Source organism: Xiphophorus maculatus, chromosome 8, assembly GCF_002775205.1.
Source record: "Xiphophorus maculatus strain JP 163 A chromosome 8, X_maculatus-5.0-male, whole genome shotgun sequence".
NCBI lineage: Eukaryota > Metazoa > Chordata > Actinopteri > Cyprinodontiformes > Poeciliidae > Xiphophorus > Xiphophorus maculatus.
Window position 1 is genome coordinate 18373625 of NC_036450.1, and position 143387 is coordinate 18517011.

General features: G+C 37.7%; 8 protein-coding genes across 14 annotated transcripts; 7 read left to right on the forward strand and 1 right to left on the reverse strand.

The window, feature by feature from the left end:
* Positions 1-713: 713 nt before the first annotated feature.
* itga1 (integrin subunit alpha 1) lies at positions 714-47162 on the forward strand. Its single transcript, XM_014468642.2, has 30 exons — positions 714-982; positions 18353-18473; positions 22233-22342; positions 25798-25886; positions 26986-27100; positions 29123-29250; positions 29550-29698; positions 30688-30838; positions 30934-31108; positions 31542-31615; positions 33183-33330; positions 34004-34149; positions 34779-34922; positions 35015-35266; positions 35490-35620; positions 36707-36879; positions 36981-37135; positions 39405-39515; positions 41656-41732; positions 42039-42168; positions 42259-42336; positions 42425-42501; positions 42608-42697; positions 43588-43690; positions 43782-43898; positions 43974-44045; positions 44127-44231; positions 44331-44426; positions 44537-44650; positions 45543-47162. Exons 1-30 carry the CDS (start codon positions 934-936, stop codon positions 45597-45599), a joined length of 3537 nt encoding a protein of 1178 aa, XP_014324128.1. The 5' UTR covers positions 714-933; the 3' UTR covers positions 45600-47162.
* Positions 47163-48483: 1321 nt separating this feature from the next.
* On the forward strand, positions 48484-58675 carry kcmf1 (potassium channel modulatory factor 1). The gene is made up of 7 exons (XM_005798645.2): positions 48484-48676; positions 50701-50868; positions 50985-51124; positions 53539-53640; positions 53756-53939; positions 55523-55817; positions 57136-58675. The coding sequence occupies exons 1-7, from the start codon at positions 48661-48663 to the stop codon at positions 57398-57400; spliced, it is 1170 nt and encodes a 389-aa protein (XP_005798702.1). The 5' UTR covers positions 48484-48660; the 3' UTR covers positions 57401-58675.
* Positions 58676-61711: 3036 nt separating this feature from the next.
* LOC102229659 (BDNF/NT-3 growth factors receptor-like) lies at positions 61712-84341 on the reverse strand. Of its 2 annotated transcripts, none has more exons than XM_005798647.2 (18): positions 83543-84341; positions 78672-78746; positions 78520-78591; positions 78362-78430; positions 78113-78264; positions 77853-77989; positions 75447-75579; positions 74680-74982; positions 74428-74442; positions 73618-73620; positions 73456-73484; positions 72497-72596; positions 71055-71243; positions 69773-69903; positions 69507-69679; positions 68189-68429; positions 67176-67334; positions 61712-65357 (listed from the first exon to the last, which is right to left on the reverse strand). In XM_005798647.2, exons 1-18 carry the CDS (start codon positions 83740-83742, stop codon positions 65172-65174), a joined length of 2367 nt encoding a protein of 788 aa, XP_005798704.1. In that variant the 5' UTR covers positions 83743-84341; the 3' UTR covers positions 61712-65171. The 2 variants fall into 2 exon arrangements, with proteins under 2 accessions (XP_005798704.1, XP_005798703.1); XM_005798646.2 differs by having other exon boundaries at positions 73456-73505.
* A 3933-nt stretch (positions 84342-88274) lies between these two features.
* LOC102230106 (heterogeneous nuclear ribonucleoprotein K-like) lies at positions 88275-103582 on the forward strand. 4 transcript variants are annotated; one of them, XM_005798648.2, is made up of 16 exons: positions 88275-88380; positions 89677-89780; positions 90365-90462; positions 90569-90625; positions 93829-93872; positions 95110-95182; positions 95473-95586; positions 95865-95993; positions 96140-96447; positions 96734-96787; positions 97611-97644; positions 98615-98630; positions 100330-100362; positions 100488-100555; positions 100647-100816; positions 101393-103582. In XM_005798648.2, the coding sequence occupies exons 2-16, from the start codon at positions 89714-89716 to the stop codon at positions 101421-101423; spliced, it is 1296 nt and encodes a 431-aa protein (XP_005798705.1). In that variant the 5' UTR covers positions 88275-88380; positions 89677-89713; the 3' UTR covers positions 101424-103582. The 4 variants fall into 4 exon arrangements, with proteins under 4 accessions (XP_005798705.1, XP_023193845.1, XP_023193843.1 ...); XM_023338077.1 differs by lacking the exon at positions 100330-100362; XM_023338075.1 differs by lacking the exon at positions 101393-103582 and having other exon boundaries at positions 100647-101383.
* A 208-nt stretch (positions 103583-103790) lies between these two features.
* LOC102230367 (guanine nucleotide-binding protein subunit alpha-11-like) lies at positions 103791-120111 on the forward strand. Of its 3 annotated transcripts, none has more exons than XM_023338079.1 (8): positions 103791-104123; positions 104246-104402; positions 106451-106635; positions 110391-110545; positions 110758-110886; positions 113447-113576; positions 114078-114231; positions 115149-120111. In XM_023338079.1, the coding sequence occupies exons 2-8, from the start codon at positions 104267-104269 to the stop codon at positions 115337-115339; spliced, it is 1080 nt and encodes a 359-aa protein (XP_023193847.1). In that variant the 5' UTR covers positions 103791-104123; positions 104246-104266; the 3' UTR covers positions 115340-120111. The 3 variants fall into 3 exon arrangements, with proteins under 3 accessions (XP_023193847.1, XP_023193848.1, XP_005798706.1); XM_023338080.1 differs by having other exon boundaries at positions 103791-104007; XM_005798649.2 differs by having other exon boundaries at positions 103791-104402.
* A 2662-nt stretch (positions 120112-122773) lies between these two features.
* LOC102222767 (guanine nucleotide-binding protein subunit alpha-11-like) lies at positions 122774-130411 on the forward strand. The gene is made up of 7 exons (XM_005798707.2): positions 122774-123037; positions 124118-124302; positions 125775-125929; positions 126685-126813; positions 127397-127526; positions 127633-127786; positions 129298-130411. Exons 1-7 carry the CDS (start codon positions 122926-122928, stop codon positions 129486-129488), a joined length of 1056 nt encoding a protein of 351 aa, XP_005798764.1. The 5' UTR covers positions 122774-122925; the 3' UTR covers positions 129489-130411.
* A 372-nt stretch (positions 130412-130783) lies between these two features.
* On the forward strand, positions 130784-136190 carry LOC102223026 (guanine nucleotide-binding protein subunit alpha-11-like). The gene is made up of 7 exons (XM_005798708.2): positions 130784-131052; positions 132665-132849; positions 133893-134047; positions 134891-135019; positions 135206-135335; positions 135440-135593; positions 135990-136190. Exons 1-7 carry the CDS (start codon positions 130935-130937, stop codon positions 136175-136177), a joined length of 1059 nt encoding a protein of 352 aa, XP_005798765.1. The 5' UTR covers positions 130784-130934; the 3' UTR covers positions 136178-136190.
* A 924-nt stretch (positions 136191-137114) lies between these two features.
* Positions 137115-142214, forward strand: LOC102230632 (guanine nucleotide-binding protein subunit alpha-11-like). The gene is made up of 7 exons (XM_005798651.2): positions 137115-137252; positions 138190-138374; positions 138701-138849; positions 138964-139092; positions 139294-139423; positions 139526-139679; positions 140244-142214. The coding sequence occupies exons 1-7, from the start codon at positions 137132-137134 to the stop codon at positions 140432-140434; spliced, it is 1059 nt and encodes a 352-aa protein (XP_005798708.1). The 5' UTR covers positions 137115-137131; the 3' UTR covers positions 140435-142214.
* The last annotated feature ends 1173 nt before the right edge of the window (positions 142215-143387 follow it).

The window sequence follows — 143387 nt, forward strand, 5'->3', positions numbered from 1 at the left end:
TTCTTTTCAGTAACATGTCAGAGCAGTGCTGTGCGTAAAGAAAAAAAGGGCCCCATGTTTCTTTGAGTCTTGATTAGTTTAGACAATATTAAAACAGGTAATCATGACAAGCTTCCTCTGTTTACATTGTACAGTCTACAGGGTAAAATGAATTATGCTTCAAATGAGTGATACCGAACATCTTTCAACAGCCACGGGTTAAAACGCTGAGTTTTCAGAACTGTTTCTGATATATTACAATTGGGTGACCTCAACTCTCAACAGCAACACAGATTTGGTGAGTGAGCCTGGCTCCCTGTGGGGAAAACTTCCCTGGATGGTTGAAAGGCATGCCAGAGAGTCATTTTACTAATTTTATCAGAAAACACATTGAAGCAAAGCTATTCTTTCTATGTTTCCTCATATGATTTTCACGTTTCCCCTATGACTCGCCAATCATAAATGCATGTTTTCCCCTTTCAATTGAAATAATTTGACTTGGCCAGATCGTGAGGCACCATTAACCACTCATAATGTAATAGCTGCGTTGCCCAAGAACGCCCAAGTTGCTTTCAAACTTCCATTACATTCAGTTCGGTCTGCTCTGGCTCGTAGATAAACTGTGGTTTTGTCTTAAGATTTAGTTGTGCCTCCCTGCTTCTCGGGAGGCAGAGAAACCAAAGTCAGATGCGCCTGTGGGTGAGAGAACTTGCAACTCTGAAGTCCCCGCCCCGCCCCTCCTTTCCTACTTCCAGCTGAGCCGAGCGGACGCGTAATTTCCCGCTGAGCCGAGCGGACGCGTACAAAAGAGGCAGCATTTTCTGTCGGCCTGAGCAGGGACCCAGCTCCGAAAAACTCCATGGACTCCTGTTAGTGGGTTAACAATTGTCGCTTCTTGGGGGATATTTTGGTGAAAGAAAAGGGGGCTAAACAGGACCCGCGTGGCGCGCCAGGATGCTGCGGCTCAGTCAGATTTCCACTTTGACAGCAGCGGCAGTTGTTGGTGAGTAAAGACTGAAAGAGAGCGGCGGGGCGTTTTGGCTGATTAGCGCATGAAATAATGTGACAGGTGGAAAAGATGGCACGTGGCTAACGGTGCATCTGCGCGCATGCAGCTTTGTCTCCTGTAGTGTTTTTATTCCACGCGCTCCTGTTGATAAATGCCTGTGTTGCTTCAAGTATATTGTCCAGGTGAGGTCATTTTGACAGCAGCTCAGCCTCACTCACCGCAACCTTGCAAAATCTCATTTTGAATTTTTTTTCACATTTGCAATGTTAGCTTAATACAGACATACATTTGAATACGTTTTCAATTGGATTTACGTTACTATATATTAAAAATAAAACCCATAAATAAAATCCAGTGCCTTCAGATGTCTCCTTTTTAAAGTAAATAAACATTTGTGGAATTAAGTCTGAAAATCCAGAAGTTTGGCAGAAAACATGGGTGAGCAAACCACCTCATCAACGCCAAGCAATCACTGAAGATGGACAAATATGACGAAAACCTACAAACTGACAAAGACAGCATTATTGAGAAAATGCAACAGTTCTCCACAAGCCATGTATTGGACACAGCACACGTGGAAGAAGGTGCAATGGTCAGATGAGACCAAAGTTTTTTTTTTTTTTTTTTTAAATCCATGTGATGCTAAGCATATAACCCACATCAACATCCTCACCATGGTGAAACATGTTGGTGGCAGAACAATGCTGTGGGGAGGCTTTTTCTTCACAATGGTTCCCTTGTTTTACTTTTAAGATTTCTATTTGGAAAAAAAGTTTAGAAAACCAAAACTTTTATTGCATCTCACCGTTATGCACCACTAGCTACAATACAGTAAGGTTTGTGATTTTAATATTCCAAAATGTAAAAAGCAAAGCACTGTATATGAGGTGGAATACATCGAGCCAAGTAACTGTATAGTGCTCAGGGTAAATGTTAGTTTATGCTACAGCACAGGCCACCATCATTGGAGTAATGTCAATTAATAAAGTCACTTCAGGCTTTTAAAAAAAGGTTTAAAAATGCTCCATCGCTCTTTGACCATAGCCTGACGTGGTCATCTTTAGAGCTTTCTCAGGCTCAGGCTGCAGCATTTATAAAAGCTCTAGATCATTTTCAAGTTTTTAAAACTAAACGTAGAGTTTCTGTTTTGAGAGGAGAGAAAAGAGAGGGCAGCAAAGCGAATAAGGACTTTCTTTAATTCTCAGATTCCTTTGCTTTCATGTGATACTGGCTTGTGATGGTCATTAGAGAATTGAGTTAGGAATAAATGGATAGAAGTGTGACTGTGAAGGAATCAGTTTGAGATCACACAGTGAACCATTAGTTTCACATTCAGACTGATGTTAATTAGAAATTTTTTTTGTAAATTTAAATGTATCCATTCTCTCCCACAGTTGTAGTTGGTACGCTCAGTGCATGTTGTCACTTTGCGATAGATTTATTTCTGCTTTTCATGTTTCATGCTATGTGTTATTAACTATGCTATGCATAACATAGCATATGTTATGCTATGTGTTATTAACTATGCTATGTGTTATTAACTATGCTATGCATAACATAGCATATGTTATGCTATGTGTTATTAACTATGCTATGTGTTATTAACACATAGCATGAAACATGCTATGTGTAACATGAGTTATGCTATGTGTTATTAACAAGCTTCTGAAGCTTGTTAGAGCTTCAGATGCTCTAACAAGTTAGAATTTGGTGCACTCTATGCACAGTGAACACGATGCATTCAGTTCACACATTTAACTTCCCTGATGCATATGGGATGTCCTGGTTTTCAGACTGCTGCTGGTTGCTAGATGCAGCTGTTCTCAATAGGCTCATTTTCTATGTTTGGGTAGATGATGAGTGCTTGAGCTTCACACCTGATCCACTCGGTTTAACCTAACAAAGTGTTGAAAGAAGAAAAAAAATGGAGCCTAATTTTTTTTTTGTGAACTGGATTGTTTGAACATTTTTTACTAAGTGAAACTTGCGTGTGAAATTTAAAGACTGAACCTGTAGAATATATACGATCAAACTAATGCAGAATAGACCAATTGAAACCGATTAAATCATATCCATACTACAACTCCTGCAAGAATTTGAGGTTGTCCTTGCCTATTCTACACACCTAAATAAAGACTTAAGGAGCATTATTATGCGACAACTAAATCCTAATGGTACATAATCTGTATCTACAAAGCTCGGTAGTGTCTCATGTGCTATTAGCCACGGCCATGCAGTTCAAGTACAATGTGAGCTCTTGAACTCATGAACTCATGTGGCTCATACTGAGGTAGAAACTGTCTGGTTTTAGGTCATACTGAGAGTATCATCTCAGGTTTTCATACATCAGAAGCAAGCCTTGTAAGCTGTTTATGGTTTACAATTTGCTTTAACATGGTAAAAATACTCATGTGTGACCTGACCATGTGAAAGCTGAATCTGCTTCAGTAAACTGCCTCTATCACAGAGATTACACATAATGGGATGCTTGTCTTTGGGGTGAAAGAAACGGCCAAAGGATGCTTTGAAGACCATACAGAGAACAAAAATAAATGTTTTAATACAGAACTGTGGGCTTAATGAAAAGTACAATATGTTTAATGTCCGTTTTCAAAAATGATTTTCAAGAGACTTTAATCTGACGAACAAATTTATTGAAATGAATAGTCCAATTTAATGTGTAGGACTGTAGCTTGTGCTTCTACACCTGTAGAAAAAAAAAATCTACCAAGGTGTTTTCCAGTTTAGCGTGCCAGATGTTAAACTTTTGCTTCTGTCACAGCTTGTTTGGTTCAAACATGGAGAGAAAAGGTGAGAGGTTAGTTGAGCTCATCCAAATTTAGAAAACACTATATTCTCTTGAGGATTGCAATGCACCTCCCCTCCTCCCCCCACTCACAGTTTCTCACATCTTGAATCTGGGAATTTGTCTTTTCCACATATACTGTATATCCCAACAGTGCAGGACTTCTGCAGCAGAGGGTCAGAGAGGACGATCATTTCACTGAAAGCTGCGCGGTCCGCAGACGGGGTTCTCCAGACATTAAAGCTTTAGATTAGATTTATGAACTTGGCGAGACGTTTTGTGAACCCAGCCATCTCAGTCATTAGCAGTATGTCTTTTTATTCACCCCCCCCCCCCCCCCCTCCTCTTTGCGGAGACCGTATCTTTCATTTGAGTCAGCTCTCTGCCCGGGTTGCAGCGGTCTGCACTAATCTGTCTGTTGGCATCAGCAGACAGAGATTCTCTGGAAGAATGAATAATTAGGTCATGCAGTGTCAACTTACCCAACTCTTCCAGGTTATTTAATTCATCATCGTTAAAAAAACTGCACAATGGCATTTATTAAAATCTCTAAAAGCTTAAACTACGACTTTTTCTTTTTTTTTGCATTTATTTTGCCATCATGCGCACATTTAATACAGGGTTAATTCAAATTTAAAGCTTGTCTTATCTCTGCATTCTCTGGGCCTCGGAGGACAGGAAGCATTCAGCTGGTTATCAGTGAGGAATTCAACAGGCACAGTGATATACATGTCATAGGTAGCTTCTGAGAAAAACCATTAAGTCTGAACAGTATTATACACTGCCGTGGGAAAGTATTCAATCACTTTTGATTTTTTTTGTGTTACTTTAGTACTACATATTTCAGTATATTCCAATGAGATTTTGTGTGTTAGACTTAATACAAAGTAGCATGTGGTCAATAATGAAGCGAGGGGATTATTAAACAGTTCTCAATAGGTTTTTACAAATAAAACTCAGAAAAGTGTGTCATCTATTCGTATTCAGCACACAGCCCTTGAGTCAGAACGCTATGGCAGAAACTTTTGGTGCAATTAAGTCTTTATGGCTGGACGTTTCAGATTTGTTGGAGAATGTCTGTGAACATCAGTTTTTTGGATTTTAGCCTGGACTTTGACTGAACCATTTCATCACACACAAGTCAAACCGGCTTCCTTCCTGTTCTTGGTGAAGAAAATAATCCCCAAAGCATAATGGTGCCACTGTCTAGTTCACTGTATCGAGGCGGTGGTGTGTTGGTGTGTTCAGCACTTATGGCATTTTGTGTGTTTTGGCCCCGAAGCTCATCCGATTAGTGCAGTTTTTTTGCTGGCATAGAGCTTCTCTTTGCTTTTTTTCAGAAAAAAATTTCTTTCAACTCTTGACATTCAGAAAATGTGACAGGTGTTTTATTTTTTACAGCTGCTCATCCTGGCTTCTGATGAATTACTTGAGGTGTCTGTGGCAGGTGTGCTATAATTAATCCATGCAGCATGCAAAGGCATAAAATGTATGATCACGTCTGTCTTTCACTCAACACTTTTTTTGACAGACAAAATGATTGGTGCGCTGTCGTCTGGCAGCAAAACCACCTAACAACCAGGGTGAAGAAATCTTGTATGGGCTTGAAAAAGAAAAACAATCTTTGCTAAGAGAGATTTCTCAGCAGTCTGCAAAAAAAGTTGTGCAGACTTTTTTTCCACTCACAGTGCTGTCTTACTGTGACTTCCTATTTGGTAGAGGTGTAACCTTTTCACAGAAATGGAGCAGGTTAAACTTAACCTCATGGTTGATGCTTGACAACTTTATGACAACTTCTGTCCTCTTTGTGTACCACGACCACAAGTCGTATATAAAGCAACCACAGTCACCAATATTGTGAAAATACTGTTGCTATGAAGAAATAAATGGTTTAAGTTATGTGTGTACATCTAAATATTTAAGAGAAATGGCAAACTTTTAGCGGTGGAAAGATGTTTCTCAGTTCTCTGTCATTTGTTTTCAGATCTGTAGCTAAAGAAAATGGTTGACAGTTTTACTCATGCTACTTGCTTTTATTTTTGCTTTAGATTTCAGCTCAACTACTCTCCCTATGAAGCCTAGATGTTTATGAAATTAAACATGTTTCATTCATTCTTAGGTTGCAAAGCGCAATTTCTAAATGTTTTTTGAAAAGACAGCCTTTTCATCCTTAAAACTCAGGAAAAAGTTGCAGAATAATTTCATTTTATATAAGATGTACACAAAGAATAAAACAATTTGCATGTTTTCTTTCTTTTCAAAGGCCAGTCAGCGTTTTAAGTTGTTCTAAGTGATACTTATCAGGGCAGAATCACATGAAAACCCTTCTGATAATGAGCTGATTGTGGAGCATGGGTGCACGTAGAGTTGAACAATGCTGGAAAAAGGCTAATTTGGCATACAGTTGCCCTGTGTGGATAAACAGAGGAGCATATATTTACTTCATGCACTGTTAGTCTAAGGAAGATTCAAACCAATTTACCCCAAAGCCTTCAAAACCCACAAAGCCCACCCACATGACTCAGTTTCATACGCCGCTGCTTGAAAAAGGGCTACAAAGGTGCATCTGTGACAATGTTACCGATCCTTTGGTCTGCGCAGCATGTGGCGTGCATAAAACCACCTGTGTTAAGTGATCCTAACAGTAAGTTGAGGCTGACACATGAAGTGCTTTAATGATTGTTTTCCAGGTACTAATCAAAAGTTGTTAACATTACTTATCACGAGACAAAACAGAGAGTGAGGGCATTATGTTTTTAAAGTTAATCTTTAATGGCTTTGTTAGAATGAACACAGCATAAAGAAAATGGAGACAGGAAGTTTGAGGGATGTGTCAGAGTTATGTGGTTAAACCGCTAAGCCGCTTCTCAATATTTATTTCCATCACTGAACTGATGCCTGTTGTTTGAGAAAACATGACGATTCTGACACTTTGCTAGTTCAACGTAATCTAAACTTACAAAGTCATAAATGGAGTGCCAAATGGAGTAGTCAGCAGTGATCTGGTTTCTACTGTTACTGCCCATCTATTGGTTTAAAACCAATTTACTACTGGTAACTATCTACAGAAAAAAACTGCAACCTCTTTTTTTTTAAAACTTGTTTCTACCTCCTGTAGACATATTTCTTCTTTTTTAATGTAGTTTTTGAATTTTATCATGTAAGTTTGTTTGTCCTGTTCATCTCTGTGTGAGATGGACCTGTTTATAGTCTTGCCTCAACTGCCTAAACTTCAGCCCTCTTGCATCCCTGAAAAGGATAAAACTCGTTAAGCCTTTTATCGTGTTGCACATAGAAGTTAGGAATAAATATTAAATAAATAAATAAATCTGGACCTTAATATAAATAAAACACTAAACTCTCGGTGTGTTTCTGTTCAATCCTTCAAAAACTGTATCATTATGTTCACATGTTCAATAGGATGAACAGTTGATGTATCCATTGTTTTCCACCTGATTTTACAATCTTGTCAGCATCCTCACTAGATCTAGTTTGTTTTTAGTTAAAAGTAGTGTGCTTCCTTCCATAGAGATTTCTTCTGTTCTTGCATTTTGTCACACTTCACAGTTTCCGACCAATTTTTACATCAGACTGAGATAACCCGAGTAAATACCAAAAGCTGTTTCCAAATGATGGTTATCTTTTAAGGGAGAAAAGCTATTGCAGCCACATATGTGGCTCAACTAAGGCACAAACAGGACTGATTACCGCCTGATCTGTAGATCAAATACAGCTCTTAAGTATATAACCACAACCATTGATTACCCTTAGGGGGATCTACTTTCTCACGAAGAGCAAAGTTGCTTCAGAAAGTATTTTTCAATATGGACGCAGTGAGGATCACATGACGTTTTGGTGAAGTTCTTAGACATAAAGCCTTCATTGAAATAGACTTTTTATTTTCTTTGTGCTTCTGTCATGTTTCAATGTGAATCCATCTGCAGAGGCCAGTTTCAGCAGAAAGATGCATAATTTTTCTCAGTTATATTCTTTAAAGCCTGATATGTCATTCAACTGTTTTGCATTTGATGATACTAAGGGAGTGAGAAAGTTATTGATTATATTTAGGTTATCTTAAATAAAATGTTTTGAAGGCTAAGCAGCCTTTAAATCCCAACATGAACCAACAATCCCCCCACTGAAGACTAAAGTGACTGATATCTGGAATACATGAGGAAAACACCCGTGATGATGCAGCGTGACACTTTTGTCTCATCTTGCAAAGGTCTTGGCCTGCAAATGGGGCCAAGCCGGACAGAGGTACGTACACACCAACACACACTGAGCACATAAGGGTGTGCGTGTGTTTTCACGCTTCAGCGCCAATCATCACTTCTGCTCCGGGTGTTACAAATTCAACAAGTTCAGGAGCATCCTCTTAACCCCTGTGAGCACTGGCTTAATTGTTCCCACATTGGCACATCCACAAAAACAATCTTCAAAACATTCAATTGTAGGATGAAAGAAACTGCTTTACGACTTTCAGAATCCGAGCAGCAGAGGGAATCTGTTATTTCCAGGAATTGGTGCCTATGTGTCCAGTTGTGCCAGCATACAAAGCGTTAGCACTGAGTTATTCCTCGGTCACAAGACCTTTGCCACTGCACAGTTGTTGTTGTTAGGAATCAGGAGCAAAGCGGAGGTATGCAGGGTGCAGGAGAGTGGGGGGCAGGAGACACACAGAGGCAAAGGGAGGACAGAGGGTTCCAGGTCGGGAAAACTGCAGCTGTGGGCGAGACGATGGCGAGCCACAGAGGAGGTCCATTATGAAGAATTTTGTAGTGGGAGGAGATTTCTTTATCGTTAATGTTAACAAAACCGTGGACGTGAAGAAATTAAAGAGAAAACCGCCACACCACTGCTTCGGTTTAAAGCCAAAAGAGGGCGTGGGAGGTTTTCTGATCTCTGCAGCTTCTTCCTTGGGGTTTGGTCAAACTTCTCTCTAACAAATACATACATTTACGAAGAATGAGTGTTTCAGTCTGTTGATAAACTCTTCTTGTTTCCCAACATTGATGCTAATTGTTGGGCCTGTTGTGGGGAGTGATGCAGTTTGTGGGAGTTTTTTCTTTTTTTTTCTTTGTTGAACAGGGTTCACGTCTGAAGTAATTTCCTTTTCTGTTTTCTCTTGCATGTCCAAACTAGGACCTTATCCCCTTTTGCCAGAATAAACACACAAGTGGTGTGTTCCTTTTTTCCACAGACTTTGCAAACATACTTTATTCCCATGGGGATTCTCAGTACCTGCTAGGTGTTGATAGCCTTAGATCCTAGATATACGTGCTTGTGAGACTTTCTGCAGCCAGATCAGCTCTGCATCTGTGCGCCAGGCCTATTTCGCCCTCCACCCCTTCATTTTTCACTCCCATGCCAACAGTGGTCCGGAGCTATCCATCAAACTGGCATTGTACGGGGGGGGATTCAGCTTCTGCTGGGAGTACTGCATTCACGTGAACTCCTCAAACAAGAAGTCCACACTACACTGGTTATGATGGTCACCTTCAAAACATAATTTTAAATTGTATTTGTTTTTAAAAATGTCTAACTTTAGGTGAGGTTTCACTCAGATACAAGACTAAATGATGGTAAAAGTTTAGTTCATCTGAAGGAGATGAGAAGAATAAAGCTAGTCTTCATGACATCATACACATAATGTATGGCAATTCCGTACATAGGCAAGTTTTGAAAATATTGTAGCATAAATACCATTGTTTGTCATTGTTGTTTTTATCAAAATCATGTAAAAGACGGTTGTGACCTGTATATAGATAAAATTACCAAAACATTTCTTTCTTTTTCCAGTATTAAGATCTTACAAAACAAAAGATCTTACAAAAATCATGTTACTACGGTGGCCGACAGGTGCAAATGCGCAGCAAAAGAGAAAACATGCAAACAAAAAAGAAGACACCCCCAAATGAAATGCAGCAAACAAAAAGAGAGACGCAAACACCCCCGAATGAAATACAGCAAACAAAAAGTGTTGAAAACGGAAGTGCTCCAGACCACTAGGGGAAGTCAAAGAAAATAGTATTCATTTCTATGGGACCAGATGCAAGATTCAGAGAAAGAAATTTGAAAGAAAGTAAAGGTATCTCTCTGAATCTTGCATCTGGAAAGTGTGATTATTGTGAGAAGTCTGAAACAATAGAGCATGTTATTTTAGAGTGTTGTAAGTATGAAGAAGAGAGAAGATGCATGCTGAGAGAGTGTGTAGGTATTAAAGAAAGGTTTAATTTAATAGAATTTTTGAGGAGAGATTTCGGGAGTAGACATATTCAAATAATTATTCGGTATCTTAAAAAAACAAAGCTATTTCATAGGATATGAGTAGAGCAAGTTGGGTGTGAATGTGTAAAGAATATCAAAGAGGGGTATATAAAGTTATAAGCAAGTTGGATAATATAAGCAGGTGTGTATGTGTGGGGGTATGTTTAATCAGGAGTTAATGGAGGGAAAAGGTAGAAAGTGAAAGTTTATAGACCATCTCGAACCACACTCCATACTGGTAAGTGGCGGTAATGCTACTGTGAGTTTGTTGCCAACCGCCAATAAATACCAAGAAGAAGAAGAAGAAGAATCTTGCATCTGGTCCCATAGAAATGAATACTATTTTCCTTGACTCCCCCTAGTGGTCTGGAGCACTTCCGTTTTCAACACTTTTTGTTTGCTGCATTTCATTCGGGGGTGTTTGCGTCTCTCTTTTTATTTGCTGCATTTCATTCGGGGGTGTTTGCGTCTCTCTTTTTGTTTGCTGCATTTCATTCGGGGGTGTTTGCGTCTCTCTTTTTATTTGCTGCATTTCATTCGGGGGTGTTTGCGTCTCTCTTTTTGTTTGCTGCATTTCATTCGGGGGTGTTTGCGTCTCTCTTTTTATTTGCTGCATTTCATTCGGGGGTGTTTGCGTCTCTCTTTTTGTTTGCTGCATTTCATTCGGGGGTGTCTTCTTTTTTGTTTGCATGTTTTCTCTTTTGCTGCGCATTTGCACCTGTCGGCCACCGTATGTTACAGTCATTTTACTGAGCTAACCAGACCATCTGCGTTTCCTTAAATTTTTTTTTAAAAAGCATCTTTTCTCAGGAAATGTGTGTAACAAAGTTGATAAAACAAATGAAACAGACATCACTCGTTCTTGATCTTCCTGCTTTTAACCAAAATATCAGACAGGAAGCAGACCCCTTTCTGTCAGTGCTAATGAAAATGTAGACGTAATTAGTGGTCAGTTCAAAACCCCTGCAGTGTGGGAAGTGAGAACTTAATTTCAGCGTTATTATTAAAAATACCTTAAATATAACACAAATAAACTGAGCTGCACAATCCAAATAGATTGTTGTGATTTTTGTTTTTTAAAGGAAACAATAATAAACTTCAGTAATATTGCAAGAGCTGATAATTTCAGGCTGATTTCCTCTCACATTTTCCTCACAAGACATCAAGATTGTTTTGATGCTTATTGATTCTGGAAGGAGCTTGGTCTTTGACCCCTGTCGCTGTGTATTATTAGCTTGACACAACCCTAAAGTGTGCTTTCTTCCACCCGCCCCATCAGCTTCACTCTGTTTTGCTCAGCAGATTCAGCCGACAGTACGTACAGTGTGTCTGCTGGAGGAATATGGTTAGGAGATTTCCAGGCACTCCTACGTTATTGGAGGAAGAGATTCTTGCAGGGATGAAAGCTTTGACAGCCGTCGGGGGGGGATGATGTAATCTTGTTGGGCTGCATGTTTTCTGCACCAGTGAGAAAACAGAGCTCCAGAGAGTACATCTGGAAGTTTCACAGAGTGTAACCTGACACCGCCAGGCATGTCCAATCAATATAGGAAGGGACGCAAACATGGAAGATGGTGAGGAGGGAAGAGCAAAAATGAATGGAAAGAAGGAAAAAGTGAATGAATGATGATGATGAATGTTGTTGGGGGACAGAGAGATGGACCAATGGATTAATGATTGGATGGAGGAGAGGAAATAGCCTGAGGAGGCTGATGTTAATGATTCTAGCCATGCCAGAAAACTGACTGGAGGGCCACCTGTGATTTTAGTCCAAGCTGAAATACCTCAGTAACAGTTTGCTGTCTACACAGATGATCAAGGTATAAAAAGTATTTGATGTCCTTAATGAGTGTTTTTGGGATGGAGAGACAAAATTTGACCAAATTTTTAAAAAGTCTTCCAATAAAGATTTATTCTAAATTAAAAAAAAAAAAAAACCAACAACATATGATTGCATGCTAACGCATTAAAAGTTGTAGACTGTACAAATTGATCATTTCAGCGTTGGCATTTTTGTCTAAGTAATTAAAGCGGACACGACTTTGACTTGATCACTGTTGTGTATAGATTTCTTTTGCTTTTTGTTACGCTAACATATTTCAAAATATTCTATCAACAACAACAAAAAACTCCGGGGAAAAGGCATTATATATTGAATATTGGAATATTGCACATTTTGTGCTTATTATTATACCTTACCTTAAGCCTTTCAAACAGCTGAAACAAAGATTGTTTTTTGTTTTAAGCAATGAAAAGGTGTACGATAGGAGTCATCCTTTAGAGGGGCAGCACTGCCATGCTTTGAGCTCCATGCAGACTGAGGAAACTGAGACCACCTTGCGCTTTCTCTGAGAACTTCAAGCCTTAGGAAATTGATTTAAATTTTAGTGTCTGACTTTTTAAAAATGTTAGTATACTTAACCACCCAGTATCTATCTTGTTCTAAATTATTGGTAAAAGATTGCCATGTGCAGTCATTTCAGCTCTTCATTTTGCCCTTTAAACCAACTCAACTATTGGTTAAACAGAACAATGCCTCTATTTGTATCATTGCTTAACACAAAATTGTGGAAACTTGACAACCAATAAAAGTCAGACTTAACAAGCCCTGTGTAAAGGGCAGAGAATGAAGGTTTAGGAGTGAGTGATGCAATGTTGTTCCTGGATGCCTACTGTGTAAAAACACAAGCAGCACCAGCTTTTTGTCTCCGGTAATGGTTTTCTGCTGTGCAGGAGCATGGAGAACTTTACAGAGATGCTGCTGCTGCTGCTGTTTCCACTCACACTGTCATCTTGGGTTATTTATTCCGTCCTCCTCTGCTTGGAGACATTTACTCTGAAATTCTGAAGAATTCAGCCCCCGGTTTCCAAGTGCATACAAAGACATGAACACACCCACATTCATAACCCCTCATGTCCACTGCACACCCACTCACTGTCAGTTTGCCAGGATGCAGAGTCTGAGCTGATGTCCAAAGGAGAAAATGAAGTCAATATGAGGAGATCAAAATCCTCTGAAACTCAGCATAATTATTCCCAAAGCGATCACACCAGAAAGTATTAATATAATCGCTGAAAAAACAACAACAACAACAAAAGAACATAAGGAAACTGTGTACAGGAGAAGCACTTGAGAAAGCATGAGAACTTAGATAACCAGGGGAGAACCAATAAAGATAAAAGAATAAAGAGGAAATCTGGAACATATTTCAGTTTCATAAGTTTCATGGCTCGAAGCTGCCCCTGGTCATGCCAGATGTCCGTCTCCTGCCAGGACGTCTGTTGTTAAATGCCAGCAGATGGTGCAGAGAAGTTCCAGGTCCCACCCAAACCCCTTCTGACCTTATTCCTCCTCTGTGTGTCTAAAATGTTCATGTTTGTGAGCAAGTATAGATGTTTCCCCTTTTTAATTACAAACCACTTAGCTGCATTAGATTATGTTACTCACACCTTCTTTACCACAGCTCATTGAAGATGAGTTTCAGGGTCCTTGATGACTCTGTTTTCCAAAGGTGCTGATTTGGTAAGCTGTAAAAGCTGTTTATAGCTGGTTAGATGCTCTATAAATGAGCAGGTGCCAGTTAGATGTGTTTTTTTTAACTGTAGCTGACTCAGGCTTTGAAGCCTACAGGTGCAGAGCTGGGTGACTTTTATGACTGGTGAGAAGTCTAAGAGACCAACAGGTGCTGACCAGTTCTGACCACGTGACCATGTCTGTGAAGCTTTAAAGAACAACAACACTGTTTAGTGCTTGAGTGGAGCTACCTTTGGCTGTAGAAATGGGGTGGTCTGCAGAACAAGATGTTTTTGTTGAAACCTTCCAAACTCCTTCATGTAGAAGGAGCTTGGCTTAAAGCAGAACCCTTGTTACACATTTTGTTTTTCCCCGCTGAGCAAGAACAAGACTTTAAGGCAAATAAACAAACCAAAGATTATTGTTCTGGCTCCTTAAATGCCTTTAACCTCATTACTTGCTATGAGTTCTGGCAGAAATATATTGATAAATGGGCATTGAATTATGTTTACGGCAGAAATATTACACCAATGTTTCTGCCTCTTCAGGCTGGTGGATCAATTGACTCGTTTTTCACTTCAACTGTTTGTAATTGATATATACTTAATCTACACGCAGTGAGCACAGTGATGTTTAGTCAAATGTTCTAAAGTCACCATAATAATTGTCAGTCAATCAAGTGTATTTGTATAGTAGATTTCAGCAGCAAGGCCGTTACATGTGCTTTATGCAATAAAAACTTTGTTCCATCATATTGCTTTAAAATCTTGTATCTGCCAACTAATTTGTGTGATTGTGGTCAGACACATTATTGTTAGAGTTTTTTCCTCCATTAAGAAAATCTGTCACATTGTCTGAGAGGTTCTAATCAAAGATGCTGTAATATCCAACCTGTGACCAGCAGATGACAACAAATTTAAAATAAAATATAATTAAAAAAAAAAAAAAAAAAAAATCCAGAGCGTGGCTAAAGCAGTTCTGGGCAAAATATTCTCCAAAACCAATTGGAACTTGGGTTTTTCCTGAAGCCATTTCTCATTTCCTTTCAGCCAATCTTCACAGTGGAAGATCAGCTGATGGTGAGCATAATGTAAAATTGATGTAGAAAAAGGAAAAACAAAAACAATGAAAGTCATCTCAGCTGTTGTCGTGGTTACTAGCACAGAAAGCGACAATGGGTATATGCAAATTTGGCCTGTTTGTCATTGTTTATAATAATCTTGGAGGCCCAATCAATATTTAAACACCACTTACAGAATAAAAAAACCAACAATTTTTTCTGTAGAGACTTACTACTTTTATTTTCTATAATTAGTGCAAGACAAGCAGAAAGGCCGTGTTGGTGTGGACAGGGTATTTTTATGTACAGTACAGACCAAACGTTTGGACACACTTTCTCATTAAGTTCAATGAGAAAGTGTGTCCAAACTTTTGGTCTGTACACGCCCGCCCACACACCCCTTCACACATATGCTGAAGGTGGCATGCAGCTTAAAATATTTCCTCTTTTCTGTTGTCAGCATGTTGAGCTTTAGATGCTCTGTGTAGCTGCTTGATGCTCTGCTGTGGTGCAATCGAAACTGAGCTTATATGCACACCAAACCTGTTTTTTCAGGCCTTGAGACATGGGCGATAGTTTGTGTAGACAGACTTACATCTCAGAACCAGATCCTGCCCTCAAGGGTAAAAATTTAGAGTTTCTTTTTGACGTGTCGTAACTTTTACCTAATTATTTTTAGTGTACATCAGACATTTTCTCAGAAATTGAGGGTTGAATTATTTTTCCTACGAAGTTGCTCAATTTAAATGGCAAAAGCCATTTTGCTTCAAGACTGAGTTTAAAGAAAGAATAATGACACCATTTATGAACACGCTCATTAAACACATTCTTCTGTAAACATCCTGTTTAGCACATTAGCAAGTTTACATATAAGTACAAATGGAAATTACTGCTATATTGTAGCTTAGCTAGTGACCTAAAGTACAAAAAACAATTAGCTAAATGGACATTTTTCCTCAGATCAAAACTGTTGTTTTCTCAAAAGAACTACAAGACAAGTTGCAACTATCTAACGAGTTGGCCAGGTGTGGTTAGCATGGGACTCACACAGTTCAAGTGTGGGACTCATAAGCTCAAGTATGAGACCTATAGTCCTGGAATTGCAGCAACTTTATATGTATATTTCTACGTTTAAAAAAAATGTTGGTTCTTCATGTTTTTAGCCAAATTCTGAGACAATTTCCATTTTCAAACAGAAAAGCTACCTTGTTGATTTCTCGGGCAGAGAATTACTCTCAACAAAAGCTGGTTTTAATTTAATTGGACATAGTGAGGTGGTACCAAGGACAACAAAATGAAAACGACAGGCACCTAAAGTGTGCCAGGTGACAGAGGACATTTTTCTGTAATTTACTTTTCAGGACAGCTCAACTGTGATTTGCACTTGAGCTCAGTGCTCAAAATGAAAAAAAGAGAAAGACCTGACTGGCCTGGAGCCATTTTAAATCAGCTAAATTAGCCGTGCGTCTTGCACTATCCATGTGTGTATGGATGTGTGCCTTGAGAGTTTAGGGGATCTCTGTAATTAAGTTAATAGGGACAGGAAATGGATCTCTGGGAGAGAGTCACAGAGGAAGAACAGAAATTATGGAGAGTGGAAATAGTGGAGATAATTCATCCTGGCAGAGATTCCTTCATGTAAAAACTAGGAATGGAGAAGGTACAATAGTATCTGAAATCTTTGTCATTGAGATCAATACGTTATTTTTTCCAACTTTTCTGTTTGAGTGAGGAAGCCATAACACCAGAATTGCATATAATTCTAGGATCCTAAGTCACCTTGAACTATGATCTGGATTCTTGCACAAGTTCTTTTCATTTGTGACAAGTCTTTTTTTTTTTTTAAATTAAAGTATGAAGTGCACTATGTCCGTTCACTGTAATTTAAAACAATGATCAGAATCAATTACCTGTCACATTTGGCCATGAAATTCACAAAAACATTCAGACTTCTATTTGATATTAATGGATCACCATTAATATTCACTCACTATTATAAATATGATAGGACATAATAAATATAGAAATGAATGAAGATTAGCAGTTTATCTGAAAAGATATCCTTAAGCATTAACATGAGCCAAGTTTCACCACATTTAAAACAAACTACAGCCTCAGGGCTTCCTTGCTGTTGAGGATAATTCATGTTAGCACAATAACTATCATACCCAGAAAACAAATAGAATAGAATTACTCTTTATTGTCCCACACCTTCTGCGTAATGGCAACAAAGTGACAGCCTATAAATTCACACAAATATAAAAATGTCAAATATATGTTAAGAATATCATACTTTACAGTAAGGGCACAATTTCAAGATGAGATATGGTGCGGTTATTAAAAATAGCATACACCAATCCAAAAGACTGCTGATTGTTTGGGCAATAAAGCACAGGAGTGTAAAATACAACTGATGTTAAACTGCAACCTGAAGCGTTTATGAACCTCAGGGTCTTTGTTTTCTGCAGATAACGTGGGTTTGTTGGTGTTTTTTAACCTTAGCTATCAGTGTCCATCAGAGTGGGTTGTATTCGAAGGTGAATGAATTTGTGAACTGCAGTCGCTTTTGGAGGTTTTCCACCACGTTTCACAGGTTTGCTCAGAGACCCCCGGAGCAGACCTAATCTCCTGGAGGGACTATATTTCCACTTTTGCCTGGAAATGCCTTGGGATCCAACAAAATGTGCTTGAGAGAGAGAAACAGCTTCTTTGACTCTGTGGCCAGGATGAACCTTAATGTGTTGTTTTCTTTCTTTTCATCTTTAAAAAAGATTTATTTTCTTTTTAGAGTTTTTGCTCATTTTGTTCAGATCAGAGCAGTGAATCAACTGGCCGAACGGCCACCATCATCACGCTTCAAACTGCTGAAAGAGATATAATTACACTGATCCAGACATTACATCATACTTTTCTGCAGCTTTAGGGTCAAACGCATGAACAAAGGATCCCCATCAAAAGACAAACAGCTGCTTGTGTTTGTGTCTCCATGTATGTGGTCCGTGTTCTGCTTGTAATCCCCTTGTTCTTCCGCATCGTGCTGCTTCTTCACAAGTCTCAGAATTAAATCAGTTATCCTGGAGGAATTCACTGGCACAGTAAGCATAAAGAGTGTCATTGTAGCGGAGGCCCAAAGAAACATGGAGGGATTAAAATAGCGTCTCTGTGATATGTTCAGGCGGAGCCAGACAGAACAGAGGGCAGAGAAGAAGTCATTGTCCCGCACGTCCGCCTGAACTCTGACCAATGTGCTTCGCTCTGGTATATGAAATTCCTCCAACCTCCTCCAGAATGATTGAATGTGTGTGTGTGTGTTGGGTTTATCTGTGTGGCTCTTGTCTCATAATTTCTTTGCTGCCATGTCTGAATGACGGCAGCATTTGACATTTGAATTTACAGTAGAATTTCTCCAACATAGTTATCTTGTTTATTTTTCATTTCCGAATCGCATCTTTCCGAATCACTAAAGATGCGATTCGGAAATGAATCGCATCTTCCTGCGATTCATTCACATGTCCTGTGAATGTTTATGACTGTCTGAAAGGGAAAAAAAAAAAAACAACTCGTGTACTTCTCCTCTTTCTAGATTTCAGTCAGTTTATTTAATATAAACTCACTGGAGAGCTCTGCAGTAGACTAAAATAACTGATTATGTCCTTCAGCTGTAAATGGTCTTATTACATCTGACCTTTTGTCTTCCTTTTTTTGTGCTTGCAGTGCTGCTGACATGTGTGTTGTCCTTCAACGTGGATCAGAAGAATGCTATGTCCTTCAGCGGTCCTCTGGATGACATGTTTGGCTACACTGTCCAGCAGTTTGAGAACAGCGAGGGGAAATGGTGAGCTTCATTTTTGAAAATCTTTACTTCTGTCCAAGATATCTTCAAAATCAGCATGCAACTCTGGCTATCTTAATCTCCTTGTTATTATTATAATTTCCTCATGAAGCACATTAAATAATGACGATGCATTTTTAACAGTACTTAAAAAGACCAGTAACACTTTATTTGAAGACTGACTATCACAAACATTACATAACACCTGTCATGAATATGAAGGAGTCTTTATGAATGTTTGACTGTTGTCATAAAGTGTCATTTGGCAAATGACACTTTTAATGCAAAGTTGCTTTAAAAATTGCATTAAAAGTCCATTAAAAGTGCCAACTTTGCATTAAAGTGTCATTACTTACCAAATAATTCAAAATTGGCACTTTTAATAGGCTTTTAATGCAGCTTTTAAAGCAGCTTTGCATTAAAAGTGTCATTATTTACCAAATGACACTTCATGTCAACAGTCATAAACCTTCATAAAGAGTCCTCCATGTTTATGACAGGTGTTATGACATATTTATGAAGGTGTCATATCGGTCTTATGCATGCCCCTTCAAATAAAGTGTTACCAGAAGACCTTTAAATTCTTCTGTAAATTTTAATAAAGCTATTAATTATAGAAACCGCCAAAGTAGGAGAGAGTGAACAACATGGTGAGCTTATAAGAGATTACAGAGGCCTTCAGATAGAAGGTTCCAGGAGTTTATGATTCTAATCAGGGATTTAAGGAGATCTCAAAAGAATTTGAAATCAGCCATTCAAATATGTGGCAACTGGAGGATGTTCAAAACTGCCAACAAGCCCGGGTCTGGCCAGTGAATTAGCACTGAAAGAAAACTGCAAGATGATAAAATCTCACAAAGACTGAATGTTGTTAATAAAAAAATGATGCAAGCACTGTTGAGGTGGAAATTGCTTATTCAGGTGAGGGCTTACAAAACCTGCCAACAGGTCAGAGTAAAAGTACTTTCAGAGTCGATGCGTTGCTTTTATACCAAGAAAAAGGGATCATAAACATATGAGAGACAGTCTGGCTCCCTTGCAGCTACAGAAAACAACATCTCCAGGACAGCTAACCTTGGGTGTGTATCTGAGTCCTGTTCATTCGGTGAAAGTTCAGAAGCATTAAAACCAAAACATAACGTGACGTGACTATCAGATTAATAAAGCCATCAGATATTACCCTGTAATAAAATCTGGCACCACAATGAGAAGGCCACATGAAGTTTGGAGGTCTGAAGCAATAGGCTGTGCAGAAAGTTGGTGACCTCGGTGCACCATGTGCCTCAGTGTCCCAGATCATGTAATTTTATACATTGGTGGCCTTGGAGATGATTGGAACACCTGGATTTAATTATCTGCTAGGTGACACAATATTCTTTGTAAAATAGAGTATTTATTTAAAAAAGAAGATTGAATGCAATTATCACATAATGCTTAGAAGAGTTGCCTGACTAAAGTTCAAGGTGTTCTGATGTAGCCTATTTGATGAGATTTTTTTACAGTGAAAAAAAGTTTTTTTTGTGTGTGTGGATCTATTTTTCCTCTTTACTGTCACATTAGATGCTGTAGCAAAATAAAATAACATTTTAAGCCCACTTCGCCCTTCCATAGTTGCAAAGTGCAAGAAGTTAGTATTAAACTCCAAATACATGTCCTGAAATCCACTGAAGAGATGGCGTTAATAGTTTAATGTACTCTAAAAGGTATTTCTTTGAGTTATAGTCATTGTTAGAGGAACTATTGATACCGATCAAGAATAACTTTATAAAAATCTAAAAAAAAAAAGACATTGATCATTAGTAAGACTAAGACAAAAATGACCTGTTTTCATATTATTTCACCTTTAAGCTACTGTTTCAGGAGTTAGTCTTTTTTTTTTCTTGTAGGAAATATATTGAATCTGTAATAAATTAATGGTAGGGAACAGCAGTTCTGATGGTCTGAATTATTTCTGTTGCTCTGTTATTGTTCTATAATCTTGAGAAATGATTTATTTTGAGGAACTGAAGGGGATCAAAAAATAGCATTTTATTTCACCAGGGTAATTCCCTAATTTAATTTATTTAAATTCTTAAATGGCTGAGGACGTAAAATACTCTCATTAACGTGCATAAATAAGTGAGAGGGAGCACAACAGCTGCTGCTGTAATAGGAATTCTTGCCTTTATTGACTAAAACCATAAATTGCTCAGTATATTCAGTATAAACACTGAAACCAAACATCCCTGACTGCCTGCTGCATTAACTTGTGAACACACTTTTAAAGCCTTGTTAATACTCATTAGTGTGTTTGGTTTTGGTTTCTTCTTTCTATACCTCATCTTTAGTTACGCCAGGATTTACTGGTTCAGATTGCTTCTTTCCAACCTTTTGCAAAGCCACATTTGATCTCAGATTAGTCGTACCTGGTTCTGTTGCACAACACGGAGCTCGATAAAGCTCATGTGATATAAGTTACTCTAATTCACTCACTGCTAATCGGTGGAGTAAGCTGTGACTGTAACCATGTTATTTTGATTTTAAGCCATCGGGAAGAGAATCAGTCAAAGTCCCAGTGAAAAGAAATTGAACCCTGAAAGAAAAAACAGGGTTAAAGAGTGCAGACGTGAGAGACGCTGGATGGATGATTGAGACGAGAACTGCAGACTTTGTGTTTAACAAACTTCACAATCACACGGTGATTTAGCACAAATATTGCCACGACTGGGAGGCGACTAACTAGCTTCAGATGTAGCCACCAGTTCTCCTCCCTCGGTGGTGTTGAAAACTAAAACATCCGCACAAATGCAGCATGATGTGGCATGATCATAATTCAGTGCGCTGCATCTTTGGTTCGCCATGAGTTTCATATTGTTCAAGGGTGTTGCAATAAATCTTAGGAATATGTTGCATTGCTTTTGAGTCAACTAAAAAAAAAAATGTTGCAGGAAAGTTTCAGGAACACTTTTTTCTTGTTCCTGCAGAAATTTGATGTCGGCAAATAAGCCAAAGCTGACCCAAAAGATTGTTTGAAACACTTTTCATGTCATAATTGTTCACTCGGCATGTGCTAACAGCTGGACTTAAAGAATACCTGCGGAGTGGCGTAAAACATTATGTCGTGGTGTTTCTCACAAGCAGCTGATGGAAGTCTGAGTCCCTTGTTGTTGCGCTTCGTTGCGTGTTTTAAATGACCCCATTAGAGTCGAGGAATGTTAATAAGCCTAAGTGTTCAGAGGAAGGCAGATGACCGCCTGTTTTTAGCATCAGTTTACTGACGGGGTGGCAGGATTTCGTGTAACACCCACACACACGTATCGTTGACACAGTTGGGCACCCTGACCTTAAATAGCAGAAACAGGCGCTCAGAAAGAGCAGCACTGCTCTGTCCAGCAAACAGCTGCAGCATTTTAACTGAATTTAGTGATGTAAAAACTAAATGGAATGATTTTTCTTTTATTAACTTAATGTGATAATACAGTTAATTAACAGAAGTCACTTGGGCCAATCATGATAAGCTCTAACAGCTTTCCAAGTCAAGCCGACCCTAATATTTATGCTTAATTTAACAATAAAAGTATAACTATAATTATTCCAGGTTTAAACTATTGTTAATAGCTGTGGACCGCACAGTAAGTCCTTTAAACCTGCCAACTCCAAATTGCTGTAATAGTACTTGTGTTCTGTTTATTTTCATGATTGTAAAAATCATCATGTTTTCCTGTTGCTGTTGGCTGTAGTTTCACTCGGCCAACAGTCTCATTTTTTGTTTCTTTTCCTCAGGGTTCTGATTGGATCGCCGCATTCAGGCCAGCCTGCTAAAAGGACGGGAGACGTTTACAAATGTCCTGTTGGACGGGGGGACAATACCTGCATCAAACTGGAGCTGCCAAGTAAGAATAATATATTTTTGCATTTAGGTTATTTATGCAATAAAAAGGTACATAAAGCTATGAGCGGTACTAGGAGCCGTCAGGGGCTAGTGCCCCTTTAGAACTTGTTCTGGCCCCTGGCTTACCTCCTGTACTGAAGAGATGATACTAAATTAATTAATTTTATAGTTTTTAAAGGTAAAGTTTTAGAACTGCTAAAATTTGCCATAATACTTTTCCTTAAGTTGAAAGTTTGAATGAGATGCCATTAAGCCAAGTTGTTTTCTGAATTTATGGGGCATGACTCTAATCCCTAACCCTCCACCTATTGCTGTGCACTGCTGGTCAGTCGGCTGAAAGAATCATATGCTGGCCAATGCCTATAGGCTGTATGTTCACAATGGCTAAAAAAAAATGGTAAACGTTCTGTACTTGTATAGCACTTTATCTAGTCCAAAACGCTTCACGCGATTTACAGATTCACACACTGATAGTGGCGAACCATATTGTACCCACAGCTGCCCTGGGCAGACTGACAGAAGTCATACAATTTACGCCACCATCAGGCAATTTTTACATGAATTGTTGTAAGCTTGGCTATTTCATATTATCTTAATATGTCTTTAAACTTTCCTCAGTACTATAACAGTAATTTGTAAGTGAGCGAGTGTAAGAGCGTAATTATTTTTAGGAGTAATAAATGAAAAACCTACAGTTCTTAAATTGCATTTGAACCCATTGTATGAGGTCTACATCGAGTCACATGATAACCACAGATTATGCTGCCTTATAAAAGGATTTGGTTTGATTTAATAAAGATGTTTGTTTCTACCTCAAGGCTAAGCATTTTTAAAGACAATAAAAATCAGTTAGTTGTTAAAACAAATCTCTGTTGTACATAAACTTCCATGGAACTGAAAACGACTTGAGTGAACCAAATTACGTTTAGATTAAAAGATAAAGGAAACAATTCAAATTCTTAACTAAAATGAGCTTTGGGGCTTTTTCCTGTTTCTGGTCTTTATCCCTTGTTCATCAAATAACATCCACTACTTCCTTCTCTGAAATTGTTTGTACCAATCTATTAAAAACAATTGGTAAGTAAATGCAATGTTTGTATGCTCATTAACTTTCTGACACTTAATCATTTGGCTCTTCTAGTATGCGATACCTTAAAATATTCTGCTTAGAGTAAATGCTAACCTGATTGGGTTTTGACTGGAGGATGTTGCTACATGTGAACAGGAAGATGGATGATAAACAAGGTTGTAATGTTTCATCCTTCCAAGTTATCATAATTGTGCAGATAAACGAGACTTATCTGCTCCACAACACGCAACAAAGCCTTTTCAAGTTGTCCGTCTTTGTGTTGACATCTGTAGAGAGAGGGCGAGGAGCTGCACATTGGAACCGGTCACTAAAGTGGCTCAGGTCTCTGATCAGTAACTCAGACATGCTTATTTATTAAAAACTCAATAAATCGGAATTGAATTAGCTTTGCACTTTCAATCAGACTAATCATAGACAAACTTGGATTTTCCCCCCCTTATATTTTATGTATATTATAAACTGAGCTTTATTTGAAAGTGATCGTGACGCATCAACCACAACTTGGATCTCTGTTGATATTTCTTCAGCATGCCCGTTCCATCACCATGAGCTGTCAGTCAGTCTGTCGCTCTGAGCGTTTTTACTAATGACACACAGCAGTCCCACTTTGCCAGCTTCGTCTCCACATTGGGTTTACAGTTTTCCCAGCACAGACAATAAAGCCCAAACCATAATGAGTCAGGTTAAACTGTGCGGTTGACGTGTTGTAATCTTGAACCACCCTTCCATCCAAACAGTGAAATTAGAAAGTGGTTTTGCCACGATCATTATGCATGATGAAATGCTGCCAAGAAGTCACCCGACATCCATGTTTTTAGACAGACTTGATTCTGGTATGTTTAAAAAGGTGATTTATGGTGTGTATATAGGATAGAATAGAATAATTATGTAGGTTATTTGTGCATACATGCATAGATAACTAGTCAAAACATTATTAATGCCTTATAATGAGTTCTGTCTATGATACATTCTTTCTCTATCCCACTTATAATTGGGGACATTAAAAAAAAAAGCGAGGAAATTCTGTATACTTCTGAGAATTATTGACATATTATATTTATTATTAAGTACACTAAAGTCTGTTTCCTAAATCAAAATGTGTAAAAGAGACAAAAAAAAACAAAACAAAAAACAAATACAAAAAGCAAATACTAACTCCTCTAATCTGCTACGGGGATTTATAGGGGGAACATTTTCTGAAGAGCAAACTAGGCTTTCAAAATATTATCTAAGATGATTAAAGGTTTAATCTCTACTGAAGGTTTTCTGCTTGCTTTAAAGTTCACTGAAAGGGTTCTGCCACCTGGACATGATGTTGCCAACAGCAGAAAACCACTTCAGCTGAACACACAGAGGACATTACATGCAGCCTGGATCTTAATGTGTCACATCCTAACAAATTTCTAGAACCACAGTCCCATAAACCCCAGCTTGGTTTGATGGGAAAATTCATCATCATTTCATAAGTCATTTTACTTGTTACTGAATAAAATCATCTGTTTATCGGTATGTCTGTTGAGCATTTATTGTGTGTTCAACTAAATGTCTTACTTTAGTACTGTTTGTAACAACATCACCTATGGTTGTATTAGTATGTTCTACATCGGTAAGAATATTTCACAGCCTGTTTAAGACTGATTTGTTGTCTTTTTCTGATTGTTATCAGGCTGACGGCACAGCATCCACCTTCCTCTGCTCTCCTTCCTGTTGCATGTGCACATATGATGAGCCACAGGATGTGAATCAGTGCCGTTAATCATCCAAGATAATTAGGAATATAGGAACAGATGACTGATAAATAGATTTCTCATCCTTTTGTTTACCATGTTGTCCAATCCAAAGTATTCTCCATGTAATTTACTTTTGCTCTTTGGAATAAACTGAGGGATATTAAAGGGTGCATATTTCTTATAAAAATCCCCTCCTGGGGAGCATCATTCAGAGTTAAATGGCATGTAAATGTGTTTGTGAGAGTATGTGAATCCCTCTGAAGAGAAAAAAAAATAATCAGATCCAGATCATTCCCGAGTCAAGGAATTAGTTGCTAATTTTAGCCACATGTTGTGATTGCTTAATGATTCGATCCCCTCACCCCACACCCCAGAATCTTTCCTTCCTACATCATCATCTGTTTTAACAGCAATAAGCTACACTTAGAGGGACATCATGGCAAAGAGCTAACATTAACAGTGCTTAAGCATATACATCGGTGACTATTATGTCTGCTGAACAGACAGAAGTTGTCTTCCTGTGGGAAAATCCAGGAGAGGAATTTGTTCAGCTGTTCGTTTTCTGTGCTGAGTTCTGTTTGTCTCGTTCTGTTTATTCACTCAGCTTTTTTTTCTTGCTTTTTTGCTCTTTTTCAGAAAACACAACTGTTCCCAACTTGCATGAAGTAAAGGAAAACATGACCATGGGAACCACCCTGGTGACCAATCCCACTGGAGGATTTATGGTAAGCAGGAAGTGTACATCTTCCACACAAAAGACTAAAATAATTTTATTTCCTCCTATGAACTGTGTAAATTGGCCCTTGAATGGCACAGTTTGCTCTATATTCCTCATGGAGACGCGCTGTCCTGGGAATGTAATGTGAAACTGTAAACCAACTGTACAGATGAAGAAATATTGGAACGTGTTGTGTAGAAGTGGAAAGCACTTTATTTAAGCTCATGATGAGATTGACGAGGCATAAAAACCTCAAGCGTGTAGATGGGTATTTACAAATGCATAATTTGCAGTGGGCTTATCTTAATAAAATAAAGAAGTAGTGAAAACAAATTTGTTTGTTTTAAATAAACACAAGATTAGATTTCAGGGGCAGAATGGAGGTTTATAAGACATTTTAAATGTCAGCCTTACTATTTTTGAAGTGTTTGTTAAATATTTTGTAATTGGACAGAAATTTGAAGTGGGTGTGTTTTTTTTTTTTTTTTTTTTTTACACTGACGAATTCTGCAGCAAGAGATGAACTGTGAGAACTTCCCAGCAGCTTTGGTGGTATTGAAGTATGAAATGTCCCAGTCAGAAGGAATGATTTACTTGTTCTTGAGTTAAAAAAACAACATATTTTTCTGTTCTTATGAAGTATTTATAGGCTTTCGGCAGTCATTAAGCTGAACTTCATAAGTTCACAGAACGGTGAAATAATTGTCGATCTCTTGTTCAACTCAAATATTGAATATGCCACGGGGATCAAGAACATTTTGGAATATTTATCAGAATTAGACAACTGTAAAATGATCGTTAATTATATTTTAAACATTTTTGTGTACTTTTAGACCCCTGCATCTTCACTTGCTCTCTGTCTGACCCTCTTTTTTTGTGTGTTGTTGAGAATTTTCCGGCACTTCAACACAGCCTCTGTTTAGTCCTCCATTTGAGTACTTCTTTCCTCTGGGGATCCTTGCTTTTGCTCTCAAGTAGCCCTGAACCTTCTTTCACCCGTGACCTCCTACTGATGGAAATGATAACCAGTCGTAGCCCTGTGAGATCCTCTCCTTCACTGTCTGAGTTTATTTTTGTGTGTGTTTGTGTGACTCTTGTCCCCACAGGCGTGTGGTCCTCAGTATGGCTACATGTGCGGCCAGCAGCAGTACATCTCAGGAGTTTGTGCGAACGTCAGCCCGTCATTCCAGATCCTCAACTCCATAGCTCCTGGAGTGCAAAGTACGCCGCTCGCCTGAGTAACACGCAGCTGCCCTGCACAGAACATGACGCGTCTGTACAAATTATCTGAGCAGGATAAGCGATAAGAAGTATCTACCGATCATAGCGGTACCACCCAACACCCCGGCGTCAAACTCACCCTCCCTTACCAGGAGAGGAAGATTAGAGCATTCTTCTTTAATGTAAACTTGTCTGCTACCTCGTATTCCTCTCTGACTCGGCCCAGCCCAACACTTCTGCTGCATTGTATGCCCAAGTTAGGAGACAGTTTACTGCACTATGTTTCCCTGGAAGGAAACAACCAGGGGGAAAAAAGCGTAGCGTAAACAGAGTCCAGTCACAGCTTCTATCTGTTTGTCAGATTCTTTCAGGATCATTTTTCTTGCTATTCTTTTACTAGAAACAAATATATGGATGAAACATGTAGTGTTTAAATGAAAGGAATAGATCCTTTCATTACCGCTCTAGAGCATTCCTGTTATTTTCACAGGTTGTCCTCTACATTTGTGATTTCAATGTGATTTATCAAGAGCCTTTTAACGAAAGTTGTGCATATTATTCACGTAACCAGAAAATTTTGCCTTAAATGTTTGTGACACAGCATCTTAAAGATGAGAACTGCATGATCCACAAAATTCATGTGCACTCACAGGCCACTTTATTAGGTACAGGTTGTCGGTGCTGATTGAACCCTGTTTTGCTCTCATGACTACATCAGTTCCTCATGGTTTGTATTTATTTATTTATTTATTTAAAGGTTTTGTTGGCTCTAGTGACCTTTATTTGGAAATAGCACGACAGGAAAGAGGGTTAGGAGAGAGGGGGGAGACATGCGGCAAATGTCACCAGGCTGGGAATCAAACTTGCGACTACTGGCACGAGAACTAAGGCCTCAATAAATGCGTTGTGCTTTGTCCCTGCACCACCACAGCACCCCCTCACGGTTTATATTTACTGTCACAAAACATTCTTCCGAGATTGACATGCGAATTACATAAACTTATTGGTTGTTTAAAAAAAAAAGAAAAGAAAAAAGAAAAATATTGTTTTCTGACAATTTGAGCTTTGTAGTGTGGCAAATTATCCTTCTGGAGTCAGCCACCAGAAGACTGGTGCAGCCCTAAAGTGATGGAGATCATTAGCAATAATACTCAGGTTGAGATTTAGACAATGCATTGCCCACTTTCATGTCTTTTATGCCAAATTCTATACTATCCAAATGTTTTAGCTGAAATCATTAGATTCAGGTTGGCCAGTAGAGCAGCCAATGTTTTTCCAATCTACTATCATCCATTTTCATGAGTGTGTGGTCTTCTGTTGCTGTTGTCCATTTGCTTCAAGGCTGCAGCAAGGTATTTGTTGCCTTTCTATAATCTCTGCCGAGTCTGTCCGTTCTCCTGGATGTTTACTCGTTTTTGAATCGGTCTCAATTATTCTCAAAAATTCTCAATTTCTGAAATATTCAATACTTGAGTGCTGGGGTCAAAGTCACTTTAATCTCTTTTCTTTCTCATTCTGGTGCTGCATTTTGTTGTCTTTAACACGTCTAGCTAAGTGAGTTATGTGAGGTGATGAAATGTGATTGGTTGACTATTTGCATTTGCAGTTGAACAGTTGTAAAAATATAGTGCTCCGTGAGTGTATAAGGGAAAATATTAGTAGTCAGACCAGTAAAAAAGTATGTTGAACAGGAAATATGAACTTTCAGAATCGCTGTTTGTCAGTATATAAAATAAACATGTTTTGTATCTAATGTATTGAATGCTTCATAAAAAATATTGTGTTTTAGGCAATCCCTCCCCCCTAACTATGGCAGTTGTGCAACCCACATACATAGCTGTGTTTCTCATTCCCGCTATGTACTTTTCTGATAAGTCGCATGCCATTTTAAAGATCACTAGACAGGCTTTCCAATTGTATAAAAAAACACCACTAATTGCCTTTTATATAGGGTAAAACTATTAAATTAAAAAATAATGTCCTTTACTTTTTTGACATTTCAATTTATTATTTTTTTTTCAGATTGTACAAGCAATCTGGACATTGTCTTTGTGCTAGATGGATCAAACAGTATCTACCCATGGGGAAGAATTGTTGACTTTCTTGTCCGTTTCCTGGAACGAGTCCAGGTTGGACCTAAACTGTCTCAGGTCGGTAATTTATCAGTACCAGTTGCACTGGAAAAAGTCATTTGAATCTTTATTATAATTATCTTTGTATAAGCTGCAGCAGGGAGTTTTCCACAGGTAGACACTAAAAGATAATTTCACTTTGCAGTCTTGTATTTGAAAGTCAGATTATTCATTGAAGATGAGGTCCTGTGTATACAAAACAATGTAGACAGGCTGCCTGGGACAAGCAGTCCAGGAAAGGAACATTTAATAGGAGAAAGGAAAAATGTGGAATAACATTTAATACAATATCTATACAATGTCTATATGTTTTCCAGGTGGGCATAGTGTCCTATGGCCAGGATGTGAAACACCATGTCAACCTCAGCCAGTTTAACAACAACAAAGATCTGCTTAAGTTTGTCAGACGCATTCCTCAGCACACCGGGACAAAAACTCACACTTTCTTGGCCATTGACACTGCCAGGTACTCCGCATCAGCTGCACTTTTCATTTAAACTAATTAAATTAAGTTGCACTTTTCAGATGTTTTCACCGATTGGCATTCCAATGCCATGTTACATCCGTCCCATTTACATGTCCGGTCCACATGGTGATCAGAACTTAACTTCAAATGAAATGTGAATTCAAATGGGATGAGTTTACTTTGACAAATCTTGTTTCTTGTTGTTTTTTTTGTTTTTTTTTAAGACAACATGTTTTTTAAGATTACATGTCACATGTTTAGTTTCCAGCACAGGTAAGTTTCTATTTGACATGCTTTGCAGCAATAAGCAGTGAGATGGGAGTTACTTTAAGAAATATTGGATAGAGTAATTTAATTCTTGTCAATTGTTTTATACTCAGTTGTATTTTTATGTCATAAATCTATCAGCTTTATAAGTACAGTATTAACTTTTCAATGACTTTTTAACAACAAACACTAAAAATGAATAAAAACAAAATAGCATTGCTGTGAATTTTCCACACTTTTTGGCTTGGATATCCACTTTCACCAAAAAATTTGTAATTTTCAAAAAGACTTCTCTTTGGACTGTTTTTAAGAGAGCTTTACGTTGCCAAAAATTACATAACTGAAGTTGTCAATGTTGATTATAACAGGAAAACAGGTGGTGCATATAAGAAGAGATTCCAGGTATTATTAACCAATGTTCAGATACAGAGTCTAGTGTTACCAGAAGATGGTTAGTTGTATATTTACATTTATATTATTTACCGTCATTGCTTTGGAGTGTGATTTCAAGGAATTTTCAAACATGTCAAAAAGGATTGTCTTATATTATCTTGTTTTCTCTTGTAGGAGCTGAGCTTTACCAATCTATTGTGGTTCAGTTAATTTGTCCATTTCATTATGCAAATTGCCTGGTAACCTGAAACTCTCAGCTGACCTATAAAAGTTAAACATCTAGAATTTCATACCTTATTGTTTTTATATTTAATTGTGTACTTACTTAGGAAGGAGGCCTTCACGCAAGAGAGAGGTGCAAGAACCGATGCAAAAAAAGTCATGGTGATTTTGACTGATGGAGAGTCACATGACAACCACATGCAAAACAAAGTCATTGGTGAGTGTGACCAGGATCACATCGAGAGGTTTGGCATTGCTGTGAGTACAAAAGTTATATTTGCATTGTCAAACATTTCTGATCATTTACTGTAAATGTGATGTATTTTAACAAGAAATAATTTTAACGCTTACAGGTTTTGGGATACTACAAACGTGAAAATAAAAGTGAAGAAGACGTGCAGAAGTTTATTGATGAGATTAAGTCAATATCCAGTAAACCCATACAAGATCACTTCTTCAATGTGTCTGACGAGCTCTTCTTGGTGAATTTAGCGGATACTTTGGGAAGAAAAATTTTTGCCCTGGAAGGTAAAAAGCACAAAGTAATATCTGTCAGGCTTTACATGACACATACAGACGGTTACATCTACAACATCCATCTTGTCTGCAATATGACTAGATTTTGCCATTATAACGGGAACACCATGACTGTGTTCATCCGAACAGGAAGTATTTTCATTAAAACATTATAGAAATTATGTATGATGTCCAACTGGCACGTGATTTAGCTGTGCGATTTTTTTAAGTTCAAACACAGGCAAAATTTCAATAGGTAATCCACACAAGTTTTGTTGATGAAGCCGCTGTCCTCCAGATAAGTGATTCAAAACTAAAAGTTTTTTCCAGTTTGACATAAATATTTAAATGAAGATATTTTTACGAAGCTGTTATGTAGCCACAAGATGGTTTTATTTTGTGCTACTTGTCTATGCATCGCTCAAAGCAATACATTCTTCCTCAGCAACATCTGGAAACTTTACCTCTTCCTTTGAGATGGAGATGTCCCAGGCTGGATTCAGTGCCCATGCTTCTAAAGTAAGTCTAATTTGGTATATCAATATCTGAATATAAAAAAACAACATGTTTAGAAGTAGGGCTGGACAGTAAAACAATGACATCGTATATTGCAATAGACACATGATTAATATTGATAGGTTATAAATCTCATAAAATATTGAATATTCAATATATAGAATATTCATTGAACTCCGATCCAGAACCACACAGGATTCTGGGAGATGTAGGCAGAGGAAAGGCTTTAGCTGCTCAATCGCTCACAGCGAGTTCAGCAAAGTGACTGGCTTCAACTAAGTCACTCACTGTTTGGTTACCAAGCAACAGCCTGTTGAGTGATGGTGCCTTCACACCAAACGTGTTTTGAGCGTCAAAACGCCTGACGCTTTGAGCCTCCACATAGTCATTCAGAGTCTATGTGGAGGTGCGTTGAGGGCCATTGTCCAGCACGATTTCAACAGTTTGGAGCGTTTTGAGTCTTCCAACACATCCAACACTTCACATACACTTTGAATGTAAACCATGCGCACCCCAAAACGCTTTTGGTGAGAACATACCATAACATGTGCAACAGCAGTTTCAGGTTTTGCCACCTTGCCACCTAAATGATTAAACATAAACGATGACATTCAATGAAAACTGTGAATTAAACGGGAAAGGTCATGCCATAACTTGGCATTATTTCATATATTTAAAACAAAAATCTCATCAACAATTATTAATATCGACTGATGGGAAACACTTATATCGTGATACGTTTTTCAGCCATATGGCCTAGCCCTATTTAGAGACGCACTCAACATTTCCCTTATTTTTATCTGTGATGGATCTTCAGCCTTTTTGTGATTCACCTCAGTCAGTAGATGATTGTAGACAAAATCCTGGTTTTTCCCCTGAGCTCATTCTGCCGCAGACTGGTGCTGTTTTGTCTGAATGCATTAGAGCATTAGTGAAACCCAAGATATATACAACGTAAGAGATGCTTTGGGAAGCTGAATTAGACGGTTGTTGATTTTTGCCCCCTCACACACTGCTAAAATTCATCCAATAGGTATTTCCTGCATTGGCTTAGAACAAACAGGATCCTTTCTTACGTGTCCACTTCCTGTTCCGGACTCGTGCTTATCACCTCCTCTGTCGCTGTGTACGGTGATCGCGCCAGAGGCGACTTTCATCTTTACACGGTCAAACAAAAAGAGTTGTGCCACGGAGGACTGACCATGCAACAACACACTTCCACAGTCATAGTGTGACTCAGCATAGAGCTTATTTAATGCAGTTTAGTGTGGCCAATTATCCAAATAAAGACTTATTTGACCACACCTAATCTGATTAAATTAGAATGGATGAGTTTTCTTTTTTTTCCATTTTTCTGACATGCTTTATTTCATTTTCTCTCCAGTGAAATACAAAAATATTCATACTCTTTGATGTTTCAACCACAATTTTTTATATATTTTACTCTACAATCTACAATTTTAAAGATTAAGAAAGAGACAGATACCGTAGTTTTACAAATGTTTGTATATTTAATCAAGTCATTTAGCCTAACATGTTCTTCTGACATTTTCTGTGCTGTTTCCCATAGGACGGCTTGTTACTAGGAGCAGTAGGAGCGTATGACTGGAACGGGACGGTGGTCATGCAAACTGCTGAATCTACTATTACTCCAGAAAAAGATGAGTTTTACGATCCGAAGGATAATAAAACTGGCAGAGGACTGGCAGAGTACTTAGGTGAGTCAAAACCTATACATCACACATGTAGAGATAATGATGAATCTAAAAATCAATAAAAGGAAACAGAAATAACTGATGACTTTGTCTTTACTTTTAGCTTTGAGACATTTGTGCTTTGTGCCCTATTCCCTTTGTTAATGTGATACTGAAAACAACTTTAGCTGAGAAAATAAAATAAAAATTCCAATGTATTAAATTAAATACTCCAGCTGCAGAGTCAATTTTGACTTATTGCCAAATAGAGGAGAAAAACATGTAACTTGACTCTGACAGCTGATGCTCCTCTTTTTCTCCCTCTCCCAACAAAATAAAGCATACAGACTCTCCATTCTGCCTTCTTGCCTTCTATGGCTTTCAAACCAACCACAGCCTCTTAATATGAAATTATTTAATCAACATGTCATTAGATGGAGCACTGCTTGGTCCGGTCTGTAAACCCAAGCGATGGCACATGCTTTTTCCCGAAGAACAGGCTGCAGCTTGCAGAGATGCTATGTTCCATTCTGAGGAGGTGTCTGCGCTTGCCAGTTCCCACTGGTGTTTTATGGTTTCCTCTACACAAGCCGAAATAAACAGTGGCTCGTAGCACAAAAAGCCGGGGAGGCAATATCACAATTTATTAATTGTGATATTAATCAATTTTTTTGCGACTGAACCTTGTTTTTTGTAGGGTATGACGTCCAGTCTGCATCCACCCCTAAAGGTGTGCTATACATCACTGGGGCACCAAGATACAACCACACGGGTCGTGTAGTTATCTACCAGCTGACTAAGGAAAGCAGGGTTGAAACTGTGCAGATACTGCGTGGGGAGCAGGTCAGTATTTATCAGTTCATCTCTGTAAATGCAGTAGGGACGGGTGTACAAAAATATTTGCTTAAATATTTCAGCAGATCCTCCCAGGTTTGGAAGAAATCTATATTTAGATATGTGTATAAATGACTGCAATTTCAGAGTAAATGATGTGTGATGAAGCAAGCAGTTATTGGGGCCATCAATTACATGGGGAAATAGGAGGTTTTAACAAAGGTTATTACATTCTTGGAGAGGATGTAATAACCAAATAGAATAAGTGATCATCAGCAAATTTGACCACCTCTATGAAAGAAGAATGTTTGGCACTTTTCTAATCTGGAGCATACGGGTGGAATTTTGGCAAGCTAGAAATAAGACAAGAAATTTGTTTGCATACTTCGTCATTGTCGATTTGAAAGCCCTACCTGTGCCGAGGCGTTAGCTTCATGGCTTCATAATGTTGTTTCCTCATGGTACCACCAAAGTACTCTTTTCATGTGGTCTATGTAAATCTCTGGTTTTTGCTGTTTGTGTGTTAAAACAAATTTAATGTTGAATTATATTTAACCTAAGAGGTCAAAAATAGAACAGGTTTTTGGTGTAATCAAACAAATCCTGATGAGCGGATGGTCTCCTGCATCTTTCTGCAGATTGGCTCCTACTTCGGCAGCGTCCTGCAGACTGTTGACGTCAATAATGATTCCTACACAGACCTCCTTTTAGTTGGAGCGCCGATGTACATGGGTCCAGAAAGAAACGAGCAGGGTAAAGTCTACGTCTACAAACTCAATGAGGTACATGACACCGAAAACATTGCTACTCGTTGGACATTTTGCTGCTGAAAGATGGAGTCATGAGAGAATCATCCGGCGTTCTTTATTTCCAGAAGGGCAAGTTTGTGCACAAGTTTAATTTGAAGCCGGTGAACCAGTCCTGTTGTTCGGTTAACTCGGACGGCTGCACCATGAAAAACGAGCCATGCGGGGCTCGGTTTGGTACAGCCATAGCCGCCGTGTCGGATCTCAACCTTGACGGGTTCAACGACGTGGTGATTGGTGCACCTTTTGAGAATGACCACAGAGGAGCCGTCTACATTTACCATGGGCACAAAAGCAACCCTTACCTGAACTTAGTTCAGGTGAGAATCACAAAGGCCAAATGCAGCAGTATATTCAACAATAAAAAAACAACTGCAGCATGTTTTTGTTTACTTAAATTAAGAGAGACGGGGAAAAATTTTAGTTTGTCAAAGATGTCTTGAGAGAAGTGAAAGCTTTTCTCATTTATCTTTGACAAAAAAGGCCACCTTGAATGATCACGTTATTGAACTTTGCTTTTTTTTCTCTCGACCTTCTCCGCAGCACATCCCAGCAGGTGGGGATGGAGAAAAGGTGAAGTTCTTTGGGCAGTCCATACACGGAATCATGGACCTAAATGGAGACGGCATCGTTGACGTCACCATAGGCGGTCTGGGAGGGGCTTCCCTGTTCTGGTGAGAGGACTCATCCTCACTTTTCAGCCTTTTTTCTACACATTCCACTTCAGTCATAACCAGCAACGGCCCTCGCTTCCCAAAGGCATCATTTTAGAAGTCCACTTTGCATCGTCTTATTCTGCATTTTTACAGCTGTGTTTGTCCCATTGGACTTGCAAGCTGAAGACAAACTGCTTCCTTAATGATCTCTGTGTTAAAACCCCCACCCACATACAGTATTTCACTGCTCGACACCAGTATGTTGAACCCGCCCACATTACGATCTAGCTTCCCATGCAGATCTTCTCCCACAGCATGTTCTGGTAAGAGGTCAACAAAGCTATGTGAGAACTACATTTCCCATGTGGCTTAGAGCCTAAATAGGATTTGGCAGCATGGAGTTGCTTTCCCTAAACTCATGATGATGTTTTAGTTAAATGCGGCTAACATTCAACAAAATTTAAATCATTTCTGAAGCAAAACTATTACATTTAAATTATATCTCTGTGTGCTTTTGACATCTCCTTATGTTCCTTAGTGTTTGCTGGTAGAATCGGACAAAAAGACCAGAAAAAGAAATGCAAAAGAACCATGTTTTTTTTGTTTTGTTTTTTTTGCATTTTTATAGAGATATATATGGTGTTCTGCAAAGCTCAGTGCTTTTTTTTGTTGTAGTTTTAACGTGAATGAAGACATTAAAATAGTGCATAATAGGAAAGAGAAAAAATATATATTTCTTTAAATAGAAATCTAACAAAATTTGCATCACATTTTTATTCAGCTGCAAATCTGCTAAGGAATGCCTCTGCTGCCTCTGCATATCCCAAGACTGATTTATGTTGCCGATTGTTCTTAGGAAAATAGTTCTCTGTCAGATTTGCTAGTGTTCATAAAAATAAATCTCAGATATCTTTAGGCTGCACAAGTGCCAAGCAGTTTCACTGCATTTTCATATAGAGGTATCAGACTGAACTCTTTGGATTTTTATTTGTAAACATTTATGAAAAGCAGGTAAAGTGTTCCGTCCACTTCTCAAGTATTCACGACTTTGTGTTTGTTTGTCACATGGAAGTTTTTGAACTGTATCTCTTTTCATTTCAAAAGGTCAAGAGATGTTGCGCAGGTGACTTCCAGCATGACGTTTGAACCCACTAAAATCAACCTGCAGCACTCTCAGTACCAGTGTGAACACAGGGGGCATAAATCTGTTTGTGTAGACACCACAGTGTGTTTTCAATATCAAGTTAAGTCTGAGAAGAGACATGCAAGTGCCACAGGTGAGCTGTTGAGCACTTTGTGCTTCCCTAGCTTCACAGTGCATACGTTGTTGCTTCTGCAACTCACTGAACTCTTTTCTCTCTGTTGTTGTGTTCCTTAGAAATTCGCTATAACGTAACTCTGGATGTTCTGCGTAGCAAAGCCAGAGCTTCATTTATTGACCAGGACTTGGACAAAAGTGATCGTAAGGTGACAAAGACATTCTTAATCAGCAACGGACAAAGAATATGCAAGACGGAAAGATTCATCATGTCGGCAAGTACTCTGACTTTTACAGTGTGCAGTTGTTAATTACTAATCAACAGCAATCATCAGACTTTGCTTTTATTCACTATTTACTCTAATCCAATGTTCTCCTAGATTTTCCTACAGTCCATTTTGCGGCTGTATTTCCTGGTTTTTGCTACGTTTAAGTGATGAGGAAGGCTGTTAGTTGTAGAGAGGACAAAATGAACTGATGAGGAGTAGCTTGGTGAATAGGAGGAGCATGGCTCAAGCATGAAGCTGACTTCTTCTGCCCTCTTCAGAGTGATGCTACAAGATCGTATCAAGGTCTTAAACAACCCAAATAAGTGAATACATTTTTAAGGAGATGGATTACTGCATGTGTTTGCTGGATATGGCGTTCTAGTTGAAGGCCTTTTCTGATCAATCATATCACTTGTTTCTTGTTTCTCGCTGCAGCAGATGGTTTTTAATGTTAGCACTTCAGTGTGTACAGGAATTTCCAGTGGTTTTTTTTTCTTTTCCTTTTATACCAGTCCTTCACTGCAACATAAGAAGTCACTGATTAGCTGTCCTTAAACAACTGAAAGAGGAACTAATCAGTGGAAGCAGCTGCTCCTGCTGTGTGTGTATGGATGATGAATATCTGCTCTGTTCCTACTGTGCCAGTCTGTGCAGAAATTCCCCACATATTCCAAAGCAGAGCTTTGTCTCGGACATGAACACTGCCTCTGTTCTTCCCTTGGCAATTCCTGCAGAATGAAACTGCAGATTTTGACATAGTGTTAGAAAAAAAAAGGTATACTATGAACCGCAAGGAATCTATCTCGGGGCAAATGCTTAAAACGAACAGACAATGATCCATGGGCCAGTTTATTGAACATTCATGTCTTTAGCAGCCATGAATAAAATCTCTGCATTTTATTCATGGCTCACACGTAGAGGTGAGCCATGTTCACACGTAGAGGTTTTATATTCTTAGATTATCAGATTTTGTGAGTATCTCCATATATTTTTATTGTAGTACCGTCAGGGTTTTAATATGACAGACCAAAACAATGTTCATTAAATGCCCTTGTAATAAAATAATAATAATATAATTTCAAAAATAATCATTTTCAGACTGTTTGTCCTAAAAGCGGCATGGAAGACGATGCATCTCAAACAGAGTAATTACAGAAAGCTTAAAGGACCATTATTCACTTCTTTGGGGTGATTCCTCTAAAAACAACAACAAAAAAAAATCCTTAAAACAAAAATACATATACAGATATTTCATTCAAGTACATTTAAAATTCAGCTTAGGAATGAGACAAAGCTACCAGTTAATGCATAGAACGAGTCCATGTTTGGGCTTCTCTAGTGGATAAAAATATTAAAAATGTACCATAGATGGGTGCTTAGATCCTATTACTTTTATACCCTTCGAAATCTGAAGGGCATGAATAAGTTTACAAGGCTTGAGTCTTAGACCCACATCAAAAATTCTACCACAGAGAAAATACAGTATATAAACTCTTGAGTCTGAGGTTTTCTTTTACAAACTGCAAAAGATCACTTTTTGATGTGTTTTGTACAAAAACAATAAAAGCCAACATTATTTTGTAGCTTTTTGTCTCTTGTTAACATCCTCACACCATGTAAGCCATATCCCCCCTGTAGCTTAACAAGTAAATGCATCATCTCAACATCTGCTACACGGACTGGTGCATAAATCTGTGCGGACATTCATGGTTCCCTAAGGATGGATTCTGATTGTCGGGCCTTTGCTCAGCGATGAGTTTGGTGTTTTTGTTTAGAGTAAAGGACTGGGTGGTTTATCTGTGAAGTTTTCTCTGTACACTAAGTTGAAACGGTTTGCTAACATCGGCCCGGTCTGATGCTTGTTCTCAAAACACTCATAAAGCTTTGTCCCACAGATCAAGCAAGTTGTTGGAAGGTTTCTTGAGAGATTTGTGTCCCCAGTGACATGGCAGTGTCGGTTCTGAACTTTTTTGCATCTGTACAATCAATACACAGTTATAGGTGGGACATTGGATTATAAGTGCTAAGGGGCTGAAAGGTTGTGAGTTGTAAATTAAACATTCTCATTAGTGCCACAAGAATCAGGTTGTGGTGAATCAACTACACATGTCAGGTTTGGTAAAGATTCTCCAGCTTTGAAATGAATCCATTAATCAATCAGTCGCCTGTAGAGTGTCGATTATATAAGGGAAGTTAGCTCACTGTTGTTGTTTTTTGCTTACTTTCTCCTCCTTTTCTCAATCCTTTTTTTCCACATGTATCCTCTCTGCCTCAGGCCCAGCTGGACTTCAAAGACCCGTTCAACGTTACATTAGAATTTGGACTCACTAATGAGGACCAAGGCCCTGTCCTGGATGCAAACCTACCCAGATCTATCACTAAGACAGTAAGAACACCCTGTATCTCTCAACTGTCTATTTCACTAATTCAGATACCAAGTACCACGAAGCAGAAGATTTCAAACAGCTTTACAATGTGTTTTGTTTGCATATTAAACTTTACATACCTTCATGTCAGCAATTTTGTTCAAACGGGACATAAATGCATAACACAGCACCTTTTCTTTCCTTTCGTTAAACAGTGCTATGAAAAGTATTTGGGACCCTACAGATTTTTTCTCTATTCTTTTTATGTTGCACAGCTCAAAAAATATTTGTAATATCTGTCAAAGATGTAAAAAGAAAATCAATACAAAATGTAGTTTTCAAATAAATGATCATTTTATTTTATCCTTGACCACATAAAATATAAAACATAATAGCCCACTGAACCCTAACAACTTGCTCCAAGTATTTACAAACTTTTGATCGCTGTTCTGTGTAAAATGGTTTAAATGAAGCCACATCCTTGCCACAGCATGATTTATGAGTTAAGTCCAGACTTTGACTAGGCCACTCTAAAACCCTAATTTATGTTGAGCTCTGTTGGCATTCAGAGAGGCGGGAATGTTTGTGTCATATAGATCATGACTGATGTTTTTGTCCTCTAACAAAAATAAGATGCAGAAGATGGTGGGAGATAAAATACTGTTAGATCTGATATTAGTTGTATGAATAATTGGATTAGATGATGAAAAAAGGCAAGAAAATCTAATCTTTATAATATAAATTTGTATATAGTAATTGTTTAATTTAGTGAGTCAAAATTAAGATTTTTATATTTTGAAATGTGAAAAAAGAAATTCAAAAGAAGTCATTTTGAATCACAAAGCTGAATTATTCTCTCAGAATATTCATCAGGCATATTAAGAAAAATATTTTACCTCGGTGTAAAGAAATGGTTTCCTTAAAGATCTTAGAGTCCCTAAAATTCACAATAAACTTTATAGATTCTGTTTGGTAAGAATCTGAGTGAAAATAGACAGAAAATAAAAATATTATCAGAAATATTTTCAGATAATTAAATTGTGACTAAATCTAAATTAAATTTTATTCAAAGGTCCTAACAGTAATTTAAAATGTGCTGTCAAAATTAGCTGGAAAATTCATGGATTTGAGAAAAAACTGTGAATGTCAATAATATGACTGTATTTATTTACCAAAACACAATTACATAAGACAACATTCAATGTGAAGGCATGCGAAAATAATATGAGAGGGAAATAAAACATCAGAAAAGTAATATTTTGAATATGCATCAATAAGCCAATATAACATGGTACAGATGGCTGCTCTACATTCAGACAAAAATAAAGTGCACAGAAATATAATGGGGTTTTTTTCTCCCCTGTAAGAGTCACAGACAGAATGATGTAAGCCTTATCTAAATTAAACATTGTCGGCACAAATAAACCATGAGTAAAATGTCTTTTGTGGATCCGAACATGCTGCAGTAGATTCATATCTGCAACAGCTGACTGCCGTCCTTCAGTGTTTCCCACAAGGCTGCCTCTGTCGGTTTTAATGGCCAGGGAAATCTTCCCACACTCCCACAAGCATGTTTGCCCTAACAAGAAGGTTTGCAGATTATCAGTAACGGTGAGCAATGTTTCCCGACAAAGGCGAGAAGTATCACCGAAGATGACCACTTTGTTTGTACAGTATTAGTTTGTTTTGTGTCAAAAAATGCATCAATGCCAAATATCCTGTCTGTGAGTTACAGGCCTGACCTCCATCTGTGTCCGATGGCTGAATGCAGCAATGCGCAGTGTTACTGTAACACTGCGCACTGTAAAAGAGGACACTTTTCAGACATTGCCTGTTGTTGTTATTGAAAAGAAGACACAGAAAGGTCACAGAAAAGAAAAAAACAGTAAAAAGATGCGCCTTTGCTTATTATTGTATTGGGTCGATGTTTGCAGCAAATACTAAAACAGCCTTTGGGAAAGAGAACCACAGAAAATCTGCTCTGAATCCATCTTGTTTCTCAGGTTGCAAAGGTTTTGTCCTAAGCACTGAAAGCACTTAAAATATGTGCTTTTAATTTGGTTTTGGAGTCCAGTTTTATTCTGTACCATGGATTTTGCCCTGTACTTTGACTAGACCATTCTGATAAATGAATGTCTCTGAATCATTTCTATCTTTTAGATTCCCTTGGTTGACTGCGGAGATCAATTAAAGTGCATCACTGACCTCTCCCTCACGGCAGTGCCGAGCGAGAAAAGGTATTGATTGCTCAATAGGATTAAAACATAAAAGTTTCCTACCATCCTTGCACATTGTCAGAAGGGAACATGAGGAAAAACTGTCATTTGTTTTAATGTAAAAGATAAACATTTAAAGCGATTGGAAGATGAAATGTGTAAGAGACATCAACAGCTGCCTTCTGATATTTGGAGTCATGTAGTTTTATTTAGAAGTGAACCGGAGCGTGACTGCCCCTCTGTGGGAAAACAAGAACATGACAGTCAGTCGTGTTGACACTTTGTGTGTGTGTGTGTGCGTGTGTGTGTGTGTGTGTGTTTCTCCAGCATGCTGATCCCAGTCAAATCAAAAGATAAGCTTGACGTGAAAATTGACATCATCAACAAAAAAGACAATGCCTACAACACCAAGGTTATTCTCAACTTCACACCAAATATTAACTATGTTAAAGTCGAGGTAAGATTTCTGCTTTCTTCTTCTTTTTTTTTAATGGAAGAATGTCAAAAGAAAAACTATGTTTAATTATGTCATATTTTGCCTTTTCAGCCAGAGAAAGAGTGCACTCCGGATCACATGAAGGTGGAGTGCGCTGTTGGATATCCCTTCCTAGGAAGTAATGCTAAGGTAAGATTTAGGTTTAGTTTTAGAAGCTACACTCACTTTACATTTCACTTTACTTATGTTATTAAATTTCAACGTGTCATTTCAACAGGAAAGTTTTAAAGTGAGATTTGAGACAGACTCAACTCACATATATGAGAACATTCACATCAATGTGACAACTATAAGGTGAGCCTGTCATCTTTTTTGCTGCACATTATTGGAATATGGAATATGGATTGTTAAAGTGACTATTTGTGTGAAAATATTGACAAAACAAAAATGACTCTTACAGTGACAGTGAAGAGAATCCGAATACCCTCCATGACAACAATGTGGAAATCTCCCTCCCAGTGAAATATGAAGCTGGAGTCATATTCAGTGTGTAAGTATCTGTGGAAATCTGTGCAGATAAATTAACATAATCATGAGTTTAACAGGGAATTCAGTAAAGCAAAGATATTTGCTTAGTTTTTGTACATGTTTTGGTAGTGTAATAATTTGTTAAATTTTGTCAGAATAAGTCAATATATGTAAAATATCAGAAACTAATGTGTATCCTGTCTGGAAATACATTCATTGTTACCTTTGTATGCTGTTTTTCACAGTTATTACTGCTGCCAAAAAAATTCACAAAAAGGGAGCATGTAAATGTATTGTTCAAAATCAAGAAACGATTAAAAGACAATAAACAGAGTTGCTATTAAAATTCACAACTATGAAGTTCATCTGCAGCAGCCATTACTTTTCCATCAGTACTAATAAATCTGATCACATAAATAATCTCATAGGAAGGAATCATTTTTGATGTAATTAAATTGAGACAAAAAAATCCCAAGTCAGAATACAAAAGTGGATTTGATTTAAGAGGTAGTGTGTTCGCTGAGGATTTTCTTTTGTGAAGTAGAATTAGCACCATGTAAACTAAAAACCGCTCATTTTCTATGAATATTTTTAGCAAAGCGGCATATATAAACCTCATTAGAAAGATGTTAATTGTACAAATATCCATTTCTGCATCATTCATCATTATTATTTTTGTAATAATAATGACCTTTAAGTAAAGCAACATATAACGGTTGATGCAGTCAAGATGAGTTAGTGAAGTCTCATTTATTTTCTTATATATGTACGAGTAAAAATTCTAACTTTGATGCTCAAACATCAAACCTTGTTCAGGTTAATGTTTGCTGCCCCCAAGTGGCCAAACTGTGATTTAGCAAGTTTAATATCTTGTTGCATATCATATTCATTTTTAAATATGCAATCCTTTAGGAGTCATGCAGAAAAGCATATAATAATTAAAGATGGTGAACAGTACTCCTTGAAAGACAGTGACTTTGGGAGAATGACAGAGGAGGTCAACATCAGCTACACGGTAACACAAATAAAATATGACGTTTTTTTTACATACTTTTATATGTTGTAGTTGAAATATGTTGTCGACTCATCCACCTTTTATCTTTCAGGTGGAAAAGGCAGGTAGTACCCTCACTCCACCTCTTGACCTTAAAGTGATGTACCCTTATCGGTCTCCTCTAGACAACGTGTTACTGTTCTGGACAAGCGTCGTCTCCAGCACTGGGGTATGTACACACACAGAAATAATATATCTAAATTGCAAAAAATGATTCTCATGTCAGCTTCTCACTGCTCTGCAGGTAAAATGTAAAGAACCCCCGGCCCCTAAACACAACAAACCAAAAAAGGAAACTCTCACTCGCTTCCTACTGGTTAGTGGTCAGATGTTAGCTTCAGCGGCTGCTGAGACGCTGCCGTTCTTTTCTGACTGGTGGGTGTGATGTTCTTTGCAGGAATGTGGACAAACACAATGCGACTCATTCAGCTGCTTCATCCCTGAAACCAATAAGAGTCAGGTCAACGTTACCTTCAAAGTGTGGAAGCCGACGTTCATTGAGGTCAGATCAGATGTTGGCACTTATTCTGACCTACAATGTGTTGAGATTAAATGGTATAATGTGAGTAATGGCAACGTGACGAGGTGCTTTTTCTTACAGGGTGAGTTCTCTAGTTTAAAGATGATGGTGAACGCAACGTTGACGTTCAAACAGAGTCATTTGTTTGAACTGGGCAGCAACGCAAAAAATAGAAATGTAAGTCGTGTTTGGGATTATATTCTTGAAATTGTCACATCAGTTACTTAATGCACTTGTTTGTAAGGATGTATGCAAGTGCTGAGTTCATGTTTGCTTGTGCTTGCCAGGTGACGATCCCGATTTCAAAGGAAACGGTTGGAGGAATCCCTATTTGGATCATCATCATCAGTATCTTGATAGGATTGTTGATCTTGGCGCTTATTATTTTCATTTTCTGGAAGGTAATATTTCATGCCTCATGTCATGTTAATTGTCTAATCTCCTAAAAAGTTTGTTACACATTTTCAGTTAAGAAAAAAGCAGGTCTTGAAGAACAGTCTTGCCCTCTAAACAAATTGGTTGAGCATAGATAATTAAAACATGGAAAAATAACAACAGCAGAGCTTTTCAGCTCTGCTCACAAAACGAGTATCTCTGCTTAGCTGCATCTTCTGGCCGCAAACAAACTAAAACAAATTGGAGTGCCAAAAAAAAAAAAGTCAAGGTGAGCTCAAAAATTATATTGTTAAATTCAAAATTCTCAAAACTATAAGCTCTACTGTGGGTAATAATGTTCTCTTTTCCATCAATAGTCACTATCTGCACAAGATCTTTTACTTTTGCTCTGGGATTCATATGCACATTTAGCACCAAAATACACCATAATGAAAGTGGCAAGACAATTCAATGGACTTCCACTCATACATAGATTTTTGGATAAATTTCTCTGCTTGATATCTTGATTTCCTCTGTATGTCACTTAAGGAGGCAATGTGTTTGAGGTACACCTTAAAATACATTGAGGTTCACCTCCATTTATATAAACCATGACATCATCTTCTTGGTTCTCCTAAATTGCTTAAATGCGTAGTAATCGTAGTGCATGTGAATTTCTGAATTTAAGGAAGATAATCAACTATAACAACTATCATTATTCTGGCATTTAGATTTAGCATTTTTGGTCATTCTAACTAACCTGAAACAGGAGAAGTTTAAAGAATGAAATGTCAGACAGGCGGAACAAAATGGGTATGTCTTGGTTTTTAAAAGGGCATGTGAATATTTATTCTCAACTCTGTTGATATGTTGGTCTGTAAATCAGTCCCTGTGTAACTAAATCCTCTGTTTCTGCAGCTTGGCTTCTTTAAGAGAAAAACCAGGGACTATTCAAAGGAAGAGATGTCTGATTGAGGTATTCGGACCACTGAATTGCAAGCTGCGCTTTAAGAGAACCCAAAGACACCTCAGAGCTGTGGCATATGGACTATCAGGGAAAAAAAAGGAGTCAACATCACTATTTTCTACATTGTCATGTGTCACATAGCAACGGAAAAAATCTCTCAACTGCTTCTCAGTGCTGCTTGGAGCAGCTGGTTGTAATATTTGGGCTTCTCTGGTGGGGACCACAGAAGAGCCAAAGACACTGACTGTAAATCACTGTAAATGTGACGTATTTGCTTTCTGATTTCACTTATGTTGTTGTTGTTTTTTACCAGCCTGTTGATAAAGTAACATCATTTTATTATTTTAATTTTTTTGTTGTTGTTGTTGCTATAGGTTCATTCTAATCTCTGATGGCTTCACTAAAGCTTTAGTGAAAAAAGTACTCAGGTTTTTCACCATAAAAATCCAAAGTTACCTAATTCACCAAAAAAAAAAAAAACCCAAAAAAACTTGACATTACAGTGAAAACACCAAAGGATGAAAAAGAAAAAATAAGTCTATATTAACTTTATTTTTTACATGAGCTCTGAGTCCCATTTTCAAACATGTTTGCTTGATGAATTTTAGGAGACACTGTATTTTTAAGCATTCCTATAGCATTTTGTTGTTTTGTCAGCGTAGTTAAATATCATGGCACATCTTTTATTTTTCAGTTAGCTCCAGTAATTAAGTGTAATTATCACCAGGAAAGCCTTCTGTGAGTGTACTGTAAATAGAAGAAGTAATGGATGTAAAGCTGTAAAATGTACAGAATTATTTTGCATTGTATTTAATGTTTTGTGTGACAGGTGATTTTGCTCAGGTGCTAAAAGAATGATAAAAGGTGACCTTTGCTTTGGACACAATAAAAAAGAAAAAGCTATCCGGCTTTAGATTTTATGCACATATGTAAATAAGGTTATATTTTGATAGAAAAAAATAAATTTGATACTATCATCTGCTTAAACATAGATGGAGGCTAATGTTTTTATCAAGCAGTTTGGCTTACTTGATGGAAAATTGTATTTCAAACTTATTTCTTGTCGTTTTATTGCAGAATAGATGATATTTTCTAAATTTGGAAGAAATGTTTGCCTATGAACCATTGTTTTTATTTTCAAAGCCCCTTCTCACCTGCATGAAACCCACTGTGGTTCACTCACTCCACAGTGGGGTACATAATGCTTTTTCAGTCAGGTTGTTCACCTTTTTTTCTACTTTCCCTACCATAGCTGTAAAGAATAATGTTAAGGGCAAGAAAAGATAGCTTTTGAATATTTTTATACTCAGCGGCTCTCACCCTCCACAATAGACACATGAAGCACAGGTATTAAATTGTGTATTACGCAGAATGTATGGCCACGTCTGGTTTATGCAAGAGGGTGGAGCAAAAGGCACAAAGTGAAAGTTGTGAGCTCATGGCCAGCTTTCTGTACTGCTGTGAAGTCTTCATTGTAATGCACTGGTTTGTCAGAGGTTATGTATGTCGTCATTAGCACAAAAATCGTCTGAAAAATATCCACTAAATAAAGATTTTTTTTATTCAACATATTTTGAACAGTGGTCCTTAATTCTTCTCGAAGTTTACTTGCAATGACGTTTGTCTTTTAAAAGAAAATAATAATTAGTTTGTAGAACAACATAAGTTATTAAATGCAAATAACCAATTCTGGTAATTCACTGATGAACACATCAAAATCTGAACAAAAATTTAATAAGTTATTTACTCTTTATTGTAGAATTTGCTGCTTTGTCATGTTTTACATAGATGGAAACTGGAAATATGTTACCTTTCTATGTTAATTATCAACATGGTTGATAATCCTGAGCACTGAATTGTATAACTGATATTGACTAAATATTAGGTTTTACAAAGTAATGGAAAAAAAAACAGAACAGTTCAGTCACATCTTAATAAATAAAAGTAGGATTAAAAGGTAACTTATCTTATTAATTCAGTAAATTTGTACAGAGTGATCTACTTCAAGTGTTTATTTCTGTTATTTTGGATAGTTATGAGTTACAGATTTGAAAATCTAAAATTCAGTTTCCAAGAAAGTAAGAATATTACATTTAAAAAAATTAAATGAAGATATTTTTGAAATGTTATGCTGTCGACATCCTATGTCCTTAGTCATTTGGAGGTTTGATGAGTTGACAGTTTTTCAGCTGAAGCTAAAAAGTTCTTGCTAAAGAAGCCAGCTGTTGACAGAGGACTGTATCTGAGCATATTATTGTAAAGTGTGGTGAAGGAAAAAAGTGAGGTCAAAATAGGGTCTCAGAATCTGGAGGAAGAATTAAAATGGCATAAGATCCACGTTGTTCCTGTGTGACTTTGAGTCAAATAATCTTTTGGTGTCGGTTTTGACACCAGAAGATGGGTAAAGAATAATTAAAATATTGATTGATCAAATGCAGCTTTACTGTTTTGTCAAGTCCAAAGTCAGCACAACCACACACTATGACGTTTAACGCTTCTTTCTATTAAGCCAGTATGCAAACCTTCAAATTGTATTACTCAAAAAGATTTTCCATTATGTTTAAATGTATTGATTTGAATCTTATTAGAAACAAATATGAACGTCTTCATATACATTTTTGGTATTCCAGAAAATTGCGAATTCCTGAATTATATTTTCTGTTAGCGGTTATCTGACTACACTGTAGTTCTACAGCTTTTTCTTAACATATTTTTTTTATTGATGAACATTAGAAACAAACGTTTTTTAAATAACACAACAAGCAACAAGCCTCTGAGTTGCATTTCGTTAATGCAAAGTATGATTCTGCAAGTCAAAGCCCAGGGCTAAGTGACTCTTATTGCGCAAGTATCGAAGAGCGCCCCCTGGTGTCCACCCTTCGCAACATACGGCCATAAAGTGACACTCTGGGACGGGAAGCAGAACAAACTGTAAGCTGCTGGGGATCCATCTTGCTCGGAAAAGAGACGAGGTTGGAGTGGTTTACCAGCCAAGAGTCACAAAAACTGTATCGTTCCTCCCTGAAAGCGCTGGGGAGCCCGAAGAGGGGCTGTGTCGCTGTTTGTAGGATGTCCCGACATGAGGGTGAGTTAATAAACGGATCCTCGGCGCCCGGGATGGGGACTACTTTACCTGATCGGCTAGCTCCATGACTAGCTTCGCTAAGGGCTTTTTCGTGTTAGGAGGGGTAGTTGCGCTTTTCTTGGCGGGCTTCCAAGCCTGTCCCTTGACTTTTTATATTTGCTGTCAGCAGCGCTGGTGGTCATGTGCCTGTCATGTAAAAGTATCTGTTGTAACCTCGCTCAACCTGTTCGCAATGAGACAGCAGCAGTTAGCAGCTAGCCGCGGCTAGGTGCTACATTACCTTGTATTAGCCGGGCTAGCTGAGAAGGCTAATCTATGCGAATACCAGAAGCCTTTGGTTTTAGTTAGGACTTCCCAGTACTTACACTCTCGTAAATCAGTTTTATACCAAAACACGCATTAAAAACTGTTATAGTATTTATCCTACGTGTCCATAAAACCCGAAACTACAATGTTATAAGCTCTTTATAATGTTGTATGTTAGTGCACTGTCACTAAAAGACAGAAACTCTGAGGCCTCTGATCAGAAACCAGTCTATTCAGATATAAGTTACAGTGTTTTTGTCTGGAGTTAGCCGAGTTTTTTTTCTCCCGTGGAATCACTGATGAGTCACCTTTTAAAGTTGTAGAGTTTAGTCGATGAGCATACAAATATTTCCCACCTAAAGTTTTGATCACAGTTGTCTTACAGTGAACAAACTATTTATTATGAGCATATTTTTTTCTGGTCTGTACGAATCTTGCGTCTCATGCTATTTAACCACCAAACTTATCATAAACTTATCAAGTAAACCTGATAGTGGAATTATGTCTGATGGGGTCAGTGCAAACAAAAGTAATATCCCCTTTTTAAGCCATTTGCAGTCTTTTAAAAATATTTCACCAGTCACAGGAAATACTCTTAATAGTTGTTTACATCACAAGCTGGCCAAATATGGCATTTTCTGACTCTCCATTGAAATGTGTGTGTAATGTATCAGTAAAATCAGTTGTTTTCATTGTATTTTATGTAGAAACAGAAAGTGTAACAAGTTTTAACACTACAGAAATTATAACTGTTATATTTTTTTGTAACAATAAGTTATTTTGATTAATGCAGAGTTAAGTTAAAGATGGATAAAAAAAACAAGAAGAGCAGTTTTTAAGTGCTTATTTTTAAATAATGTTCTGTTTTGCGAGAATAATAAGTTGATAATAGCCCGACCACCTGGTCCAATAGTCAGTCTTGCAGTTATCCTTAATCATTTGTACCGTCATACCTGAAAAATTATATGGCCTAAACATATTTCCAACATATTTCATGCAAGACCTTCAATATTCTTGAAGATCTTTGTTTTAGACTTTGAAAAAGTTCTAACTTTCTCCATATTTTCCGTACTGGGCCTTAAATTACTTATAGATAATGATGTTTTTGAGAAATAACTTGATGGTATTTTTTTCTGTGAGATGTAGTTCTGATTTGTGTTTTTCTTTAGGCTGTCGCAACTTAACAGGCCTGGGAAACTTTAACAAGTTCTCCATGAACTTGTAGGGAAAACATTTATTTCATTAGTCGGCTAAAACCCTTTATCAGTAACTCTGTGCTGTAAAATGAGGCTAAAGTTGCATCATGTAGGTTCAAAAGTGCTTGCTACACATACCAGAACAGAAACTCACACTTTTAATTCGACAGTTCTGTCTAACTTAAGTTAAAGTTAACGCACAACTTGCTTAAGATAAAAAGTAAGAAAAATAAAAGTAAATTTATCTTTTGTAATTTGTAGAGATCTTAAATTCAACATTAAAGTTACTAAATCTTGCAACGATCCTATTCAAACAGCCAAATTAGTTTTCTATTTAGGATGAGAAACGGCCTCCATTCAGCCAGCTGATTGGAAGCGCATTGACCTGAGCGCTTTTACTGGTATTTCATTAGATGGACTTAAAACTGATGGTAAATTTTACAGTTGGAAGCTCTGAAACCCTTTGACAGCAGTGAGTAGCCCATCCTCTCATGAGCTCCTCTCTGTGTTTTCCTTTTTCAGGTGTGAGCTGTGATGCATGTTTAAAGGGCAACTTTAGAGGAAGGAGGTTTAAGTGTCTAATTTGCTACGACTACGACCTGTGTGCATCGTGCTACGAGAGCGGGGCCACCACAACACGACACACCACAGAGCATCCCATGCAGTGTATATTAACCAGAGTAGACTATGGTAAGCCCCTATCGAGGGAAACTTGAGCATCCTATCGAGTCCATGCGGATTTAATATCTTTATTTCTCTGGCTGTCACGAACAGATGTTTTTATTAATGTTTCTTTTTTTTTGCAGATTTGTATTATGGAGGAGACACCTTTTCGGTGGAACAACCTCAGTCGTTCACATGTCCTTATTGTGGTAAGATGGGCTTCACGGAGACGTCCTTACAGGAGCATGTCACCTCAGAGCATTCGGAGACGTCCACAGAGGTGGTGAGTGTCCTGGGATTTTTTCTTTCGCCCTGCAGGTCGAGCATCAACGCTGTCGCTGATGTGCTGGACGTTATTCAGTCGGCTGAAATGTCTTTGAGACATCTAGAGCTGTGTCTCTTTCCCCTTTTCTTTTCAATGAGACAGACTTTTTATTTGAAGCATCTTTTCTAAATAGTTCTTCAACCTCTCTTAAGAGTCTTTAAAGTGTCAGTTTTATTTAATTTTTCTTTACGTCAAATGTTTTTTCCAGATATTTCAGTTTATTTCTTCCACCTGGTATTTTTCAGCTTAGCGATGTTCCCTACTCATTTTGGAAAAGTTGCAATAGTAGGGGAAAGGAACACAAGAGTATCAAAAACCTGTTGCCATAAATTTACTGCAAGTTTTAGTATTTTATACTTCAAGGTGGCTGCAAATGACCATACACAAATGGCGTTTATTACAATGTCTGATGCTTTACACTTTGTGCATTCTGCATTCAAACCATGAGCCACTAAGGCTGAGAAAACTTGAGTTTAATTCAGTCATGTAGGTGCATGTAAAATAGAAATGATTTCAGGCTTCTCCCTTTTATTTTACGGCGTCTCTCTCTAAAAGTGAGAGATAGGCTGGAAATATTAGAAAGTATGGAACCAGTCAAAACCACACCAAAGTGCCTGGGGTGCTGGGTGCCATGATAACACGGTTTATTTAGTTGAGAACAGCTCATAAAAAACGGTGGCAAGTAATTAATGATAAATTATGCCTTTTTAAACTTGTTCTGACGGTCTTATGCCATAAATATGCCATTTGGTTATTTGAATGCATTAATCATCTAGTGTGATTAATGCATCACAGGGATGATACTTAAGGAGTTTTTTTTTATTGCAAATCAGTGAGAAAAAAGAGTGGATCTGGACATCAATTGAAGACCCACATCAACACTTTGCCAACCCAGAGTTCATTGTCTTCATGATGGTGTTTATTACATATGAACTATTTATAATATCTGAGATCTGACTGATTAGAAACACCGCAGACGTTCATTTTTAAAGGAATGGGATAATATGTGGAGAGCTATTTTGACACATCCAGGTCATGTATGTAGAACATCTGATGTCTCATGTAGTCAGATGTATCAGTCCTTTTAAAAATGGTTCTGTATGTAACACATGTTGCTCTTTGGAGGCATCGAGTGCCTGAAATGTTACTTTGTCAAAGTTTTGATGTGGGAGCTGGAAATGGACCATGACTCTTTGCACACATCTTTCATCCAGCTTCCTATTCATGCTAACAAAAAGGTGTTTCCACTTCAGGAAGCTTTTCAGGAACCAGTGTTGTTTTCTGGAGTAGTTTTAAAGAAGACATCTTCCCAAGATGTTGAAATCTACCCAGACATGGAGGTGAAACCTCTTTGATGGGCCCAAGCATTTCTTACCAGTTAAATATTCACCCCCATTTAGTTTTAGTCATCTATCTTTCCTCTTTGTAATTCATATTTACTGGAAATATATATTACTAAAACAATGTTCTCTATTGTTTGGAAACACAGGTAATTGAGTTTGAGTTTAAATACATGATTAAATCTGCCACTCCTCGTGGAAATATATAAAGTACGGCTTTCAGCGTCTGCACAAATGCTTCATAAAAACATCCCTTAAATCTTTTTCATAAAGAGATTTTAATTGGTTGAAATATTTTTTTTTTATGTTTATGTGGTGTGGTACAGATGGCACTAGTCACAACTCCTCAAATATTCATTTATTGTTTGAGGGAGCAAACTTACAATGACACTGTCACTGCAGCTGCTGCTGTATGAGTGGTTTGTCTCCCTGAGATGCACATCTGACAGGCTTCAATTATTGAAAGTCTTGGGATTACTGCAAACATCATCTGAGTTAAAACTGGTGGGAGTTATCTACATAATAAGCTTGGTTTAGGAACCCCAAAGTGGAAATGCACATAACGAGTGGCTTTGGTGGAGACAAAAGTTCAGTACAGTTTAGTTCCAAGGAAAAAACACACAATTAGGAGAGTCTGCAAAAACACTTGTTGTGTTTTAAAGAAATATTGTTTCGCTACCTCCTATTTTCTGTCCTATTTATGGACACACACAATCAGGTAATCATTTTCTAACGTAAAGTTATTTGAAATCTGCATAGTCATATATTATTGTTGTATCAATTGTTAGATTGTTGATATTTAAAGATTAAAGTTTGCTGGGCCCATCAGGTTAGAGCAGGAGCTTAGACGTTCTGTCTGTCGTTGGATGAAAAGCTGCCTGCAATGAGCTAATTTGGGCTTTGTTGCATTTTTGGGCCTAGATGGCATCACTGTTGTTCAATAATTGAAATTTAGCATGCAGCTGCTTGTGTTGTTCCATCCAAAGTCCTACGATGTCTCTAAAGGAACCCATCCACTTGCTCTCTCTTCAGATCTGTCCAATCTGCGCTGCCTTGCCAGGAGGCGATCCCAACCATGTGACGGACGACTTTACAGCTCACCTCACCCTGGAGCACAGAGCGCCAAGAGATTTAATATCCTTTTTTTCCCCCCGCGGGACATTTCTGTCTTTTGGCTTGTTCTGATTTAAAGTGATTCACATTTACGTCGTACACTGTCAAGGTTTCACCTTAACAGTCCCCTGTTTACGACGAGTCCAGTAGTGTTCGGCACGTACGTAGGATGTTCCACCCAGGGCGAGGAATAGGTGGCCCCAGAGCTCGACGGACAAATATGCACTTTACTAGCGGCTCCACGGGGGGGCTCTCATCCTCCTCATCACAGAGCTCCACTTACACCCCCAGTAACAGAGAGACAATGGACCCAATCGCAGGTGAGCCTCATATGCAGTACTTTATCTTGTGTTGGCGTCCCTGATGAGCAGAAAAGTTGGTCTTAAAAACACAAATATGTACATTAAATAGGATTCTGCAGTGATAGTTTATATTCTACAGTAACAAAGGTTAGCAAAGTTTGTCAAAACTTAGTTAAAGTAGGACAATTTGAAATAAACATAGGTTTAAATACAAAGTACAAAAATCAGGGTTGCTTCAAGTGGTCAAGGTTAAAAATTAATAGCAATTTTAGAGTATAGAGCCATACACATGTTTTTCAAAACGGATGATCACTTCAGAAACATCTGCTATAAATTATTAGAAAAGTTTTTTTTTAATTTATACTAAATTTGTGTTAGTATAGGGTTGGCAGCTCTAGAGGAGATGTGACATTTTGACATCAGGAATGTGCAGGAATCCATCTGTTTGATTAATTACTGTCCATCTGGGGTGTGATCGTAATGATTCCACTGAGTTGCCACATTAAACCTGGTAGAACGATCTCTAGATGTGGATTGCTGCTGAAAAAGTGGATTATTACTAGAAATATCTCTGTGATTCACATTATTTGCTTCTGCACAGCGAAAGGAACCCAGGCAATATCTTTCCTTTGTTTGGCCACTTCAAGCAACTTCGAATGAAACCAGCTGATACTGTAATCATTACACCTGATATATGCTACTTAAGATGGCTCTGGTGATTAAGTATTCCTATTTGTTGACCAAATTACAAACTTTCACTAGGACTTAAAGAATTATGAGATTCATCACCATTGATATTGTTTATCATATTTTCACCTCGTAGCTCATTGGGAGTCACCTTTTTGGTGCAGAAATATGTTGAAACAATCCAACTGTTTAACTTTTTGTATTTTCCATAGACTCAGCTTAGCTATCTTATAAGTGCAAGAAAATTTTATTTAATTTAAATGACAATCATTTCTGATTAAGCTGCCTTTTTGTACCTAAATGATTTGTAGTTCCTTTTTACATCATTTAGCCAATAAAAAATTTGGTTTTAAAAAGGTTGCATACAAGCACGGCACTGAAAATAAATGAAAACGCCTACACTGCAAAAACCAAATCTTACCAAGAAATGTTGGTTTAGTTTCTAGAGCAAATATCTTAGTTTTGTCTTATTAAACGTGTTCAAGCTTACAAGTAACTTTTCAGCAAGATATAGCAGCTTGATTTAATGATTTCTTAGTATTGTTGAAAAGGTACCAGTTAAATATGAAATAATCTGCTGGTGGAACAAGACATTTTAACTTGTATGGGAAAAACATGATCCATTAGCAAATTATTTTCACTTATAACCTGTATTTTTTTTTATCAATCAAAATTTATCAAGAAATAACTGACTTAAAACAAGCTCTTGTTTCATTTTGAAAAGTTACTTGAAAGTTCATACACTTAAAATAAGACAAAACCAATATATTTGTGCTAGAAACCAGTCCGAAAATGCTTAGCTGGATTTTGTGTTATCTAAAGTGTATTATCTAAACACCACTTTAACAAACAAACTCATCCAAAAATTAACTTTTTAAAGGAACGGACTAAAAGTTGCCTTGTGTCTCCTGCAGAGTTGTTGTCTCAGCTGTCCGGTGTGCGGCGGGCTGCGGGGGGCCAGATAAACTCGTCGGGCCCCTCGGCCTCCCAGCTGCAGCAGCTCCAGATGCAGCTGCAGCTGGAGCGGCAGCAGGCGCAGGCAGCCCGGCAGCAGGTAGAGGCGGGCCGCCACGCAACTCGACGTGGCAACAACCCCAACAACACGGGCAACTCTATCCCTCCGCCTAACTCGTCCACTGCCAACACCAGCGCCGTGGGTGATAGCAATCCCGCTTCCTCCTCCCAAAGCTCCCAGTTTCTATTAGCACGGTGAGTGGGGTCAGTCCATCATGCGTGACCCAGTGGTACTCGAAGCCCTTGAACTGTTGTTTGTTTTATTTTGATTTTACGTGACCAAAACAGAGTACATGATTCTCAGTTGGACTTTAGTCTGGACTTTAACATCAATTTGTTTGAATCTAAACCTCAATTTTCAGCTTTTAACAAGCTTTCTTTCTGTATTGCACAGTATTTAGCTCCATACGTCTTTCAGTCAACTGATAATAATGCTTAATGCCCACAGCATGATGCTGCCATGTAACACTGGGAAAGTGGTGTAGGCCTAAAAGTTCAGTTTTGGTCTCATCTGGCAGAGCATATTCTGCCACATGTTACAAATTCTTTCATTTCTCAGTAATTTACAAATTCTTGTCTATCACATTAATGCTAATGAACAACATTGAAGTTTGTGACTTTAATGGATCAAAATGTGAAAACGTTTATGGGTTGTGATTGCATTTGTATGGCTTTGGAGCTTAGACTGAACTGTTCCTGTACATAGATTCAGAGATGTTTAGACCTGCTTATTAACCAGTGAGAGGAGAAAACATGTGATCACAAATAGTCAGGGATTAATGTATATCTTTCACAGGATCAAATGTCACGCATAAAGTAACTTTTTTTTTTTTGTAAAACATCTCAGCTTTGAAGTAAATTAACATGCGTGCTGAATTAATAACTTTAGGGTTGAAGCTACCGATTAATGTAGCCATCAATATTCTGTTGATTATTCCATTGATTAGTCGGTTATAAATCTGAAGAAATTGTCACTTTCTGCAGATTTTTGCATTTAACCACTTGAGCTTTTATACAGCATTAAAAATGTACAAAAATGCAAATAAATAAATGCTTTTTGAATAAGAAAAAAAACATAATTTTTGCCTAAAATCTAATAACGCGACACTTCTTTAGCGTTGATGATTTGTGGCAAAGGATCCATCTACGACTAAACTAATACGTCTAACATTAAGATGTGAAAAGCTCAGCAACTTCTGCTTGACTTGGCATGTATACAGTGTAGGGCTGATCTATGTTTATTAACCAGTTGATATCTGGATTACAAAAGGTGCCTAATAGATTCAGTCTTAGATTCAGAATTTGAACCAGCAGGCTATATTTACATATTTTTTTGTACTGTTTTGGCATAATTATTGATCTGAGTGTGTTCTTTTAACAAATGGCAAGCTTCAGAATCTAATTATTTATTACTAAATCAGTTGATAACTATTCCAACAATCACAATTAATCAGATTAATTGTTTCAATCCTAAATAACTTAACATTCTTTTTTTTTTTTTTCTTTCTTCCAGCTTGAATGAACCCAAGATGTCGGAAGCGGAGCGCCAGTTCCTAGAAGGAGAGCGAGCCGACCGCAGCTTGTTCGTCCAGGAGCTGCTGCTGTCGACGCTGATGCACGAGGAGAGCTCCTCCTCCGACGAGGACGAGCGCCGAGACTTCGCTGACTTCGGAGCCATGGGCTGCGTGGACATCATGCCTTTAGACGTGGCGCTGGAGAACCTCCAGCTCCGAGAGAGCAGCTCTTCGGGGAGGGAGCCTCCGCCGCCTCCTCTTTGATGTCCGAGCATCAAGCAGACTGTGTCCTCTGTGCTGCAACTGTCAGTGAAGGGGCAGCAGACAAGTGCGGTCCTCCCTGGCCCCGCCCTCCTCCTTTTCTCTCTCTCCGTCTCCCTGTCTCTTTCTCCCCTTCTCTCCTCTATCTCCTCAGTTTGTTTTTGGTGATTGTAACTTAAGGCCCGTCACCGTAACTTGTTACATTGTAAACAAAACTAAAAGAGATCAATTGGAATAAAATGTTCATATGGGGAAGGAAGCAAGAGAAGAGATTTATATGAATATAAATATATATATATAAAATATATATGAAGTTGATAATCAATCCACTTAACTTTTCTTTATCAGGTAAGTTCTGCAGGCAGCTTTGCTTCCTGTGACATGTGAAGGGCCCTCCATATAAATACTCCACATTCAGAAGTCATAAGAACACAAGCCCCTCTGATGAAGCTGCTGTGTGTGTTTAATGATCATTAATAAATAAAAAGTGCTTGGATGGGTTACCATAACTTACCGCATGCAGTTATTTGCAGCGTGCATGACCTTTGATGACCCCGTCATCGAAATTTTGTACTTTTTGTTTTTCTTTAAAAATATCCCAAAGCTTTCGACTCTTTCAAACGGTTACATCGAATATGGCTTAAGTAGCATACTGACTCACTTGCAGACATCAGTTTCTTGACTGTCTTGTTAGGGCTTTTTTTTTTTTCATCGAGTATTTCGAAATGAAGAAAAACAACTGGGATCTGGAGAAAACGCCGCGATTTGAGAATCCAGTTTGACTTTTCTGTATTACGGCTGCAGACGCGAAAGCCACGAATGTAAGAAAGGAGTTTTGCCTCTGGATGTTAATCTTTAGTTTGGAGATTTTAAAGCACAGTATAGTTTTTAATTTATGAACGACTTGATCCGGTGCTCCTCCGCTCTGCTTGTGTCAGACCACATGCTTTCAAAGGCTTGTTTGACTTTCGCTGGAGCTTCATTTATTTTCTTTTTTTCCTCCCTCCTCCGTAACTCAACTCTTTTTTTTTAATTTTCTGATTAAAGCTAGCACTTTCTATTTATTTATACCTGTTTTTATGATTTGTTTGAGCCTTGACACGGATCATGCCACCTTCATGCCTCTACTTTTACCCTCTATGTAAAGAAATGTACAATATTTTTTTTTTTTGCGTTAACTTTCATAATGATTCTTTGACATGGGCAGACTTTTTTTAAAGTGTAAATTTAGATTACAATAAATATGGCACACATCTTTTGATGGAAGTGAAAACCTCCGTTCTTTGGCACATTGTCTTTTTTCATATTCGTTTTGTTAAAAGTAATTTGGTAAAATTCCTGAACTTGGGGATGGGCTTATTAGCTTTTCAAATACCACTATTTTGAAAATAAATAGTTATTTCAAATGCTTGTCGCTCAAAGACCAAAAGATCTCTTTTTATTTTTATTTATTTTTTTGTTGTCACAGTTTAGTAAAGCATAGCTTGTGCCTTTTGTGCTTTGTGTACTTAAAAACGTTCATATATAATTTAGACTTGGATATAATTGAAAACATTTATTTCAGTAATTGAAAAGAAAAAGTGGAGTGTATAGATGTAAAACGCAGAGATTGAAATGGGTAGATAGCTTTTTTTAATTTTAATTATTGTTTTTATTTTGAACATGATAAAACGTAGCGGAGCGACACCAGCAGCCGAAGTGGCTTGTCAAAGCTTTGCTGATTGTGGAAACTTCACACAGGATCTCAAACATCTTTGATTCTTCGTCTCCGCCAGAGTTGACGTCGAAACCAAATGCAAAATGTACTTAATCTGAAAAGCAAACGTTTGACCACAGATTAGCCCTTCTTTTTTCTCCTTGGGTAAGGTGATTCTGACATCATCTCTGGTTCAGGAATGGCATAAGGAAAATATTTTTAATGGCTGTTGCCCATGTTGGTTACGCGTATGTTTGTTGTTTTCTTTATTTAGTGCCAATTAACAACAAATGTTGTCTTGAGACATTTACATACAAATTCTGCTTTAGAGTTCTCTCTTCGTTTTTACACTTTTCTCTGTGGCTTTCCTTCCACTCAATTTTCTATTAACATGCTTGCATTCAGCACTCACACAAAAAACAGCCCTGCTCTGTAGCAATTCCATTTTGTTGCTCACTATCCTTCTTGGTGTTATCAACTCCTGTCAATACAACTCAAGCCAGGATTATTCCCAAGAATTTATGTGGGAATAAACACCTCTGCTGAAATCCTTTTGTAATTGCATTTTATTTAGTATTTAATTTCTGTAATTAAATTAAATGAACACTATAATCACCAAAACAAACACTTAAAGCACATGACTGTGCTTAATGAATCCACACAAGTGTCAATTCATGAGCAGAGTTACTAAAAGCTTTTCCCCAATATTGTACTGAGATGCACCTGCACGATTCTGGCAAAAACTCATTGCACTCTTTTCGACAGCGGTGATGCTGAGGCTACTTCTCTATGCAAAATGTTAGCAAACGTTGAGTTCAAAAATGTTCTAGCTCAGCCAAATACCAACTTTTTCAAATACGATCAAAACATTTTGACATTTTTCCTTGTCTTTCACAAATCGTCACCGTCATTTTGGTTTGTCTTGTACGATCTTGTCACACATCAACCCAGCAACAAGGGAGCTTTTCTAAATTCCCCTAAATGCATATATAATTCTTGGTAAATTAGTAAATAGATGTAACAGATATATTATAACTATATTAATCTTAGTTTATTTCAGAACTAAGCAGTTCTTAACTGCTTAGGGCTGTTTTTGTTTCCTCAAGAAATGTACACATCCAAGTCGTCCGTTTTTCGGGAAGAAATTAGTATTCATTCCAGAACTCCTTAAAAATGACAAGTACATCAATCTCTAATGACTCAAAATGTATTTCTCCAATTTGGTTTTGTTTGCATTCTCTTCCTATGATCCAATCTTAAAATTTTGCTGAAGGATGTTCAAAAAGTGCTGAAAATACATATGTAAACTGAAGCTGGAAAAGTTTTAAAATATTGACGAAAAAATAATTGGACCCATGAATTGAGCTGCCCCAAACTAAACAATCTTAAACCAAAGGGACGCCTGCATAAAACTACAGGACCCAGTGGCTGTTTTGTCCTTGTGTGTGAGGGCCTGTGAACCAGCTGTCCGTGTCACTCCTTTATAGTTATTGTTAGAAACAAATGGTGTCTGCTGGATAACTTTCATGATAACTTGGGGCAGCTGGCACTTCCTAGGAGCCCAGCACCAAAAAACAACACAGATTGAGTTTCAGCTTGAAAGGAGACTGTAGTTTGTCGGTGTGCAGGATTTAGGTGGAGCTGCAGGGTCAGTAATGTGAAACGCCACCTGAAATGGTGAAAAATGTTTAGATAAATATATGATGTAATGGATTTGATCCAAAAATATTAGATTTTTGATTTTTTATTTTCACTCTTGAAAGCACAGAATGGAGAGAAGAGGCTCATGGGAATCATGTTGTGACCAGGTGAATTCTAAAAGGGATTTCCTGGATTTTAATGCTAACTTCGTGATTTGAACGACTCTGCAGACGTTTCTCTTGACTTACTTTCTGCTATGCTTCATCAACAGTTTTCTACACCCATTAAAAGCCTGTGCATGTCTGATCCTCACCGGTAAGCCAATATGAGCCTTCTTCCACTGTGCACCTGCTTGGAGGTTTGCTCCATATTTCTTTTTGCTTCACTGCGAGAGGCAATTTGCACAAAGTGGATGGAATAATGACAAATCCACCAATCAACAGCCAGGAAGCTAAAGGTCTGACACAATTGGTTGTTCTGGCAGGGTACCGATACCAAACACAACTCAAAACTGATGACAAAGCAAGCTGACGCTCATCGTCTGGAACGGCCTCGCCATGATTCCCATTGGAAAATTTTGGACCATGCTCAAAAGCCAGGTCAGTCCAAGAAAACCACCCAATTTAAATGAACTGTTCATGGAAATGTTTGACAAAAAAACTTAAAAAAAACATAAAATATGAATTCTTATTTGAAACTACATTCAAACCAACATTAACATGGGGTTTAGGTGGGTAGGAAAATGACTATAAAATGGGTGTGCTTGATTTGAAATTTATTTGAAAGCATGCAAAAGCTCCCATATGTCTCGTCTCTGGGTAGATTTCCTTAATAAGAAGCCCACTATGAGCATTACTTTGTTTAGAATCCATGCACATTCTGGCAGTGATGTGAGAATTAAAAACAAAAAGTCTTAAAAGTAACTTTTTGAGTAGCACTCCTCAAACAATCCTTGATGAAGGACGCAGAGCTTATTGTAAGACATACCACCCTTTATTAAATGCACAGTATCACAAGAAACATTTCCAGTAATTGTGGATAAGCTACTCACATGATGCACAAAGCATTGAATTGATTGATAGAACTGGCTGATTAAAGCAGGATCAAATCTGCCAGAAGCGCACCACACACACACGTCCCCCCCCCCCACACACACACACACGCCCACACACGCCTTCACACATGCATTCAGTTTTATGTGCAAATATACACACAATCACCCCAACAAACATGAACACACGCTCACCGTATTCATTAGTAAAATTTGTCATCGTTGTCGTCTTTTTTTTCTTCTTTTACCATATATTTACAAAAAAAAAATCATTGACACCACCCCTAAGATAGATTACATTCAAAAAAGATCCCCACCCTTCTAGATTACATTCAAAATAATATACTATTCATGATGCAAAGTCACAGTTATTCATCTGAAAGAGGATCAAATTAGGCTACAGTCAGTCAGAGGTGGTCCGAGTGTCGGGGGTCGGGCAGAAGGGGCTCTTCAGACCCCCACCCGCCTCCGTCGGCCACGTAGCGACTGGGACGCCTGCTGGAGAGGAGAAATCTGGGTGTGTGTAGAGTCTGTGCTCCTCCTGCAGACAGGTGGCCTCCCAGATAGCCTCTGTATGAGCTCCCCATCACAGTGGAGAGGAAAAGAGGAAATCGTATTTTTTTCTTCTTCTTCTTCTTTTTCAGAGAGAAAAATAAAACACATTGTTCAAACAACGTCCTCTGCAGATCAAGAGTCGCAAAAAGGGAGGAGGATTGTATTCTCACTGGTATTATGAACGAGCACGAGGAAATCGTACGACGGCGCACAAATAAAATCATTATTTACATTTAGTATGTATTGCCAGTGGCCCATAACACATTGTCTTCAATAGGTGTCACACAGTTTCTGACGTACCTGCTTGGGACAGATTATACTATTAAACGTAGCCTACTATTCATATAGACAGTTATCAGAACTGTACAGGATGGACAGCAGTTTATATACAGCCCACACAGGACTATTATACAGGACAGTGTATAAAAAAAAAAACCCAAAACATAAGTGAGACGGACAGAAAAAAAAATAAAAATGCTTACTTTTTCTCAGGTTTACACTTTCTTTCAGCTCAGCCAGGCTGAAGACTACAGCTGCGGTCCAGACAAAAGGTGTTCAGTGGTAGACTAGAGGGTGGCTGCTTAGGTTGTGCATTTTGGGGCGGTGGCGGCGTGGGAGGGTTACAAAAATGCTACAAACTGCACCTGACAAACAAAACTTATTGTCTGACTCATTTAAATATATATATATTTTTTTAAACAAATAAATAAAAACAAAAACATGTAATGGTTAGTTTGATGACAAGTGTAGATGACAGCACCCTAGCGTTACATTAAGCCCAGTCAGCTGCTAATTTACTCTTTCCGCTGTGATTCGGCAGCATTTTATTTCACACCCCTTGGGCCTGCAGCAGACTTCAAAGAATAGATAGTAGATAGTAGTAGATCGTATTCTATGTGACAGACCAACACAAAGTAGGGCATAACTGTAAAGGTGGAAGAGATGTGATATTTTTAGATTTTTACAAATCTAAAAAGTGTGGCACAAATTTGCTCGAAAGCATCCAAATAAAATCTCATGCAACCAATTCTCTTCGGTGCTCAACTAATTTGTAAAAAGACCCGATTGTTGCGTAATTTACCCTCAGCACAAATCCAGCTGTTGTTAAACAGAATCGTGAAGGCCAACGAACACATTGGACAGGTCAGAGTTAAAGCTGTAAGCTAGTTAAAAGCAGCATATTTAATAAAATAAAAAAAAAATCAGACTCCTAAGCTTTTAACATATGACCCAGCTATAAATCAGAAAAGATGCTCTGGAGGAGCATCAGCATCCACAATACAGGTGGAAGAATCTTTTCACAGGAAAACTATCATTCGTCAATATCTATTATAATTTTTTAAATTAAATTAGGCTTTGATCTAAGTCATTCCATAGTACCTCCGGCTTTATATTCACACTTATTTATTTATACGGATCTTCTTTCAGGATGAACCATCAGCTCGCTTTTGTCAGTTGGAAAAAAAAAAAAAGCAATCCCTCAGCATGACACTGCCACCACCACGTCTCACCGTGAAGATGGTGTGCAGTTTCCCGGAAATAAATTGTTTCGCATGTAAAGTTTCAATAGTGAAGATGTGCATTGCATTTCTTTGTTTTTTTTTTTACTTTTATTTGAAATAAAAATTTTAAAACACACATTTGTTTCCCTTCCACTTCATAACTATGCAGTACCTTGCAGGCAGCGGTTTATCTAATAAAAATGCTGATAGCATGCATTAACGTTTGTTGCAACAGTTCAAAATGTGAAAAGAAAAATCAAGGGGTAAAAAACATAATTGGATGCACTGGATATAAAACTAAAGATAAGAAAATCAAAACAAGTTGATGCAAAGCGAAGACTTTAATACTTCTGAAAATGCCGAAAACCTTAAATGTCTTTCAGCAGCATCAAAGAAAACCCTCTCGGCCCATTGCCTCACTCCAATCCGTCCTGTAAGAGCCAATAAGGTTTGAAATCTGGCTCTGAAACGTCATTCAGAGATGAGCCACAAAATAAAGATTTTGTCATTTTACTCAATGGCACTGCAGGTGAATGACAGACAAATGGAAAACAAAAACAACCAATGCTCCCGAGTTAACACTCTGTGCTTCAGATAGCCCAGCTGATTAAAACCTAGCCTGAACAACTGTTTCCCACCAGTGTATTTTATATATATATATATAGAGAGAGAGATTTATTTTTTTTAATTAGAGTAAAATATGAACAGATATTCACAAAATATGTCATTTTTAATTCAGGATGTAAAATATATTCCCTTTTATTTCACAATTTTGAAATGATGTTTTCTTGTTTTGTTTTTTGTACTTGTCTGTAAAATGTTTTTACATGTGCATGACTTAAATACCAGATTTAAATCAACTGGACTTAAAAAGCTTTATCTACATAGATCCAAATATTCTCAGTCAATGAGTGCTTCTTGCTTTTTGATCCTCCCCCCTGCTTAGTAAGTATGAAAAACATTGTGGCGATGGATTCACATGATGCAGAATGACCTCTCTCCTCATTTTGGATTTGTTTTGTTTCGTTTTTTTAGACCATTATTTTAAGTAAAATCACATAATCCTTTCATTCTATGAAACAACCCAAGGAGATTCTGCAAACTAATAAGAAAACAAAAGCAAAACCTAAACGTTAAGGCTTCTCTTTGTGGGATGAGGACACGGACAGTTTGCACTTTACAGTCACATTTACAACCAGATTCTGTACATAGACGTAGTCACGCTACCTTCACTTCCAACGTCCTCTCTGCCTCCCAACATGCTCCCCAAAAACCCGTCCGCATACGAAGCACACATGCACACAAACTGCATACACCAGCGCTGGTGGATCAGCCCAATATATCCAGGTAGACGGGGGAGGCCTTGGCCAAGCTCTGGAGCATGCTGTGGATTTCCTTGATGTTGAGCCTCATGTAGGGCTCCCTCTGCCAGCAGCCCAGCATCAGGTCGTATACCTCCTTAGGACAGGTACGGGGCCGCTGCAAGACTCGGCCTTGCGTGATGCACTCAATCACCTGCAGGAGACAGTGGGAATTTATGCTGTGACAGATTTACACATTTATAAAATGGAGTAAAATAAAAGAAAATAATTGATGTAAAACATCCAAACAACCAGGAGTAGGGGTGAGCAATATGGACTTCAAGTTTTATCATGATATTTTGTGGTACAATGACAATAAAAATGATTTGTTGCTCTTTTTTTTCTTTTTTCTTTTTTTTTGGTGACAGCATAGCACAGCAATCATAGCCACACAAATACAAACACTACTTGTGGAAAAGACACCATGTGTAGTGTGGTTCTTTAGGACACCAGCCACATGAAAAAGTGTTGTTTGTATCACTACGCTTCACACATTCATCCTATTTTCTAATTTATTAGAATATATATTTATATTGAGTGGAGAAAATAATAAAACTAAACGCTTATTTTGAGGGGCTTTAAATTGATTGGAATTTATTGTGACATCGATGAATTCAAATTCTTATTATGATAAGAAATTTGTCACAATAAATGAGAAACAACACGATAAATGCCCACCCCGAACCAGGATCACAACAGTTAATCTTGCAGGCACCAAAGTAATTTAACTACAGTACTACACAGCTTGCAGTGATTTGCACACCTGTTTCATAGCTCCTAAACTTTTTCCCATGTTGCCACACTGCCACTACAAACCTCAGTTTATATATTTTATGTAAGAAGATCAAGGTCGGTCACATTGGCTGGAAAGTGCAAGCAAAAATCAAATCCTTCCCTGCCTCTAACAGGTTTTCCTCCTGCTGAAGTAAAGCAGAACAGAGCTTGATGTTGCCTCCACCTTGTTCCATGGGGGGTGATGTGTTCAAGGTGAAGTTTTCTGACCCACATGGCCTTTTCTTATGTTGACCAAAAAGTTTAACTTTGATTTAATGTACTGGGCTTCTTACATGCTTGTAGTAAACTGCCAACAGGACTTCTTAAGGGTTTCTTCCAAAAAATGTGGATTTTGTTTTTGCGGGGTTTTTTTTGAGTGGGTGGACACCACACTTTTGTTCTTTTTAAATATTTCTGAAAACCATTTATCTTTTTCTTTCCATTTAACATTTGGACTATTTTATGCAAGCCTATCACACACAGTCCTGTGAAAATATTGTAAAGCTTGTGTTTGGCAAACAGTTAAAAAAGGGGAAAAAGTACTTTTTTGAGGGTTAGAGTGAGGATTTAGGGGCTAGGAGGACTGTGCATTACAAAGTCAACAGGAAAGACAGCAGTGTCCTTACAAGCAGTGTACAGTGAGCAAAAGGCTTAGTTCAGAACATTAATGCATTCAAAATCTAATGCCAGAGTTTTCTGTTTTAATGAGTTTCTATTTATTCTAAAGCTCTTCACAGCCCATAACTATGCAACTTATGTTCCTGCTGATGTGCACAAAAACCATCCTCCTGTTTTTGCAAGGTAGCATTTAGAGATACATTCTGATGGATCAGAAAGAAAAATCTATACGAAAAGAAGTAAAGGCCTGAGGTCTGTGGGCTTACATTTTGCAGGTGCTGAGTTTCTTTCAGAGCTTACCTCGCCTAAAATGCGTCTAAATCAAGGAAATTGACAACAATCGTGCTGGGAAATTCCACCTGTAGCTCCATCTAACACTATATTACATACAATACTCTGTGGAACAAACTGCAAATCGCATTACTAGAATAAAAAGCATGAACATTAACATCTTCAGTTTCTAATATTAGTCAACCTTCAACAACAGTAAATACTACAGTTCCCATGACGCCTTCACTAAAGTCTTACAATTAATTACAGCTTGAGAAATTCAAACAGCTTTAAACCTCATGTGACTGACCTCATTGTTGGAGAGTTGGTACCAGGGCTGCTTGCCGTAGGTGAAGATCTCCCACAGCACCACACCTAGACTCCACACGTCACTCTCTGTGGTGAACCTCCGATACATGATGCTCTCTGGGGGCATCCAGCGGATCGGCAGCATCGTGTGACCGCCCACCTGGGGAGATGGAGCAGCCTCCATTAGCGAGTCCCCTCAGGTCAGATAAAAGGGTTTCAGTTGCTGGTTACACCATCTCTACTTGCTTACTTATATGACAGGCGGGGACTGGAACATTACTGTAACCAATAAACAACACACCAGCAAAAGGACTTTGAAAATGTATGCTATACTATTCACATTTGTAAAGAGAACTGAGAGTAACAGCGCTTGACATTGTGCTGGTGGATCCCTTACTCAACTCATTTTGAATAACATCAGTGGGAGGTGAAAGACCCTAAGTGGGATGACATTTTTTCCTTGCATTTCTGACTCCAGCAGAGGGCGCTGTGGGATTCAACTTAAGATGCGAGACAAAACGGAGATGGAATTAAATAAATCTATTTGCTTCTTCTAAATGTCTTTTATTTGACTCTTTTCAGTCTTATGATTATGTCCAAATAATAGATGCAGTTCTCTCATGTCCATACCTGGATAATTACACAGTTTGATCTTATGTGGTTTAAGATGATGTTGTCAATCTTGAGTGAGAGAATAATTTAACACATCGCTGAAAGTAAATGAAAAACCTCCCAGAGTTTTTTTGCACTGTTGATTCTTATTACCATAGAAACTTGAGATTTTTGTAGATTATGAAAGTTTCAAATAGATAAAATATGTTAAAATTGCTATTTCTACTGATACACACCTGTCTCACCAAAGCTCGAGAAAGCAATCACTATTTGTAGATCATGTTTCTGTATTAAGCTATATTTATGAGAACCATTTGAAGACTGCAAGGATGCGCAATAGAAATAATGAGCAATGAAGGGTCACATAGGAAGATGAAGAGCAAACAGCTCTCAGTTACTCACCCTATAGTAGTCTGTGCTGTAAACATCTCTCGACATGCCAAAGTCTCCTATCTTGACCAGCAGGTTTTCCCCTACCAGGCAGTTTCTTGTTGCCAAGTCTCTGTGGACAAAATGTTGGGAGGCCAGGTAGACCATGCCAGCAGCAATCTGTTGGGCAATGTGCAGCATCTGAGACTGGGTGAGCTCCACCAAGATACTGTGCTGACCGTCTGCCATGAGAACTGCATCAGGACCGTGGGACCTGCACCCAAAAACCATTGCATATTTTACAAACTACAGAAAAAGAAGTAGCTTTTTGTCATTTCTGAATTTTTTTTAAAATACATTTCATCTTCAGTTTCTAGCTTCATGATTACTTATTGTCTCCAAAGTCTCAGTTTTGATTCTAATCTATGACAATTTGAAAAGAAACTTGTAACACCAGTAAAGCCAAAGCAAACCAAACAGGAGCGTTCCTGTTGCAACTCCTGACAACAGACAGAATACCATTAGAAAATTTAAGCTACATGTCTGAGGTTGTGTACTCTGAGTTTTTAGCACATTCAAAATCTTTTGGTTAGTGTAAGTAGTAAATTGAAGTTCAACAATTAAAAATATATATAGATGACAGACTGTGGCAGGTTGTGGCTTCTTCTTCTCTTCCTAAAAGAGAAGAAGTTTATGGTTAAGCAACTTTATAGTGATGATATGAAACCAGGCAGGCGACTGAATGCATCCATTAAACTGCCCACATAACCCACAACTGACAATGTATGAAATGGAAATTTGTGGTCGTTACAGATAGTCTTACCATAACTGTGACCACACCACTCAGAGTCTGACCTTTCAGCCACAGTTCATTCTTTTGAAAACGTCCTTAGCAGACGGCTTTCTTTATGACTTTAGTTGAGTTCAAAATCAATTCATATGACGCCTGTTATGTTACTGAGACCTTTTAATGTTTTTATGAGTCTCAAATGTTACGATCAGGAAACTATTTAGATGTCGGCACATTAACTTGATCTTATTATGCTACTTGTAAGCTTTTGAACTGTTTCGTGCTTAATTCATTATTACTTTCGCCTTTGAACAGTGATTTACTGTATTGTGTTTTACACACTAGTTTCTTTCTTTTGACAAAAGAATATGTAAAACTTTAATGGTCTTCTTCTCCAGCCAAGATATTTAATCAACAGAGATGTGCTTTGGAACTAACATATAGTTAATATAATTGAACACAGCCTTTTTCCTTGCTACAGTTGGAGGAGGTGTTAATGCCCAATAGGCAAAATTAAACTACTTTAACAAAACGAGTCATTTCATTGGAAGACGATCTCACCTGAGGAACTTGTTCAGGTCTCCGTGCTTCATGTACTCAAAAACCATGATGAGCGGGTCGCTCTCCACACACACTCCGTAGAAGGTGACGATGTGCTCGTGTTGCAGGTTGGTGAGAAGCTCTGCCTCTCTGTAGAAGTCTGCGCGAGCGCTTTCAGTGGCCTCCTTCAGAGTCTGACAGACAGAAAGAGGCAGGATCAACAGGAGCGAACATCCAATGGAAACTGTTCCCCAGTGTTTTTGAAGAAGGAGCTTCCTGATCAGTACCTTGACGGCCACATGGATCTTCTCATGGTCTGGCACCAGGTTATAGCACTCGGCTAGAAAGACTTTCCCGAAGGCTCCTTCTCCCAGCTCCCGCTTCAGCACAATATTGTGCCTCTTGATGTGCTGCACAACTTTAATACAGAACAAGTCAAATCACTAACAAGATCGTTTTTAGTAGGAATTTTGAGAAAAATATTTCAACTTTATAGTATACTGGAATTTGATCAATTGGAGATATGCTTTTGCTGCTTTTCATACATATGTGTGTTCATTATGCACCATTAAAAAAAAATAAAAAATTCCAAATGTAAAAATAAGTTGCATTAATAAAATTCTTATAGACTTTTCAACAAGTGTTGGCCCTTCAAAGCTGCTTTGCTAGGGTTGCTAGACAAGCTAACTCTTGACATCCATCATGTCCTTTGTTTTAGAAACTCCAGATTCTTACAGTTTACACTTTTAATTTATGACAGTGTTTTTAACTATAAAATACACTCTAATGAAGGGAATAGTCCCAAGTCTTCCAAGGTCTATTTTACAACTAACATATCCATTCTCATTCAATTGACCAATCTTTAGACACCTACATTTTAGGGAAAGTTCATTACATTTAGTAGGTTTAAACAATAAAAAAAGTAAGCAGCACAAATAAAAAAATGTAACTGTAATGATTGTTTTTCAATTAAAATAATTATATAATGTTTGATACTTTATATTAAAAATGATTTGTGTAAATATTGATAAACTTTGGTATTTTCTTTGGTATTTTTCCTCAAGATTATCATACAATTATACTATATATGGACCACTCAGTCTAGTCTGTGCCAAGTGTTAATTATTAGTAATTTGATACGACATTTATATATGTGTGTTTTTTTCCCTCTATTCTTATTTTTGACATTGTTATTATGAATGTAGAAATTAGAACTAATATTATTATTGTCAGTACTATTTTATGCTATTGAGCACTGTTTTTCATTGTCGACTGGTTCCTGACAAACTAAGTTAAAAAAGAAGGTTGGTATTTACAAAAAGTTTAATATTTTTTGCCCAGCAAAGAGCTAAGACACTTCAAATCTGTAGATTTTCAATAAAACAAAAAGTTTGTGTTTCTGAGTATCTTGTCTGAGCTTTCCGGTTAGCTCCTGAAGAAGGAAGTCACTGCCGAGGCACAGTAGGAATCTGCTGATAAATATGGCGCCTATAGCAATGATCCCTGCATGGATTTATCAGAATAAAAGCCCAGGTTACCCGGCGTTCATCAAGAGCGGCGGTAACTCACACGTGTCAGCTTTCAGCATGCTGCCGGAGTTGCGGAAGTACTGCGGGTTCTCAATGACAGGAATCTTTGTCATCCCAATGATCACTGCATCTGGACCCATCTCTGAGGACGACGGGGTGTTGTTGCCATTGGAGACGTGATGAAGAGGGCTGGCAGAGTCATCGTCGTTGCTGATTACCGAGGAGGAGCCTAGGGACCCACGGAGAGGAGAAAAAGAAGGAGGTGGATGTGGTGGAGGTCAGGAAACAGGAGAAGGAGAGATGGGCAGACAAGAAGGTGAAGTGTAGGAGGTTGGTCATTAGGAAGAAGGAGTAAGAGAAGATGGAAAGAGGAGAAGAGTGGTTAACAGGGTGGATGGATGTTGAAGGGTGCATAGGTTTGATGGTATGTATAATACCCTAGTATCAGGTTTCTGAAAATTGTGGGAGAAATGCTGGACTAACAGAGAAAGTCAATAATATGTGATTTTATATAGGAAATAGCCATATCAGTATTTATATATGTTATAGACTTCTTTATAACTAGCAATGGTAGTAGGCATTTTGAAAATAAAATTTGTAAGCAACGCTTACCCTAAAAAGTAAAATAGAACATTTGGTCACATTACAAGCACATATCTTCTTCCATTGCCTAATTTGTAAAGGTATCACACCTTATTAATTATATCACTTTTGTGGTATGATTCTCTGTACAATCCTGTATAAACTCAATTAGCTGCTGGGCTGAACTTTAGGAAGGGCTTACAGTGGCCATAGCCCCAAGTCAGAGGAGGGTCCTAAAGATTTTGTTGCTTTTTTTTTAATCAATGCATGCTTTACAAACATTATACTCTATGCAAAACTCACTGCAATCAACATATTTTAATGTCATTTTGTTTTTGTTAATATAAACAATACTTAAGTATTTAAAGTTATCATACATATTTTTTGGAACAACATGAAGCCGTCTGATGCATCAGTTCTTACCAGCTGATGCGTTGCCCTACATATCAATGTACTGTAATTTGCAAGAGTGAAATAAATATTTTGTGGTTAGGGCTCTAAAACAGGCTTCAGCCCAGGGGGTCACACCTTTCTAAATCTGGCTCTTTTTAGTTGGAGCTGTTTTGCAAAAAATTGACAAGTTTCGAAATATGCAAAACAAGGAGAGACATACCCCAAAAGATCTGCAGCTTTAACTTCTGCAAATGTTTGCTCTAGAAACGGTTCCATCACATTCAGATTTTTATCTGTACATTTAAATTAATATTTTTTTCTTCCAGTTCACAGCTATGATCTATATTGTGTTGGTATTTCACATAATAGCCCCAATAAAAAAATTATATGAATATTCTGATCTGACAACAGTTTAGGAAGGTTTTGTTTCTTTTATCTTCTCTGGAGAATTATGGGTATAAGCTTACGTCTCCTTATTTATGCAACAAAAAAAGATATTTATTTTACCTTTAATACCAAAGTTTGAGTTTCTTCCATATTTCAAAATGATGACCATGAGGACGCAGCCAGTCAGGGCAACACCGGCAATTCCCACAACGACATATACCTGGAAATAAATAAAGGAGAGAATGTGATCCCAGTAAGAAGTCAAAACTAAACTGCAGAAATCAAAATAAGGTGCTGATCATAATTAGTGAGATCTCTGGTAATCATGTTTGTTTGTTATTTTATCTATTGCAGCAGTCTAATTTTACACTGGAAAAAAAGAAGAAAAATAGAACATCTGATTTGAGCATATGTAATCAATGTCTAACAAAATAGAAACAATTGACTTTAGCAAAGTCACTTGTGGTACAAATATTAGTACAGATAAGTTTTAAGGTTTGTATAACTCCCCTTTTTTGGCAAAATAATAGTTTATAGGTCTTGACTAGAGATAGGAGACTACAAAGACATGGATTACAGACCAGTTCCACAATCTTAATGGTAGTCCATAGACCTGAGTAGGGGAAATTATATATTTTTCTTTTTACCTTAACACACAATTTAGGTCTTGGCATTGAGATTAGGCGGCGGCTTTCTAAAGCCACCACCTTTCTGTGCAATTTCTGTGCTTCATTAGCAATTTCTGTGCTAATGAAGCAATATGTACTGGATCATTATTTAGCTGAAGGCCCACGTAAGACACATAATTCAGTTTACTGGACAATATGTTGGTTTAAAATATCCTTTTTGATGTTTTTGAAGCTATGCACTGCATCACTATTTCCAGGGCCTCAGGTCCCGAAGCATCACTGATCCCTATTCACTTGAAATTATTTGCACTTCTATATCAGCAAATTTGTAAGACATCGTAAATATAATGTACGTCATTGAAACCACAATCAAATAAACTGCAAATATTTATTTAAGTCAAAAGGTTTGTAAAAAGCTATAAGTGGCTATTAATATTTAGGATCACTTACTGCAACACTGTCGTCCAGAGGCGGTGGATCTGGATAAGTATATATGTGATCTGTCAAATCAGAGTTATTCATATTTGGAAATATTTTGCAATTCTGACTTATCTGTGCAATATCTTATTGAGTGAAACTACATATAAAGTCTGGAAAAATTAAAGAACTTACCATCTGAGCAGAAGATGCAGATGCAGGGGAAAAGGGGAGAAAAAAAAGAGGAAAATCAGTAGATATTTTTAACTGCATAAGAGTACAGAGAAAAATTAAATGCAGCTTTCTTGTGCTTTTTTTCTTTTTCGGCAGACTTAAATGTTTACGATCCTCAAAGTAATCCTCTTATATCGTACAAAGATATGGAAAGATGTCCATGCACTAAAGTGGCAAAGAAGCCCCAGACCATGACACTATCACCATCATGTTTGACTGTGTCAAAAATGTCAATCACCTTAAAAGTGGGCCTGATACAATGGGACTTACGTCTTCAAAAACAATTACATTTTTATCCCCAGAATAGTTTTCCAAAAGTCTTAGGATTGTCGGTGGACTCATATGAGGTGGGCCTTTGTGTTGGTGATCAGCGGTCTCCCATAAATAGTTTGTTCAAGAGTTTGTTTTTATTTTTGTTTGTTTTTTCACTGTTGAATCAAAAATGCTGATCTAAAACTGACATTCTATTGTAAGACACTGGCCTAATAGAAAATACAGAACAGAAAGATGACAATAATATCTATCTTATTATTTAAATGTAATTGTAATTAATCACCTTCCTGAAAAAATACTTTTTGCCAAAAGTAATATTTTTTGCCAAATTCACCTTTTAGCAAAAGAGAGGTGGCAGTTTTATTTATTTATTTATTTATTTATTGCCAAAAGTGACTTAGGCTATTATTTTAGGAAGGTGACAAAATCAAGAAATGAGTGAGGGGGGGCTAATACTTTTTCAGGCCAATCGAGTCATAAAACGTAAGTATTACTTACCATAATCTGGGTTTTCTGTAAATAAAAGAAATAAAAACAAAGAAATTTGTTATAATAATAACATGTCAGCTTTGTTACATATAAAACCCCACTCAGTTACAAAACTTAATCACAATTAACATAGCCATACAATAAAAGATGTACAACTGAAACAGTTGCACTTCTGCAATTTGAATGTACAGTAGTTGAATCTATCACGCTTAAAACCATGCTCTAAAAATATCCTTATTTGGAAACAGGAAGCAAACTGACCTGTAATGTTTGGCGGATAAAGGAACTGGGCGGTGACTGTCTTTTCATCCCGACCATACTCGTTCCTTGCCACAAGCTTGTATTCGCCGTTGTGGATGTGAGTGGGATTGGCGAGCTGCAGGCAGCCGTGGTCCTCGTTCTCAGTGGACTCGTGGATCATGGTGCGGATGAAGTCTTGCTCCTGGAGAAGAACTTTATTATGATACCACAACAGCTTGGGTTTGGGGTTCCCCGTCACAGTGAATGGGATGCACCACTGGTGGGCCTGTTCTGGAGCCAACAGCTGCTCGATTCTAGGGGGAACTAAGATGGAGGCAACAGGAGAAGAAGAGCGGTCACGGGGACAACAGGAGATAAACAGTAAGAGCAAAGGTGAAGTAAAAACCTTAATTGTGGAGAGGAGAGGTGCAGGTTGGAAAAATAACTGTGAGGGGAGAATAAACCTAATGAAAAAGTATGCATTCCAATTCTGAAGACAGAAAAACATGGAAGATGACCATGTATAAATGGATGTTAAACAAGTGAAGGCACGTGGTGAGGCATGAGCAGCTTTACAGGAAGAAGAGTTATGGACAGGAAACATGGAAAGTCAATAAGATTTTCCAGGAGACACTAATGACAACAAACCGAGAAGCCTACGGCTTCCACATAAAAAACACGGTTTAGGAGAAAGTATTTAAATGCTCATCACACAGAGGAAATTAGATCAAATTAAATGTAAATAAAATAGGATTTCTAGAGATGTAGGCCATATTTGAAGTCCTTACAGAGAATATTGAGCTGAAGCGTGGCTTCAATCTGACCGACTATGTTCTCGGCGCTGCATACGATCACCCTGCCGTTATCATCAGGAGACAGGCCTGACAAGATGAGGGTGCTTTTTGTTTCCAAAGGGTCAATCTGAAAAAAACAAGATTATTAGATCAATTACAGATTCTGTGTACGGACCTATGAGACTGGTGAGATATAAAAACAACTTATATCATTCATGGAAAGAATGATATGTAATTTAAGAAAGTATGTAATTTAATTGCAATATAAAAGTAACTGTGAATCGTTACAGCTCCTGGATAATGTAAATAAATTACAGTTATTTACAATTTACATCTAACTTTATTCTGAAAAAAATTAACAAATTAGTGTCTTTTTCCCTTCACTTAAAAATGCTCCTTATTGACTGAAGCTATGCTTATTTGTGGTTCAACTGGATTCAGTTTTCATGTAGCCTGGTTTTATTTCTGTGCTGTAACACCATCTTTTGCGGGGAAGTAATATTTATCTGACGTGTATCGCTACGCTTCTGCTCTACAATGATAAAATATTCATCTGTCTGCTTTCACGTACATCCCAATCCCAAATCATAGTTAATGTCATGTTAAGCCACTGTTTTCAGCTAACAGGTACAACTCAACTGAGAATGTGATCTTCTAGTTGTAGAAGTATGGGAACCATAATTCAACAAGACCATCTGTGAGGTTAGACACTGATGTTGGACTGATGTTCCAGGTTTACAGTCTCCACTCCAATTCCTCTCAAAGGCGTTGATTTGGGCAGAAGTCAGGATTTGTGGAGACCAGTTATTTACCGTATTTTTTGGACTAAAAGCCGCTACTTTTTCCTCATGTTTTGAACCATGCGGCTTATAGCGCGGTGCGTCGTTTCTGTGAATTTTTCTTCACCACCAGGGGGTTCTTTTGCAGGAAGTGTATCATTAGAAGTCAACATTGGAAATCAAAGAAGAAAGTGTTGATTTTCATTTAGAAAAGCACTCAAGTGCTAGCAGCAGACACGACGGAGAAATGTTTTCAAACTCATTACTCCTCATCAAGGAAACAACACGAAGAAGTTCATATGATGCAGCTTTTAAGTTGAGGGCTATTGAGCTGCCAGTACAGATCGATAGCCGCTGCACGTAAGCTCGGCGTGAACAAATCCATGGTTCGGTATTTTAGACGGGGGGCTGCGTCCTTAATAGCAGATGTATTCAGCCCTCTGCTGCGTCCTTGTGGAAAACCTAGAGCGGCGGAGATACCAGCAGCTTATAGCCCAGTGCGGCTTATATTTGTACGTTTCCAGATTTTTTAAAAAAAACTTTGTGGATGCGGCTTATAGTGAGGTGCGGTCTATAGTCCGGAAAATACGGTAGTTGTCCTCGCAACTGCTAAACACAAACTCATCCACTGGATTGCCAGACCAAGAGCAATGATTCGTCACTACAGAGATTATGTCCCTACAGCAAGAGTTCAGATTAAAATTAAAAAGAGATATCACAATTATCCTACTTCAGCTTCTCTTCAATGGCTCCCTGTTAAATTCAGAATATAATTTAAGATTCTCCTTCTTGTTTATAAAACCTTAAATAATCAAACTCTGTCATGCATCAGAGATTTGATTGCTCCATGTGTTCCTACAAGAGCACTTTGCTGTGAGATTGCAATTTTACTGCTGATTCCTAGAACTTCAAGAAGTAGAATGGGAGGTAGATCTTTTAGTTATCAGGCGCCACTCCTATGGAACCAGCACCCAGTTTTAGTCCATGAGGCAGACATCCTGTCTAGTTTTAAAACGAGGTTGAAAACTTTAGTTTTTCATAAAACTGACAGTTAGACTACACTGGGCAAAAAAAAGGAAGAAAAATATTACTCTAAATTACAGTAAAATACTGGCAGCTGTGGTTGCCAGAATTTTGCTGTAAAATTCTGGCAACCATAGAATTTTACCATATAAATATGGATCTTATTTACATTGTAAACCACAGCTGCCAATGTTTTATTGTAAATTAGATACTCTTTTTTAGAGTATCTAAAAAGAGATAGATACTTTTTTTATATCCTTTTTTTATCCTATCCTTAGATTAGGATATCCTCAGCTATTTTTGTAGTTATGCTGCTGTAGGCTTAGGCTACTCAAGGACAAGCTGGTGACTTTTCCTTACTTTCTTCTTCTTCTACTACTCTGCAATTTGCATTATTTGCTGTTATTTCAATAGATAACTTTTTGCTTTCTCTCAAAAACTTGAAAAACAAATTTTCTTCAAGTACTCCAGCTGCTTCTCCCAGACCATTTGATCTTATATTTGAGTGTGTGGTCAGTTGTGTTGTATGATAGACTAAAATTATTTGGGCTTAGCATATTCCAACATTTAAAAGAGACTTGAAGGTAAACCGTCTCACCTCATAGTGGGTTGAGAGCATATCGAGGGTCCACAGGATGTCAGGAACAGGGGAGCCTGAGGCACTGCACACGACTTTGACATCACGCCCTTCCCTTACAGTCACATTTTTGGGGCTCAACTCTACTTTGGGAACCACTGCAAGTAACATACAAAAAGTGACAATATACATGAATATTGTCTCTAGTTTTAAACAGCTCCTTTATGTCTTCAAAAAGCAAACATAATCAGCCTAAGAAAACCAGCAGCGCTTTACATTACCACAGTCTGGAGGAGTGAGTGTGGCAAAGTCCCTTGTCTCTCCCCTTTCATCAGTACATGTCAGCTCTGGACCGTCTATGTCTTCTTGGAGTCTTAGTTTGATCCACAAGTTTTCACACACACAATCCAGAGGGTTTCCAGATAGAAGAAGCCTTAAAATGAACCAAACAAACAAACGCAAGAAAGATTTTAGGGAGAAGAAAGGGGATGTTGGACTACTGACAGTTTGACGCATGCATGTCAACTTACGGAAATGTACTGTTGAAGTTCTGAAATGTTCTCCATGACAGCATGGAGAGGTTGTTATCTCTGAGATTTCTACAAAAAAAAAATAGCAACAAAGACTGTAAAAAGTCAGCAGGGGGAACAGGTGCGATAACATAACTTTACTATAAGACGGTGCTTACACATATTGAAGTCTTGTGTTGTTATAAAATGCATCCTTGGATATATATGTTAATCTTGTCCTTGTCACCGTTCTGTTGGAAGTTACAGTGTACATTTAATTAGTTTAAATTAGTTTAATATCTAACCGAGCACAAACAGGTGGGATACTTACAGATTTCTGAGGTTTATGTAGTGCCTCAAACTGCTGTCACTTATGTTAATCAATCTGTTTTGATTGGCAATGTGTCTGTGGAAACAAAGGAAACCAGATGTTAGACTTGTTACAATGCACATGTTTATGTAAAATGATCACATTATACTTGTTATGTCAAGTATTGAGGCAGATAAAGTTGATTTATGTTTTATTTTAGAGAACGTCAAGATTTTGCCCTCAAAATGTGGATATTTGGGGCGTGCTGTGGTGGTGCAGGGGGTTAACACGCCCCACGTTTGGTCCTTGACGCAGACGTCGCGGGTTTGACTCCCGGACCCGACGACCTTTGCCGCATGTCTTCCCCCCTCTCCTCACCCTACTTCCTGTCTGCCTACTGTCGAAAAAATACGAGCCGCTAGCGCCGCAAAAACTCTTCGGGGAAAAAAAAAATGTGGATATTTTGTCTCAAGCATACTGTTTTCTTTTTCTTATAACATGTATGATTAGGGTTTTTTTTTTTTTACATGTAATGTAATCTCAGGGCTGCACAGTGGAGCAGCTGGTAAAACTTTCTGAAGGTTGTGGGTTCAAATTCAGGTCTAGGGTCTTTCTAAATATAGTTTGCAATCCCCCCTTTCTCTCCCCACCACACATGCATCTGTTCACTCTGGGTACTCCAGCTTTTTCCTACAGTTCAAGAAACATGGATGTTAATTGATTTCTCTAAAATTGTCCTTAGGTATATGAGTGCCTGTGTGAATGGTTGTTTATCCTGCATGTCTGTTGCCCTATGACAGACTGCCAACCTGTCCAGGGAGTACCATCTACAACTGCTGGAGATAAGCACCAACTCCCCCAATACCCTGTAAGGATGAGCGGCTATTGATGGATGAAACTTGGTTTTGCAGCATACCAATTCAGAAATCCATGGCATTTTCTTAACATCACTCCTGACATCCTTTATTTAAGTTTTGAAGAAAGAAATTACTATAAATGACTTAGACTTAGACTTAGACTTAGACTTAGACTTAGACTTAGACTTAAATGACTTAAATGATCATCTTCTGGACTTGCAGCTGACAACCATCTATTTTTCTACACCTGTTTAACTTGTGAAGTCTTTGTTGGGGCTGGTGCCTTTATGTTCAGCGTTCATTAGGTGAGAGGTACTGATTTTCAGTACATCACATAGGAACAGAGACATGGCGACACAGGAGAAATATCCCTGCATGCAAACACGTTCATACCTAAGTGAAATTTAGATAGACAAATTAACCTACCCACAAAAAAAAAATCTGCACATGTACGGGAGAGCATGCAAACTCCATCCAGAAAGATCCCAGGTCAGGATTACAGCCCACCTTCTTCCTGCAAGGCAACAGTGCTCCCAACTGCACCACCATGCAGGTCAGGAAGTTGTTTAAAAATTAAATTATCCTTAAATAAATAAACCAGAGGCATGCAATTTGAGGGAAAAAAATGAAAACAGAAACAAGTAGGGTAGGCTTTGCTATTTTGAAATCTAACCAATTTCCCATAGGGGTATTTGTTGCTTAAATATTTGTGTTTAAATGATAGTGGTTTGTTTTGAACTATGTCCAAATAACTTACCCTATTAATTTATTATTATTATTATTTTGTCTTTTTAATACAAATGATTATGCTGTTGGGAACTTGGAAGGGATGTTGAATAGTTTTTACCAAATATTATGACCCATTTTGTAAGTGTAGAAAAGTCACCAAAGGGAAGCAGAAAAAACTGAAAATGTTGACCTGATTTGACTTAGATTAACGTCTTTCATAGTATAAAAAATGAGAAATGATGGGATGGTAAAACGATTCAGCATAATAATGTTTATATCAGTTTCAGTTTAGTTCACGCTAGAGAGCGAGAGTCTTCACTTTAGGTGACATTACCCTTCCACAGTTAGCACGAGCTAGCGCTAGTTTCCTTCAACATTAACACTTTGATCAAAGAAGAGACTGTAAAGTCAATACAGATGGGCAATTATTTTGTGTTATATAATAGGATTTAATTTTGACAACCAAATTTATCTACATGTCAACGAAATTCATGAAACAATATTCAAAGGCAGTGTGAGGCTGTAGTCTTCAACCAACTTTCAATAGACATGTTAGTACTAGTAATTCTTTCTGCAGCTGCAATTTTTTTCTCCTGTGACTTTGTTGGTGTTTTCACTTCTTGCTTTGCCATTCCCTTAAGATTGACTTTTTATTTACAATTGCAAACTGAAATTTCAATAATTTTTATTGAAACCAGTCAGTAAATCATGAACGATAGCAGCCACCCTCTACACGCCGTCATCAGCAGCCAGAGGAGCCTGTTCAGTGACAGACTGCTGCTTCCCAAGTGCCGGACCAATAGATTTAAGAACTCTTTTGTCCCCCATGCCTTCAGACTGTATAATTCCTCATTGGGCGGGGGGGGGGTGACACAGGACAGAGGGTAGAAGGAGTAGTGACCCCTTGTATTTTTCTCCATACTTATCAGGTCAAACCACATAGTGCAATACGATATCACTGGTCAATCTATCCGCCAAATTCTTACATTTTTTTTGTGTTGTATTTATATTTATTTATATTCTTATATTCTATATTCTTATTCCTTGTTTCTTGCATAATTTAAGGTTTTTCTTGCATAATTTAAGGTTTTGGTTACTCACATTTAGTGTGTACCTTAGTATTTAATTTGTATTTTTGTATTCTTTTGCATTTTTGCTTACTGTGTGTTATCTTTGTTTTTTGCCTGGGAGCTGCTGGTAACTTCAATTTCCTGAGGGAGTCTTCCCAAGGAATTAATAAAGTACAAGTCTAAGTCTAAGTCTAAGTCTAAACACACTCATATCGTAAACATATCATTTGCTTTCTTAATATTTTTTCTGTTATTACTATGATGGACAAAGACAGGGATTTTGGGGGAGAAATTTTGGCTCAACAAAACTGTGTTTGATATACCTGGAGATGCCTATAATTGTTCAAAAACGATCCAATAAGCACCAAGTAATAATCCAACAATCAATTAATTTGACCTATAAACCCATGTTTTTAACTAAACAACTTTATGATTTTAGTTTCACGTTTCACTGCATTCAGTGTTAAGAGAACAAGATAATTACACCAGGATGTCAACCTGTAAAATATGATACCCATGTTCATTTCTAAACTAGACATGGTGTTGGTATCATTTCAAAGTACCATTCCTCTCTCATATAAGTTCATTTGAGAGAACACTATTTTGGAAATGTTGCTAACATTCCAACCTTTAGTGCAAAGATAAACTAAAAGTACAAATCTGTTATTCAACATTTAGAAGCATGTTGAGTACGAATTTTATGCACAAACTGTTTGTCAGAAAGTCTTATTACACATTACGAGATTTATGACTTTATTTTATTTTAATCTGACAATTGTCAGAGCAGATGTTTTCTAAAACGACACAAATTAGTTTCACCCCAAATATCATTTGTGTAGAGAAAGTTTTTCTTTTAAATTTATTCTTAGCCTTACCATTAGATACTGTTTACCAGAACTCATTTGACAGGAAACTTCACCCAGTATTTTGGTTGAAACCACAACTCAATCGTGTTAAGTCAACCGAGGTCTGGATTGGTCCACATTTGACCCATGACAAGATTGGCACCATTACCCTAACTGGCAGAGCTGGCTCAAGGAGAAGTAATTTAGCTTCCATCCTCAGGAAAAATGTATTTGTTTATTCAAACTAAAAACACTGCAGGTAGAAGACTAACTGCTCATGATCTTAGAGATTAGATATTGGTTGTCTACAGCGAGGGTCAGAGGAAGAGGGCCTCCAAGTCAAATTCTGCCTACGGCCCTGTACAAGTTTTGGCCGGCCCTGAACATTGTCCGTTTCTCAGCCACAGTATAGGGATGAGATTTCGTTTGTAAGTTAATAAACAGTATCCATTACAATGCAGCCTAAATAATAAAGTAGCTTAAACGATTAACTAATGCAATATATGTTACGTTTAAAATTTGATTTGCCTGCTTTTGCAAGTGTAGAAACTTTGCAAATCGTTGGCTGCTTCAACCGTTTTTTCCGCCCCCGGATGTATTCATAAATGAAGAAGTCATTTCCCCACAAAAGGCGCCAGTTGAATAATATCCATCATGGCTCCAGCGCGTCTGCCTCAGAAAAAACTAAACCCAGTCTCCACTACTCTGTGCAGTTGTAGGCTGTGTGGACTTCTGCAGCGTTGTAACAGGCACACTCACAGGCCTACACACTGACGCAGATAAGGGCGCACAACTCTCGGCAGCCTATTGCCAGCTGTACACAACTGATATGATCTCATGTGTAATCTGTCAACAGTGTGGGTATTTCGAAATATTGAGGATATCTCCCCCACGCCCACTCTACCCCCTCTCCTCCCCCCTCCCAAAAAAATATGTTTTTTTTTTTCTTTTCTAAAAAAGAGGCAGAGTGAAGACACTGGAGGCTCCGCTGCTGGGCCTGAGCGTTCAATCCAGTGCTCTTTAACTCTGGAGGAAAACACACTAATCCAAAATAAGCATGACGCGCACTCGCACCGCCTTTACGCACACGTACACGCACGCGTATCTCCTGCACTCCACACACTAATATGAACGCGCATACAAATATATATATATATATATATATATATATATATATATATATATATATATATATATATATATATATATATATATATATATATAGTTTTTCATACATCTTTATTATGATACCCGCCAGGGTTTTAATGGTAAATGCACTTGTCATTATTAATATTATGCACCCTTGATGTTTGGTGTCACTGCCACCTAGACTGTGGGTTTGAGCTACCTGCTTCGTAAGTTAATAAGATCGTTTATATGCACAGACTTACATCTCGGTGATGTTTTCCATGTCATCTAACGTAAGGACAGGGAAATCCTCGATCCCCGGTTCGGGGTCGTTACAAACAATCCGTGAGATGCTGCAAGTGCAAGATTCGGGGCAATAGGCATCGCCGGATCTCCACAGCTCCATCAAAAGCACAAACAATCCAAAACGAGCCATGCCATATTTCCCCGCGCTGGAGTCCATCGCGGGGCCAGTGAATATATCCCACGAATCCCCCACGACAGAACGGAATCTGGTCAAGCTGAATTATTAGCGTTTCTTCACTTGCCGCCTTTTATCTTGGCCAAGTTAATCCTTCCGATTCTACAGAACGAGAGGTAGGGGAGGGAAAAAAGAGCAAAGAAACAAAAAAACAAGACTGTGCTGTCGGTTGGGAATGCGCAGAGCCCACGTTTTTAATATCAAGATGCCATGGACTGGCCTTCTCCGTCTCCGCAGAGCTGGTATCACGCTACTGCATATCGATGCCGTGAAGAAAGGTGTCAAGTGCTCCGTCCTGCTGCTGCTATTGCTGCTGCTGCTGCTGCCGCCGCCGCCGCCGCTGTTGCTGTCTCACTCCTCCTTTTGCGGCCACTGACTGCCTTGTAAAACAAATATGAGCTGCTCCAGATGTTCAGAGATCAATAGGCAGGAGCCCCGTGTGCGTATGTGCGCTGATGGGGAGGAAAGCTGCACAGCGGAGTAAAGGGATGCGTGGTGATGCTGCGTGTGTAGGGGAGGAAAGCTACCTGCATCCGTCTATCGATCATCACCGAGGACGGGCACAGCTCCGAGCCATCTCATATGGGGGGTGGGCAGGGTGTGGGGAGGTGGTTGCGATGGTGATTTTATGTCTGAGTTAGATGCCGGCGAAAGAATCTTATTAGAGAAGCCTAATTTGAATAATGATAATACTAATATATATTTAAATTGCGTTCAGAAACTCAAACTGTAGCAGCTTTATTATACAGGCTGCTAGGAACACTAAGTGGCCAGCTTTGGGTCAAAGGGCCACCCGTCAACAACGACACAGATACAAACTCTAGTGTTGTGGTTACTCTGAAGCAATGCGATAGATGAAAGCTGAGCCTTTTCCATAACAACGCTGTTCTACGGCTGTCCAGTAGGCCCGGTGTGACGTGCGGGTGACGCACAAGTCGGGGTGCATCTATGAAAAATAATTACCTATACTATGTCTCCAAACTTCAAATAGGCCTCACACCAATCACTGAACAGAGCACAGATGGATGTCTGCTATTTTGTTCCTCACTGTCTAAACACCAGCTTTAGTGCAGCTTCTTGCTTTTTGCACGTCTTGTTAGAAATAAAAAGAGCCACAAAATAAAAAAATAAAAAATGGTGGTTTAAGATCTCAGAAACTTGACCTGCTAAGTACATTAAGAGGAGCACAGGTGCATCTCAGTGAATCAGAATTAAATTGAAATGTTCCGTTATTCCAATAATCTAATTTAAAGCGTGAAACACACTTGCTTTTCTAGATACATAGGAGGAACAACGCATTTAGGCCACAAGGGATGTTGCTTCAGTTCAAATTGAGCATCAAAATGAGGAGAAAAGAAGATTTAAGCAACTTTGAAGGTGTTATGTTTGTTGGTGCTTGACGTGCTGGTCTGAGTATTTTAGAACTTGTTGACCAGCAATTTCTTAGGTTAACAGGAAATGTTTGACACTCGTTACCGAGATATGTGGAACACCATTTCATGCACAGCACGTCAAACCCTGCACCACTTTAACGAAAGCTGCAGAAGGCCACACCAGGTGCCACTTCTGTCCGCTATGGACAGAATTACCAAATTTGGACAAAAAAAAAATTTGCATAAACATTTCTTGGTCCAATGAGTCTTAATTTCAGCAGCAGTATTCAGAATTTGGTATAAACAACATAGATTAAGACATAAGGTATGGATCCATCATATCTGGCAGTAGAGGTTCAATAGTGTGAGGGATTTCCTTGAAACACTTTGATGCCTTTCTCCAATTTGAAGATCGCTTAAACACCACAGTCTCACAAAATATTGTTATGTCAATAGCTTTATGACCAGTCCTCTGCTGACTATACTTCCAGAAGCATAATGCACTGTGCCACACAGCATAAATAATAAGTATGGCACTGAGTTCACTTTATTTATCTATTTTTTATATAGATCTCAATCTAGCAGGGAACATTGGGGATGTGGTTTAATGGTAGAATTACTTCCTGAATGTTTAGCTGACAAACTTGTTTCAACTGCATAATGCTATCATATCAAAGTGAACCAAAATCTCTTGAGTATTTTTTCCAGGCACATTGTTGAGTCTATGCCACAAAGAATAAAGGCAATGTCACACACTTAAGAGATGGTAGAAAAGTGTATCTAATGAAGTGTACTTCAAGCACTTGTTTTGGCCAAATTATGATATACAGCTAGTAACAAGCTCTTCTTCAGTTTGTCCAAAAATTAGAATATTGTGTGAAAAAGTATTTTTCACACATTAATGTTGCTCGATATTGAAAAGTGCAATAGGATACCTCATTATGAAGTTGTTTTTAGCAAAAGACCATTTCAAGAAAGAAATTTAACCATAGGTAAACACAAACCTTAATCTTGTTTTACACTTACATCAATTGTATAAAACAATGTATTTGAACTTTTCTAAAGTACCAGCTTGTCACTTTAGTCTAACAAAAGTTTGCCCCATCCCTGATTATCAGCTGTGAAACGTTGGAGAGGTCTTCTTGCATGTATAGGCTGCTTTTAATCTCTCCTAAACATCTCATTGAAATCCAGACCTGGGCTTTGACTCAGTTTAGGGCTTTTCATTATAATTCTCAGCCAATCCTTGGTGGATTTACAGGTATGTCTTCAACAATGACCTTTTGAGATCTATCTTCCTTGAGGGTTTCTGCTACACAACTGTCATGTCCAAAATGTTATTTTTCTTATGAACTAAACCTGGAGTGTCCATTATCTCTAAGCCATCATCATCAAAATAACAACAATAAAAGTGTGAAATATATCAACCTTTAAGAAATTAACCTATGTAATGCACAAGAAGCACTTTTTGATTTGAATCACATAAAGAAATTAACTTTTTGATGATATATTTTAATATACTGAGATCAACCTACACAGCAGAATCCATCCTACAAAATCTACAGTATCTGTCACATTCACCATAATAAAATTAATTCCACTTATCACTGAGCAGCAAACTATCTAGGTAATCATAGATTTCAAAGTGACCAAATAAAAATGTTATTCAGATTCCTAAATTTCCCGTACATGATTAGGAGGCAGCTGGGACAAATGATCCATGACACAGTCTGGATGGTTAGTGTCGCTATGGTGACTTGCTTTTTAACAAATAGCACTGACAATATCAAGTGTCGCTATGGTTGCAGATGAAAATATGTACACTAGCTTTTCTCTCCCCTTTTTTTATGAGAAACATCAAGAACTGATTTATATCTGTCTCCATGGCAACCCCAGCATATAGAATGGACAGAAAGAGAGGCAGAGAGAAAGAGAAAGAGAGAGAGATGTATTTTTGCAATATCTGAGAGGAATGTGGAGAATACAACTCTGCAAGAATGAGGTCCAAATCTGACCTCATTGGAACTCAGGATTTCCAGTAAGTGTGAAGAGGAGCACTGGGTTGAAGTTATGACCTCAAATCTCATCATATCATCAAACTTATATTGCTAGAAAGCAAAAAATAAACAAATTAAACCCTACCCTAGTACTAAACGTTTAGCATGTAATTAAATAGATAAGAATATTTAATATAAAAGCAATGGATTCCTCCTGGATTGGCCTATTTCGTTTAAATCTACCAAGCATTCCATAATAGTTTAGTAAATGTAAGAATACATAAAAGCATACTTTGTACAAAATACATCAGACCATAGTGTTTATTTCTTTCATGCCTTGCCCTTTCTAAGCTAAAGAAACCTTTGCTTATTGCCACTCCTGCAACGCCTCCTGTGACCATCTCTGAGCTCATCTCTAAGCCAGCTGGTGGCACACTTGTCCTAAATCTCACATGGAGCTGTGATTTCACTAATACCCAATCTAAACTACCAAGTATGTTACATTTGTCATCTTTTAGATCAAATCATTTTATTTGTTTTATGCCACACAGCTGATGTTGATTCATGTACTTACAGTAAAACCTTTGTGTGTGCATTAGGCAGATTGGAATAAAATTCTCACTGTCTGTTCACCTGAAGTCAAAATATCCCATTACGACGGTAAATACATAAAATGTAAAGCAAGGATGCATAATGTGATTTAAAACAGAAAAGCAACAATTATCTGACCCTGCCTTACTTCAAATTCTTTACTTCTTACAGCTGATGTCATCTCCTGCCAGTTCAATACCCTCCTTGGCCTCCCATTAATGTGTATTGTTCAAGTGGAAACTGTTTACCTGGGTAAACCTTGATTCTAATAATCCCACAAGCCTGTTTCACATCATCAAGTTGTGTTTTACATACAATTTGATTTGTATGTTTTAGCAATGCTGTCAAACATATTTTTTCCCCCCCAAAATTGTAGTTTACATTTTTTTAAATCTTTATTTTACACCAAAGACGCATTAAATGTTGCATGTCAAATTAAGATTCTCATAATAGATAAAATTGACCAAATCGCTCCTGCACGGGGATAACCGGCTTATCAGTTCCTAGATGAATTTAGTCTTAACTCCGCCCATCCCTGCTGTCTTGACAAGGCTGTGCAAAGAGACGGAGCGGGAGAAGGTCGACAAATCGAGCCTATCCACAGATTTTTCAGGGCGAGGCGACGGTAGAGGAGCGCGGTGAACGTGGTTTGGCTGCAGGTCTGTTTTTATAAAGGTTACATTTTGATAGTAGCTCGTGACTTTACCTCCTTTGCTTTTGGTCTGAATATTGGACATTTTTGGAGGACGGTGATTTAACGTGCTTGCTCTGCTGTCTTTATTTTCTTGTCGTGCATGTTGGCCAGTCTTAACGTGGACACTAGCTGGCGCCTCGTAAAACGCACAGACCCACTAGCTGGCTAACTAGCTGCTAGCATGGAAAGTAATGTCAACACTGCTACAGGCTTTGTAAAATCCGGGGGAAAAATACGTTTCTCGTTCAAATGACACCCTCCCAATCTACAGTTGTAGTTTTTATCAACATTATAAAATCCTATTCATAGAGAGTTATGCACACAAACTGCTAAATTGTTGCAGGCACTTTCCTTTCTCTGGACAGGACCTGTGCAAACATGACCGGGGCTGCTCTATAAAGCCAAGGGTAGCATAACGTCCTAGCTGTGTTTATCCAGGCCTCTGCTTAGGAATGATGCTTCTGCAAAAATGTATAGTCCTCAGTTGTGGGAAGAGCACGTAGGAGGGTAGTATGTGTATGCTGGAGACACTCAGTCTCTGTAAGGCTAAAGTCCATGTTCTTCCTCCTGGATTATTGTGTTTTATTATAAACCATCAGGCATGTTTAATATGTGACAGTAGGAACACACGTAAGGTTTAATTAAGCTCGCAGGTAAATGTATACTGATGTGCTTACTGGGCTAATTTTATTAATGGAGAATGTGCTTATGCTATTCTTTATAAAGCATTTTATCTTCTCCAAAGTAACTAAACTACAAAAATAGAGAGGCTTTTCCTGATCAATACAGATTTCTTCCAATTTTCTTTAAAGTATCAGCTGCGAATACAATTTTTTTCTTAATCGAACTTTTTTCTGAGGACAAACGTGACACATGTTTGTCCTATAAAAATATTTTTTCTATTTGAATCAAATATAAAAACTATTTTTATGAAATTAAAAAAAAAAGTGCATCAATAAATGTTCTGTTGGTTGACAACATCTTTTGAATACTATTGAAAAAAGGAAGCACATTTTTCAGGATTTGACTTGAAAAATCACCAAACTGATGAAGGGAAATTTCTTTGACTATTTCAATAATCTGAAAAAGAAACATGAAACTACAGCGTTCTAAGCTGAAGAAAATACATGATGTAGTGTTTGAGCAACAATCTAACCACTAGATTTTCTTTTTTTCTTTTTTTTGCTTCAATCATGTGCACAGTTTGGTTAACAAGCATACATTATTCCACTGCCCTAAGCTTATTCTTACTGTTTAGCAGATCCAGGAAGAACCAGTTTGCTTTTCACTGCAGACTCATGACAATGGAAATGAAGGGCGAACAGCAGGACGAAGATATTTCATTCAGCAACACTGACACTAATGGTGAGGTCTTGCATATCTTCATTTCACACGTTATTATTGCGCATTAGAATTGCCCAAAATAATATCGTCATTGAGAAGTATCCAGACCCCACCCGGTTTTAAAGCCAGCAATGAATTTTTAGATTTCCATCGGCCAGTTGATTTGCTGAAGACTAAAATTCTAATCATGAGAAAAGAACATTTCTGGCCGGGATAACTTGCCATGTGGTCATGTCAGATGGTTGAGAGATCCTCTTGTCCAGGAAACTGCTGTTCTGTGGGCCCAGAGCAGATCTGCCCATGTTTTAATTCAGAAAGGGTACATGTTGGTTCTGGATGTAGACCAAGTTGCATTTGGCTACTGAAGTGTACTTGGTGTTGGTGGAATATGCTGTAGACTTTGCTCATTCGAGGATTATTTTGCTAATATTAATTTGGTGTATTATAGCACTTCCACAATGAATCAGGAGAACATTCTAACTTATGATTCTTCCAAATGAAATATTAAAAAGTAAACTAAAAAAAAAGCTCATCTTTTATTTCTGTAAGTGCATAATTTAGGAGGTTGCTGCATGCTTTGGGTTTGACCTTGTCTTCTGTCTCAGGTAAACGTCCTGCTGAGGACATGGACGAGGAGCAGGCCTTCAAACGTTCACGCAACATTGATGAGATGGTGGAGCTGCGTGTTCTGCTTCAGAGCAAAGTAATCAGAGATCATATCATGAGCCCCTGCTATTTGCTGGGCCACATAGCGATTTATTTATTTTTTTTCTCCCTCGTTGATCAAAGTGTTTTGCTTTGCTTCACAGAATGCGGGAGCCGTCATTGGAAAGGGTGGCAAGAACATAAAAGCTCTTCGCACAGACGTGAGTCAATAGATAAAAAATGTCTTCATGTATATTTGCTCTCAGAAAACTTTAGCTTTCTTATTCTTCCTTTAGTGCTGATTCTACACAAGTCTTATTCAGCCTGTAGAAAAATATTGTCACATTTAGTAGCATTTTTTTGTCACAAAATTTGATGTATTTTACTTGGATTTTATGTGACTGACCTGAACAAATATGGAGTGGAAAGAAATTCTGAATAATAAAAAAAAAAAATCAATGTTAATCAGAAAAATCAGGAGTGCATTTGTGTTTAGCCTCCTTCACTTTGTTGAAAAAGAAAATCCAGTTTAGTTGAAAAGACAGAAATGCTCTAGTCAGAAAGAACCACAAATTAAATTTTAACCTACATAGAAATTCTAATTCCTGATAAATGCATAAAAAATTGTGTATGTGACAAAATATAAACAATTCCCAGGTGTGACTGGGGTATTTTATTTATTCTTGAGTTTTATATGTTGAAGAATGATTGAAAGTTAGTAGTTAGTACATTCTAGCATCTGAGCTATTATAAAAGCAGCTAAAAATTTGTTTGTTGGTTTTAATCATCTGTCATCAAGAATCACTGCACAGTTCTACAAAAAAGCATTACTGAGACCAGAGGGTAGAGGTCGACCGATACGAGCTCTTCTATTACCGATACCAATTTTAAAGTGTCGATTGCAGATTTTTGAGACGGTTTATTTTATTTTGTGACATAGATTATTTGTGATTCTTCCCCCTTTTTAAATTTTTTTTTAAACATTTGATCAAAAATTTGCCATTTTCTTTCACATGTAATCGGTTTAGTAGTGGGATGATGTAAGAGCCTTAAGTTGGCAGCTTCTTTTTTCCCTACTGTAATACAATTCATATAGGAAAGGAGAAGTTTAAAGGTGCCCACTGATTACTGTTTTATTAATTTGCTTAAAACATAACTTGTATGATTCAAGTTGAGGACCCAAAATAAATGTGCTGAATTTTTCAAGTTTAGTTAAAGAAAAAAAAAAAACTATACATCTTCCTCTGTTACTTTTCCCCCCCCTTTAAAACAACTCTTAAAGCATTTTTAGCTCAAATTTCCTCTACATAAACATTAAGGAAAACATCAGAGGAAATAGCATTGATTAGGACTTGCATAATGTGATTGAATGAAACTCAATGCGCAAAGCACAATTCTTGTATTTAGTAAAATTTGTCAGTAACTGAAACATAGTCTCCCCTGCTACAATCTGCATTTATGGCATCCGTTGACAGCAACATCTTCAGTCCAAACTAATAAGCTTTTTAACAATCGGTTTTCCACCTTCATAACAGTGGTGCAGTGGACGGAGCACTAGAGTTTGTACAAACACATTATACATAACAGTAGTGTGTTTGGTACCAAGCTAACAGTGTTACAACACAGGAAGACACGTTCTACTTTGTTTAATTTTTCCATATCCAAAGCTGTGAACAAGTTCTGCTGTCATTCCACCAGTGATGCGCACATGCAGGCAATAATTACACATACAAAACAGACGCGTCAGTTTACAGTTGAAAGAGGAAGTTTACGTCCACCTAATAAAGACACACTTTGTTTTTCTCACTGTCTGAAGTTAAATCAGTCAAAACTTCTCTGATTTTGGTTAGTTATTACTAAAACTTCATATTTGCTAAATGCCCCAATAATATAAGAAGGAATATGCCTCTCTCATACACACCTTTCCAGATCTGCCCACAACTTCTCCATAGGATTGAGATCAGGGCAAAACATTGACTTTGTCTTTAAGCAACATTGTAACCACTTTGTATACTCAGGGTCATTTTCCATTCACAAGACCCATTTGCGGCTGGAGTTTTAACTTCCTGCCCAATTGTTTTAGATGTTAAGAGAAGTTCGGTCTTAGCATTGATTTAAGTTCAGACAGTGAGGGTAAAAAAAGTTGTATGTCTTTTTTTGTTGTTTTTATTCAGTGTACGTAAACTTCCAGTTTCAACAGTATGCAAACAGAGGCCATGAACTCTGTCAACTTGCTAATTTGCACAGAAGCAACTGTGCGGCAGCCGCTCCACCGGACATTAAACCAGTAAGATTTTGCATGGGCCGTTCACAACACGTAAAAGCAAAGTTTTGATTTAGTGACACTCGTTTTTTTAGCTTAAAAAATGGTTATGAAAGACATAACCTTTCAGTATGAAGGTTTATAGTGATTTAACTTTGAGACCAAATGCCGGTGAGTAGCTACTGCTGGCTAAAACTACAGTTTACAATCTGAATGCTTTGCCATGAATCCAAAGGTTATACATACAGTTTCCCCTAAAAACATATTCTGTTTAACTAAATAAATATACTCAGCACACAGATTAATAATCATTGTCCTGTGTAACTGCAGCTCTTTGACTGAGGGGCTCTCTGCACATTACCTTATCACCTATGTGGAAACAAGGCACAGATTTCTGCTTTTTTTGAAGAGTTGCCTGTTTAAAAAAACAAAACAAAAAACAAAGTCTGCCCCATCAAGACTGATGAAGATACTTTTAAAAACTGGAAAGTTTTGGCCAATTGATCGGTAGGCCGATAATATCGGTCAACCTCTACCAGAGAGTCACTGCTAAACTGCTCTGCTTGAGTTTTCCCCCCCAAATAATTAAAGCTAATTCTAGATATTGCTCACATTGGTATTTTTTTTGAAACTGGGAATTTCTAACAGCCCTATTGGAACATCTTTTTTTTCTCTCTCTCTCTCTGCGTTGTTAACTTGACCAATGTGCTCCTTCATATTGCCTGTTAAAACTTATCTCTGTCCTGGTCACACTTCCTGTTCTCCTTCACTCTCACAGTTTCTCTCATCACGTTTTGGGACAAAGTGTGGCGTGTATTCAATTAAAACTGTATTCCTTCTCCCCCTCTTCCCTTCTCCTTTTACTTGTTTTTGTTCTTACTTTTGGCCACCTTCCTCCGTTGCCCATGTACCGGATCGACATGCCCCTCCTGCGTTGCCCACCTTGACGTTGGCCCAACCTCCGCCCGCCCCCGAACGAAACCCGACCGCTCGGCCATCTGACACTCCCGGTCGGCCCTGCCCATAAACTGTGCCCCTCCTTATTCGGGCACCTAACTTGACATGATGTGATTGAATGCCCCTGCCCAATGCCAACCTCCTCCACCACAACCACCATCACCACCACCACCACCACCACCACCTCCTCCTCGGTCCATGCAGTACAATGCCAGTGTATCAGTCCCAGACAGCAGTGGCCCAGAGCGGTATGTCCCACCAGTTATTGCCTCACTGCCTGATTAGAACAGTGAAACACTTGTCTTTGATAGCCTGCCTTCTGTTTCCATTTGAACATTTTTATATACATGACACTTTACAACCCCCCCTTCCCTTCCCCTTCACCAAACACCCCCTCCTTTCTTTATAAGACATGTATTGTTCCTTGAATTTTTTTGTCCATTTTTAAGCATTTCCTATTAAGTTGGACTCTCTGTCATTACAGTTAATCAATCATGCGGAAATTGTCTGACAGCCCACTACAAAGTAGTTGGTGTTTTATACTCAGCGACACTAAAGTTGGATGGTTTATTTGTTGCTCTGAGAAAATTTGTGAAAAGCAGGCATCTTTTTAATCCCCCCCCCTTCGCTCTGTCTTCTGTGACCCACCTCTGGTCCCTTCCCCTTGCCTCCAACCTCCCACTCTCCTCTGCCCTCACTCTCCCACACTGTTTCCACCATTACCGTCCCATGATCTCTGAGAGAGAGAAGAGAAAGAGAGCTTGCTTTCCTGTGGAGGTGCTGCCCTTTCACTGTCACTTCATTGATGTCTCTTGATTCCATTGTGCTGCATCTCCCCCCCCCCTCTGTTGAATTTCTTAGGTTACATCAGATCAGATCTGCCTATCAAACCTGTCACCTGTCACATCACCCTTCCCCTCTCCAACCTGCTCTTCCTCTGTGCCACAAAGCACTTGGTAACCCCTCCCCAACCCCTCTGCTGTTTTAATGTTTTCTACTGCCCACCTCGTCTGCTCTCACCTCGGCGCCTTAGCTCTCTTCCCCTCTCCTTCCCTCTCCCCCCTTTCCCAACCTCGTGGTCACAATGAGACGGTGAGCTGGTGGTGCAGCTGTAATGGCAAGCTGTTTTCAAATGACTTTCTCTTTCCCCAACTTCCTGGTGGTGGGATGGTTATAGAAGAAGTTTCTCGCTCTTACACCACTTACCCAAAATCTGTGTGGCCACTTTCACGTTTTTTTTCTGAGACGCTCTGGAACCCCCTGTCCTCGTAAAGCTTCTCTTACTTTTGAAATTAGTAAGGGAGTCAGTGCATGTCTACTGCTGTCAGTGTAGAGTTGGGGAAAATTAAGCACTCGTTTAAAGCGTCTTGTTAGTTTGTTCAGGACTGTCTGCTGGGCTGTATTTTATGTCAGGTTATTCCTCCGTTTTTCGGTGTTTGTTTTTGTAATTCATTTATTCCTGTTTACCGAATTGGTTTCTGACAGGATCCTGAGTGTAAGTGCCAGTATCGACACCATTGGAGAGATTCTACTGAAAATCATACCAACACTAGAGGAGGTAAGATGTTATCTCAGTGTTGTGTGTAAGTATACAGTGGTGTCGTTTTAGCTTCCAGAGATGAATCCAATGTCTTTATTAAATAAATAATAGTCTGACATTAATGATTTTTAAGCTAAATGTATATTCAAATAAATGAATATAAATTTGGAAAAATTGTAATGTAGTAAAGCAATAATTTGCATCAAAGGTTAACTTTTTTATGCATTTCAAAAATATATTTTTTTTCACAGCTGCTACACTAATATCTAAGCACCCAGAACTTTGTTTTTGTTCTTATGTTTTTCTAGTACCAACATTACAGTGGGATTGATTTTGACTGTGAGCTTCGCCTGCTGATCCATCAGAGCTTGGCTGGTGGGATAATTGGAGTGAAAGGTGCCAAGATAAAGGAGCTGAGAGAGGTAGGACACAGCCCAGATTAACCATTTAATCCTCTGCACTAACAGCTGAGCAGTAAAAACAAAAAAAGACAACTCTTTAACTTTGGAAATGTGTTTGCCCTTTGTTTTGCACATTGGTCCTCCTACAAACTCATCTTAAAAGACGTTTTGTTTGCTACTGCTCAGACAAGTTCTAGTGCATTTTTGCACTTCATTAGGAAAGTTTTTTTGGACTGTGTGGAGTCAGAATATGAATGTGAGAAACTAAGGAAAAAAAAACAAAACTTTGTGTGTACTAGAACACCCAGACCACCATCAAGTTGTTCCAAGAGTGCTGTCCACACTCTACCGACAGGGTCGTCTTAGTGGGAGGAAAACCAGAACGTGTGGTTGAATGCATAAAAGTGATCCTGGAGCTAGTATCAGAGGTAAATCTACGTTATCAATTGCTATTAATACGCTAAAAATAATTAATACCGACACATCTTGACTTGTAGAACATTACATTTATTTTGAATGCGGTGTACTCCAACGTCGATGAATAATTTTCCCGTAACTTTTCTTCAATTTGCAGGCACCCATTAAAGGCCGTACTCAGCCTTACGACCCTAACTTCTATGATGAGACGTATGACTACGGTGGCTTCACCATGTTGTTTGAGGATAGGGGCCGACGACCCATGGGTGGATTTCCCATCCGCGTGCGCGGCGGTTTTGAGCGCTTGCCTCCTTTACGTGGCAGCAGACCTCTGCCTCCCTCCAGAAGGGACTATGACGACATGAGCCCTCGCCGGGGTCCTCCACCGCCGCTTAGCAGGGGCATACGAGGGGGCAGCCGAGCGCGTAACCTGCCTCTCCCGCCACCCCCGCCGCCAAGAGGAGGGTGAGAATTGGGCAGATTTTATGCTTTCAATCCTAATTTGTTAGGTTTTAAATTGTTTTGGATGAATTTGCTAACTAGACTGGTTTTGGCAGTTTTTACTGTAGATGATTAATTTGTACATCAAAGGTTTGTTTTGAAAATTGAAAGACTACTATTTAGTAACCAGCAACATAAAATAACACTGAGGCTTTAAAAGCACATCTAACAGTGGAGTTGTTCAGTCTTTATAAATTATTTTACATCTCTACCTCACATCCATCTGTTTTTTTTCTTATATTGTTTGCAGAGGAGACAGGTTTTCACATGGCAGCTACCATGGCAGCATGGATGACAGACCAAGGTGAGGAAGACCAAGTTTAAGCTTTAAATTTATTTCTAGAGCTTAACAGAATTTAGAAAAGAGCACATCTGTGGTTTAAAAGTACCTGTTTTTTTCTCCAATAAATCAACCAGTGTCACTGCTTGCTTGGAACCAAATCTTTTTATTTCCAGTAACTGTTTCAACATCTCCTGCTACTTACTGAAATTCAGTTGTAGTTGCTGTTTTCGACTGACTTTATGAATGCCGTTTGTGGCTTTATTGATGACGGTATCAGATGTTTGAGTATGCGCTGCTGGTGTTTGCAAATCATTCTTGAAATGTTGTGTATATTTAGAAATGTCAGTTGGGAATCAGATATTTTTGCTCAAATTTGTAATGTTTGGAAACGCTGACTCGTTTTAGCGAGCATTTGTTACACTTTTTATAGTATTTCAAATAAAAATCCCCTTAGAGGTTTGTGTTCATTCATTCATTGTGAGTTCATCCATCCATCCATGCACCATCAGCCCATACACCCATTGTGTAGAGAGGTCTGACTGCTGTGTAAATATCAAAAATTCAATGTGAACTTTGAGATTGAATAATTTCCCCAAAAATTGTAAACCTGGCCATTTGTAGTGGGTGCAATGTCCCCATGCACTGCGATGCTCTACAGATATTCAGAAACAGAGCGAGGATCAGACATTTAATGTGCAAAAACCAACCAGTTAACAGTCTGTTGTCTTTGTAAAAGACCATTTAGAAGGATATAAAGCACACAGTCTTGGTCTGGAGCACCTTGGTGGAAAACCCCTGTTGGGTCAAACTGTATTAACAACTTTGTTTTTTTCCTGTTTTGTAGTGAAAGAAGAGGCAGAGACCGCTATGACAGCATGGTGAGTGTAATCAGCTGCAGCTTCAGGGCTCACTTGCTTTTTTGTTTCCTCAAAAGACTTTGTGGTCTCTGCCTGTGAGTTGTGTTTTCAGATGATGATTGCATTTCCTTTTCTGAGTGTAGTTCAGCACACTGGCTCTGATATGGCTGCTTTTTTTCCCCCCTCCACATTGGATGCACACTCATGTAGACCTGTTGTTGCCTGGCAACAGTTGTCTCCGTGGTTACCACTGAGTAACTGAGTATGCAGTCCAGAGATCCACCAGGCGAGCAATTGAACCAGAGCAGTTCTTGAAGTGGTTCCCCGCAGGTTTTAGCTGCAAGCAAAAGAGGGCAGACGAATACTTTGACCATAAAAAGGGAGAACTCTTGAGATTTAAATATTATTTAAAAACGGCAGACTTGCTTCTAGTTGTCTCAGCATTAATACGGATTCTAGGATTTGGATTACAATACAAGTTAGGTTAGTGCTGGCTGCTTGTTAATCTGTCTTTGTCTTTGAAACACAAATCAGTGTCAAATTGGTCAAGTTTATGTCCTAATGTGAGTAAACAAATTTGTGTGCATTACTGTCTATGCATTTATTGGCCTCCCAGACATACACTGGTCGGATAAGACAACTTTTAAAAGTTCTCTTGTCTCTTTTTAAGTTCTCTTATCTCTTATATCTATTTTATTTGTTTCTTGACTGTCTTGAACTCAAAGTAGCTTTTATTAAACATGCTTGATTCCAGCTGTGCGTTTGCGAAGTATTGCCTAGTGTCTTCAGATATGTAACATTGACTTTGTACAATAAAGAGAGGTAAAAAAAAAAAATGACATAACCCTAGTGAGACATCAAAGAGTTTGGCAACAGCCATATTTAGTTTATAATTTGTGTTCTTACTGAAAGCTTAACATGTATTTTGATTCCTTATTAATGTTTGTAAATTTCATCTCTTTCCCTCCTCTCATGTGATCCTGAAATGCAGAGTGGAGGTGGTTACGGTAAGTTTTGATATTCTTAGTAATCCTGCAGTTTTATTTATCTAAACAGTGGTAATTATTACCTTTTTACACACTTTGGCCTTGAAATGGCTAGAGAGTGTTTGTTTTTTGGCTCTACAAGTTTACACACTTTGAAGTACCAAGATGTTTTTTGTTCAACAGAGCATGTGCAAACATTTCAGTGACAATCTTAAGATCTTCTGGACTTAAAGTTGAGTTTAATTTTTTTATTTTATCACACATATATTAAGCTCAAACATTCGTACCCCTGGAAGATTTAAAATATTTGTCATTAAACAAGACAGGGTTTTAAAAAATTATAAATGTAAAAGCTAAATGGGTCTGTGTAGAAATTATATTCTTGTTTCATCCCAGTATAAATCTTTTACTTAAGTGTTGGAATATTTTCTAAAAATTATTTTAGAGTCAGTGTTTTAGTTTACTAAAAAAGTAAATGAGTTTACTAAAGCTAAAATTACCACTGATGGCTAAATTATGGTTTATACCAAGCTCAATCTGAAATAAGACTGGCTGATTGAAGATGATACCCAAATAAAGACTAACTAAAAAATAAAATGTTATTTCATTGTTCCACCTGAATTCAACATGTTCCTGTTGGGGAAACCAGTGGGATTTGTTTATCAATGTTTATTTGCATCAGTGTTTATCAGTGTTTATTTCCCCAACTTCCAAACTCCTTCAACTTTATCAACTTGCAGATTATTACCGTCTTCAAACATAACACAAGTGCAAAGGCACCAAAGTCAACCTAAAGAAGGAATAACAGAAGAGAGTGGGCGTTACTAGACTGAAGGGTCGAATGTTTTTTTGTTTTTTTTTCCAGATGCATGTTGTATATGTCTGTTTCAAATATTTTGTTTAAATGTCATTTTGAAAAACTGAAATTTTCTCAAGGATCATGCAGCAGAGTATGGGAATCCTCATGTTTTCCTTCCTTTATGTTAAATTTTTTTTAGCTTTAAGTTCAGCTCCTGAAAAATTTCTATTTTAGAAACAGCACCCAGTACTTAGTGCTGATGACTGAAATTTGTTTCTGTTGTCCATATCTATTTTTTTTTTTTTTTTAAAAAGCTTCTGTGGAACGGAGTAAGAAACAAGTTTTACCTGTTGATGTTTTTACACTTTCACTATTTCCTCTTGAGTGGCATTTAGATTTTTAAACATGGCACAGCTAATTGATTCCCAAGAACTGGTTTGGGAAGTAGTTTAAATGAAGAGAAAAAACAGCTGAATTAAAAAAAACAAGTGCTAATTCTGTATTGCTGAAAACCCTTCTGGCTGCCTCATTAGTCACTTATTCTTGTAGTAGTAGAAATTTTAGTTGCAAAAAATTATTTTTTTTAGTTTTTGAGTTGAGCAATATCTTTAAATGTTTATTTACCATTGATATAGTGAACGTGTGAATTAGTTAAACCCAGTAGATAAAAAAAAAAAAGACAATTGGTATTAATTTACACAGCACAATTTCAACTGTTATTTTTCTAGTTACTATGAAAGGACAAACTTGGACCAACAAAGCTTAGTATTTCTTTAGAGATACATCACCATCGCTGGCGTTTTGGCCATTCTGGCAGTACTGCTCAGTTGCTGTTGCATGATGCATTTCCTTTCCTATTCCTGTGGTGCATTTTCATTTTCCACTTTCTGTTTTTCCTTTTTTTAATGTTCTTTTTCAAAGACAACAATTCTTCTTGGGAGCGCTTTCCATCTGGTGAGTTGGGATAGATCGGTACTGTCCCAGAGTCTTGTTTCCTAACCTAAAGGGATTGCTTGTTCTGGATCGCAAGCCCCAGTTAAAGAAAGATTTCCTACAAAGGTCCTTTCCTCTCTCCGTAGGCGGCAGAGGATCGTACAGTGACATCGGAGGCCCAGTCATCACGACGCAAGTCACCATCCCAAAAGATGTAAGTAGAACATGATTAGTGCAGTACCCTACGAGACAAATTAAATGCTTTTGGCGCTCCTAAATCTGTTTTCCTTTTTGCCGGCGTGCAGCTGGCGGGCTCCATCATCGGGAAGGGCGGCCAGAGAATCAAGCAGATCCGCCACGAGTCTGGGGCATCCATCAAGATTGATGAACCACTAGAGGGCTCTGAGGACCGCATCATCACCATCACAGGGACACAGGACCAGATCCAGAACGCCCAGTACTTACTGCAGAACAGGCATGTGACTTCAAGCAAAACAACATCCTCTCACTGCAGCTGAGACGCTTCTTATGCTGTTCATGTAGAACCAGTAGAATAAAAAGTTATTGGTTTAATGTAGTAGTTTGCGATTTATAGTAAAAGATTGTATTTTTTGGATAATTGGTATCTTTTTTAAATTCATAAAATTACTTATTGGTTCAAAGTAGTTAACCTTAAGGAAGATATTTGCTAATATACAGTATTCTGGTCTCTAGGCTAATTTGGGGCATGAACTATACAAAATCTTATCATTTGAGTCAGTAATTAGATTACTTGGTAGTACATGTGTGTGCGTGTGTTTACTTCCTTTCCTCCTCATCGCTCCACGATTGAGCAGGTCTGAGTTGGCGTGTCAGTTCCAGCAGACAGGATTTATTTCCAGCCTTGACCTTGGTATTCTTATTACAACTTGAGCTCCACGTGAAGGATGTCTTGCTGTTTTCAGCATCCAGTATTTACAGCTGCCCAACCCGACTTGGGTCGTGCTGCTGCTCTTATAAATATTTTTCTGTGTTTTTAATATATATATATTTTTTATTTTCTCCGTTTCAGTGTGAGGCAGTACTCCGGTCGGTTCTTCTAGAGGGAAGCGGAAGAGAGGGTGAAGCCATGCTGCCATACTGTTTGCTCATTCTATTCAGAGCCAACATTCCTCTGCTTTGGGTAGATGTGTCCCTTCCCTTTAACTGTCTCCAGCTACACCACCGCTGTGTACACCAGGTTTTATTTGGAGGCCTGAAAAATCCATAATTCAGTGCTGGTATCTTATTTTTCTTTTTCTTTTTATCTACTGGTGTGTAACCCAGCTGTGTGATTAGATTTGGTGTTGTGAACCGGCCCTAGGCCTTATCTTCCGCATTTCAGTACAGCAAGCAGAATGTACTTTTTTTTTCCTGTTCTTGTTTGAAAGATATTTTTATGATTTCCTTTGAATTTTAAGACCACTTTCCTAGCAAAGATGACTGGTTTTTGAATGGTTGAGAAACTGTTGGAGTAAAGTTAAATAACTGATTAACTTACATTTTCCATCACTTGTCTCCATATGTAAAAAGTGTTTTTTTTTTTTTTTAGATGGTGTTTGAGGGGTTTGGGGAGAGTATTTATTTTGGAGCAGCGGAAATCAATAGTATTCTCAATTTCACAGAGAGCAAAACTTCGGTTTTACATTTAATGCTTTTAATGGGTACCGAGGAGAAACTGGTTAGGAGTGTATGGGGCCTTTGTTCTGTATAAGCATGGATGTGTTGTTCGGAGTCAGTCTTTGGGTTGATAAGCAATGTGGGCTTAAAAATTTTAAACCCCAGACAGCTCACTCCTACACCCCACCGCACACACTAGGCATGGGCCTGTATGATGACCTTGTGTGAAAATGTCACAATGAATATATCTACACAAAAAAAATAAAAATAATATATGTGATTTGATCTGCCTTTATTAAAAACAAAAAAGCATTTTTTTTCAGCTTTTGCTAAAATAGTATGCAGGATATCATCACATTTTTATAAACATTGGCTAAATATTTTTAAAAATTTTCCCATATTTTGTAAGGGCAACATGCCTTACAAAATAAGCCTTTTTTCTGCCAGCTCATCGGCAGTGTGCAACAAGTAGTAGAGAGGAGGCAGGAAGAAATTCAGACATTCAACCACAGGAACACTGAAATTTCCTATGTAGGTCTACCACAAAAACAGACCAATCAAGCAAATGTAAAGACTGTTTGATTGGTCTGTTGCTGGGAGGGTTTACACTGTTGACGCCTTAATTTTTTGTTTTTTAGCAGAGCAGCCTAGTCCAATGCTTTTTGGTAATGACACCTTTTTCAAACATGTCTTCTGTCTGAAGGTGTAATAAATGTGAAAGACTGTTTAGGCAAAAGAACAATTGTAAGAAAATCTACTTTTATTTGAAAGATGATTGTACGGTTTGTATATATATATGTATTTGCTTAAAACCTGTAATTTTAAGGACTTTTGGTTCGGCCCAAACTGTGTGATGTTTTCTTGGAAGAAAAAAGTGCCAAAAACAGACTTACAAGTTTTCTTCTTTGCCATGTGGCCCTTTTGTGCCAAACTTAACAAAAATAAATATTCTCTAAAATCATATTAGAGCTATTGAAAACACAGCATTTTAAAAATATAAGATGATATAATAAAAATGTCAGAACAAAACTGCAGAAAAGAATTATAAATACAAAGTGTGCCTGTGTGGCCATTTTGTTCCTGCACTTTTGGTCATTTTGTTTCATGACTTTCTGCAATATACAAAAAGCTACAAACAAACTAAATGATGCTTATGTGCGTGGGTATGAAACAGGTTAAAGGGAATGTAAAGGTGCACAATTGGTGAAGGGACAAATGAATCTAGTTATTTACAAATGTATTTCTAATGAAATCTTTCCTACGCGTTTTCTGATTACGGAATTATATTTTGAATCTTTTACTGTAAAAAAAAAAAAAAAAATACACAATCAACTTTTTCATCAATATTGGGTTTTCTGTCACTAGAAAGGATGAATTTGCTGTTGTGTAGCCTCAGTCTCAGATCTGTTCACTCGTGTAGTTTTGTTTTTCATTTTTGGACTTTTTTTTTTTTTTTTTTTTTCTTTGAAAGCATCCCTGAAGATGCAGTTCTGTGAGGCGGATGCAGCTTTGCGAGTCCACAAGTGATGAATTCTGTATTTGCTCTCAGATATTTGTAGTAACTCCAAGTGTTTAGTAAATAAAGTCTGTGTCACAGCTCTGAGTTGGTGCGTGTGTGTTTGTTTTTGTTTGTTTCTTTAGGGGAGTACAGTATATGTAAGGAGATAAATTATGATAAAAGGTGAAGCGTCTGCCTGTTGCTCTGTTAAGTGCATCCGTTGCTATCTGGCTAGCACCGGAAATGTGTTCTCCTATAATGTAATATTGAAAGCCCACACGGTTTCCCATCACAGCACAGCCCTCAGTCACATGGTTTAGTTAGTTGGGTTTCATCCAAGATACCAGCAGGTCGGGAACTGAACGCACAGAATAACGGCAGCTACAGAAAAGTCAGAACCTGGACAGGCGGATATTATCATTATTTTTTCAATTCCACAATCTATTTTTCTTTCTCTTTCAAAACGTTTTGAAGAGGAGGGGGAGAAATCCAGCATAATAAGCCCGCCACGCCCGGAGCTCTGCTATAGGGTTTGTAAAGACTCGCTACGCAAAAGTTGTTACACAAACTTATGTTTCCTCTTCACTAGAGAGGAACTTAACAGTTGTTCTCGCACTTCCTCAAATTGCCTTGCTCTTGCTTCCAGGTCAGAATAAGAATGTTTTGAAGTTACTCAAATGAGACACTCGGCGGTCTAAAATGATGCAGATTTAAAGGTGCGCGGCGCTCTCCGTTCCTCACTTTTGCTGTGCGTGTCTGCCATGTAAGGTGAAGCGTTCTCCTGGAGCAATGACGCTGAGCTCCATGGGGACCTGCTGCCTCAGTCCAGAGGCCAAAGAAGCTCGGAGGATCAACGCTGAGATTGAGAAGCAGCTCCGCAAGGACAAGAAGGATTCCCAACGCGAGTTTAAGCTCCTACTGCTGGGTGAGGGACGAAAACCGCGGTCTAATAACCTCTGGCTATAAACATATGATTAGGAGTTGGGAGAGATATTCGCCAGTTTCCCCTCCCTCTCAAAGTTTCATTAGGCTTACTGATTTATGGTAAAAACACTGCTTTTTATTCAATATTTCTACGAGATAACTCAGGGTTTTGACATTTGTATTCCATAGGTAATCCTCATGCAACGACAACCGCAACATTGTGTGATTTGCACGCAGTGTTCATCTATCTCACGGTTGAATCATGTAAATTGCACCAAAACGCAAAGTCCACATTCGCTATTGTGTAAAAGGGAGTGCAGTAAAAGTACAGTAGCAAGAAATTATATTAAATTATATTCACTTTAAAATGAGCAAATAAACTGTTCATGTTTCACAATATTCAATCAAATACTGATGGTAAACATTGACTGCTGAGGGAAAACTGGTTTAAAGACTAACGCAATGTAAAGTCTGAGGCTGTTCTAAGGCGGAAAACAAAAAAACCCCCAAAACAATCACATACCAACCACATTCATGATTGCTTGTTAATGAAAAATGAAGGAATAATCAGCCAATCAACAGCTCAGTGCTCTGATAAATCTAGATGAGGCGAAGAAGACTTGACAAAGTTCAAACTGCGCGTAAGAGTCCAGAAGAAAAGGGATTTAGTTGACATTGAACGTGTTTCAGAAACTGCTGCTTTGCGGGCTTCACGTACAAAATATCTCTCGTGTTCTTATGATCCGTAAAAGAGAAAATATCTATCAAACAACAGTTGTGTGGACTAAGATGTCTTGCTGATTTCACACGTCAGAGCAGTTCTAGAGGCACAGAAGTGGCTCAAATAATGACTCATTAGATCCAGGGATCTAATGAGTCAAGGTTTACCATCTCTAAACCTTGTAACAGCTAGGCTAAGGAGGCGGTACCGGTATGCCATCATTGTCAGAAAAGAACAGGAAATTAAAGCAACAATTCACACAGGCTAACTAAAACTGGGCAATACCAGATTGGAGGAGCATTTGATTTAATCTCAATTTCGGGTTTAGTGTCAGAATATGGGGTAAACATGAGAGCAGTGGATCCATCCAGCCTGTAACCAGGGTTTAGACTGGTGTACTGGTGTGGGGGATGTTTTCTTGGAACATTTTAGGCGCCTCTGTACCATCTGAGTATCGTTTAAACATCACAACAGTATTTATGCGCTCTTTGTGAAGCACTTAGTGGTTTTTATATTTAGAAACTGCCATATAAATAACATTTACTTGCTTACTTAGAGTGTCCCTGTTTGTTGGGGGCTACTTGCAGCAGTATAACACGCCGTGTTACAAAGCTCAGAGCACCTCAAACTGTTACAAAAAGGCCATTGCAGTCACTAAATCTAAATCCAATAAAAACATCGCTGTGATAGTGTTGGAACGGGACATTCGCATTATGGTTGTGCAGCTGACAAATCTGGATCAGCTGTGTGACGCTATCATGTCAACATGATGCTCTCTGAGGAATGTTTCAGACACCTTATTCAGTCTTTGGCGGCTATAATCTTTCCAAGAAATGAAATCAGCAATGCTGTGAACATGCTGAAAGGCATTTCGCAAAGACTGACTCACGCAGAACCTGTTCCCGTTACTTCAAATTCAAGACAGCGCATGATTTTGAGGAAGTCTCGCCTTGATTAGATGTCATCTACATTACAGTTTGACTTTGACTGACAATTTATGTGCTGGCCATAAGTGTGATCTGTAGATTTAGACTCATCAGCTACAAATACAAAGTGCTGCTTCTTCAAGGTTTCACAATGATGTCAGCAATACCTTCATAGTATGAACAAACAGAGGAAGTAATAGAAACAAATACAACCAAAATGTATGTGTTTAAGGTAAACAGTTTCATTGCTGTTTAGAGGCGAAACTTCTTGTTTTTGTAAAGACCACAGGCGGCATTATGGTTTTAAGATGTCTTGCTCTGCTTCCTTCTTTCAAGTGTGCAAAAATCTCCCAAGTTTTAAAATGAGATGATCTCGTTTCCGTTGCTTCTGTTGGTGGCCAGGTACTGGTGAAAGTGGGAAGAGTACTTTCATCAAACAGATGAGGATCATCCACGGCCGTGGATACTCTGAGGAGGACAGGAAAGGCTTCACCGGACTGATTTATGAGAACATCTTCACAGCAATGCAGGCCATGATCCAAGCCATGAGCACATTACAGATCTCTTACAAGTATAAGCACAACCAGGTAGGCCCGACAGCTTTTTCTTCCTTTTTTTTTTTCCTTCTTCGTTTCATTGTCGCTTCAGTCAAACAAAGTGAGAAAAGAGGGTTTACTCCACACCGCTTCAGAGAGGTATTTGCAAGGTTTACTTACAGAGCATGCAAAAGGCGCATTACAGTCTGCAACACACCCCGCAAAAGCACTTCTGGTAATTTTCAACAGTGTTTAGGCTTGCAATGTTGCTGCCAGTGAATTTTGTCTGCTTGCAGAGCAGGCTGTCTCTCAGGTGAACGCATGGTGGAACACGGCAGGCCTGCTAAGGGCAGACAATTCCCTATTAATCCCACAGGAATTTGCACCTGTCACGCCGATGACAGGAGCACATTAGTCTCTTAAATTTGCTGGCTCACAGAAGTATACAACAGTTAAAAACAGCGAGAGTTTCAGGTCGGGACGAGAGGCAGACACAAGGCGTTGAGTCTGAGTCAGCTTTTGACTTGTAAGGGGATGGAGATCTGTGCTGGCTCAGAGGACTGAGGATGAATTTGTAACCCAGGAATAACATATTAGTTTAAATGTGATGATGGTGAAAAGTAAGTGCACTTAATCACAACCACAGTCAAACTGGAGTGAATTCAACTTAAAAATTTAATTGCTAGTAGAGACATTAATTGGGCATTCAAACTATTGCAGGAGAGATGACCTCCTGCACTGCACTTTGTTTTTGTGCTGTCGAATAAATGTCTGACTGAACGCATGCTGCTGTCCAACTTCTCTTTTATCTGTGCGGTGTAGAAGATGTGCAGCAGTTTCCACTCCACTTTAGCAGCCTGCTCAACATTTATTTTGCTTCTATTAGCTACAGAGACTCAAACACTGTATCTAGTAGATAGGGAGAGAGAGCGACATTTTTTATGATCTACGTTTGTTTATTTGAGTCTCTGGTTCTGATGTCGTTGCCTTAATTTTATTTTATTTTTTCGATAAAGCTGAAGATTAGGTAACTGCTGCCACTTCATGCCTCAAAACGGTTGAATGTTTAACTGTACTTTGCAATGGATACACTCTGCAACTGAGGAATCTTCATACAGGAAGCTGTCAAAGGGAGACTAATAGGGCTGTTGCATTAATTACATGATCCATTTATCATCTGATGTGCAGCGCCTTGCAGAGGTATTCACACACTTTGTGGTTTTGCATTTTGCTACAGCACAACCACAATCTTTTAGGTATTTGGTTGTGATTCCATGTGATAGAGCAACACAAATTGTGAAGTAAATACATTTTTAAAATAAATAAAATACTTCAATTGAGGTGTGGATTGCACTCGCTTACTTTTACGTGTTATTTATTTATGGTATGTTTATGTATTTTGGATATTTAAAATATCCACAATATTATCGCAGTGATTTCTGGGACTATTAATCGAAGCATATTTGTGTCTTACAATGGTCCAGTCAAAGTCCAGACGGAGCTCCAGTTGAAAATCTGTGGCAAAACTTACTGTTCAGAGACACTTGTCTTTCAATCTGACAGAGCTTGAGGTATTTTGCAAAGAAAAACAAAAGGTTTAGTTTCTGGATGTACAATGTTGTTATAAACATGCACCAAACATATTCACATCTGTAATTGTACCAGCAGGTGTTTTACAAGGCATTGGCTCAGATCGGCTGAATAAAAACACAGGTTACAGTTTTGTCAGATTTTTATTGCTTAAAAAGTTAAAGATAGATCTTTTTTTCCACTTCACACAAATGCACTACTTTGTTTTTGTCTGTCTCATAAAACCCATGCGAATAACACTGTGTTTGATGGTTGTAGCGTGGAAAAATGCGTAATGTTTCCAGGTGTGAATACTTTTTGGAAGGCACAAAAACATGACTGGCTTCCAGAATTGTTTTGAACCTGTCAGCAGTAAAGGAAAGTAGTTCTCCAGACAAACAGTGTGGAAATATGACACACGATAATTATAATATGTTGTAAAAGAGGTAGTTTGGACAAAACTAAAAAAGTTTTTCAGTTGCATTGTTTTGGGAAATATGATTCCAGCAGGAAAATGTTGCACAGCATCCGAATCGTTATGGTGGGAATACCCGGCTCCCAGCTGGGAGCTTCCACCTTCAGCCTTTTTTACCATGTTTTCTCATCAAGCTTATAGCAGGAAGGAAGCCCTTCATTTGGGCTGGTTCATTACAAACCAGCAGGAAACATGATAAAAATCATTGAGACAATGTTTTTAAAACGGCTCCTGGAGCTACATTTAATGAGTGCTGATAAAATCTGAACGCAGCAGCTGTCACTTTGGCTGGAAATTCTTCATACTTGCCAGCTTGCTTTTGTTTAAATTGGAGGCTGAACGTTTTGGAGTATTGGAGGATGTAAAACACCAAATACCAGTGTTAATAACGTAGACTGTGCACGATATATCAAGCATAACACATCAATATTTAAATAAACGGCAAAGCAGTGATATTCTCCCGCAAATTCTTACCAATAACTTAATTAACTGCAGTGTAGGCAGAGAAAGGATCCAATAAACAGCTCTGTAACGGTTTTTGTTTGATGAAAGTTAATGATGGTTTAATCAGCTTGTTCAGTTTATTTACAGTGGACTAAGATGCATTACCTAACAATGGCATTTTGCTCAGATTAGCGGCTTGTGGCAGGAACACTACTAGAAGGACCGGTTCAAATCCGCCGCTTTATGAATCATGGATAACATGTTTGTCGTGACACATTACACATCGAGGCAGCTGGGAATGTTTCCTGATGGAGATGTAGTCGTAAACAAGCGTGCCTGAATGTAAACGGACTGTAGTGGTTCGCCATAAATGATCACCGAGCCGTTCCAACCCTAAGTAGATTATTGGTGAAAGCTTACTCTGAAGGTCTGCAGCTGAAGAACTTCAAACAGGAAGTGGAAGAACCAATTTTCAGGCTTAATGTGAAAGCTAAAGGTGCTGCACTGACTTTACATTATTGTTAAAAGTTCAGAAAGGTTCTGACGAGCTAAAAGTTGTTCCACTGCGTCGCTGCTTGTCTTCATTTTAGACTCAAAAATCACATTGTTTAAAAATAAAAAATTTTTTTTTATTGTTCTGGTTGTTATTTAGCACTCGGTTTTAAGTATATTTAGGTGACTATTTTTCTCTCTAGGTTTATAGCTTTAGTCGTTTCAGGATATTTCTGGCTTGTAAAGCAGCTTAGGAAATATTGTCATTTTGAAAGTACAAGTAAACAAAGATATAGATTAAGCCACAAGCTGCAGTGTATTTTAATAAGATTTAATGTGGTATGACAGCAGAGTGGTCTAGATAATTTTGAAGCAGAAGCAAAATGATAATTTTATTTACAGATGAAATCTGAAAAATGAGATTCGGTTTTGTTTTCATCCTGTTAACTCTGAGACATCCACAAATAAAATCTGGTCCAACCAGTTCCCCTCAGAATTTACTGAATCAGTAAATTAATATAATTAATTAGAGTTTGATTGTGTGAAATTTAATCTCATTATTAATCCAATTTTTCTACATAGGTCTCAGAGGTTTGTTGTAGAACATATTTGACCAAACAGCATCATGAGATCAAGGGACAGAGCAGACAAGTCAGGGATAAAGTTGTGGATGAATCTAAAGCAGAGATCTGCAGCTCAGGAAGAAGAATTTGTGAAATGGAAAACTCATTTGTTCTCAGTTTGTAACAATGGCGTTCTTGTTGCAAAGTTGTATTTTACAACATGATCTTTGCAAATCAAACTGACTTTACATTCTGTGGCTCAGGAAAATGCCGTCTTGGTCATTGGCGTTGATGTGGAAAGTGTGAAAACATTAACAAACCCATACGTGGAGGCCTTGGAGAGCCTGTGGAATGATCCGGGAATTCAGGAATGCTACACTCGGCGGAGGGAATACCAGCTCTCAGACTCGGCTAAATAGTGAGTGTAAACAGACTAATAACTTCTTAAACGTTGTCAAATAGTTTACTGTGCTTAATTCTTCAGTATTCTCAGAAAAAAACAGTCTGATAATAATTCCTTTTTTAGTTTTTACCAATTGTCTTAGAAGCAAATACTGAGAATTCAGTTTTCAATAAATAATTAAATTCTAATTTTTTTTTAAACTCTGCAATATCTCCCATTGCCTTCAGCTATCTCAGTGACTTGGCTCGAATTGCTGATTCTGCTTATCTGCCAACCCAGCAAGATATCCTAAGGGTCAGAGTGCCTACAACAGGAATAATAGAGTATCCCTTTGACCTGGAGAATGTGGTGTTCAGGTGAGTTTTATTATTTTTGTTCATGCTTCTCTGGGTCTCTTGCTGCTGCAATATCACAGGTAGAACATCTGATTTGCTGAGGCAATTATTGATAAAAAAAAAGAAGTTTTATTGGAATATTTGTTGGGAATCAAAAAAAGCACATAGTTCATTTATTTTGTTATTTTTGTCACATATTTTAGGTTTCTCTAGTTATGTCATTTCAAATAAATAAAAACAGTTGGTGCAAATGGTGGATGAAGTTTGTTAACACTATAGAGACTACATAAAGAAGAAGAATCACATTTGGGGAAAAGAGCGACAGAGATCAACAATCGGGACTGATGAACAATGTTGTGCACTTTGTTACTTTGTTGCTCGACAACTTGGCAACAAAACTTAACATGCTAAAATTTCGGGGAAAGTTGTTTGGGCAACATTTATTTCACTCTTACTCAAAAATGCAGGTCTGTTGAATGAATTAATATTTTACACAGACCACACTGGATGTGTCGTTCTACAGATCAGTGCTCCCTGACTCTTTGCTCAGTTATTTTATTTTTCTCTCTTTTTTTCTTCATCCAAGCATTCCCTCTAAAAAACTCTACTCCTAAAAAGTATTCTTGGCTGCAGATAATTGATCTGTTCTGTATTGGAGTACTTTAGTCTGGGTTAATGGGGGGATTTGACATCCAAACTTACACACAACACAGCGAAGGACCACATGTTTTAACTCAATGACGTTTACCTGTCCAGAGTTGACACACGGCTCTGGTGCTTGAATTTTTGAAACTCATTCCCTGCAGCAGCTCTAATATTGAAGGGCAGCTCTGTTTGTGCAGCCTGCATTCACTTTGGCTTCAAATAACAGCCAACTGGCAGACAATGGAGACAGCACTGACTCCACCATTTCCTGTAAACTAGCATTCTATATAATCATCCTTCTACACAGCAGGTTGACAAATTTTTTTTTATGGCCGTGATCCACTAATCATTGCAGCTCTGTCTTTGACTGGGTACCTTTTCTCTGCATTGTTTCAGGCACGACTTCATTATCGAGGCTTTCCCGAAATTCTTTAGAGGCATTCTCATCTTTCTTTGGGAAAACGTCTGCCTTTAAAGAAAGTAATATAAAATTATATCTTTCATTATTCCAGCATTGAAACAATTTTGGTAGTCTTAACTGACCTAAAACAGGTAGCTTAGTATTGTCCCATTATGCCAGGGAGGAAAAGAGGTTACTACCACACACTAAAAAGTTAATACAGTAGGTTTTTGGCAAAGTACTAATCTGTGTCTGGGAATGTCATACATTACAAAAAAAAAAAAAAACACTCAAAATGCGAGGCACATTGTTGACGCATTAGGAGTGATTGCTTACGCTTTTCCTGTTGTCATATTTGCATGATTTCCAATTAGTCAGACTGCAGGAAATACCTGATTACTGCTTTGAATACGACGACCAAACAGAACATGGATCTCATTGCACAGTAGCAGTGAAGATGTTTTAAAGCCCTCATGTAATAGTTACATGATAAATGAAACTTTGACGACTCTGTATTTGCATGGAAAGCACTGCAGTTCACACGCACTCCATCACTGGGATAGTTGTGGGTAATTATGAGTAGTAGGAAACATTTTAGGAAACATAGAAGCTCAATTTGCATTTGATTTGTTATTCGGTCCAGATTCCTAAACTCTTTAGGTTGAGGCGTGTTTGAAATCAGCAAACAAGCTAAATGTGTGGATGCGCTCCTGGTAACATTTGGATAAACGTCTTATAGCTGCAGAAAAACCATCCACTTTTTGTGTGGATTTTTGGACCACTCATCAGAAATAGTAGAGCTTATATAAATTGGTTTCTCGGCATGCACCTGGCTTTTCAGCATAGTTTAAACATTTTTAATAGAGTTGGGGTCTAAATGTGAAGTCAGGAAGAATGCATTAGATGAATAATGCTGTTCTGTTTTATTCACTCTGGGGCCAGTTTTAATGATTGGGTTTTACATGATAAAAACGTAGCACAATAAACAAACGAACAACATTACATTATGTTACATTATGGTGGCCATATAAAGAGAATTAAGGAAAAGTCGCGTGTTCGGAAAACCCTGTTGTGTTCCTATTTCACCAATCTTATTGCTGAGAATAGGCGAAGTTGAAGAATGAACATGTAGTTCTGCAAATTTATGTTCATTATACACTTCATTTATTTTTGCGACTCAACAACGCCACTAGCAGTGTGAGTGCCAAATAATGACGCTACTACCACCATGCTTGGCAGCTGGTTCATTGTTTGAAAACGTCACCTCGACTTCTTCATACGTAGTTTTTGCCAATGTGGCCAAACGGTTTCATTGTTCTTGTCCTTAAGCTCTGCTGCAGATCTAATTGGCACTCGAGGGAGTTGACTTTGCAGCAAGACGTTCACGCCTGCTCAGCGCTTTTTTGACCACATCCCTAGTTCTCCTTTCAAGCATTTATTTTATCATCTCCTTAACATGCAATCTGTAGAAGTGTGATAGCATCATGATGTTTTCTTTTTAATCGTTAATCTGTGTTTTTCTTTATGGCTCCTCAGGATGGTGGATGTGGGTGGCCAGCGTTCTGAAAGGAGGAAGTGGATCCACTGCTTTGAGAAAGTCACGTCCATCATGTTCCTGGTGGCGCTCAGCGAGTACGATCAGGTCCTCGCCGAGTCCAACCATGAGGTGAGAGGCAGACTGCTGCTGCCGCTGCCTACAAAATAAAACTTTTTTCTTTCACACAGTGTCTTATTATTTGTGTGCATGGGGGATGTGAAAGAGGCTCACTTTGGGATGATAAAAAAAAATCCTTTTAAGGGACACAAAGGGAGATTGTTCCCTTTGTTTAAAGCCAAACGTGTTAGGTGGAAATGATGACCCAGATTTCTCAAGTCCGACACCAGCTTGATGCCTCTCTCCCTTCTCTGCCCTCTCTCTCTCTCTCTCTCTGTTTCTCTCTTTCTGTTTCTCTTTGGTCACGCTCAAAAACCTCCTCTCAATGTTCCTTTGTGGTTGTGCATAAGGTTGACCTGCAGGGGGAGCCCTTTAGTCACTCTGCTCTGTGGAAAACAGTTTTCTGTGATGAATCTGGCAGGAAGCTGAATTTGCTCACACCCTTCGCCGCTGAATTACGACTCTCGGGTTTTTCTCCTAATATTTTCACTCTTGCTCATATGCTTCCCACAGAATCGGATGGAGGAGAGCATGGCCTTGTTCGAGACAATCATAAAATATGAATGGTTCAGCGAGTCCTCGATCATTCTGTTTCTCAACAAGATGGATCTGTTGAAGGAAAAAATCACGTATTCACATTTGGTGGACTACTTCCCAGAGTTTAAGGGTAAGGGCTAACATGTTAAAAGTATGGCATCCTACACAGCTATTGGCCCCCTTCACATGTGTAAAAAGCCTCGTAATACCACAATGTTTCACTTTATTACTTTAATTTAAGTACATTTAAGTGGGGGAGAGGATATTTCAAATGAAATATCCTCCCCCCCCTCATTTTTTTTCACACAGAATTTGAGTTTTGAGAAATTTTAGAATTGAAACTCTGAAGAAAGTCTGTCCTACTGTAACAAATGTAAACGGTGGAGTCAGGAATCCATAAGTGGGATTTTAATTTGGAACAATAAGACTAATTTTGAGCCTTTTATATTGAGCTAAAATCAAATATAATTGTAATGTATTATAATTATATGATTATTTTAATCATAATTGCAATTCTATTGACTTACAATCATAATTCTAATTAGCTGTACTATAAGTAATAAAAATAATCATATAACACTGGCAGCATCACTCCAGGTTGGTGGCTTGAAAACATAAGATTCTGAAAAAACCACCTAGTGCCCATGTGGTGTATGTGGCATCACGAACTCTTTGAAATGGCAGGAGTTTTTATATGAAAAAATATGTTGCCCTTTACAAAAAAAAAAACAGAAAAAGAGTGCAGACAGACTTTTCAATAAACACTCATCCCAGGTACGAGCAAGAGAGATTGTGCAAGGAGGGATGGACAAAGATCCAAATGATTTTTTTAAAAGTTAAAGATTAGATTTCTCTACCATTCGGTAAGATTAGTTTAAGGCTTTTTTGACACATCTTTACCAGGGAACACCCTTTCTCAGAAATGATTCTTATGCACCTGCAATTGTCACCTTACATCTATTTCATAATAAGTTAACTCAGGTGAAATCAACAGTTTTGCTCTACCAATGTGTACTAAACAAATGTCCTGCTGGACCCCTCTCTCAGGTCCCCAGCAGGATGCTGAGGCAGGACAAAAGTTCATCCTGGACATGTTCCTCAGTCTCAATGTGAATGATGAGAAAACGATCTACCCCCACTTCACGTGCGCCACGGACACAGAGAACATCCAAATTGTCTTCAAGGACGTGAAGCACTACATCATGCACTTAAACCTGAGAGAACACAACCTGATGTGAGCGCCTGGCGCTCCTGCTGTAATTTAATCGTCACAGCGCAGCCCCCCCCAGACTGGGAGGGCTCTGCAGCATCTCCGTCCGCCGCCGCCGCTCCTGCTGTTCCTGCTGTTTCACACTTTAATCCAAAACAGGAAATTGAAGCGCTTCAGAGCTTGTCATCGAATGACTGTACAGCCGATGCATTTCAAATTTTCTTGTTAGACTCTGTAAGTGGATGTCTTCGGCTATTACAAAGTGTGACCTGCCAATTAAAGTGCTGGCTTTCAGCGGAGTCTAATATAGCGTGCACTCTGAAATTTATCGAGCGCTATGTGGACATTTTAGAGCGGTGGAAATGCACACTGGCAGATTAATAGGGGAGAAACATATTTTACTGGCTTCGGATGCCTCGGAGGAATTGTGATGTAGTAGATCTTCCATCGGGGAAGCTGCGGGACTGGATGCTCTGTGAAGACCAGCATCACTAAAGTGGTGTTTGTCTTTAGATTTGAGTTTGAAGCTTAGATTAGGGCTTGACTAAAAAGGAACAGGTCAGGGAGGACACGAACAACACCATTCATGTAAAAGGGCACAGCGCATGTTGCTGCATTGCTGCATGAGCTTCAGTTAGTGAGATCTTGATCAGCACTTTGGATCTGCCTGTGGTGACTTTGCTAAAGAAAACTTTTTTGGGGAGCATCCATGTTTTATGTTTGGTGGGGGGATTAAAAGGGATGTCCAGCATTTTGGAGTCAATTTACTGGGTAGTAAAAAAATCACATTCCTTCAGGGACTGAAGTCTTTAAAGTTGTATCATTTCCTTAATTTGATTAGATTTTGCACGTACTGTATAATATGGTGATGCTTTGGTTTGAATTGGTTTTATTTTGGTGCGCATTAAAGTCAGTGTTAAAAGGTGAAATCCTAAAGTGAAAATTATTTTGATCAAATATATCAAAGAGAAAGTACTTATGTTTACACAACCGTGTTCTTCTTAACAATAACAGTGTGAGGTAGAATAAGATAGTTTCCTTCTCTGTACTTTTCTTTTTGTTGTCTGGTATTAAATAAGACTAAACTAGTCCTGTTCAGATAAAATCTTTAAATATTGTACAGATAACTTAAATCAATATTCATGGTTGTGTTCCCTGTGTAAAATATTACACTTTTTTAGTATAGAAGGTGGTAAAGTAGTTTTAAAAAGTGTGAATACTGTTATAAAATGGAGTCCTTTTGACAAAATCTTTAATAAAAAGAAAACTCCAACCCATTTGAAAAATACAGTTCAATTACTTTTCTTTTTTTCTATAAAAGCTCAGAAAAGTTTGAAACTTTAGCCATTTTCTTGACTGTACAGACATTGAGTTTTAGAGCACCAGATGTGACAGGTGTTTCCTCAGTGCGTCTGTCCAGGACAGATGTCAATTAGGTTTACCTGCTGAACAGAACATGCATTGGAGAGACAACTTGATGAGTTAAACACAACAAATAATTTACGTGAGACTATGGATCTAAAAGAGGTTGCAATACTGTACACTGCACGACAGCTGCAGTAGAATTTTATTTATTTTGATTAACAACATCAATGTGATGGCCGAACAACATCAGACTCTCAGCATAAAGCATAAACAAGACTGCATCATGTACTTCATTCAGCAGACGTTCCTAACAAACCACAACACCGCTATAAAAACATCTTCCAGTACTTTAATCTGCAACTATTTTCTGAGTTATATTTATATGTGGGCCAAAAAAGTACCGTTCTTTACTACTTCACTTGAAGCTTCATAATTCTGTTAACATTAATAATGTGACTAATATATTTTGATCAGTTATATATATATATATATATATATATATATCCCTTTTATACCTATGTAAAAGGAACCAAATGAAGAAAATAACTGACAGAAACATATACAGTTGTGTTCGAAATAATAGCAGTGCCTTTAGAAAAATGAGTAAATGTCAAAATTCTTCAAAGAAATTGTACTTTAATGAACACAGATACATTGGGGACACAGTACATTCTATTCCAAAGCAAAACAATTGCGCAAGGTCATCAAAACTTAAATGATAATAATAATATTTCAAATAAAGTAAGAAATGGCATGTTCAAAAGAATAGCAGTGTTGCCATCTTTCCTTGGAAACTCAAAAATGTACTGTACAAACAAAGAAATTCTTGATAAGTGAACCTAGCTGAGTATCCTAAACTAATATTTTGTTGCAAAACCACGGTTTCCGATGACTGCTACACATCTGTGGTGCATGGAGTCAACCAACTTCTGGCATCGTTCCACAGGTATTGCAGCCCAGGATAATTGCACTGTATTCCACAATTCCTCAGCGTTTCTTGGTTTTGCCTCATGCACTGCACTTTTTATGTCAGCCCACAAGTTTTCGATGGGATTAAGGTCCGGGGATTGTGCTGGCCACTCCATCAGTTGAATCTTGTTCATCTGGAACCATGCTTTTGCTCGCTTGCTGGTGTGTTTGGGGTCATTATCCTGTTGAAAGGTCCACCTCAAAGGCATTTCCTCCTCAGCATATGGCAGCATGACCTCTTCCAGGATCCTGATGTACTGGAACTGATCCATGATCCCTTGTATGCGGTGAATCGGACCAACACCATAGTATGAAAAACATCCCCATAACATGATGCTTGCACCACCATGCTTAATGGTCTTCAGTGAGTACTGTGGCTTGAATTCTGTGTTTGCAGGGCGTCTGACATACTGCCTGTGACCCTTAGACCCAAAAAGAACAATCTTGCTTTCATCTGTCCACAAGATATTATGCCATTTCTTTTCAGGCCAGTCAATGTGCTCTTTGGCAAATTGTAAACGCTTCTGCACATGTCTTTTTCTCAGCAGTGGGACTTTGCGGGGGCTTCTTGCTGGAAGGTTAACCTCAGTAAGACGTCTTCTGATTGTCACAGTACTCACTGTCAACTGAAGGTCTTGCTTGATCCTCTTGGATCCCATCATTGGCTGAGTCTTCGCCAGTTTGGCTATTCTTCTGTCCATTCGAGGGGTTGTCTTTCTTTTTCTTCCTCGTTTTTCAGTTTTTTGCTCCCATTTCAGGGCATTTGAGATCATTTTAGCTGAACAGCCAATGATTTTCTGCACCTCTTTGTATGTTTTCCCTTCTTTAATCAATTTTTTTATTAGGAAACGCTCATCTTCAGAACAGTGTCTGGAACGACCCATTTTCATTGTTTTTTCAGGAGAAATGCACAGCCAGCATGCCAGTTGTCTTGATCCTTAAATACGGATCACCTGTTAACACCCTTTTTTCCCAGAATACCCTCCCTAATTGATGCCCTCTCTAATTGGACTCACCACTGCTATTTTTTTGAACACACCCTTTTCAGTTAATCATTCAATTTCACAGAATCCACAGTATGCATGGCTGTCCTGTTGGGTTTGTTGGTTTTCTATACCTTTATTTTACCCCCCAGAAACTTATCTGGGGTATAGAGTTTGAAATGTTAATAAAACCAGTGATTTTCTTGCTGCTGTTGAGGCACTGCTATTATTTCGAACACAACTGTATGTTCACACATAAGAGAAATCCCTCTCCTGTTGAGGGCTATAATTGCAATAATGTAATTAAAAGCTACTGCTACTGCTCTGTCTCTGCCCACATGACATATCTCCTCTGATTTCTCACCAATAGTTGTGATCGACAGCAAATTTGATAAGTGTGAGAGACTCCATACAGCTTGAGTGTAACTCAAAGAACAGGTGGAGCAATTATGATCAGGTTCTGCAAACTCATTTACAAAAATGTGTGTACAAAATGCCAGGCCTGCTTCTGTCAGAACAGCTGGTTGTGAAGCATCAGTAGATAGATTCAGTTTTCCTTCTCAGCGGATTTAATTGACAGAGGCTCTGTCAAGTTGAGAAACGATCGATTGCTGTTCGAATTTTCAATTTGAACAGCAAGAGAAAAAGGCACCTGACAGGGCTGCGCGTTGTTGTTGTTTATTTTATTCTAGGGTTTCCTTTGAGTTGTTGCAGCAACGGGATGCTCACTAGGCAACGACACACGTGGCTAATGCCCAGAGTTGGTCCTGATTGGGGTTATTAACCATTTGAAAATATCTTCTGGGCTCAAGCTTTGACTTCCTGGCTGATGTCTGGATATGTTGCTTCAGGATTTGCATATAATGTTCTTTCGTCCTGAGGTCTTTTATTTTGTGCAGTGCAAAATGGCAGCCTGTGGCAAAACACCCCTAAAACATGATGCGGCCACCCATGTCCTTAAAAGTTAAAATTGTGTTCTCAGGCATTTTTCTGTTATGCTCTAATACTTCAATATTAATTTAATAAAGAGACAGAACATGTCTTCAAAAACATTGGTAATTTTCCTTGAGGGCATTTACAAACTGATCTGGCTTTCTATGTGGCTCACTTCTTCCTTTCTAAGTGGCCTTTCAACCATGTTGCTACATGACTTGTTCTGCCAGGATTTTCACAAAGACTTTTGCTTTTGTTCTGTGGTTGATTTGCACATTTTGGACCGGACACATTTTTCTTACAAAACAAGCTCCTTCAGCTCTTCAAACATTTTATTCGCAAGTACAAATTTTTGAACATATCTGGAAATTGTACCTGTGAATGCACCAATTCTTTTCCTTATATTTCAAAATATGTCCACAGATTTGGCTCTTGTTAACTCGAGGGTCGTGAATTGAAATGCAGCCTCTAACCAGGGGGCTTTCCCAAATTGCTTAAAAGGATAGCAGATGATTTCAGTAAATTTAACTGACCTTAAGTCATCTTAATATTAAAGTGTAAGAAAAAATGGTCTTTTGTCTTTATGCAGAATATACGTAAATGTCTGATTTCAAAATGTATTTTTTTTTCATATTTTTATTTAAGTTTGCAAATGTGACAAAAAAATTAAATAAAAAGTTTTGGGTCATTTTGTCAAGTATACAATCTTTATATATTTGATAGATAAAGATGATTTACTTCTGTACCCTGCCGGTTTGTCTTCCTGGCTGCATCCTCTGCTCATCTGGAGTCGTGCTCTTCCTGAAATCCTCCGCTGTGATGCATCCATCTGGCTGGAGCTCTCAGGAGGAGGACCATATTTTTAGGCCTGTAAACAGAGACCTATACTGTGCCAAAGAACCATTATTTTCAGGGGACAAACACTTCAAGTGCTGTAGCAGTTATGCTCCTCTTGTAAGGGCATTTAAAAGCAGTGCTTCCCAAAGTGGGAATCGTAAACTATATAGAGAATTAGAGGATTTTTAAATAATAGAAATCAAATACCTGAATTTGATGATAAAGCTATTTTAAACATTTTGTGAAAGCAGTTTTTCTCTTCTTGGGTTTAAGCTAACAGCTTTCCTGTGCTTGCTGAAGAAACGCAGCTTCGCAGCAGGATGCTGGCGCTAAACTATTCCTCCAGGGATGGTGATTTCAGGGAGAAGTGCAATGTTAGTTTTCCTCCACATAAAACATTTTTGATGTAGAATTTTTTTATTTTATTTATTTTATCTAATCAGAGCATCCTTTTCCAAATGTTTGTTGTGTTCATTATAAGGTTTTTGTCAAACTCATAAGCTTATCAAAAACCTCGACTGACAGCCACAGTACACCATTGTATATATGTCTTGCATTTTATTTGCGTATTAAATGCTGCTTTAATTAGATAAAGCTCCAGCATATGCAAGTGAATCTGTAGCATGTCTAATTATTCCTCAGGGATGCAGGTCGCAACTGATGTTTATTATACATCAAAACGTATTGTGGCATCTCGCTAAATAATCTCGATAAGTAAAATAATCATTTAAAAACTGGATTTTTAGTTACTAATGTTATTTTTGTCCAAACAAAATTAGTTTGATGCAAGTGTAACCAAACCAAAGTACAAGTGTGAAAGCAATTTAATGCCTATAAAAAAATTAAAAGAAAAATAAAAAGTTTATAAAAGCTGTCGGCTCAAATCCTGAACCAAAATTTAATAGGCTAGCAATTAAGTTTATTTATTTATTTATTTTGCTATTTCTAAGACACTCTGTCAGAGTCAGCAGGGTTTGGAAAATGTTTGCTTGTTAAATAAGTACAACCACTATCGTTGACAACCAATGCTTGGTGATAAATAAACTTGGGTTGCTATGGGCCTCGTGTTCTTTGACTGACCAGATGAATCCTTTTGCAGAAGGTAAGTTTGGTAATAACTCATGTAATTTGTAATATATGAAATATTGTAACAACGTGAAGCAATTCAAATGAATGTCAAAGACTCATCCATCCTTAATAGTAAGCAATTACGGTGAAATGTGGCTGTTTTATTTGATTATAGGTTCTACAGAATGACTTACATCTGTTTTAATCAATATTATGTTGTAATAGAAATACCTGTGTCTGTTTACTGCCTATCAGCTCTTGTCCCGATTCTCTCTTTCCATTCTAGTGTTGCTGCAAATTGTCACCAACACTCTTTGTTCTAATTTATCTTCACTATGTTGAACTGTAAGTGTGAATTCTACCATTTCCTTCATAATGAGTTATAGGATGAGGACACATTTATTTTAATGAGGAAAAGTTGTTTATGGAATAAATAAAAATGACTATGTTTGCTGTCATAACTCATTAAATTGTACAAAGAACAGAAAAAAAAAAGAATGTTATACTTTTGAACATTATGCATACCTAAACAAACTCTACTAACATTTTAGTGACTCCATGGTGATAGTATAATAGCAGCTTTACATTATTTCATTTCAACAAGTTTCTATTATTTAATTTTGCAAATAAATAGTATGTAACAATCAAAAATGTAAGAGTTCACGTCTATTAGTGAATATCAGTGTATATTTTCTTGGTGAGATTTAATGTGAGATTTTCCGACTCTGATGTAAAACAGCAAAAACCGTTCACTTAAAAAAAAAATGTTTGGAAAGTAGGGATTTGAAATTAGCTTCCTTGAAGTCATGTTACAAATTCAATTACTCATCATTCAGAAGAATGGCTTCTGGAGAGTTCTGAAAACTATACCAACTAAATTAGAGTTTAGTATTTGGTTCATTTCGACTATTTTTATTGGCAAAATGTCATTGTCATTATACTTCTTTGAACTCTGGACCATTTTTTACTTTTTAAAATTCATCAGGTTACATTTAACTAGGCTGAAATGACAAAGACCTACATTTACAGTAGAGCCCATGTCAATGGGTTGACATCATACACAGAACAAGTCATTCTAGGTGTGCCTTTCCTGTCATGCTCTTAATGAAAGTGAATAATTATTAATAATTACTATGCTTGGCTGTGTTTTCTTTATCTTCTTCAACACCTCTTTGTTAAAGAAGCATTCTCTATCCCAGTAGTTCTGCTTGCCTACAGATTTTTCTAAACGCGGGTTGAAAAAAATAGACAGTTAGCAGTTACAGCCTTTCCTTTCAGTCACAGTCCGCCACCTGCATGGCATGCTAAATGTAGCAAAACTGGAAAAGTGACTTGTGACAGTCAGCCTGTTCTGAGATGTTTCTTGCTTGGCAGGTATGAAGAAACATCAATATGCATTCAGTTCACTTTTCACCTCCTTCACAGTTTGACAAACCGCACTTGACCAACTTGGTCAACAATGTTGAAGTGCTGCAAGTTGTCTCCGGAGGAACGCATGAGCAGAGAAATAGAAAAAGAGCTTAAAAGGGACAAAAAAGAACTGAAAAAGGAGGTGAAGCTGCTGCTTTTAGGTAAGATTTTAAAAATAATCTCTACCAGTTTTCAGACATTTTGCCATGGCCTGGCTTTAAGCTCACATTATTGAATCGGACACTGTTTTTACTGTTAATCGGATACATTCTGTTAATGTTTATGCATTTTTTTAATTTAATCATAACATAAGTTGCCAACTTTTCAACTCTCAATTGCTATATCTACCTAGATCCTTGTTTATCTGTTAAAAACCTCTTCACACACACCCCCACACGCACACACATCCCCACGCCCGCGCACACCCCCACATTTGTGTGTGTTTTAGTCAGCTGTCAGAGCATCAAGTTTAGACTCATCAATGGTTTCTGGTTTGGGAGTTTCCTGTGGTGCATTTTATCATAAGTTTTTGTCTTTGAGAAATGAATCTGCCTCCTGGTGCCTGAATTTGGAATCTTTTTTTTATTATTCTAGTTTTAGTGTCAACATCTGCTGATATTATTGATATTACTGAACAGATATTGTTTGCATATTTTCTAAAGATAAGGAAGATAGAAATTTGCTGTTTGCATTTGGATTGTGATATCAAATCATATACAGATTAGGCAAAACAATATGACCACCTGTCTGATAGTGCCCTCCCTTTCCCTTCCAAAACAACTCTGCTCCACTTAGGCTGCAACTTCATTTCACTTGACTTCCTTCTTGATGGTAAGATGGATTTTGCCAAATAGAATCTGGGAAGAAAAAAATGGTAGGGGCTGCAAAAGTCTCTGACGTAACAACCACTGACACACATTAAAATAACTCAATAAAAACCTACTTCTAAATCCAATCGAGAATCTTTGGTGAGGGTTGAAAATTGTTTCCATTTAATCTGACTGAGTTGAGCAATTTTGAAAAGAAAAAAACAGGCAGGATTTCAGTCTTTTTGTACATTCTACACCTGCAGTTTTTGCTTGAGACAAAACCATCCATCTTTACTTTAGATACGTCGAAAATATGATAAAATATTGTTGCTTTTTTCCTAAATTAAGTCCAGTAGTGATGTATTGATGTCATTTATTTTGTCATACATTTCATTCTTTGCTTTGCTCTTAATACTTTGGACATTTTCCTAGGCACTGGTGAAAGCGGGAAGAGCACCTTTGTCAAACAGATGAGGATCATCCATGGCAGTGGATACAATGAATCTGAAAGGAAAGGTTTTACCAAGCTGGTGTGTCAGAATATCATCACAGCCATCCAGGCTCTAATTGAGGCCATGGGGACTCTGAATATAGACTTTGTTGATGACGAAAATATCGTAAGAGACTTTTCATAATGTGCCTTCTGATGTTTTAGGATCTTTTGTTGGACAAAGAACAAGAGAAAATGACAGAAAAAGTGACTCAGGAAAAAATAAATGTAACAATTTGTTACACATTGTCTGAACGTTTTCCATCACTGATAAGATGCCATCTCCTTACGAGATTACTTGCGAATGGTTGTGTTACTGTTTCATAATTTACCTTCTTCAATGATGATGCAGTCTATCACTACATCCATATTTATCTTTCCTGAGAAAATCCATTTCACATCTTCCTTTTATATTATTTCCAAATAATTGGCAGAGGTGAAACAATTTGACTGAAACAAAAATTACCTTTCTTTTTTATCAAAAAGTTAACATTAGCTTCTGTCAGCATCACAACAAAATAGACAGACAATGATTATCCTTTAGTCAACTTGCTTAATCTTATTTTTTTCCATTTGTTCACCCCAATTCCAAACCTTGTAGGATCTTTATGAGAAAATTTACATTGTTTGTTATTGTAAAAGCTTTGTTAAGTAATTTACATTAATTCAAACCGTGCATTGCTGATACTTGGACAAATTCCAAATTATCGTTAAATGTGCCCAGAGGGAAAAGGGAATTAGTTCAACTGTTTAATGGACTCCAGTGCATTCTTTTACATAATATTTTACTGTCATGGAGAGATTTCAGGTCAATTCTTGACTTTAAACATAGATTGTGAGAATTCCCCTTTTTAAAAGATGTTCTTCTCTGTGCTTGGCATGCAGTCAGGCAGTCACACTCATATTGTGTCATTATCTGCTATCTTGTGGGGATATATTATTGAGCAAATGTATGTTTTTGGCCTTGTTTAAAATGTTGTGTAAAGTGATATAATTTATAAAGTCTAAAGCTTTTGAAAAATGATGCCTGCATCATCAGTCTGCTGACATTTCTAGTACTGATTCTGCCCCCCTAGCAGATCCCAGATCCTAGCAGATATATATATATATATATATATATATATATCAAGCCTGGAAAAGGTTCTCCAGAATTTTTCCACCAACTTTAATGGTTTTCAGTGCATTACAGTCTGCTTATCACCTTTTTGTACAAGTCAGTTAAAAGTTATTCAGATCCACATTTTATTTCTCAGTAACCTCTTTCTCTTCCCGTATGGTGATGATCTGGGCGGAGATATTTATCATTTAAAGTTTTGGACCCAATATTTAATCTTTTTTTTTTGATCTTACAAATTTGCAAGGAAAATACTGAAGTTGAAAAATTAAAAAGAACCATCAGCGTCAGTTGATGAACTGGCTTGTGCAATATATAGAATTACCATTTTACAATTAATCTGTTAACCTATTCATCACTCTGCTTAAGAGGGAGGCTCAGTTGAACATGTTGATAAAATTTTTTCAGTGGATTTTGAAGGTTTAATCTAAAAAATTGGTTTCGATTGACTCCATTCTGGATGTCTTTTTGCTTGTTTGTTTCAGAGCTATGCAGACAAACTGAGCCCAGTGGAATCAACCGAGGTGTATAGGTTAGATTCCTGGCAGGTGGATGCAATTAAGCGAGTATGGAGCGACCTCGGGGTGCAAGAGTGTTATGACCGGAGGAGGGAGTTCCAGTTGTCAGACTCCGCTAAATAGTGAGCTTTTTCATTCTTACAGTACTCTTTAGCATTTATGAGATAGGATTGATTCTGTGTAATTTTTGTTGCGTGCATATATATTTAATTTTACAGTAGGGTTGTTAAAAATACACCTACAAGTGTATTTTAAAGTGACAGCTCAAACACCCTAATTCTTTGTGTGACAAAATAAGTCTTTGAAGATTGATTAGTTGATAACACGAATAAACATAGTGTGTATGAGTGAGTTTGAGTTTTTTTTCCGTGCGTGCGTCACTGTGTATGTGTGTGTGTGTTTTCTTTATCTTCTCAAATCTCCATTGGCAGAAATGTCAGACGGCTCACACTGAGTCATGCTCCACTGGAAATTTATTTCCACCATCGCCACATACATTCTCAATATGAGTGACTCAGTTTAGGAAGCAGTCCCCTCTTGATATATGCTCATCCCAGAGTGAATAAAACACTGATCTTGAACTTTGATTCTGCCTGTATGAGTGACTTTTTTCTTTTTGTAAAGTGCCTTGAGATTATATTTGTTGTGAATTGGCACTGTGAATAAATGGATTTGAATTGAATTGATGCAACATCTGAAATGGTAGAAAACTAATGATAAGACATATTGAAGAAAGTTAGAATAAAGACTGTCTTTATATCAAGTGTACATAAATGGTTTCACCAAGTGTCCTTTATAAATTAGCTTGAAAAACATTCTGCTCTAGATTGTCATATCAGCAAATTTTACCAGATGTTTTTTTTTTCTTACTTTTTAGTTATCTGAGTGACATAGACAGAATCACGGCCCCAGATTATGTTCCCACTCTGCAGGACATCTTGAGGGTCAAGGTTCACACCTCGGGCATTATAGAATACCCGTTTCCCATGAAACCAGTCATATTCAGGTATGATCCACCTTAACTACCTGTAAAGGTTTATATATACAGTACAGACCAAAAGTTTGGACACACCTTTTAATTCAATGAGTTTCCTTTATTTTCATGACTATTGACATTGTAGATTCACACTGAAGGCATCACAACTATGAATAACACATATGGAAATATGCACTAAACAAAAAAGTGTAAAACAACTGAAAATACCCCTTATATTCTAGTTTCTTCAAAGTAGCAACCTTTTGCTGTGATTACTGCTTTGCACACACTCTGCATTTTCTTGATGCACTTCAAGAGGTCGTCACCTGAAATGGTTTTCACTTCATAGGTGAGCCCTGTCAGGTTAATAAGTGGGATTTCTTGCCTTATAAATAGTCATGAAAATAAAGAAAACCCATTGAATTAGAAGATGTGTCCAAACTTTTGGTCTGTACTGTATATATATATATATATATATATATATATATATATATATATATTTAAGAAGATAAAACTGTTCTTTTAGTACTGGAAAAACAGTTTTATCTTCTGAAATAAAACTATGCAAGATATGAAGTGAATATATTTCAAAGCAACATTTCTTTGTTTTCAGGATGGTGGATGTGGGTGGCCAGCGTTCACAAAGGAAGAAATGGATCCACTGCTTTGAAAATGTCACCTCCATCATTTTCCTGGCAGCCCTCAACGAATACGATCAAGTCCTGTACGAAAGTCAGACAGATGTATGTTCTGATCCAATGTTGTCTCTATCCTTTTTCTATGGTTTTGCAGCTTAAAATGGCTTTGCTTTTAAATTTAGTTGTAATTTTACCTATCTGCCTTTTTTAGAACCGACTGAGAGAGAGCCTCGCCCTGTTCAAGACTCTCATTTCATCCAATTGGTTTAAGAAGTCCTCCACTATCCTCTTTTTGAACAAAACAGACCTGCTGCAGGAGAAAATCAAAACATCACATTTGGCAACTTACTTCCCAAAGTACAAAGGTAAATTATGGAATCGCTCTACATTGCTACAGTGCAGATCTGTGTTTTTATCTGTTCCTTTGAATTTCAGGCAAATTAAAACTACAAGTCCAACAAATAATACAATACAAATAAATAGTAATGTTATTATTTTTTACAAAAACATCAGGGGATGAAGCATGGATTAATAAATAACTAATAACTATTCTGGTTGATTACAAATGAATCAAACATAACATAACATTATTATAATATTATTATTTCATGATATTTTTGCTAAATAAATTCATAGATATCAGTTTTTCTTTACTAGTGTCATTATCTTGTGACGTATAAATAAATCAAACTACCACAGAACAAACATATATCTTACTTTACAGTCAGTCTCAACATTATGAAAATGTATAAAATATTAATGTCATTACTGATGCATCTGTTCACCATCTCAGTGCGATTTTAATTCTCCAAGATCCCAGTCGACACAGGAAGCAGTGAGATTATAACAGGGATTTCTTACTTTCCAACAAACACCTTTTGGTTATGTTTTGGATTTTACAAATACAATTGATTTATTTATTTTTTTGTATGTAAAAAGAAAGAACACACACTGCACCAGGTAATTCCTCAGTCAGAGTCAGAATTAGCATTACGGCATGCACAAACAAGAAATGTGACAGCGGACAGACGTCTTATTTCCTCTGCCGCCTCCCACTTTGTAGCTTGAATGAATTAATGAATAAACTTTGTTTTTTTTCTTTTAACATAAAAACAATGCAAGTTTTGTGTGTGGTTTTAAGGAGTACTTGGTGGCTCATTTGGTATCCATGTTGCCTTGCAGCATTAAGGTCCTGACAACATTCCATGCATGTCCTCAGTCACCTGTTGCAATTGACGTGGTTTCCAAAGATTGAAAGCTTATTATGATTGGGTGTAATAGACAATACTCGACTGCAGTTCTTTATAACTAAGATTGAATTAGAACCTGTGAAATTAGGATTTTGCATATTTGAATGAATACGGTGAATTGAGCTAAAATGAATGAAATTGATGCACTTCAGACAGAAATTAGACATCCTTGTTCACATAACCTACATCATTTATTTGACTTTTGCAATTTTTTCATTCATTCGGTTTTTGTTAAATTAAGTAAAAAAAAAAACAACAAAAACCCCAACACATTTATTGATTTTACATTGATTTGTACAGAAAATCCTTTAAGGCACAAAGTCTTACTGCCAACTTATGTTAAAAAAATTGATAAAGTAAAATAATTAAATGCACATAATGTAATACAGAAAACATATGTGTGCTGAATGACTTAAAGTGAAAGAAAACATTACTTCACCAATGATGATAGATGAAGGTAACTTCATAGTTCATTTAACAAAAATAATGATCTCTTTAAACACCTGTGAGGGAAACACTGACAATCACATGTTGAATACACAATATAATTTGGCATTCTGTGTTGGCTTCATGATTTGTAAGTGATACGTTATTCGTGCTGATTCTGACCGCTCTCGTTCTCACAGGGCCTCAATATGATGCTGAATCGGCAAAACACTTCATCCATCAGATGTACATCAAGCTTCACAAAGCGCAGGATAAACCCCTCTACACACACTTCACCTGTGCCACAGACACTGAAAACATCCGGTTTGTCTTCAAATCAGTGGAAGACACAATCTTAGAAGAACATTTAAATCATTTGGGAGTTTTGTAAACCAGAACCGCTCTGCGACAGACTGGCGACCTGTCCAGGTTGTACCCAGCCTCTCGCCCGGAACGTTAGCTGGAGATAGACACCAGTGCCCATCCTGACCCCTCTAAGGACAAGGGTGTTAGGAAATGGATGGATGGATAAACCAGAACCAAGTTATAATGCTTCACAGAGAACATCCATGCTGTTTTCAAACCAGTCAAAACCAATTTTCCATGAACTGCTGCCTTTTTTAAGCCCCAGAATGAAAGAGGTTGTTGGTTATTTGGATCATAACATCCTGGGGATGATTACATATTCCAGAAATTTCAATGAATATTTTATTGAGGAAGAATGCCACATGTCCTGGCTTACAGCTTTGAGAGGCGGAAATTAAAAATAGCTCTGCAAGCATTAGATTATACTAATGCTAATGTTAATGTGTTGAGTAAAGTAAATAGTTTTGCTCCCATTATCTTCATTACATGTTTTAAATTGTGCTAAAGTGTATCTGCTTATTGACACTTTAGATTGTACATTTCAAAAAATGCTATTTATGTTTTGACATAATTCTTGTAAAATACTGTTCAGAAGCTGTTCTAGCTGCTACACTTGGAAGAAATATAGATTTTGTCTTTTGTTTGCCTGTTATTTTTTTTCTGTCCATTAAAGTGTAAATATGAAAGCAGTTACTCACAATGACAAGACTGCATGCAGTTTATCATAGCTTTGTTTTTCTTTATATCTTCACCAGGTTTAGATTTAAATTATTAGTTTGTGTCTGATATGAAATGAGATTGTTTAATAAAACATATAAAATGTTTTTTATGTAGAATATAATAAAAAAAGAGAATGTCTGTTAGTACAATAAAAAGTATATTCCCTTCTCAGTCATTAACGGACAAATCTTAACTTGTGATTTTGCAGTTTTGGAAAACCCTCCCAGGAAAGTACAACAAAGGCGCTTTGACAAAAGAAAAGAACTTGAACAACATGTCTTAGTTGGCCTTAAGCACAGTCTGAATCACTCCAGGGTGCGCCCAAATCTTTAAAATACTGTAGTATCTTTCCAGCTGTGTTGACTTTTGGCCAAAGACAAGTTATAAAGCTGTCTCACACAAAGAAGACCATCTGAAAACTATTGTTTATTTAAAAAAATAAAAATAAAATAAAAATAATAATAAAAAATACACATTCTATGTCAAGATATTGTTCAGAGAACAACTCCACCTAAGAGCACCGGGCAGTTTTATATGACGTCAAAGCTCTTCATTCAGAGCCTGCCTCCTGCGCAGCAGGTATGTAAAGTTTATCGGCAGAGGAAGAATGACTAACACGTCGACAATCCTTCTGTCTTGAGACATACAGGTTTACCTGGCAGGCATGAAAAACTCTATAGCAAACAGATTTCACCCATTCCAGTCAGCAGTAGCAGCGTATCTGAAAAGCAGCCAGTGAATTTGGACAACAATGGACTGTTGCTATGGGTCTCCTGAGGAAAAGGAAAACCAGAGAATATCCAGAGAAATAGATAGACAACTAAGAAAAGAGAAAAGCAATAATAAGGAGTTGAAGCTGCTGCTTTTAGGTAAGATTTCTGAAATACCTTTTGTACGCTCCCTCTTTGACAACTCCATGTGCTGAAGGTGAGTTTCTAGGTCTCTGGGTTTTTATTGGCGGAACTGGTATTCAGCTGTTTTAGTTTCTTTTCCTCTTTCCTCAGGATCCATCCTTCCTAGTTTCTTCTGCATAATTGTAGCCAAGATGCAAGTTTTAGAAACTGACTCTCTTAAGCAAAGAGCAGCTGATGGACACCGCATTGAAAAACATATTCAAAACCCTCACACTTTTACACATTTTGTGCCATATATAAATGTGAGCACATTTTATTGTATTTCATGTTATAACCCAATCAAAAATTTTTGAAAGCTAACAAAATATTGACACACAAATATATATACAGTATGTTATTGTTTTTATACAATTTCTTTTGACAACCTAGACATGGTTTTGTTTCATTTAATCACTTGTTAGTCAACAGACTCCACATCTGAGTACTTTAATGTCAATATAAATCCAGTTATTATGTGAAGACCTTTATTTTACATTAGTAAGAAAAAACCCATCATGCAGAACAAGAATTGTGGCAGACAAGTCAGGAATATAGTTGTAGAAAAAATGAAGACAGGGTTAGCTTTTAAAACAATATGCCAATGTTTCTCAGACCACATTTAATTCCATCATTCACAAACAGAAGAGAGTAACATGAAGCTGTTGTATAAACTTGACGTTGCTGCTTGCCTAAACTGACAGGCCTGGAAAAAAGAGACAAAATGCCAAGAGATCAACAATAATTCTGGAGGAGATGTAGTGATCCGCAAAGCAGCTGGCAGGATCTGTTGGCATGGCAATTAATTTGCACTTTGTCAAAATCTGGTGTAGGAAAAGCCGAAGCTTATCACTTGGACCTACATGCAGAGCCATAAATGTGGTGAGAAACTAACACAGGATGTCCCGCAGAACGCTTCCTCCCCCACCGAAACATGTCGGTGCCAGCATCTTGCTCTCACGCTGTCTAAATGACGTGAACAAAAGACTTAACTGTCTCATTCCTAAATCTGAAATGTAGACAATAGATAATAAAGTTGGCGGCATATTAACGTACGGACAGGAAACAGCAAATTGTGTATGATTTATAAAACAGGTCAAACAGTTTTCCAAAACTTCCACTTGTATTTCAACACTTGCTGGATTTTGTAAATTTAAAATCAAAACCTCGGTGTTTGCAATATAGAACGCAACATAACAGTGTTATTAACATTTTGGAGAGACCCAACCAGAATCCTGACCTAAATCTGAAGAAAATGTGTGCAGGAAGTTAGAGATTAGTATGATGGCAAGGAGGCCTTCCAACCTTAAACATTTGAAGCTCATCACCAAGTATAAAAGGTCAAAATACCAAACATGCACAAAACTGGCCAGCAACTGTGACAAGAGGCTGATTACAATACTGGAAGATATTTTTCCCATGTACTACTGCAAAAAAGTCAATCCCTATTTGATATTTAAAATGGAAACTCCTCTTTACATTACATGGTACAATTTTAAGCACATTTGTTGCATGTTTATATTTTTCAATCTGATTTTTTATTGTGTTTACTCTGCATTTCATGCTTTATCCTATTATTATAATTAATTAGGAACTGGTGAAAGTGGGAAGAGCACCTTCATCAAGCAGATGAGGATCATCCATGGCAACGGATACAGTGAATCAGACAGAAAAGGTTTTACCAAGCTGGTGTGTCAGAATATCATCACAGCCATCCAGGCACTGATTGAGGCCATGGGGACTCTGAAGATCGACTATCTTGATGAACAGAATATTGTAAGGACCTGTGTACTTTTTTGTGTGTCGTTAGTAAAACAAACAAGAACAATATTCTGAAATTCTTGTTGAAAAGCATATAATTGCATCAAAATATGTGCATTTTTATCACAGACATATTAGCTACCAAGAACTGTGGTCTCTTGGTAGCATTTGCCTTCGTATAGCCAGCTTGTTGCCTTGTCCACAGTTTAGACTGTTCAAAAATACATATATATATATGAGAAAGAAAATAATCTATACATTTATAAATAAACATGAATGCTATCAGTGGGAACCTAAATGATGTCAATTTGTGGTCAGTTTTGATCCTCTTATTTCCATCCTGCCAGTGCATCTGGGAGTTCCCATTTGTTTTCTTGTCTTGTTCTTAAAACTGTTGCACAGTCAAAAACCGTCTGTAATACTAAGTTACTTTAGTCGAACAAATGTCTTTTAGATGCTAAGGGCACACAAACACTTCTGCCCAACTGACACACAATCCAAAAGTTTACTTTGTTCTTAGCATAGCAGGACAGGACAGATGGTTCGGCGTTGATTGATACAACAAACAGGTTCAAACATCAGAATTCAAAATCATTGTGTGGCAGAACAAAATACCCCCATGCTCATCAATGTTATATGAAATGTAGACAGTTAATTCCCACTGTCAATGCACGCCACTAACATGATTATTTTTAGCTTCTGTTGTTTTAAAGTCAGGTAAAGTAGCTGATGAAAATCTGACTGGCTCATTCGCGTCCACCACTCCAAAGATCTATTTGCTTTTATGACAAGCTTACGGTAGCAGGAAATTTTTCTGTGGCCTGCATTGAAAACTTTTTACCAAGTATAACTTCATGGAGACTCCCTTAGAAGATTCTGAACATATATTGCCTCTATGTAACCTGAGGAAATGGGTCTGTTTATTTCTAGACACGATTCCTCTAATGATACACTATCCATCTACTAGCCAGCATAAACTTTACATTTAACATTATTTAAAAGTTCTTTTTTAGTTTACTCTCTTGTGTATGTTTTGTTTTTGTTGTCTTTTGCTTTAGCGCTATGCTGAAAAACTGAAAGAAGTGGACGAAATTCAGGTGAAAACACTGGAGCCCTGGCAGGTGGACGCCATTAAGCGAGTGTGGAGTGACCACGGAGTACAGCAGTGTTACGACAGGAGGAGAGAGTTCCAGCTGTCAGACTCTGCCAAATAGTAAACCTTTTTTTTCCTCCCATTTTCATGTCAGATTTCAGTGTTACAAAGTTGCTGTCCTGTTTTTCAATATCACAAAATAATCTGACCTTCTGTTTCCTATTGTTTGGTTGATTTAAAATTCAAGATAGCTTTTTTGTCATCTCTTGTGCACAACTGTACATCAATAATTATATTTTTCCACCCCAGGCTGGTGCAAATAACCATACAGAAACACAAATAAGATATAATTATACAAATTGGGAAGAACTTCAAAGTGATGAAACAAAAAAACCCAACAAATAAGAGGATGAATGGTTTGGTCTGTGACTCCTGTGAAATTAAAGACTATATTAGTGTGAATTTTCTGGCTACAGTTTATTATAATTAAGATTGCATTATTTATTTTATTTATTTATAACAGGTTTTAAAAATCAAAAGAACAAGTAATCATTGGGACAGAGAAATGACATGAGCTTACATAAACAAGAACATAATTATCTGCTTATCACTACTTTTCTGCTTGAAAACGAGTGAAAAAGAAGTGAAGACAGTAACACTTTACGTGCATAAAACTTACCGAATGACACTTCATGACAACAATCACAAACATTCATAAAGACTCCTTCATGTTTATGACAGTGTTATGCCAATCTTAATCACACCCCATCAAATAAAGTGTTACTGTGAACACTTATTCAATCACATCACTTATTTCAATTTAATGAAATATATTACCTACAGACTCAATAATTGTCAACATTTGTAAATAAAACTATGTTATAATATTCTGTGTAAAAAGCCTTTTGCAAACAATGATTTAGCTGGTATCAATAGAATATGTATATATATTTTTCTTTTTAGTTATCTGAGTGATATGGACAGAATCACAGCCAGAGAATACGTTCCCACTCTGCAGGACATCTTAAGGGTCAGGGTTCCCACCTCGGGGATCATAGAGTACCTATTTGACATGAAACAAGCTGTCTTCAGGTATGATTTTATATTGTTTTGATTAGCTGGAGGCCAAACTGTTAACAGAGAATTTATCCGTAAACACACTTTTTTTAATATGGGAAAAAAATGTCTTCTCTGGTGATTACAATCTTTTTTTTTATTTAACTTTTTGAAGGAAATCAATAAAATGAGTGACTAAAAAATTTTTTGCTGTTCATGTAGGATGGTGGATGTGGGTGGCCAGCGCTCCCAAAGGAAGAAATGGATCCACTGCTTTGAAAATGTCACCTCCATCATATTCCTGGCAGCCCTCAACGAATACGATCAAGTCCTGTACGAGAGTCAGACAGATGTATGTTTTAATCCTGCAGAGTCCTGAGTACAGATTATTTGTTCTGCAGCTTCAAAACAGTTAAATATTAAGATTAGGCACGGCTCTTCCTGTTTGCTCTCTAGAACCGGTTGAAGGAGAGCCTCGCCCTGTTCAAGACAATCGTCTCATCCACGTGGTTTCAGGAGTCGTCCACCATCCTCTTCTTGAATAAAACAGACTTGCTGGAAGACAAAATCAGAACATCTGATTTGGCAACATACTTCCCAGAATACAAAGGTAAATTATACCTATTTCTATTCTGACTGTAAAACCTGACTCTTCAGTATGCATTATACAAAAGGTCAAACATTCCCTCAATTCCATCCGCCTATCATGACTTGTTGATTTCAAGTTTGCGTCTCTCTGAGCCTCAGTTTTGGTGCTGTATTTACATTTACATTTTTGCATGCTGTGCATTTTTATTTTGTGACATGCAACAGAATTTCACTGGCAAATTTTGCTCTGTCTAAAAAATTTGTTATACACAAAGACATAGGATTTATACCATCTAAGCAGTGAATGCACCTGTATTTACATCATTTTCTGATATTTCTTCAGATCATTTGTTGTAGATTTGATGGAAATCGATTCAACAAACAGCGCTGTTTAAGTCATGCTCTTTCTCTGTCATAGGGCCTTCCCATGATGCTGAATCTGCAAAAACGTTTATTGAGAAGATGTACAAAAACCTCCACAAAGGTCGTCATAAACCCCTCTACACACACTTCACCTGTGCCACAGACACAGAAAACATCAAGGTTGTCTTCAAATCAGTCAAAGATACAATCTTTATGGATAACATGGAATTTTTAAACCTTTAATAATGAAGCAGAGATTCTTTTTATGTGGTGGTAACCACAGGTTCCAACAACAGTACTGAATATTTGGTTATTGTAATGGTTTTCATTTTAGTTTGTATAAAACAGAAACAGTTGAGGCAGCGAGGCAATCTACGCTGGCTTTAAATGATGTTTTATTGTAACAGCTACATATTTAAGGTTGTCCAGTGTCAAATATATTATGGCAAGAGGTAATATATGTACAGCATTGACATTTATTTATTATGCCCACTTGGAAATTATGGGCGTTTTATAGCATGACACACTTTAATTCACTTGAATCAGATGACGTCTGTCTTGCAAAGTCCTTTGAATGAAGAATGCCACAAATCCTGCCCTGCAGCTTTGTAAGAATGACACCATAAGCAAAAGACATGAATTTATCTTCATTTTAATTTCACAATGATAATGACACAATGTTTTACGGTAAAAATCTTTATCTTTTTGTTCCCACTGTCTCCAAATTGTGTTTGTGGCAAAACTTAACGTGTCCTTTGTTGCACAATTTGAATTAAAATGTGTGTTGTCACTTTAAATTGTACATAATTAAAAGCCTTGATTTTTATTTGACTTTATTTTCATTTTCTTTGTAAAAGCAGTGTAAACCTACTTCATTTAGAATAATCACCTACACTTTATTCTTTTCTCCACCTTGTTCTTTTGTATTGAAAAAAAAGAGCTGTTGATTAAAGTATGAATGTGAAAGCAGATCCACATGACAAACCCTTTCAGCTGCTACACGCCTCTTGAGAAGCAGGAATGTAAAATGTACCTGAACTGGATCCTTGATGAGGAAGAATGGCAGCAGAAACTCACCAACAATGTGCTGGTTTCAGGGAAAAGATTTCCCTGACACGTCTGACAACATCAGAACACATTTATCTCAGTCAGCTGCGGTACACTCTGTCAAGCAGAAGCTGCTAAACTTGGAGAACAATGGACGAGTGCTGCTTGTCTCCCGAAGAAGAAGAGGGCCGGAGGATATCCAGAGAAATAGAGAAACAACTTAAACGGGATAAACTAAACCTTAAACGGGAACTGAAGTTGCTGCTTTTAGGTGAGAACTGAGAAATTTATGGACTCTCTAACTGATTATGCTTAAGAAGTCGTTTGTCTTCTTGACACCTCTCACATTAGAGAAATATATATATATATATATATGTATATATATATATATATATATATATATATATATATATATATATATATATATATATATCACGTAGCTTTTAAACAGAGTTTAAACTTTAGTCTCAAACAAAAGAATGTGTTTTACATATTAGTAGGAAATATTTTGAATGAAAAAAAAGATTTGGTTCTTTAAACCTCGAGTAAAGTAAGAATGCTTTCGTGTTCGGTTTGTGGTTTCTTTTACAATAAAAGTTTTATTAATGCCCAACAAATTAGCTTTATGCTAGTTATATATTTGTTCCCTGGTCTATAGTATCTCTGGTCAGTTGTTTTGTAGTAGGTGTACAAAAATCACCTGTGCTTATTTTCTTGTGTAATATATTGTATGCTTTCAGAATGCATATTAAATGTCTTGAATCATTCAATAAATGTTCAGGTTGTCAATAAATTGCAGTGTCTGATCATGAATTGGAAAATAATACATTAAACAAAAGTATTTAACAATGTTTTATACAATAGATTTTACTTTTGCAACATAGGTCATTGTAATTTTGTGTTTGAGTGTTTTTTTTATACCAGGAAGTTTCACTGAAACCAGATGTCTCAAGACAAGCTACACAAATCAGAACAATAATGCCCAACTAAATAATACACTATAAAGAAAACTAAAGGACATTTTTATATTAAAACACATTAAAAGCTTTTCTTTTTCCACATTCCTCCTTTTTTGCAAAAAAAAAAACCTGAGTCAAACACAAGATTACAAGGAAGACTTATTTTATATTTAAATAGTCAATTAATGCCTGTCAACAAACTTTTCGAACATGTTCATGATTTAATTGTCTATTTTTTTGTTGTTGCAGGAACTGGTGAAAGTGGGAAGAGCACCTTTATCAAACAAATGAGGATCATTCATGGCAATGGGTACAGTGAAAATGACAGAAAACAATTCACTCGCCTTATCTTCCAGAATATCTTCATAGCCATCCAGACGCTGATTGATGCCATGAAGACTCTAAAGATTGGCTATGCTGATTCCAAAAATAATGTAAGAAGCTCAAACTCAATTGTTTATAAGTCTACTCTGACATCTCTTTGATTACTTGTAGTGCTTTCTATGGTCTCTTTATTGATTCACTGCCAAATGTAACCCCTCTCAAACTTCTAGTCATAGCAAATCTGTATTTTGAATGAATGGGATATCTTGTGTGCCCGGTGACTTTTGCTAAGTTTGCTCTGGAAACTGATTGTTACACATTTCTCCACTTGCAATCCCACCATTTAATCAGTCCGCCAACTCTCTACAAATGAAACCAAGTACACATTGGTGATCGAAATGTGTTGCAAACGCTGTCCGAATGTTTTTCACGTCAGGGGGATGCGGAGAGACTGAGCCAAGTGGAGGATATGGACGTTTTCACAGGCTGGCAGGTGGACGCCGTTAAGCGAGTGTGGAATGACCGTGGCGTACAAGAGTGCTATGACCGTAGGAGGGAGTACCAGCTATCAGACTCTGCCAAATAGTAAGATCTATTTTGAAAATTTGAACATGGGTATAAATAGCAATAGTTTCTGTACACTACAGCTAAATGCATGTCACAGTTTTAAACCTGCATGTTTTGTTGCTAATCTTTTAGCTATCTGAGTGACTTGGACAGAATTTCAGCCCCAGGATATATCCCCACTGTACAGGACATTTTGAGGGTCCGCGTAGCAACGACAGGCATTATAGAGTACATGTTTGATATGTCAAAGGTCATCTTCAGGTATGCAGCTGCTTTGTTACATCTCTATCACAAATTCATTGAAAAAGGTTGATTTTATCACTTCAACCCTAACTTCTAGGACTTCATTTTTGCATGTGCATTGAATTTCGGGGATTTTTTAAAAAGAGAGAAGCAAAAGTCAGTTTTTTGGTCAGACCTATTGCAAGCAAAGGTTCAGATCAGCATGTCATCTGCCTCTAGGATGGTGGATGTAGGGGGCCAGCGTTCAGAGAGGAAGAAATGGATCCATAGTTTTGAAGACGTCACTTCTGTCATATTCCTGGCGGCTCTGAGTGAATACGATCAAGTCCTTTATGAAAACCAGAACGAGGTATGTTCTGCTGGCGCAACTGATACTCTGTTCTCCAGTTTCAGAAGGGTTCTCCAAGAGAGGCTTGGTGTTTGTTAAGTTTATTTCAATTTGCTGTTTTAGAATCGACTACGTGAGAGCCTCGCCCTGTTTCAGACAATCTGCAGGTCTGATTGGTTTCATAACTCTTCCACCATCCTTTTCCTGAACAAAAAAGATCTTCTGGAAGAGAAAATCACCAAGTCAGATTTGGCAACCTACTTTCCAGAATATACAGGTAAATTTTGTCATGCTGCTACAACTGTTTATTTATTTATTTTAATGAGAAAATGAGTCCCAGTTATTATTTGCAGTTCTACAATTGATCACTTTTCACAATCACTCTACAAACACTACTAAATAAATAAATAAATAATTTCGGAGTCTAAAAAAGCTTCAAAAGGCATGTTTCACATAGTGATAGCAACAATTTGTGGTACCTCTAATGGAGGTAAAATGTCCAACAGGAACTATATAACTTCCCTATAAAGAGAAACATAAACTAAACTGTAAAACTCAGCTTCCTCCAAAATCATAACAAAACCACTGATTATCCATTTCTGGTGGTTTGGGTATATCTGTTGGATCATTATCTTGCTTTGAGCCTCAAGGAGACTCACTTTTGACGGCTTTTGGTGAAGGCCATCAAAAGGACCATGAAAAAGCCTTCACCAAAGATTTTTAATTTCAAATAGCTCATGCGCAAAAAAGTTTGATGCATGATAAACTATGTATTTATAGAAACAGGTAAATTATGAATGCCTTGATTGTCCACTAATCTTGCCCACTCTCACTCCAACAGGACCGAAGGGCGATGCCAATTCAGCACAAAGGTTTATCGAGAAGCTGTACGTCCAATTCCACGGCAAGGATTCCAAACCCCTCTATACACACTTTACCTGCGCCACAGACACGGAGAATATTCGGGTTGTCTTCAAAGCTGTCAAAGACACACTCTTTCAAGATAACCTTGAAAAATTTGGCATTGTATGAGAGAAAACCAAGTGATGACTTTTATTTTCTGTAGCCCAAAAGAACAATTACAAATACATGTTGCAATGTTTCAATATTAGAATACTGCCAGTCTCAGGTTTTTTAACCATAAAGAAATGAGTATCAAAGGTGAAGGTGTTTTTTTTCTATGTATTGAATAACATAATTTTATTAAAATACCAATGTGTCAAAGTAGTAAATTATGAAACAATTCCATGAAAGTTATACAGTGATAATTAGAAATATTTAACCTTGTCACCTCAATACATTATCCTAATGTGGTTAAAAGATTATCACCATAAATAGCACCAAAAAAAATTGACTAAGCAATCAAAAATACTTACTGATAATACCTCAGAAGATGACTGAAGTTCAATTGAAAAGTTTAACATTCATGTTTCCATCCACCTGCCATGCAAATTTTGAGCAAAATTTTAAAATGTTGCAAAAAAGAAAGTGCAAATTTGGCGAGTTTCCACTTATTGGTTTGAAGTGAATCAACTAGGCCACCTAAAGCTTATTTTCGTCAGATGTTGACGCTACGCAAAGTTGTAAAAGAATAAAAAACTTGATTTGGAGTTTTACTCCAAGTCAAGTTTTTTTTAGTGATTCAACTAGATGGCCTAGTTGATTCACTTCAAACCAATAAGTGGAAACTCACCAAATTTGCACAGTTATTTTGCACTGTAAAGTTCAATAAACATCCAAGCTGAATTTTGTCAACAGAAGTAATGTCATTGCTCTTAATGTGGCCTGGTATTTTCTGGAATCTAAGACATAAAAAGTTAACAAACAGAAAAAAAAGAGCCCCACATCAACAACAACCCACCTCCATGCTTGACACGGTTATTATTCTTCTAGTCTTAATCCTGGCCTTTCTCAAACCACGGATCCAAATGTCCAAACGTTTGCAATGTGACAAATTCCAGTTTGGTTTTTATCCATTTACAAAACTTTTGTCTCATCCAAATTCCTCTGACATGTTCTGGGTGACCTTTGATGAGTGGAGTGTCTGTTGGAGTCGGGCCACGACATCCTCTTGTATTCTTTGTATGACTTGCAGTTGCCACAGTCGCATTTATGCCAAACCTTATCATAAGATTAGTATGCTTATTGAGGTCTCTTATTTTGGAATGACCGAGTAAATTTATGTTAGTGTATTGGATAAGACATTACAGAAAATAATCCATGAAAAATACATTAAAATAGATTACTTTGGCAAAAGGGTACATTTGGTATAATGTTTTTCTTCCTAAGAGATTATAAAACTTATTTGTTTTGCAGAACTGAACACAACACATTTGGGCATATTAGGTCACCTATGTTTACAAAATGCAAATCAATAAGAACTGGTCATTCTTCTCAGACGTTTTATGCAACTTCTTCAACAACAATGTTATCAGACAAGTTTGACTAAGTTCAACTTAGTATGATACAACACTTCCTGCTTAACAGCTTTAAAAGGAGAAAGTAAAAGTATCCCCAGCAGACAGCTAAAGCACATAGTCTTTTTTCTCTCTCCTTTAATCAACGGTGATGACGGGAGTTTTATTTTAAAAATCCTTTTATATGTGTTAGTCACCACTATCTTTTGAAAATACAAATAATAAAGCTTCATGTTGTGTATGCGTGTGTTGTAAGACCTGAATTAAAGTGCGTCTGTGTCTGGTTGTTTTCCATTGTATGTATATAAAAATACAATTTATTTTAATTTACATTTTTTAAAGGATATGTGAAGGATTTGTGATGTTTGGATTTTTAAAGCATGTGTAACACAGAATCAACTCTGGTCTGGTTTCAATTATTGTTAAATCTAAGTTTTAGGTCTAAGCTTGTGCTGCTTTCCTTGCACACATTCTTTGAAACACATTTTATTTCTCAGACTGTCATTTATTTTACTTTCACGGTCAGTCAAAGGGGGAAATAAAGCTAAAAATTAGACTAAAATGAATATGAAAGCAGATTGTCACAACCAAGCATTTGAGTCGGAGAATGCTGCAACAGGAATGTAAAAATGTGCCTGAACCAGTCACCAGCTCACCGGTAGCTACTTCTGGAATGAGGGTCTGACAAAAAAAAAAAAAAAAAAAAATCAATAGACAGTAATATCACAAATTCCTGACAGGTGCAAAAACTTCGACAACAATAAAGCATTTCTAATTTTCTCCTGAAGAAATAGAACCCGTGAGGATTTCCAGAGAAGCAGAAAAACCAGTTGAAGAATCAAAAGAAAGAAAGTAAACAGCAGGTAAAGCTTCTGCTTTTAGGTGTGCTATTTTACTGAGAGCCCTGATATTTTTAAGACTTAATTAAAAGAAATGCTTCCAAATATCTATTTTAAAAACTGCGATTTAAAACTAGAGCCCACATGAATTTGGAGTTTAAGTAAAGAGATCTTAAAAAAATGAAATGCTACTAAAAATTTGATGATGGTTTATTTACATTATAAAATGTGACCTCAAATCAGACACAACACTAATGGCCAGGCTAGTGGAAGTTATTTTGACTTTGTGGTTTCACAATTATTTCAAAATTGCCAATGAGTGAATGCTTCGCCTCCTTTCTCTGGGACAACTTAGCTCTCAGGATCCAGCAGATACGTCGTTACTGTGTGTTTTTTGACTGTACAATAACAACAAACTTAAGCAGAAGCTCCTCTGCCCTGGCTTGAAGGTAAAAGAGTTAAAAGTGAGCAGAATTACAATTTAACGGCTTTATATATATATATCCAGTCATTGTTTTCAAGGGAAGTTGTTTTCTTAACAGGTTCCCTGATCACAGTCGTACACTTCCCTCTACAGTAACCATTTTTTTCCATTTGTTAGGTTGCAGTAGGACTCACGGTTCTCTGTCAAATACTCTCTCGACTGCTGAATCTTCCATCACATTCTGACCATGAAGCCAGGAATCACACATTTTCCCTTGGATGAAGAAAGTGTCCTATCTTTTACTT

Bases quoted from the DNA above. Each gene is read 5' to 3' on its own strand.
- itga1 (XM_014468642.2), top strand. From the start codon at position 934: ATGCTGCGGCTCAGTCAGATTTCCACTTTGACAGCAGCGGCAGTTGTT. The intron at 42,502-42,607 runs GTGAGCCTGTCA...TGACTCTTACAG, and splicing joins ATCAATGTGACAACTATAAG to TGACAGTGAAGAGAATCCGA. The intron at 44,427-44,536 runs GTAAGTCGTGTT...TGTGCTTGCCAG, and splicing joins GCAACGCAAAAAATAGAAAT to GTGACGATCCCGATTTCAAA.
- kcmf1 (XM_005798645.2), top strand. The intron at 53,641-53,755 runs ATATCCTTTTTT...TCCCCTGTTTAC, and splicing joins ACAGAGCGCCAAGAGATTTA to GACGAGTCCAGTAGTGTTCG. The intron at 53,940-55,522 runs GTGAGCCTCATA...TGTCTCCTGCAG, and splicing joins GACAATGGACCCAATCGCAG to AGTTGTTGTCTCAGCTGTCC.
- LOC102229659 (XM_005798646.2), bottom strand. From the start codon at position 83,742: ATGGACTCCAGCGCGGGGAAATATGGCATGGCTCGTTTTGGATTGTTT. The intron at 72,597-73,455 runs GTAAGTGATCCT...ATTTATTTCCAG, and splicing joins CTCTGGACGACAGTGTTGCA to GTATATGTCGTTGTGGGAAT. The intron at 68,430-69,506 runs GTGAGATCGTCT...TTTTGGGTGCAG, and splicing joins GACCTGAACAAGTTCCTCAG to GTCCCACGGTCCTGATGCAG.
- LOC102230106 (XM_023338075.1), top strand. From the start codon at position 89,714: ATGACAATGGAAATGAAGGGCGAACAGCAGGACGAAGATATTTCATTC. The intron at 95,587-95,864 runs GTAGGACACAGC...TGTGTGTACTAG, and splicing joins AGATAAAGGAGCTGAGAGAG to AACACCCAGACCACCATCAA. The intron at 100,363-100,487 runs GTGAGTTGGGAT...CTCTCTCCGTAG, and splicing joins TTGGGAGCGCTTTCCATCTG to GCGGCAGAGGATCGTACAGT.
- LOC102230367 (XM_005798649.2), top strand. From the start codon at position 104,267: ATGACGCTGAGCTCCATGGGGACCTGCTGCCTCAGTCCAGAGGCCAAA. The intron at 104,403-106,450 runs GTGAGGGACGAA...GTTGGTGGCCAG, and splicing joins GTTTAAGCTCCTACTGCTGG to GTACTGGTGAAAGTGGGAAG. The intron at 110,887-113,446 runs GTGAGTTTTATT...ATGGCTCCTCAG, and splicing joins CTGGAGAATGTGGTGTTCAG to GATGGTGGATGTGGGTGGCC.
- LOC102222767 (XM_005798707.2), top strand. From the start codon at position 122,926: ATGTTGAAGTGCTGCAAGTTGTCTCCGGAGGAACGCATGAGCAGAGAA. The intron at 125,930-126,684 runs GTGAGCTTTTTC...CTTACTTTTTAG, and splicing joins TTGTCAGACTCCGCTAAATA to TTATCTGAGTGACATAGACA. The intron at 126,814-127,396 runs GTATGATCCACC...CTTTGTTTTCAG, and splicing joins ATGAAACCAGTCATATTCAG to GATGGTGGATGTGGGTGGCC.
- LOC102223026 (XM_005798708.2), top strand. From the start codon at position 130,935: ATGGACTGTTGCTATGGGTCTCCTGAGGAAAAGGAAAACCAGAGAATA. The intron at 132,850-133,892 runs GTAAGGACCTGT...CTTTTGCTTTAG, and splicing joins ATCTTGATGAACAGAATATT to CGCTATGCTGAAAAACTGAA. The intron at 135,336-135,439 runs GTATGTTTTAAT...TTTGCTCTCTAG, and splicing joins TGTACGAGAGTCAGACAGAT to AACCGGTTGAAGGAGAGCCT.
- LOC102230632 (XM_005798651.2), top strand. From the start codon at position 137,132: ATGGACGAGTGCTGCTTGTCTCCCGAAGAAGAAGAGGGCCGGAGGATA. The intron at 138,850-138,963 runs GTAAGATCTATT...CTAATCTTTTAG, and splicing joins CTATCAGACTCTGCCAAATA to CTATCTGAGTGACTTGGACA. The intron at 139,093-139,293 runs GTATGCAGCTGC...ATCTGCCTCTAG, and splicing joins ATGTCAAAGGTCATCTTCAG to GATGGTGGATGTAGGGGGCC.